Here is a 123896-nt window from a genome sequence, read left to right as displayed (position 1 = left end):
CCAACTCTCTGTCTCCTATTATCCATTAGTATCCCATGGAATGCCTTTTCACTCCAACCTGCATGGTCCTGCTTTGGTGGGGCCTGAAGCTGTACAACTTGGGAGGGAGTGTTTTAAAGCACAATAAAAACTTATAAACACAAGCTGGGTATCTATCCCTGGAAGGATCTAGGGAAAGAGGGACATGGAAACATAAACTTCAAAGCAAATCCACTCCTTATTTTCCTACTCCTCGACTCTTGCTTTCGTTTTCTTCTAGTTTCTAAAGTGTCCTCATCCTTCTGTCAAAACTGATCCTCTTCCCTCCCTCCTTTACCTAAGTGTTCTTTTGCGGTTTTAGGTCTTGTTTCTGGTTCTGGGGTTTGAACTCAGGGCCTTGCTCTCTGCTACCTAGCTAGGCCAGCCTAAAAGCTGGTTTTTAAAGGCCAAATCCCAGTTTTTCATTTGGGTCTCTCTCTTTCTCAATTCCTTATATCCACGTATTTGCCAAGTTTGCCGTTCTTTCCGGAGTAATCTCTCTTACGTCTGAGCTTTATATCCATTGTCATCACACTACCCCAATTAGAGTAGGGGGACCCGAGGTCTCTTGGCTGCTGGGCATGGTTCAGGCCTCTTGATTCTCCCAATCCTAGAACCCCCACTTCCTGTTTTGTTTTATCCTGGAGAAGTTAAATCGGACACCTGCACCCACTGCCTCAGTGTTCTTTCCGCTTCCTCTGTCTTCTCCCTAAATCCATCTTGGAACTGCTCTGATTACTGTTTTATAAGTCTGATTTCATTCCATCACCTACATGCTCACAACCTTCCGCAGGTCCACCTGGCACCTTCAGGAAAAAGGTGGCATTTTTCAGGCTGACAATCTGGTAGCATTCTGCCTTCCCCCACAATCTGGTGTGTCCCGTTTTACACAAGTGGCACACCATGCTGCCTCAGAATGTGTCCTGTTTGGTTTGACTCATTTTTGTATTATACACATTAGGCAGACAAAAGGTTTTTGAATGAAGCAGAGCAAAACTCTCAGAGTTTTTTGAAAAAAAGATTTTTTTTTTTTTTAATTGAGACAGGTTCTTGCAATGTTGCAGAGACTGGCCTTGAATTTACAATCCTCCTGCCTCAGCCTCCGGAGCTGCTGGGATCACAGGTGTGCACCACCACATCAGGCTAGTCTTCATATCTTGATGCATTGGTTCTAAGGCTACAAATCTAGAAAATAATTTTTTCTCCATCTACGAATCTGCTGATGATTAACTATACTCTCATCTCACCTAAGTTTGCATCTGCCAGGAAAGAGCTTCAGCCCATTCACATCAAAAAATGTGCCAACCAGCCTGAAAGCCACAGGCCTCCTGAAGCTGAGTGTGGCCATGGGACTTCCTGGCTTGGAAGTGGCTGCTGTTGCCAGTGCTCTTGAGCAGAGGGCAGTGTGGCAGCCCTCACTTCCCAAGCAAGTCAAGCATCTCAAGGAGCGTGTGTTAGTTCTGAGTGTGGCCCGGGCAACAACGCCAGGCCCTGCAGAAGTGCTTTCCCGCCTCCCTATGCGGCTTGCTCTTCCCTCCCCCTGGCTGTCCTTTCCATAGTTTGTTTCCTTTCCCCAGTTCTTTTCTTCCTTCTTGCTTCCCTCAATCCTAAGGAGCCCTGGGTTTCTTCTGCATCAAGTATTTTGTATTGTTTTCCTTTTTAAAAAAATTTTATTTTAATTTGTTCTTTTTAGTTATGCATGGCCTAACTAAATGAATGTATTTTGACATGTCATTCATGCATGGAGCATAACTTCCCATTCTTGAGGTTGTACGTGATGTGGAGTTTCACTGATCATGTGTTCATATACAAAGAGAGGGAAGTTATGTCTGATTCCTTCTACTGTCTTTCCTATTCCCATTCCCCTCCCTTCCCTTCATTCTCCCTTATCTAATCCAATGAACTCCGCCCCACCATTGTGAGTCAGCACTCACATTCAGAGAGAACAGTCCGTCTTTGCTTTTGTGGGATTGGCTTATTCCACTTAGCCATAGTCTCCATTTCCATCCATTTATCAGCAAATGCCATGATTTCATTCTTCTTTATGACTGAGGAATATTCCACTGTGTATATAAACACCACATTTTCTTTATCCATTCATCTGTTGAAGGGCACCTGGGCTGGTTCCATAGCTTAGCTATTGTGAATTGAGCAGCTATGAACACTGATGTGGCTGCTTCACTATAGTATGCTGATTTTAAGTCCTTTGGTATATAACAAGGAGTGGGATAACTGGCTGAAACAGTGGTTGCACCAATTTTGTATTTGAAGCAGTCATTAGGAATCACTAAACAAATCCTAAGCAGAAGAAATAGCTTTAACATATAACAGGACGGCATATCACTTCTTTTGTTTAGCCATCAAAAACAACTGTGCAAAATGAATCACATTTCAGGATTTATTCTAAAGAATCCCTTCTAGATTTAGAACAGACTTACTTGCTGAAGGAGTTAATCTATTCTGAGTTGACTCCAGTGTCACATTGAAACCAGTTCCCTGACTACAGGGGGAAGCAACCAATTCCTTTTAAATCTTTCTCCTTCCCTGCCTCCCTTCCTTCCCCACTTCTTTCCTCCTTCCCTCCTTTGGCCTCTTTTTATGACATAGACTGAGATTTACTTAATCTTTTCATGTTTATTCTTCTTAAAATATATATCTGATGAGATCAGCTGTTCAGTATTTAGATTATAATTTGTATCATTACCTCTTAAAATGGGAAACTGCAGAAAGAACAAACTGCCAACTCTATAGATAAGCAGACTCTTTATCAATCCACCTTCTAGCAACAGCCATTGCGTAGAGAAACTTCTGGACCCTAGTTCCTTCAAAGGGTGGAAAGCATACAATAAATAAATCAACAAAACTGTTACCGTCACTAGTATTGGCATCAAATATCTTATTGGCAGAATGCAAATGTCATATCCTTGGAATTTTCCAAACCACTTTTGAACTGACAAAATATTTTTGCAGGCTAAGAAGAAATTTAAATGATAAATGACTTTTAAATATAGTAAATATAGTAAACAATGACTAGGCTCTGATCATTAAGAGGGGTAAACTTTTTTTTTTTCCCTGAATGCTAAGTAGTGATTTCTGAAAGTTTTAAATAGAAAATGCTTTCCCTGTGCTAACATCCATGGCAGCATTAACAGCATCTCTCTGGCCCGAAGTTCAAGTTCTTCTCAATAACAGTGCCTGCAGCCCAAGGCTAGCCTTGGCAACGTAGTGAGACCCTGTCACAAACTTAAAAAAGAAAAGGTCTGGGGATGTGGCTCAGTGGTAGGTAGAGCACCCCCAGGTTCAATTCCCAGTACCAAAAAAAGAAAAAGAGGTGCCTGATTTGCTTGAGAGTGGGAGAGACTCAAAACAACTCTTAGCTAACATATAGGAATGTGATAATGAGATCCCTGATGACCCTTTTCCCCACCTGCCTAAATTTACTTGGAGCAAATGTTCATTTTCCCTCTTTTAGGATGTGGGTGTTGGGTGTTGGGTGTTGGGAGCTGGGGTGGAAAAAGAGACAAAGGAGAGAGAAATACTATTTATAACATTGAGTCTTCATCCAGAAACCCTTCAGGTTGACCTCTTCTCAGTTTCCCATTGATCAGTGCTTAGAAACCATCGACTCAGTATTAGTCACCAGGCGTGGGGTCTGGCTGTCCTACCATTCACATCCCAAGCGGAAGAGATAGCCTAACACACCACATGACAGCTTGTGGCTTCTTTTGCTCAGCCATCATCAAAAACTCTGAGGAAGAGGAATGAAGCTCAAGAGTAGGTCAGATGTCAGTTTCTTTTGCTACTGGTTTTAACTGTTTTCAGATTGTTTATCCTTCTAAGAAGTTCAAAGAGCAAACAGTAATTTGAAACCATAACCCACACACTATAAGTAGTCGCCAAACAAATCCAATCAACAAATTGGTGTGTGTGTGTGTGTCTCCCTGGAGGAATGTGCAGGCCAAAGGAGCTGTTGTGATTTTGCAACTTGGAAAGCCCTTTTTGTGTGCCCTTGGGAATCGAGTGTGTACTTGGTGGAACAGCTCTGAACAATTCGGTTGCATAAAGTTTCTATTTTTAATAAGCAGGTAAATACTTCAGGAATAACAGCAAATAGTGAGACCAGCCCATAATAATCAGACCCCTCCCTGCTGGGGATTGAATCCAGGGCCTTGTGCTTGCTGGGCAACAATTGGAATCTTAATATTTCTCAAGCAGATTTATAGAAATGATGAAAATGGACCATTTTTGGAGAAAGTAAACGGGGTAAGCTTTTTGTTGGAAATACTATTCGTCAAGTTTTGACTGGCCTTGGATATCAAGAGAATCCCTGTTAAACACGGTGTTGCAAGTAGTTCAGGTTGCACCCTTTCCTGGGCCTGACCAGACTAAAATTAAAGGGGATTCCATTGAGGTCAAACCTAGGACTTCTTTCATTTTCACTCCTAACTTTCTGATCTCCTGCTAACAAAAAGAGAGTCTTGCATTTAATCTAAGAGGTCTGGTATTAAAAAGTTGACTATCCAAATTTTAACCTGGATGAAAAAAATTGCCCTCACATTTCTAGATCCCTTTTTATACAGTCTTTCTGCACATATAATCAACTTCGGTGATTGAATTAAATTAAATTGTATGTTCAATAAGAGTAAAATTTCTGTATGAAGGATTCTATTTGTGGTGATTTCTTAGGTCTAATCTAGAGAAAAGAGCAGTTTTACATTTAATTTTTCTTGAAATGTTGCTGGTTTTCTAAGCAATCGCCTGGGTTCCTACCCACTCTCCCCTGCTGTTGTAGACACAGGTAAACAAATTTCTGAATCTTGGTGGTTTGAATATGGCAGGGTTCCTGTGTGGGATGCCTGATAGCCAGTGTCACTGTGGTGTAAATGACATCTGTTACATAGCTGGGGAGAGCAGGGCCGGTAGGGCAAGCACCGAATGAAACACAGGACATTTAACTGACATGGTAAATGAAATTACTTCTATGATGGAAATGAATCCCCCCCGCCCCACACACGTGCACACATGCGCGTGCACACACAATGCAGTTTCTCTTCCCAGGAGAATTGAAAACCCTCTTGCTGTGGGTGATTATTTATCCAAAGTTTGGGGTCATGAAGACACATCCTTTTGAAAGGAATCTGAAGAAAGAAAAGCAGAGAAAAGGCGAGGTGCTCGCACATCTTCACCCCACCCCCACGCTCTCCACCATGGGGAGGGCGTCTCCTCCAGCTCCTTGTTCCTTCTTTCACAAGCCTGCCTGCTCCCTTCACGGTTTGTCTCCATCAGGAGACTGATTTCCAAGGATGGCTACCTGACTGCCGGGCATAATCAGGTTCTAGCCTATCTCTGGATAGAGGGGAAGGCAGAGAAATGAATTCTCCTGCAGCTGTTCCACTCCCCATCACGAAACCCGAGGGGCCCGGGATCCCCTACTCCTGGTACAGAGGCTACCGAAGTCACCTGACAGATCTATAGGCCCTTCGTTTTGTGTGGAGGCTGGGTAGAGAGGTGTATCCTAAAGAAGTCAGACGGGCCAAATGAGGCCAGAGCATGAACAGGGGCGTGGAGGGAAAAGGGAACCATGGAGATGGGAGTTGATGACTCACCTCCCATTTTTTTAGCATCCAGATTTTTAACAAAAGTCACACACTGTTCTACATTTAGCCAAACCTTCTGAGAAAACCAATAAATGTACTTTTTTTTTTTTTTTTTTTTTTTTTTTTTTTGCATGTGTGTGTCTTCTGTCATGGTAAGCCAATTTCTTCTGCATCGGGCTGCAAAATCAATACTGCAATAAGGGTGAGCCTGCCAGAATTGTTTTCAAGTTCCAGAAAGTTCTAGATTGTAAGGCTTCTCTGAGTGGCTCTGAAATACCCATGCACCCCAGTCTTCACGTGCCTCGAGTTATAATCCACATTCTTAAACAACCAGGTAAGTAGTGATTACTTTCTTTTCCTTCTAGAATATGGCGGGGCTTACTTAGGCTGACTTCCAGATCAAAACAGAGGTCATCTGTTAAACAGTGAAATCTTCTCACCAATAGTCCTCTCCCGGGACCTAGAAGGTAAAATGTAAAGCTGCTCCCCCGCCCTTTACTGCAGTCATTTCCCCACCTCCCGACTTCTTGTCAGTCTGTGGACATCCTAGCTAGCTATTGGTTCATCAGTCAGCTTGCAAGTATCCTTCTCCGTTATTGGTCCCTGTTAGCTTGCGAATTCAACTGCTTAAGGATAGCTCCCTGCCATCTCTCCTCCTCTCCTCACTTTCATGCTTCTCTCTCTCCTCCTTGCTTTCATGCTGTCTCCTCCATTTCTCACTCTCCTGCGCGTGTGCCCTTTCTCTTTTCCTCTCATTTTCTCTCACCCTGCAGGGAGATACTCTGTGTGCTTAATAAACTCCCTTATGTGAGTTCCCGTGTCCCGGTGGTTTTCTGGGTTCTTACAGAAGGTTCCATTAATTCTGCCCACTTCCACTGTCCAAATACATCCCAGTGCCACTAAGTAAAAAGGAATCAAGTTTTCTATATTGGATTAATTGGTGGAGGGCAGGAATGTTGATTGAAAGTCTAAGAAGAAATAGTATCGCTCTGTATTTTAAGGTTTGATTTTTGAAAGATTGTTTGGCAGCACGGATAGGACCATTGTGACAGATCAAGCTGCTACAGCAGGATAGTAAAATGAACCTTCTCTCCCCCAAACACACACACACACACACACACACACAATGTGTAGAAGCAAGACTTCCTATCTGGAGATGAAGCTTCCATGTTCAACCTCTAGGAGTATGTTCTCCATACGTCCCTCCCTTCCCCACACCATCCGTTCCTATCATTTGTGTAGACTTCCTCTCCATTAAACCAGAGTGAGGGTAGAGTGGTCTTCTTCCTCTTCAGATCTCCGCAGCCAGAATTCTGACAGTGGTTGAAAGTTAATGTGTCTGACCCCCATCCTGAGATCCTCATCACTAGCAAAGGACACCAATGGACCTCCAGTCAGTCAAGGCCAGAGGCCCCAGCAATGCAAATCAGTCCTGAAAGCGTGGAGCGGATCTGGTCTGCCAGCCACAAAAATGCTCAAAACAGTTCCCGCCCTCCATGAGCTTTTATGGTACCGAAGGTACGAAGCCGTAGGTAAGGAGGTGAAGACAACAGCCAGGTGTGGTGACATTTTATGGTGAAGTGAAGAAGCATAGACTTGCACAGGCCGGTTAAGTGAGACATTTCAGAAGACGAGCCGATGCTTGACCCAAAGCAGAGCAGCCAGGTATCGCACTGAAAAACAACCCCAGCCTGACCCGGTCTGGGAAGAAGAGTGGCGGGAAGTGAAGTTTCTTCTCCTGAAACTTGATAAAGTGAAGAAGCAACCAGGCTTGAGAATCGAAGCATGTAGCCTGAACCCTCCACTTCTTTTAGGGCTGCACAAAAGAGTTGGGGACCTGAGTTTCAAACCAGGAGAGACTAAGTATGCCCTTGAAAAGACAGCTGTCTAGCTCTGTCACGCCTTGGGCTACACTGACTCCATAGCCAAGTTTACAAATTTCAAATACTAATGAAAAGGCAGCAGACCTAACGCTAATCATGAATGAAATTTTGCTTAATTAGCTGGGGGAATCCCATTGCACTATTAGTGAACAGGAATTCACATAAAAACGAACTAAAAGGACCAAATGGGGAGGGTTCTTCCTAGAATAAGTCAAGGTCAGTGCGGAGGTCAGTGGCGAGGAAGTCTGGAATGGCCTGGACTGAAGCTGCTTGTGTTGGGGGGAAGAAAGGCCTCGTTTTCATGGCTCCAGTCATGAGCACAAATAGTGGCTCCAGAAGCCTGAAAACCCGGGACAGCACAACAGCCTATTATGTCATTGCATTTTTTTTTTTAAAGGACAAAGGGGCAAGTTAGGACCAAAGCCTGCTATGAAGTTTTAATGTGTTACTTTCCCTTCTCTTGTGAGTTTAGGCAAGATTTCCAAAACACAAAAGATTTTTTTTTTTTTTTTTTTTTTTGTTAAGACAACTAGCTGTTCATTCACAATTTCTAACTAATTTCTCTTACTTTATGACTCGCTTAATTGGAGAATGCCAACTGAGCATGAGGAAGAAAATATGGTCCTTATAGAGAAACAAAAATTTGAAAAAATAAGACATTTAGATGGTATTTTTTTTTTTTTTTTTTTCTTGCGGTGCTGGGGGATCGAACCAGGGCCTTGTGCTTGCAAGCAAGCACTCCACCGACTGAGCTATCTCCCCAGCCCATAGCTGGTATTTTTATTATCTGTGGTGTGGGGGATGCAACCCAGGGCTTTGCGCATGCCAGGCAAGGCAAGTGCTCCGCTGCTGAGCAAAGCCCCCAGTGCCTTAGGTTATTTTTTAACAGACTCGCACACAGGACATCTAAGTGATGAATTAAGGGTCTGTCCTCAGGTGGACAAACACCAGTTCAAGGAGAAACTGTGGGTGCCCACTTCAGGAATCATCTGGACCTCTCTGGGGCATTAAAGGCATCAGGTGATGAGGATCAACAAAGGGAAGCTGAAGTCACTGGGCAAATACTCCTGACCGTTTAAATTTACATTCTTAAAGAAAAACACCTCACCTGATAAGCAGTGATTATATAGTAACCATTGCCATGGTTAAAACTCAACTCTCAAAACATTGCCTGGGCTTTGCTGCTTCTATTATGGATATAGACTCCTTTGGAAATGTGAATCCATGGTATGTTCCTTGTTCTTCTCTGAGACAGGGGTGGGTGAAGGGGAAATAAGGAGAACAACATAAACATCTTTTATTTGGGGGGCACTTTAAAGAGTGAAGCTATTTTATTTATTAATTTAAAAAGTGCAAATTAGGAAAAACTTAGTTTTCTCATTAGATATCTTTTTGTTTGTTTGTACTGGGGATTAAACCCAGGGTTGCTTTACCACTGAGCTACATCCCCAGTTCTTTTTATTTTTTTGAGAGAGGGTCTTATTAAATTGCTTGAGGCTGGCGTTGAACTTGCAATCCTCCTATCTCAGCCTCCCAAATCACTGAGATTATAGGTGTATGCCACTGAGCCTGATCTTTTTATATTAAAAATGTTATATTAAAAATTACCAGTATGCAAATAAAATTTACTTTTAAGCAGACTTTAACTGTTATATGAAGCTACAATTATTTCCAAGAAAAGGGTGAAAATTAGAGGCAGAAGAAATCTTAGTTAAAATAAAGTTTTATTTTGGAGCTTAACTTCTCTCATTCTTTCAGACAGTTAATGAGAAAACATCAATTTGGAAATGAGCTGAGGAGAGAAATGAAAAGGGAAAAAAAATAGTTTAGTGAGCACACCTTTTCCTAGCTGGAAAGTGCTCTGTAGGCTCATATCCAGAACTACTTCGGATTCTTCATTTGCTGTTTCTGCAATCTTTAATGACAAACAGAAAACTGCCTAACTTTACGCTTCCTTGAGTCCGTGTTTCCAAACACAAATGGATGTCTTTCCCATGCTAGAGGAGGGTCCTGGTATGTGCAGGTGTGAGGCAGGAGAGTCACAGGCTACATCAAAAATGTCCATTGTTACTGGGCGAGATGGAGGAAATCCTATCACCTCTCTGAACCAAAGAGCCTCTATAGAAAATTAAAAATTTTTATAAACGTTTTTTAAAAAGTTAAAACACTATTATTCTGAAACATCACACTATCTATCCAACTACTTCAACAACTGCTAACAGTTCGCCATATTAAGACATCTTTCTCCTTTTACTTTTTTCTCTTCCAGTTTTCTCTCCACATGCAGGCGTATATATGAATTATGTGCTTTGACTCAATCATCTGAAAATAAATTGCAGACATCTTGACACTTCACCTTTAAATACTTCAGGCACACGTCCATTGCGGTTCTTTCTTTCTATTACTACAATATACCGTCATAGCAAAAAGAAAAAAAAAAAAAATAATGGGGTGTATGCCTGTAATCCCAGGGGCTTGGGAGGCTGAGACAGGAGGATCTTGAGTTCAAAGTCAGCCTCAGCAACTTAGCGAGGCCCTACGCAACTCAGTGAGACTCTGTCTCTAAATAAAATATTAAAAGGTGCTGGGATGTGGCTCAGTGGTTAAGGGCCCCTGAGTTCAATCCCTGGTACCAAAAAGAAAAAAAAAAAAAAAAAAGTTAAAAGTCCCTAGTAGCATCAAACATACAAATCGTTCAGTCTGTCTTCAAATGTTTTTCTACAGCTATTTTTTAGAACCATAAGCTAGAGAGTACTTCTTATTTTTCTTTTGTGACAGACTTACTGAAAAGACCCAGCCAATTATCTTATAGCATGTCCCGGATTCTGCATCTGACCAGCTGGTTCCACACGGTGTAATATAACTTTGTTCCTTAATCTTCTATGTTCTGTATCCTGGAATTTAAGGCAAAAAGTTCAGTTTGATCAAGGTTAAACAATTCCAACAGCATACCTCCAAAGCAATGTTGCATAATTTAAACTGAATTCTATCTGGAGGCACAAATCTCTTAGTATTTTCCTTTTTCATGCTTAGTACTATGGAGAACACTTCTTTGGTATTATGGAAATATGGTTTTCCTTCCATCCTTCACCTAATGATTTTAGTACTTACTGGTGATGCCAGTGTGAAAAAATTATCTTAGTGAGGGTGGCAAAATAATGATTCTTCTAATTCTTCCTTTTTTTTTTTTTTAAGCACTGGGGGTGGCACTGAGCCTTATGCATGCTAAGCAGGAGCCCTACCACTGAGCTATGCTAAGCTCCCCGTCTTTTATGAAATATATTTTTAAAACAGCCACTCTTCTGTAAACATTCTAGTGTCTTGGGTAACACCTTGATGTTAGAGTAAGGGCCCTGCCTCTTTTGTAACTCATTCGAATGAAACAGCAGTGCAACTTGGTATTTGTCTGCATTTGGATTTTGAGTTAAAAAACAGTATTTCCAAACTTTGTACTTGGCTCCTTTAAGAACTACGCAAGAAGTTGGAGATCCAGGTCGTGAATAAAACAGCATCCAACACTACACCTTTCTCAAAAGCTTAGCGTCTAGCCATAATAAGTATATATTCCTCAAAGGAAAGAATTGTAATTATCTGCTCAAAACTCTAGGTACTTTTTTCATAAGAAGCTTCCTCATGAAGATCATGTAGAGGGAGAACAGAAGTTAAATAGCATATACAAATAATTTATCAGCAATACTTTATTCCTTATGCTAAAAACGTCATTATTTTAAAACTTTCTCAGGAAGACCAACAGGATTGAAAAGTTACTTTCCTTCTCCCTAGCCCACAATATCCATCCATTTGAAAACAAAAACAAAACATGGTTATTACTGTCAGAGTTTGCTCTTCCCGTAGTGGAACTTCAATTGCTAAACTCTAAGATACAATGAAGAATTATATGGCTTACATTTTTCTTCCTTTGTGATCCATGCTGGCTAGGGGTACACTTTACCCCAAAGTTATTTATATAAACAACATATATACCTGTACCAAAAGCAAAGCAGTATGAAAGTCTAAGTCAAGGAAAGTTACTTTAAAGGTCAACAAAACGGTACCTTGTTCCTCTTACATCTTCCTTGTGAATCAACAGTTTGGTTGGATCACAGTTGCAGAAAGCTCACAGTCTTTGACAGACTTCTTATGGCAAAGCTTTGCTTGGGTTCAAACAAAACAACATGTTTTTAGGTTTTGTGCCATATTTCATTTGTAAAAAACGTCACTGAAATTCCCAGCTCTGGCAGCATATTAATGAATTAACTGCACAGAAGGAGCTTCGGTTCTCAGGCTGGGTTTAATTTCCCTTCTTCATGTTAACAGTCTCCTTTTTCCATATCAGGGTTAATACCAGAATAACAAGTAGATCTCCATATACATAAACTCTAAGAATCAACCTTTATTTTACACAAAGATGAACTTTAGTTTCCTGTGCATCAGGAGGACCATTTGGCAATTTATTATAAAGAACCATTTATGGTAGGAAACCTGCTCAACAGGAAACATTCAAGTGGGAACACAGAATTTAATGGAAGTCCTCAAAAGAGAAAAGTTGTTTGCATCATAATTCTATTTTAATTTTTTTTTTTTTTTTTTTTTTTTTTTTTGGGTATTGGGGTTTTAACCCAGGGACATTTAACCACTGAGCCACATCCCCCGTCCTTTTTAATTTTTTTATTGAGAAACAGGTTCTAAGTTGCTTAGGGCCTCATTAAATTGCTGAGGCTGGCCTTGAACTTGCTATCCTCCTGCCTCAGCCTCCAAAGTCGCTGGGATTACAGGCATGTACCACCAGACCTGGCTTAAAAGGCCTTGTTACATTGTAAAAAATAGTAAAAGACCTGTGACCTAATACAAAATACAACTGGCTTTTAGATCAGAATATAGCCTACTCACCATGGGACAGCTCGACTGATTAAAAAAAATTCTAATCTTAAAGGAGAATCAGATTTTCTTAATGCCTAAATTTGGTTAAAACAGTGAGGCAGGATCTCAAGTTGTCTCAACTTTTCCAGGCAACTGAACAAGAGCTGCTGGCAAAAGGTATTTAGGATTATTGCAAAATATAGGCATTCTAAGTAGTACTTCAAAATATTAGGAAGAAGTACAAACTAAAGGTGTACTAAACTAGCACCTTGGATGATTTATTTTCCATACCTAAGGTTATCGTCAATAAAAACTAAAGGAGACGGCACATGTTGAGGTAGATACATTATACTTCAAATTAATAATTCCATGATGAAAAGAAACGTCGTTAGTTTTTTTAATTTACATAATTTTACTTTATATAACACTGTAGGTTCATGTGATCTTTTGCAGAATACAGTAAATTATCAATGGGCAGAAAGGACAAATATATACTTTATATTGAACCTAATATGAACACATGTGGGGGTAGATGGGTTATTTTTTTCAACTTGAAATACATTTAACACATATATTGTACTTCACTTTAGAAGGAACTTGACACAATGCTTTAATTATGCAGGTGAAATGGCAGGATTTAAAGAAGCATTCATATGTTTAGTTGTAAGCACTCATCTGACATTAGACTTGAAGATGGTGGGCTGGCTAATTTTATGTAATAAGGCCTTGATCTGTAAAAAAGAGTATTAGACAATCTCTGAGACACATTCTAGTTTCATACCCTATGGGATAACATCAGTGTATTTTGAATATGAAAAAAATGCTTCTTAATATAGTCTATATTTCAGATCAATTGTTTCTGCAAGTTCAGGTGCTTGCTAGACCCCAAGATTTAAAAGCATTTGAATGGAGATTTCAGTTTTACAGACCAGTTCTTGAGGTTTTTGTTTCTTCTTGAATAATTTCTATTTTTCTGAGAAAAGTCACATTTCCATCCATCTCCTGCTCCTATACCACACATCTGAGAACTCTCCAATCTTGACCATTCAGGTCTTCTCTACCTGCCTGACAGTTTTTCCTCTTCACCTAAAACATTTATAAAGTGATGTCCTGCTGATTCTATGCATTTTTTATTTTTGCTTACTGGCTTTAAATATAAGCTAACTAGGCACATGAGGTATTATGCTCTTGGAGGTGTAAACTGGCACACTCTTTCTTGAAGACAAATGGCAAATCTACAACACAGTCTTAGAAGTATGTGTATACTTTGCAAGTCCATCTTCACTTTCAGAAGTATAACTTAAGAGAATAACCAGAAGAGTACAAAGATGAATGTATGCTAGTTAAAAGTTATCCAAACCTGAGCTTATGATATAAAAATTGGTAATTAAAACACGTAACCTCAGAGAGGTTAGGTGGTTTCATGCAGCACTTATTCACTTAGGAAAGTGGTTGTTATCTTCCATTTTATGAATTTTTTATTTCTTTCTACAACAAACATGAACTACTTTCCTAACAAAGCAAATGTACCTCAGACTAGTGTCACTTACTTCTTTAGCATGTGCACTAAGAGTCACTGACATTTTCATTCTATCCTGAAAACTCACTGATCCTTGTGCAGCTAGTTAGCTCTTTTGCTACTATGATTGTTTACTGAGATGTGGTGAGACTGGACATGTTCAGCTTCCAAGGAGATTCAAATTAAAGGAAAGGAAAACTGAACAAGACACTTATAAGTAACAGAAGCATTATTTGTTATTGATATTGTTTTTAAAGTTCGGGGCAGGGGATTGCTATGTTTTCAGAATTCCAAATAGTTATTTCTTATTTAAAACCAAGAGGGCAAGAGAAACTGGATACTGCAGCAAACACTTTTAATAAGAATACAAAATTCACACCAGAGGCACATTCTGGGGAATGTAAATGAACTATCACAAGTAAGTTATTCTGCTGGAAGAATAAAATAAGGCTCTCAAGAGTACAAATATACAGGAGGGAATGATTTAAAATAGGCTGATGATGTACAATCACATTACATTGTATTAAGCACTCAAAACAGGCATATTAATTAAAAAGCCGACTAAAAGGCATCTGAACGTATAAAACAAATTTACAGTCCACAAAGTTCATGTATAACAATAATTTTAAGTACTTCATTTTAACACAATAGAAATGAACAGGTGAGATACCTCTCAAAATATTAATTTATGTCTATGACAGAACTTTACATTTAAGCAGGATTGCATTATTGAGGAACCACATGGTGGACACGCCAACCACATGGAACACAAAATCAACAGCGCTGCACAACGGAGACAGTCCTGCCCTCCCAATCCCGGCTCCTCTCCTGGTACTACTGCCACACTGCTCCATGTGACCTTGTCATTACTCAAATGAAAAGTCCTTCTGCTGCCCATTCCTCATAAGGAACAGAGAGAAACCAAACCGCAAACTCAAAAGTTGATTCCACTGTAAACCTCAAATGTGGTTTAATGAGAACAAAGAAACTCAACCTTTACACACAGTGCTCCTTCTCCAGGAACAGACACATCAAACATTATCTGAAAGGGGTTTCTTCATGGATTATGTACATTGGTTGAACAAGAATTACTGTATCTGAGAAGGCACATATCTGTGATTTAAGGCTTAATCGGTATTGTTACATACGGAAGTCAACGAAAGCACTCTAGGAATTTACGACTATCAAAATGAAATTTACCCAAAAACTAGTGTTCTAAGTACAGACTTCTACTCTAGAAACCATCATGAATTTCCATTCTCAAGTCCACCTGTAAAAAAAAAATCTCTTTTAACCAGGTTTTGTTATAAATCAAAAGAAACTGCTAACGTAACTGCCCCAGTGACTTTGGGTGATACAAATTCATAAGTTTAAGAGTCTCACAGAAATGACAAGAATGATTCCTGTGTCTTTAAAATAAAAATTCAGAACAAAATTACAATGGTAAAAATTCATTTTTAAAAAGGTATTTGCTACAACTCCATGAGCTAATCAGTCATTAGAACTGCCACCTCTGTGTGGGTGCTGCAGGAACTCCATATAATTTACTCTGCAAAATAGTTTATTTTCTCTTTAAGACAATACATGAAAATGAATCTCTTAAAGATATTTAATATATTCATATATAAAATATCTGATGTCGATACAAATCATGTAAACCTCCCTCTGGAAAGTTACAACTGGTCCTCATTTCCAGGACCAAAAACCTCAAATTTTTATCTTGTCAGTGCAAATCTATATTAGATGTTTTCAAACTACAGAAATAGCCATCAACCCTCACAATACAAAAGGATTTCTCAAAAAGGAAAATTACCGTGTTTGGATTAGAGAAATTATGTTTACACTAAAACCACCAACCTTCCCATCAAATTGAACAGTTCAGTTGTTAAGGTATGAAAAGGGAAAAATTAAAGCTTTGTGCAAGAATCACTACAATGGTCATTAGCCCTCACCATGTCCCCCAACTCCACTTAATTCTTATCAGATTAGGTTGGTTTAGAAATTCCTTTTTTTCCCCCAAGGTGAGATTTTACTGTTCTTCAAGCCAAGACGGGGCATCCACTCCAGGTGTTTTCAATTTGATATGGAACTGTTTAAGTGTCTGTTCAAGCTGCTTCTGATTCCCAGCAAAGTAGGCGGCAATGGCGTTGTGGAAAAGGACCAGCTGATTGTGCAATACTTTAACCTGTGGACAGGGCAAAGCGATAAGACCAATGTTAACACCAAGGACATGAAATGGAAGGTGACTTACTACATCCCTCAAAGAAGCAGAGTCTCTCTCCTCAAGAAAAGTCACTTTATTATAATAGAGACAGCATTCTACACAGCCCGAGTATTCAGGGTCACTGAGCCTTTGATGACTGTTAGTTACCCCAGAAAGAAGAAGTCAGTTTAAGATGCTAAATGTACACCTACTGTGGATCTTTTTGGGGGCAGCACTGGGTCTCAAAGCCAGGGCTTTGCACATGGCTATGCCAGTGCCCAGTTACTGAGCTGACTCCCAGCTCTGTCCATGATTTCCAAACATTATTGAGAGGATTAATTAAAAATATCACTAAATTTCCCCTCAAACTAAGTATATTCAAAATCATGTGAGCTACTGAAAAGGGAAATTATCTATATTACTGTAAAATAAGGCTATATACCAGGCATGGACACACTTAAAGCTAAAGTTTATATAAAACTGTATAGGCTGGATACTTTAAAATACTGCATTTCTTTGTAAAGAATCAAGCGATGGGAGTCAATTTATTTAAAGTTCTTATAACTTAGTTATTTCCAATTACTTATTATTTTAATGATATCAAGAGTAAGTTTTAACCAAGTTAGACCAAGAGTAAGTTTTAACTACTTCTATCTTAAAGAAATAAGCAAATCATTAAAAAGATTTATGAATTAAGTTGTTTCCTAAGGTCTTATTTAAAACTGCAAAAAAAAAAATTGTTTGGTTTTGTACTAGAATTTGAACTCACGACTACTTTACCACCTACCCCTTTTTATTACTAATTTTGAGTCAGGGTCTCAATTAGATGTTGAGGCTTGCCTCAAACTTGAGATACTCCTTGTCTCAGTCTCCTGAGATGCTGGGATTACAGGCGTGCACCACTGTACCTGGTTTGCAACTACAAAATGTTCAATAAAAAATATAAAATATGCCAGGTACACTGGTGTACACCTGCAATCCTAACAACTCAGGAGGTGGAGGCAGGAGGATCCCAAGTTCAAGGTCAGCCTTGGCAACTTACTCAGACTCTGCCTCAAAATAAAATTTAATGAAAGGGCTGGGGATGGAGCTCAACGGTAGAACACTTGTTCAGCATGTGCAAGGCCTTGGATTCATTCCTCAGTATTGCAAAAAAAAAAAAAAAAAAGTTAAAATATATTCTGATCTACCCACCAATGTAATATTCATTAAAACTGAGCTTTAATAATTTTAATAATATAAAAAGTATGAAAAAAAGAGACTTAACCACCAAGTCACATCTCTTGCCTTTTATTTTTTTTTTTAATTTTGAGACAGGGTCTTGCTAAGATGCTTAAGGCCTTGCTAAGTTGCAGAGGCTAGCTTTGAACTTTCAATCCTTCTGCCTCACCCTTCCAAACTGCTGGGATTACAGGTGTGAGTCATAGTGCCTGGCTAGATGGTAAAGCATTTCTTAAATTCGAATTTAAAATATCCTAAATCTTACAATGGGGGGTGGCTAGGGAAGAACAGAGTTACTTTAAATTAGGTAGAGGGGAGTGAAGGGAGGGGAGGGGGTAGGGGGAAGGAAGGATAGTAGAATGAATCAGACATCATTACCCTATGTACATACATAAACTATATGACGGGCGGAATTCCACATCATGTACAACCAGAGGAATAAGAAACCATACTCCATCTATGTATGTGTCAAAAGTGCATTCTACTGTCATGTATAACTAATTAGAACAAATAAATTTTAAAAAGATACGTAAAATATCCTAAGTCGTGAAGGAAAAGATTGGTAAATAAAATCATATTAAAACTCAAGAGTTTCTGTTCATCAAAAGATAGTGAAAGGATAAGCTATGAACGGGGTGAAGGTCTCTGCATTATATGTCACTGCCAAAGGATATGTATCTAGAAAATGCAGAGAACTCCCATGAGCCAAAAACAGCCCCATTAAAAAAGATCAGGGCTGGGGATGCAGCTCAGGGCAGAGCACTTGCTTAGTATGTATGAGGCTCTGGGTCCCACCTCAGCTCTTTCCAAAAAAAGAAAGAGAAGAGAAGAGAAAAAGAAAGAGCATGACATTCTACAAAGGAGGAAACAGGAATGACCAACTTCATCTGAAAAGACATCCAGCTTCATTAGGAAACAGGAAGATGCAAACTAAAACTAACATGGGGTACCATTTTACACCCTCCACCTCAGGAAAATGTAATAAAGACTCACATATGTATTGCAAATTGGTGGTATAAATATGCATAGTTGCTTTTGAAAACAATCTGGTATTAACAATAAAGTGAAAGAAACACATATGCTACAGAAGATCAATTTAACCCCTAAAACTCTGCCCTAGAAAAACGTGCTCCATGACACATGAGTAATTATGTTTGTTGCGGCACTGCTTTTAGCATTAAAAAACTCAACAACAGGAAAATGACACCAAATCGTACTTGCAGGAAGATGGATAAATAAACTGTGGTTTCTTCATGCAATGGGAATACTACACAGGAGTGACAGAAATCATCATGAAGACTGTAGTTCCTTCTCTAGTGAGATGAAAAGCCACTGGTGAAAAAAAATGGCAGTATCTGACAGTTTAATAAAAAAGCAAGGGTGGAAGTAGGGAGGCCTGTGAGGATGTTAAGGCAGTAACCCAGGCGGGCGATGAACGAGGGTGGCAATAGGAGATGGTGGCAGAGGTGTGACTGCAACACAATGGGAAGGCGGAGCCATGGGACCTGTTGCCAGATCAAGATGTGGGGGGAAGGGGACTATGGAGAGCTCTGTTTTAGACGAGCAATCTGGGCTGGAGGTAACTTGAGAGTCACCAACATACAGAAAACATTTCAAGTGCCATGCCTAGATAAGCTTATCAGAGAGCCAGTAGACTGAAAAGTGATCTGAGGACTAAGTCATCAGCAGCAGACCTCAACCCAAAATGGAGCGCAGGTTGAAATATCAGAAATAAAGTCATAAAACTTACAGAAGAAAACATAGGATAAAATCTTAATGGTCTTGAGTCTGGAAAAGAGTTTTAAATAGTAAACATAAAGCATAAATTATAAAAAATAATAAATTGAACTTCATGAAAGTATTTTTCTCTTCAGAAGAGTCTATTATAAAAATGAAAAGGTAAGCCATATACTGGGAGAAAATATTTATCAAAGAAATTGACTGTAGAAGATATAAAGAATTCTTAGGGGTTGGGGATATAGCTTAGCAGGTGCAAGGCCCTGGGACTCAATCCCCAGCAATTTAAAAAAGAAAAAAAAAGAATTCTTAGAATTAAGATGACAACCCAATAAATAAAAGGGCAAAAGATTAGAACAGGTATCTCACCAAGGAAAATATACAGATGGTAAGCAAGCACATGAAAAGATGCTCAAAATCTTTAGTTATTAAGAAAATCCAAATTAAACCCACAATGAGATGCTACTACACACCCACCAGAATGGCTAAAATTAAGAGGACTGACCATAACCTATTGGCAAGGACATAGAGCAGCTGGAACTTTCATACAAAGTTGATGAGAAGGTAAAAAGTACAACCATCTTGGAAGTTTGTCAGTTTCTTATGAAGCTAAACATATACATCTGATCTAACCCAACCATTCCACTTCTAGGGACCTGAAGTGAGGGAATGAAGCCTACGTCCAGAGAATTGTACATCAATGTTCATAGTAGCTTTACTTGTACAATGTAACATTGTACATTGTAGCTTAAAACTGGAAACAGCTCATATGTCAACCAATAGGGATGAGATGAACAAATTGGGGCTTTCCCATATAATGGAAGAGTACTCAGCAATGAACACACTGATAACATGCAATGTAGATGAGTTACAAATACACTGTTCAGTCAAAGTAGGAAAAGAAAAGGAGTTTGAATTGTTTGGTTTCATTTATATAGAATTTAGAAGATGCTCTTTGAAGGCTTTCATACTAGCAACCTACATAGGTCACAAAATAATTTCCCAACTGCTCTAACAGTATTATTTGGCTTATTTTTCTTGTTTTGCTGTTTTGGATAATTCTTGGCTCATTCAAGAACTGTTAATTGTTTTCACGTTTCACGCGCTGTTTTCACATAGTAACTAAAGGACTTCTTAACTTTTAGTATGGAAGTTCAATTTTCATAAATAGGCTCTGGTCAGTTACTTTACTAGTCTCTAAAGACTTCTGATTTGAATTTCAATTCCCAATGCTCTGTGTATTAAAGAGAATAAAAACAGACCATGTGAAAAATCAATTCCTGTACTAGACGTGTAGACAATTAGAGAAAGAAAGAGGAAAAGGCATCAGAAAATTAAACCCTGCAAGTGTCTCCCCAAGTCAGTTTCTTTCCTCACCCCTGAGGTCTGTGACAGCTGAATGTAGCAGAGGCCACCCTTTGGTAGCTGAGGAAGACTCCCAGCTCACTAAGGAAGCCTCACACTGAGTGTGTTGCCTGTCTAAGATGCCTCCCCCTGGTGAAACTTAATCCATGGGACATCAAAGACAGGGTGCTTTTTAGGTATGAGTTCTAGTTTTCACAATAAAATGACACAATACCCACATCACCAAAACATTCTCCAGTAATTGTGAGAAGGTTGATGAGTAGAGCCTTTTAAAATATACACACACTCCAGAGCAGCCCTTGGTATTTGGACAGAAGAACTAGTGATTCATGATTTGCATTTAAAATTAAAAACACAGGGAAAAAACTCTCCAAATGTAAAGTATAACATTTCATTCTCATTTTATTATCAGGAGCTATTTTTATAACATGCTGTTTTCACTTTGTCTAAAACAGATAAATCAACTCATTTTTCTACTAGTACTGATTATTGTTAGTACTCATATTTGGTTTTGGTAGTAATGTTTTCAAAATAAAAATGTAGATCTTGTCCAGTCTACATATTACTAAAAAAAGGGAAATTAAAGTATGTTAATAAGCCAATTTTCAAAATAAAAACTTTTCAGAGGTGCCAGGGTCCCGAACTGCTGACCCTGCACTTGCTAGGCGAGCGCTCTCCAATAGGAGCTATTCCTTTAGCTCCCAAAATAAAAACTTTTCAAACTTCGTGAATTACAAATTAGAATACTTTGCTTTTCTGTCTTTAAATTTTTAGTTGTAGATGGACACAATATCTTTACTTTATTTATGCTTTTATGTGATGCTGAGGATTGAACCCAGCACCTCACACGTGCCAGGCGAGCACTCTACCACTGAGCCACAATCCCAGCCCCTTCTGTCTGTTTTTGATTGACTAATTTACACTATGATGTACATTCATACAATGTACTCAGTGCAGTTCTGCCTGATATGTTACAGATAATTCTCAGGATGTTTTGGTTAACAAGTAAGCAAAAATCATTGCCACTTCAAAGGATTAACTAAGTAATATTAGAAAAGTAGTTGTTGTAAGACAAATTTTAAACCAATTTTTGCAATCTTGGTACAGTTAGCATCTCTAATCTGAAAATCCCAAACCCAAAATGCTCCAAAATCCAAAATTTTTTGAGTGCTAACACTCAAAAAGTGTCAAATTCCAAGTGAAAAATTCCACATCTGTCCTCATGTGATAGGTGATAGTCAAAATGCAGGCACACTAAAACTACTGTATGAAATCACCTCCATTCTATGTGTACAAGATTATGTGAAACAAATGAATTCTGTGTTTAGATGTGTGTCCATCCCTCAAGTATCTCATTATGTACAGCAAATATTCCACATCTGAGAATATCTGATATCTGAACAGGTCAATCTAGGAAAGAGTCTGACTTCTCAGTGGAGTTGGTTTAGGGAGAGATGAAGAAAGTGAGGTGGGAAGGTTAAATCCTACTTCAAGGAAAAAGTATAAAAGCCAAAATGCTCCAGGAAATATTTAAGTTTTCAGATTATGAGAACTAATGAGCACACAGAATCAAGAAAAGAGCCACATACTTTTAGTAGACTATGCTTTAAAAGGGTGGAGTGACACTAACTTTTGGGAAGTACTTTCTTTTCTTTTTTTAAAATATTTTTTTAGTTGTTGAAGGACCCTTATTTTATTTACTTATATGTGGTGCTGAGGATCAAACCCAGTGCCTCAACACATGCCAGGCAAGCACTCTACCACTGAGCCACAACCCCAGTCACTTGGGAAGCACTTTCTATTATTGCAGATAAAACATTAGTCTTGAAATCAGGAACTGAACTGTAGCAGTTTAAAGAGGAGTTTCCACTGCTCAGAACAAGGGGACTGTAAGAAAGGGAAGGGACGACACTGCTGCCTTAGCTTGGTTTTCATCACACAGACACAAGAATATGGTCAATATACCTAAAACCTGGAGGACTTTCTGTAAAAAGTGTGGCAAGCACCAGCATCCCAAAGTGACCCAGTATAAGAAGGGCAAGGATTCCCTTATGCCCAGGAAAGAGGCACTATGATAGGAAGCAGAGTGGCTGTGGTGGGCAGACAAAGCCAATTTTTGGCAAGAAGGCTAAAACCAAGAAGACAACTATGCTAAGACTTGAATGCATTGAGCCAAACTGCAGATTCAAGAGATGCTGAGCATTCTGAACTGGAGGAAGACAAGAAGAGAAAGGGCCAAGTGATCTAGTCTTAAATTTTTGATTTTTCTCATTTAATTTTGAGGGGAAAATACTGAAACTAGAAAAATTACCTGTAGGGAATTAACCACCTACTATTACCTGTAGTGATAATAGTCATAAAAAATCGATTTTTCTTATACCTACTTAATATAGTCTATTATCTCCATAGAGAGAGAGAGAGGAGGGGGGAAAGGAAGGAAAGGGAAGGAGGGAAGCCAAGAGGAAAGGAGGGCAGGAGGGGGAGGGAGGGGCAGATCAGACTCAGTTCAATGACTTGCCCAAGGTTAGAGCACTAGGAGATAGATGGGATTTAGGGAACTTGGAAATCTCTCATTCCAGGATGGGTTCATGCTCTTTCATCTACTCTAACCTGCTGCTATTCATAAGGCAATAAACATTTTAAAAAACTTTTAAAGTTTAAAAGAAATGAACAAGGGTGGAAGAACACTTACAGGAAGGGTAGTAATGCAGAGAAAGATTCACTTTAACCTCATTCCTAATTTTGTCTGTAGCCCTGAAGTTGCATTTAAATATCCTTGGGACAAGGGTCTAAGACAAGGGTTAGAGCAGATGAAAGGAAAGTTAATTCTTTCCAAATTTATGAAGAATAATACAATATTAGACTTTCATATAATTTTCCATACATACATAGTAGGAAAATAGTTTTTACTAAACTACTAATATCCTGAGAAAATTTAAGGTGGTAAAAAGGACAGATAAAAAACAACAGCAAAGCAGAGATTTCAAACTGGAGTAAAGAGGTAACAATTACAGATAGAAGTGAGATGATGACAAATTTGACAAATTTTCAAAAGCTAACATCAGAAACTATTACAGTAATTTAGAAATACACTAAATCATTGTGAGCTCAATCACAAAGAACTTTCATAAAGATCTGCCAAACAATGAGCAATCCAGATCAGATATAAGCAAAACCACTACAGCAACATCTGTTGAGTGACCTAAACATACTATACAATACCTTAATTGTTAAAGGGCAAAACAAACTTCAACACTGACTCCTAAGACAGAAAGACAAATGGATTTTAAACAGAAACTGGGTAAGACATTGAAAAGCAGGACTAACAGACAGTGCCAAGTGGAAGACACTGAAAATTTCCTCCTGACCGCATGGCGCCTATCATTAGAAGACAAACACCTTTTACGAAGTCACCAACCAAAAAACATCCAAACCATAAAAGGTCCATTATTTTCCTAATGAGCCTTTTTTTTTCCAAATAAAATTTAGATTATATACCTTCTTCTTCTTCTTTTTTTGTTTTGCACTGCTGGGGATTGAACCCAGGGCCTTCCAAATGAGCTACATCCCCACCCTACATACCTTCTTGTTCACAGAGTTTAAAAAGCAAGCATTTCCTAGTTAAAATGAAAGTTATTAGTTCTAATATATTTGCAACTGTGAAGTTCTTCTAAGTACTATCTCTCCCGATAATTCTATGAAATAGGGGTTTATATAAAGTATAGCAAAATACTGGGGAAGTAGGCTGGTAAGCATGAGAGGAAAATGTTGAACAAAATCTTCTTTAGTAAGAAGTCCCCTACCACCAACAGGTCGAGTGTTGACCCTTTTCTTTAGACCTATTTCAAAATTGACAGTTATGTACTTTCTCTGCCCACTACTGATTTTTTCCCAGGAAGCGAGAGACTACAGAATAATAAGCAGAAAAGTATACCTGTCTTGGCCTTTACTAGGTTTGTGGAGTATAATTTTATTAGTTCAGAATAGCTTTGGAAATGCTTGTCATGTCAAAGCAGCTACCGGTTGAGAAAGAGAAACACTATCAAAAATATGGGTGTGGGCACTGGAAAGGCAGCAAGAGAAGGAAAGACAAATAGGAACTGCAAGTGGGGGTGGAAGAATAGATTTTATTTTTCTGACTCACTGGGATAGGTTTCAACAAAACACTGACAAGTAGAAGGTTAAAAAAAAAAAAAAGTCCTAAGGAAGAAGGAAAAAAAAGGCTGTTCTCTTCTGAAAAGAAGATACCTGATAAAACACAACCTGTGAAATCTAATTACAGTGGGTCATGGAACTTCAGTAATGTCTCACAATTTTTTTATAGAATAATGCATTAAAATTCTGAATTGGGTTTAATCTATCCCCCCCCCCCCACACACACACACATACAAAGTCTGAATATGAGTTGGGCAGAGTGGCATCTATAGTCCCAGCTGGGCAGGAGGCTGGGGTGGGAGGATGGCTTGAGCCCAGGGGTTCCCACCTGCCTGGACAACACAGGGAGACTAATACATTAATATATATACAAATGCCTTAGAGAAAAGGGGGGAAATCTGAATGTAGAGATTTCCTCATTCATAGCCAAAATGTCTCTGTCTTTGTGACTCTATGAGTTTAGTGTTCACTCCCTTCCCTCTTTTCCTTCCTCCCTTTCTTGCGATTGCTTCAGGTTTAGATCTGACCAATATGGCTTGTTTTCTAGGGCTATCTTTCCATCTACTCCTTCTGCTATTTTAAGAACCTTCTTTGAGCAGCACTGCACACTGTACTTAACTAAAAGCAGGGATCTGAAGATTTAGATCACAGATTACATGGTTAGAGATACAATTATATACAAAATCCGTACAAGCTTCCTCCATTTACAGATGAGTTCAGTGTCCACTGACTAACTTAACGCTTGGTGCTCTACAAATTCAGCCATGAAGCTCTCCTCTAGAGGAGAACCAGACCAGCAGGCAAGTGCCCAGCACCACACAGTGTGCTCTGTGCTTCAACTGAAGACAACCTGGCGCTATGGTAATGCACAGGGCGGGAAGGGGAGAGAATTATTCAAGTTACTCCATGAAACAAAGATGCTTAGATCATTCAAATTAGCATCTGAATTCCTAGTCTAAAATTAATTTAGTTAAAAGAGCTGGTAATAAATTGGGTATTTCCTGTCATCAATTATATGACAGATAGGAAGGTTATTCTCTAGTTAGGAGCCTGTCATTAACCTAACAGGAGTGATAACCAGGGGTCTGAGAGGACTGCATGTGCTTTCATAAAACCCCACAGAATTCCAGAAACACAGACTCAGAGGTAGAAAGATCCCAGGAATGGCGCATGAGAATACAGGGTAGTCTTCTCACCCAGCCTACAGTTTCTTTTGCAACCTTACCCCACCCCTGATCTCAAGTTCAGAATTAGTTCCTGTACCTTCAGGTACTCATGAAATCCAGGGGGAAAAAAGGCGCCAGAGTGGGTGGTGGCGTTGATGGTGTTGAAGCAGGCACGCAGGTGTGGGTCACTAAATTCCACACCAGATAACAGCAACAGATCTGACAGAAGTGTGTGCTAGTGGCAAAACAGGGCCAAGAGTAGACAATGAAGTCACCACAGGGATCAGGAGGCTGTGTTCACTGGCTTTCAGTTGCTGCCCAAACTGAACCCAGGGTAAACCAAGGTTGGGGGGGGCGGGCAGGGAGAGAACAAACATTACAAATCATATTAGTATTTGGTCGAGGGTTTCTTCAGGATTTTGTTCCCAACTCTGTTCTACCTATGTGTATTACCCATTTTTGTGTGATCCTGCTCATCAAACCACCTAGCAGGTATTTTTGGGACCACAGTAACATTTTTCTTCATTAAATTCTATACTTCTTCTTTTTCATGCTTGTACATGATAAGACAGGATTAGACACAGTAATATAAAAAAAAGCACCTTATAAAATGTAATGAATAAAAATAGTCTTGAAAATTTATAGGAAGAACTAAGGATAGAAAATCAGAATGTTACTAAGTTTGAAAGGAATAAAGAAACCTTGTTATCAAATTTTAAACTTTTAATCAAATAGAATATAGATGAGTCATGGAGGATATGGTCAGCATGAAAGTACTGAGTCACTAGAGAGAATTTCCAGGAAAGGTTAAAAGGAACACTGCAAAGTCAAGTTCTTGAACACTGTTATTGTCTTTGGAGATTTTACTCAGAAATACGAATTAATGGTTTTACTTTTAAGCAAAGAGAAGAGACTGTAACCTTAACTAAGAACCAAAAAAGTACAGCAACAGCATAGCCACAAGTTACAGCACCTCTGTAACAACTCAACCAATGTTCACGACAAGTGATCTGTTCAAAGTTCACACTGATGACTTACAAACCACATCACAAAACCTGGCAAACCAACTTGCGTGATACCCAAGTCTGGCAAGGTAAGTGAAACGTGGATCTAAGGAATATATGGGTACCCCAGCACTTTGTGAAATGGACACATCACAGCAACTGTGGTTAGGAAGTAAATTTTTGTTAAGTGAATTCTTTTCAAAGTGAAAGGCACACATAGTTTCCTCCCTACTAACACACAATAGAAACCTGAAACTACAATTCTACCATGTACACAAGTTGATCACTTTGGACCAAAAAGGATCAGAAAACATTTAAGTGCTTAATGACTGCCAAAGCCCAGTCAAATATATGAAACCACCAATTCACGATTATAAAATATCATTCTGGAAGGCTTTTAAATCTTGTGTACACAATAACTTCTTAAAAAGCACCTTGATGGAAATCTGAACACAACTGACAATAAAACTCTACCATGAGTTAGCAAGGCGTGCTACTCCCCATCACCCACTCTGACTTTCCTTCCTGCTCATACTCAGATGACTGCAAATTACCCTGGTTTTGGATAGGTATGGCTTGGAGGAGTCTGATTTCAAAATCAATCCACAACTTGCAATCCGTCCCCCACCTCCCTGTGCCCAGTTCTTTTTGGTTTAAAAACAGTTAATTTCTGCCTCATTTCTAAAGAGAGAAAAGAGGCAATGCAAGCTACAGCAGATTTCCTCCTCCATGTGGGTTTAGAACAAAAGATTCTAAACCAGTGTTTGCTTCTGCAAACACAGACCAAATGTGAAAATACTTTCTCATATAAATGAAGAGCACTATATCATGTTATTTGTCATTTAAGAATGTCATTTAAGAATGATAGAGGCAGCTCATGTCCTAGCAAGTTAGTTATTTTTCTATTTTCTCCAACACAGAACTGATCATTAGATTTTAAAGCAGAGGAAAATGATAGGCTCTGATTATATTTGGAAAATAGAAATTTATTCTGAACCTTGTTTTGGAAAATGGTTAAGGCATGCTATTTGAAAAACAAACATCTTCTAGCTGTACTTCTTTTCCTTTTTTTTTTTTTTTTTTAAAGATATCTTATTTTTTAATATGTGGAACTTCACACGATCCCTTGAATTTTCCCTTTACAATATATGCCATATCTTGTATGTATGTAATTGTTTGGTATTATGTAATGCCTACTTGTATGTATGTGATACCTATTTTCCCTTCTTGATTTTAGGCTCTATAAAGATAAGACTGTTATGCCTCTATTCCCTAACCCAGTGACTGGTACATAAAAAGCAACCCATGAATATTTACTGAATAAAGAAAGAAAATGTCAAAGGTACTCATTACACACCAATCTGCTCCTATTATTTCACATGTATTTTATTTTACCTGTTACCTGTTTATCTCTTGAAACCTTTAGTTCATTCCATTTCTACTATTAGCACCCTAATCTAAGCTCTGATCTGTTTCCTAACTACTGTATTCATTCTTAGGTCCTGCTATAATCGGTCCTCCATATTTTAGAACTAGCATATGCTAAGAATTCTTTCGGGGGCTTCCCGAAAGCAATAAAGAGGTAATAAAGCAAACCTCCTCTTAGTTTCAGTCCTGATCTGCCCTCACGCACCTCTCCAGCCTTGTCTAGAGCTCTACACACCTTCACTTTTGGAACCTAACACAGTCCCTGCTGCCACAGGGCTGCTCTACATGCTATTCTTTCTATCTGGAATATTTTCTGCTACTCACTTACATAGTTAAGGAGTTCATGTTCAACATCACTCCCTCATGGAAGACTACTTAACTGACCACCAGTCACGCCTAAAATTTTATACATATTTTTTGATGTGATTTGTCTAAGACTGTTTCTCTTTCTAGGCTATCAGCTCTTCCAGGGTAGAAATGTGTTTACTTTTGTTCAACAGGTATCATCAATATCCAGAACACTTCCTGGCACAAGGTACAGGTAGATAGTTTGTAAATGTTTGTTGAATGGATTAAAAAGAGAACAAAAACAACATAAAATAACATCAAATTACAGGATAAATGTACTCAGGAAGTAAATTGGCATGAATAAGGGAACATTTTTCAGGATCCTAACATGGATGATTATATTTGACACAGTGTTGAAAGACAGTTTCTCTTGTGTCCAGCAATACTAGCTCCATAGTTACCTATTGCACTTAGAAATTTCAATCCATTTATTTTTTAATTTAGAACTAAATAGGGTCCTTTTACCTCTATAACTTAACTTCACTCAACCTATATGAGCATATATACTAAGTACCACTGTTTTGCCTCCAGTTATGGATATAAATATGACATTAAGTCATTATTAGGTAATGATTAACATGCTCCTTAAACTCTAGTACCAATTATCATTTTTAAAATTTGGGCTGGAGGTGTGGCTCAATGGTACAGTGGTTGCCTAGTCGACTTGAGGCCCAAGGGCCCCCATCACTGCAAAAAAATAAGATGAAAATAAATTTAGAGGTTTATATTTTTTTCTTCTCAAAGAGAACTATTAGTAAAAAAGATTATCTCTGTCCTTCCTTCGAACTTTTCCAAACCTATATAGTGTATTTAAAAAACAAAACCAAAAACCAGGCTTTGCACACTTCCTATTATGGTACTTACTTGAATAACCTTTTATACAACTCTATCTAGCTATCTCATATTACATCAGTATGTTTACCCATTCTTGATTTTTCTATTCTCTATATTCCAATCCTTTATCCTGTCTAACCACTAGATTTAATTCCCTGGATTTTTCTCTGAAAAATTAAGAAAGAAATGTGCAATATATTAGAAAGGAAGTGATGCATTAAATACTAGAAATTATAGTACACAGGAATATTATGGTATTGTGTACAAGATACTGTGTGTGAAAACCACTCTTTTTATATTAACCTAAGATTCAGAATAACTTGAATTTTTAAGAAAAAAATGTTTTTAATTAATTATACTAATCCAGGATAGATCTTGAGTTTGTTCATGATAAAAGCAGATCCTAAGTCTGTTTTTGTCATCCTTTAAGTTACTAAAATACCAAATAATGAAATAAACCTCCACTTAATGGTTACAGTTAGTTAATATTACATTAGAGTATACTTTATTTTACAATAAAAATATAACAAAATCATTACTTTTTCGTATTTATACCCCAAACTGCTTTACTGGTTCTTTTGAGGCATTCCGATCCCCACATCCCCATGATATTGATAGCCCTAAAAAGAGATTTATCATTCCCAAGTTAAAGGGTAGTAATCTTAAGGGGAATATATATATATATTTTTTACATCCTATATAGTTTCAAACCATATAAAATTGCTTTTAAAAAATCAGCACGAGTTGCTTCTGTTGATGGCACTATTTTTCTCTACCACTTTCTATGCAAACAGCAAATGCTGCAGACAACAGCAGCATTTCTGAGAGAGTATGCTCTGCTCTCACTACAGCGGAGTGAGGCCCTGGGATTCACTCCGCTACCTCCTGCTGCTGACTCCCCTTACTTCCCCATCCTTCAGGTTCTTGCAGTGCACCTCTGATTTGGGAAAGAATACAAACATGCACCTGCTTGAGTGACTACGACACACTTAACCCCATGCCAGGCATCATGAGGTCTGCGAAGCTCCAGCAGTGCCTGGTCTCTTTGTCCTTACAAAAACAGACTGTGTCTCGTTTTGAACCTTGAAAGGCACAATAATAAGTAAACAAACTGCCTTTACTCACAAAATAGCTCAGGTTACATTATTTAAAAGTCTCCAAAAGGAGAAACACTGATGAAAGGAGAAACATTAGAAGAGTGTAACTGACCATTTCTTTAGCGCTATACAACTCAATATTGTTTAGTAAACAAAGAAGAGAATTTCGGAGATTAATAAGGATTGTTTAGGGTAAAAGCAAACAACTATATAATGGGGTGGAGAGACAGATAATATAGATTATAAATAGTAGAACTCAAGTTTATTATTAAGGATAAAATATACAGATAAGTATATCACTTAGTATTAATACATGTACAAAGGAACGTGTGTATCTTATATACTATCCCTCTTTGTTTTGCTAGAGGGAAGGAAAGTTAGACTAAGTATATACATAAACACCTCAATTTCTAAAATATAGCTCAGAACCCAGCTCCTGATCTACCTCATAAGAATAAAAAGAGAAAAGTTCTAAAAAGGAATCAGCAAAACACTAAAGACTAAAATTATTACTATAATCACAGGACTGACTCTTAGTTTCACACTGAAGGACTTTGTGCTTTTACTTTATGAACTGTTGTCCAGTTATCTGGCTCCTCATTTTAGAAAAAAGGATGGGCTGGGGATATAGCTCAGTGGTAGAACACTTGCCTGGTGAGCAATGTTACTGCAGAAAGAACTCCAAGAACGATGCTAGGAGAACCAACAGAGCATCCCTCTCCCTAAAGAGGGGTATGAAGAACTGCAAAACTAGGTCTTTAGGACATCATCAAACACAAAACAGCACTCTCAATGATGTTTCAGTTTCCCTTTTTTTTTTTTTTTTTGCAGTGCTGGGGATTTGAACCCAAGGCCTTGTGCTTGCAAGGCAAGCACTCTACCAACTGAGCTATATCCCCAACCCTCGGTTTGTTTTTTGAAAAATCAATATATAATATGTAAGAAATTGGAAGAAAATATTTGTTAAAATTCAAGTGCTAAGTAGATTATCTGATAACTGTACAGCAGAGACATTAAGGTACAAATTCAGCTGTAGATTTACAAAAGAAAACAAACAAACAAACAAAAAAAAAACAAAAGCAGAGTTGAGGTATTCCAAACTTTCAAGAAAGCAAACAGGGGCAACAGACAGTTCCTAGGCCTGAAGGCTTGCTCTTCCTTTTAACTATTAAAAATAAAAGGGTAAAGGTTGCTCAACAACAATAACAAAAACAAAGTTCTCTTACAGTCTTCTACAAAGAAAAGTTCTCTAAGTCTTCATCCAAATTATAGTTATTGCTTAAAACAATAGATTGACAATATCTCCTTAGAGTTTTGAAGAGTTAAATCAAAAAGATAAAAGACCAAAGTTTCTAGACAGATTTTAGACATAGCTGATTACTGAGTTCAAATTGAAATGACAATTTGATGACAACTGTGGAAAGCCAAAACAAAGAATGTCTCAGGCCATTTCCTGCTATGATATGAGTATTGTGCACCCCTTCTAAATTCCTATGTTGAAACCTTCACCCCCAAGACGATGGTATTAGAACGCAGGGTCTTTGGGAGGTGATCAGGTCCCATGGCATAGAGTCCTCATGAGTGAGATTAGAGCCTTTCTATAAAAGGCCTGAGAGAGACTGCTTCCTCCTTCCAACATGTAAGGGCACAGCAAGTAAGAGCCATCTACGAACTGGAAGGCAGCCCTCACCATACACTATATCTTCGATGCCTTGATCTCAGACTTCTGTTTCCAGGGCTGGAGAAACAAATTACTCTTATCTATAAGCTATGCAATTTATGGTGCTTTGTTATAACAGCCTAAGTGGATTAAGGCATATAGAACCCTTGAGAATAGAAGCAATTTTCTATTTTCATTGTAAAATCAAGAAGATGTGATAATGACATTATTTCAAAGCCATGTCTTCCAAACCTTTCATCCAAACTCCCAAACATACATCACCAACATCCTACCAACTGTTTCCACTTGAATATTTTCTCATCATCTCAAATTAAACTCTGGGTCAAACAAAAAAATCTCCACCCTTCATCCTTATTCCCTGCAAGCCAAACCAGCTTCCTATTTTGATTTTCCAATCCTGTCATTCTGCCTTAACATTATATTCTTTCCATTCTGTTGCTATTGCAATGACCCAAGTTCAGGTTCTTAATCATTTCATTTGGTTATAAAAAAAGATTTCTCACTGGTTTGCATACTTCTATTTTCTTTATTCCTTTAAACAATGGTGACTGAAGGGTCTTTCTAAATCTTTTTTTTTTTTTTTTTTCCTGTTTTGCCCAACTTTAAAATGATTCCTCACTGCTTACAAGATAAAGGTGGAAGTGAGACCCCTATGACTGACATTTATAAATCATGGAGATGACCTGACTCACTATGAAGGTGTTTCCATTTTCCCTCATATAAGTACAGTGTGCATGCCTTGTGAGGCCTTGATTCAAAGTCTGTGTGTGCTCAATGCGTGGTACAATCTGGATTCCAATTATCCTCTAATTCTCTCTTCCTTTAAAGTGAATCTTGAATTTTATATTTCACTGTTAGGCAACTTCTCTATTTAATATGTATATTCTTCTTGCATGCCTCTTTTTAGCACTACTCTGTACAGTGATGATAGTGCAGAATAGCAACATATTTTCGTATTTAAAATACATAATGCTATATCTAAATAAGACAAGATGTCTATATCTAAATAAGATGGATATATTCATATCCATCAAAATACTGAACAGTATTATATACATAAAAATATATATAAATAAGTGATTTAAATGAATTCAAACGTCATATGCTAGCCAATGATTGCTAAAAGGTTGTGCTGTGCTCTTATCTGAATGATACTGAACAATCTAATAATTACAGAGGCTTCCTCTCCTGTCACTATAATGTTTTCAGGTGAGTAGTTTTCACCCACAGGAGTTACAAAATGACACTGCTGGACTTGGTAGATATCAAAGAAATGTAGTATTCTACAGACTTTACGGCAGTCATGAGTTTCAAAGAAAATGCTAAGGAAAACAAGAAGCTATCAACAGACAGTAATTTAATATAGCCCTTTGATGTCAAGGAGGAGAATGTAAACAGTACTGTTTCCAAGACTTCAGAGAAGGACGGAGATGGAACTCAGTGGTAGAGTGCTTGCCTATTATGTGCAAAGTCTTGGGTTCAATCCCCAGCACACACAAAAATAAAATACAATAAATATAGACAGACAGACTTCAGAGGATATAGAAAGTGCAGGACTTCTACAGGACTTCTACTTCTACTTCTGTGCGATGGTGAGACCCGTCTGCAGAGGACTGAGCTGTCTATAGAATGCACACTACTGGTTCTCGCCTTTCCACAACTGCAGTCCCCCACACAAAACTGAGTATACATGCCAAATATGGGAACCTGTCCTTTACTTAAACCAAAACGCAGGAGCCCCTATTATTATATGAGTCCATCACCAGGTAAAGCCTACAGCAGGTCCATCTCATTACTATAGTCTGTCTGTCTTTTAACTCAGGGGTGCTCTGCCACAGAGGGACATCCCCAGCTCTTTCTTATTTTTATTTTGAGTCAGGGTCTTGCTAAGTTGCTGAAGCTAGGCTTGAATTTGCAATTCTCCTGCCTCTCTACCTCTCTGGTCCCTGGGATTACAGTGTATACCACTGGGCCTGGACTATTGTCTTTTAATGTGCTCATGTTATATGAAAACAATGTGGCAAATTCATTTCCTGGTTTATTCCTTCTCAGTTATGCTAACTGCAGCCCTACATTGAACCTTTCAGTCATTCCTCATTTACAAGTTACTGGGGAGAATGTTGTAATTTCTTTCTGAAATCTGTACCCACCATTAATAAAAAGGTTTCAAATTATTCAGAGCAGAAGCTAACATTATTAACTATTTAAATCATAAGCTACCAACACCAATCTGAAGATCAAGGATTGAACATCTTTCTTTCTTTCTTTTTTTTTTTTTTTTTGCCAACTGTTATATATGAAAGACTGTACAGGATAGTTAATGACTTATGACAGAAAGGTAATATTCTTCTTAAAACTCAAACAGTGATCATACATGGAAGTCCTTGTGATTGTTACAAAACAATTAATAGAAACAAAAATCTTTCCATTTATCTCTTTAGGTGACTTTATTGTGAAACTCCACAGAAAGATGTCAGAAGTAAAGAATAAATTTACCTTATTTTCTTCTAGAAATTTCAATTTGATGGAAACGTCATTGCGCATTTTATCATATTTTTCCTTATGTGCTTGGAACAGATGTTGTGACTGCTCAATTTTTGGCAGGGTGTTTGCATCACGTGGTCCAAGATTCAGTTCTTCTAAATCAGTGCGATATGCATCATATTCGATCCTGGAAAGAAGAGAATATGTGATGTATACAACAAAATAAAGGAATATATATGTTCGGAAGATGGGCTGGAAAACACAATATTCAGTGTCATTTTACATGATGATATGTAAAGTATTCATACAGGTTCCATACCTTATACTTTTGAAATAAATTCGTTACTTCCTTAAAAAACAAAGAGATATTAAAATTGGCTCAGTGGTAGAGTGCTTGCCTAGTATGCATTATACGAAAAAAGAAAAAAAAAAAAAGAAAAAAGAAAGAGGAGAAAAAAAAGAAAAAAGTAAAAGGAGGGAAAGGAAAAAACAAGCAAACAAACAACAAAAACAACCTACAATGTGGGGGAAAGGCTGCTGCCTTTTTTTTTTTTTTTTTTTTTTTTGGTACCAGAGGTGCTTAACCACTGAGTCACATCCCCAGCCCATTTTTATAATTTGTTTAGAGACAAGGTCTCTCAGGGCCTTGCTAAGTTGCTGAGGCTGGTTGTGAACTCCTGATCCTTTCACCTCAGCCTCCTGAGCCGTGTTCCCACCATGCCCAGGAGAAAAGCTGTTTCTTAATCTCAAAAACTATTCCTCACAAAGCACACTATTAACCAAACAAGTAATTTCCAAAATTTAAAAACCAGTTTAAAGAATATAGATGTCAAAAACCTAACAGATGTGAATATAAGATCAAGAGCAGAGATGGATCCTCCATGTTAACTGATTAACACTGATGAGGCACAGTAGTCATTAGAATGCCATACTAAAACCAACAGACAAAAAGAAGTTACAACAAGGGTCAGCAGACCTCAAGGTGTGATCTAGGTCAGCACTGCAAACAGAAAGCTAATGGGGAGCCAAATATATAATTTAAACTTCTAGTAGCTACATTAAAATAGTAAGATTAATTACACTTGCTTTTAAGCAACATATTTTATCTAATATATTTAAAGTATTATCATTGCAAAATGTAATCAATGCAAGAAATTGTTAATAAGCTACTTTACATTTGGGAACTAAAAACTAAATCTTTGAAATTCATTGTGTATCTTATACTTCCATCACATCGCAATTTAGACTAACCATGTTTCAAGTTCTCAAGAGACACACTGGCTACTACAACATAACCCAGCTCTAGCCAGACTTCTATACGATCAGTTTTTAAAATGTGACAACGCCATCTTAGGAGTACTTAAGACCTGCTTTCTGTGAAATGCCTTACTGATATCCTACCACCATTAATTGACTAGACCTTACTACGATCACTCTGTGGTCCCATAGCACCTCATAATACCTCTCTCACAGAACTCTTATTAAAGTGATTCATCTATCAGCCTTGACTATTCAGTACTTAGCCAAGAAGCAGCAGAGAGACCTCTAGTTTAATCAAAATCAGAATCACAAAGCTTATGCCCCCAAACTAAAGCTTTTTATTCAGGCAGTGTGAGTCACATCTCCAGCCTGAGAATTAGGAATACTTTAAATAACACAAACTATATTGTATATTTCACTTGAGAAAGAATATTTCAGTCTCTCCCACTGCGCCTAATTTATTCTGAACTCATACTGAACTTAAGAAACTTGATTTTTCAGGTTCAAATGAAGATAATCATTCATTAGCGGATATACTGATTCATTCAACAATTATCAAGTGAGCACCTTCTATGTTTCACTCATTATGCTTTAATGTAGAGCTGGAAACTTGAGCAGTAAGTTTATCCCCAAGAAGCCTGCAGTCTAGAGAAGGACAAGCTTGCACAAGCTTGCAAAAAACAACTACCATGGGGGAAGTAAGGAGTAATGGAGATCAAGAGGAAGAATGAACTAAGTAGGTATCTGAAAAGGCATCTCAGAAGAGAATTAAAATGCTATAATTAAAATTTGAAGGATGGTAAAAGCTTACTTGCTTGATTAGGGCAGGGAAACTGGTAGAATATTCCAGGAAAAGAACAGCCATGTTGCAAAGGCATAGACACCATTACACATTTAGGAATTAATTCAGTATGTTACAACCTGAAGTTAGAACGTGATAATGAGAGGAACTAAAGTCAGACAGGTAGGTAGGACTGAGATGAAGCAGCCCTATAGACCCTGCTGAACAGTTCAGATTTAACCCAGTAGGACAGGTGATGGGAGGCTACTGATGAATTTTGATCTGACATGAAAGGGACATGATTCTATTTGTTCAGGGTAGAAAAATCACTCTAGTGGTAGTCTAAGGAATTCAGGATGGACTGGAATAGACGGTTAAGAACAGAAGCAAGGAAACCAATTAGAAGACCATGGACATGCAGTGGAGCTAAAAAGACAGCTACAAAAGACTTAATAGTTAAATCCATGGGTTCAGTAGTCAAACTCTGCCCTTTAATAGTTCTAATGTTAGCTAGTACTGCATGCCTTTGTGTTCCAATTTTTCGTCTATGAATGGAAATAATAATCTCCATAAAACCATATGTGTGTGTGTATGTGTGTGTGTGTGTTATGACACATGGTAATAACTAAAACTTTCAGAATGTTTATTATTATGGCGAAATTAGAAGTGGGGTAGCTATGGTACAGTCATTTACGTTCCATCTAATGACATGGGAAGGAAAATGTTCACAAAGGACTAATAAATAAGAAGTGAGAATATAAATTTGTAAACCTGAAAACTAAAAGAAAAACAAAAACAAAAACAGGGGTATAACTAGGAGCAAACAACTAAAAACAAAGAAATAAAAGGAAAAAGTAGAACTAAAATAAATGGTAGTATGTGGTGATTTAACCTAAGAAACATCTTTCAATAGCCTTGGAGCACACATCTAAACAGCAATGATTAAATTTACACATAATCAAAGTTAAATACTGACCTTAAATTTCTTAATTTTTACATTGAGTTTGTAAAAGGTATCAAAGTACAAGTTCCCACAAAAGCTTCTCTAACAGAGTTCATGACCACCAAGAAGGGAAAGGCACTAGGTTTTCAAAAAGCAACTCTTCACTTCAAGGTTGCCAGTCTGTACTGGGTCTGCACCAACAAAGTTAGTGATGGTTACTTTATGGCTTATGTAAAACTTCTAAAGAACAGGTGTCCGCATCCGAGAAGTCTTTACCACAATTGCCTCCCTTGTTGGTGCTGCTGTGGAGAAGTGCTGAATGGGCTGTTATAAGATTTTCTAACACGAAGCACCAGAGGGCTAGGAAATACTTGTACACAATGCATAATAGGGAGCATTAAAAGGCCACCCGGGCATTTGCCTAAATTACCATTTTTTGTGCTGATCAAATAGATGACCTTTGCCCTAAAAGTCAGTAAATTCTGGTTTTGACAGAGAAGAAAATTCAGCTACTGAGAAACTTTTAATCTTGAATTCTTTTTGAATATTATCCTTTGATAGCCAATGTTTCGGTTTTAAAACTAGCCAATTCCTTGATACTTCATAAAAAGTCAAATCCCAATCTAAGCTTAAAGAGCATACATTAAAATTTGAATAAAAAAGGATAAATTATATAGTGAGACTGGTGTGGTTTGTAAAGTGCACAGAGAGGTTGTCTGAGGCTTCCTTAAGTAACCAGCTATCAAGTACACAGAACTTGATTCATAATTTTGTTTAGATGTTCCAAACAAATCTAAATATCATATAAACTGAGATTTTATACCATATTATACTTTAAGGTAGGCTTTTCATTATAAAATGTAAAAATTATTTTTCATAATTACATGCAAAATTTCATTTTTATTATTTATTTATTTGGGGGGCAGGGAGAGGTTACCAGGGATTGAAATCAGGGGCACTTGACCACTGAGCATATTCCCAACCCTATTTTTTTTTTTTTTTGTATTTTATTTAGAGACAGAGTCTCACTGAGTTGTTTAATGCCTCTCTGTTGCTGAGGCTGGCTTTGAACTTGCGATCCTCCTGCCCCAGCCTTCTGAGTTGCTGGGATTATAGGCATATGCCACCATGCCTGGCTTTTATTTTTTATCACTATCTTTTTTTACTTGTTTGTTTTTTCTTTTTGCTGTGAACCCAGGGCTTTATGAATGCTAGGCAAGTGTTGTACCACTGAGTTACATGCTCAGTCCAAAATTTTAAAGGAATCTAGTTCAAGCTTAACATCTATTCGTCAAGGGTAAAAGGGTAAAATGGGTTCCTGTCTTGGCTTTGAAACTGACTACTGTGAACAAAGCATGTAACCTCTAGCTTTACTTTCCTCTTCTATAATAAAATATAAATTGTTTTATGTGTGAACAGTGGCTTCTCTGATAATTCTTGCTTTTTAAAGTATGGACTAATATTTTTAAAGTCATGCTAGAAATAAAGCCTAGAGAAAAGAAGAAAAAAATGTATTTAAGGTTTCAAAAAAAAAAAAAGAAGAAAGAAAAAGAAAGGTTGAAGAGAAAAACGCGATATGTTAAGTAACTAAAATATCTCAGAATAGGTAGACAATTTTGAAGTTGAGAAACAAACCAGATTCACATAGTTACTAACTAGGAGATGGTGGGGTTTACTTTTGGAACACTACAAAAGAATTTTCTACCTTCAAAACTTGTAAATATCAGAATAATCAAAAAGACTAGAAAATAATAAGTTTAAAATGATGAAAGCAGTAAAAAGAATATTCATTTTGAACAAATTAAGTCATTATGTAAGGAACAGATAAATTTATAGAAAAGTAACAAATAGAACTTATAGAACTGAAATGTTTCATTCATGTACACAATGTTTCCTTTGAAAAATACAATGTTGGGCTGGGGAGATAGCTCAGCTGGTAGAGTGCTTGCCTCACAAACACAAGACCCTGAGTTCGATCCCCAGTACGGCAAAAAAAAAAAAAAAAAAAAAAATTCCAATGTCCATGAAAGGATTTAAATGGAGACTGGAAAACCAATTACTAGAAATGTTACTGAAGGGATTTCCATTATAGGTATCTCACTGATAAATTCCTTCAGGGTTGTTGAAGGATAGTCTATTAATAAATTTGTTCTGTTTCTTTTTTCCCCCCTACCTTTTGATTTTAATACCACGTTAATAAATAATTCAAACAATAAAGAAAAGTAAAAAACCAAGACCTAAACCTAAATAAGCCACAAAGTTCTAATTAATCACAGTTGTATTTCTAAGTCAATAAGAACTTCTGATGTTAATGTTAAACTAAAAAGTTACAGATATAGCATGGGACAGAAGAAGAATCTCTTCTTGTGAAATTATCAAAAATCAACTTTTTAAAGTATTCTGGCTTTTATTTAATTAATAAGGAAATACATACTTCAGAATAAGCACTCAACTCCAAAAGGCTAGATGAGCCTGGAATTCTCAATGTATCTGCACATATTTAAAACTAGGGCAAGTAGTCAAAAAGTAAAGTTATGCTTCTAAAAGGTAAAGTTTGCACCCATCTTCAATTAAGCTATGAAAAGTGTAATGGAAAATAATCATTTTAAGTGTTGGGGGCAGGAGGGGAGAACTCAATGGAGACTAGACTGATACTTACATAAAAGTGGCAAGGCATATAGGGAAGGCATTGAGCCTGGAATCAAAAGCTGAAAAATGTTATTATAGGTTTGCTATTTTTTAGACATTAACTTATTAATGTGCATGCTGTACATCTAACCAAAATGGTTATGACACGGAAATTATATATATGCATATATATGAAACTGAATGTATAAAAATGCCTGTTATAAACAGTTACCAAAATATAAGGCAAATATTAAAACATGAAAAGAGTTTGAAGGTTGGTCAACCTGGATAAATGAAAATCAGGTGCGGGTATTTGCACATGATGTTCACAAAATCCTGGTGTCAGAAATGAGCTTGTATATTCCGGAGGGAACTGAAAGTGCAGGCCTGGCTGCTGTGGAAGCAGAGGGACTGCTCACACTGGGAAGCACAGGTAATGCCAGCGGAAGTGGTAATGAGGATGGAAGGTAATCAAGGTGAAAGGTGAACTGAGGCCAGGCTATAAGAGGCTCTGGAAGGAAGGCCACAGGGCCCTGTGCTCTTCTAAGGAAGGTGGAGCTGGGAGATCCTCCATTTCCCTACTCCCTAGCAGGCAAGGTTTGGACACACTACCAAGGCTCCAATGGACATTCCCAAAGCAATGAAGCAAGTATTCAGAGGCCTATTGGAAACTACTTCTGGGAACTGTGGTAGCAGCAAGTATCAGGGGCACACAGATCAGGGTACAGATCAGACACTCATAGGCATTATTTAGCTTTGTTTCTTGCCTATTTTCCAGAATCTTATTCTGCTTCCAATACATTCTTTTTTAATCCTTATTAGACGGAGTTGGTTTCTATTCTTTGCAACCAAAACTTTAACTGAATTATGTGCCATCTGTAAAAGGAGACAATATAGAGAAACTTCATACCTACCTGGCACTTTCATATTGTTTCACAGTCATTAATGTATCTTCAATTGTTTTATTCACCAATGTGTTCACACTAGCAATGAAAAAATTAATGGCCCCAAGAAGAGTCTCTCCATTTTTAGCCAGCAGCTTCTGGGTATCTGCATTATAGCCAAATTCTTCCTAGAATAAAGAAGTCACTTAAACTTACTCAGTGGTAAATTAGTAGATATGACTTTGAAGACCACAAACATATCAATAATGAGAAAGTATTTTATTTATAAATCTAGTAATATTAAGTTTTTTTCTTATGTCTTAAAATGCATAAGAATCTAAATCACTGTTAGCTATTTCATTACCAAAAAAGTTTAATAAGCCAAAATTGTCATCAGCTTAGATGCATAGCTAAATGTAAATAATTTTTAAAAGTTAAACTACTTTGTACTAGAATAAGCACAGCTGTTAGGAAGAAAAATACAGCAGATTATTAATCAAAGAAACTATAACTTTTATAACCAAATTAGGTAAAAATTGGTTAAAACTTTCAGACATAAAATAGATTGGTATTTTTTGTGTTTTGACTGAATCTCCTCAAAGTATAAATATTAACAAGACACATGTCTGTGTAAACGTAGTGACCAGCTGACTCCCAAGCTCAGGTCTATCTATGCATACAGCTGAGGAAGGATCACTCAACACCAGATTTAGTTCATTCTCTGAATAAACCACGTTGGCTCAGCAAACATTACACATGACTCCTTCAGATATGGCAAGAACTAACCCTAAATGTTTAGCAGGGGAAGATTCCAGTCCAAGTTTCATTGAAACAAATTAATCAGGAACACATTTGACCAAATAAAAAGATTGGTCATATATACACACGTGCATGTGTGTGTGTGTGTGTGTATTTTATATATGTAGGTGTATGTATTTTGTGATGCTGGGGATCAAACCCAGGCCTCACACATGCTAGGTAAGTACTCTATCACTGAACTACATCCCCAGCTCTAATATAATCATGTTTTATTGCAAGATAAATCATTCAGCTTGAGAAATATCCAGTTTATTATAAAATACTTCTTAAGTTCACCTGAAAAAAATTAACTAAAATTATTTTTCTTATGCTAAAAGTATTTTCTATTTAAGACAGGTCCATGCAATTCTACACTGGATTTGGTTTTCAAAACTGTATAGAACTTGATTGCAAATATTGGTAGATATAGGATTACATAAAAAGAACATCAATTTGTGCATGTAAAAGCTAAAATGAAAGGACAGCTAAAGATTTCTGGCAACAAATTTCTATAAGCTAAATTACACACAAAGTCTAAATAAATGCTACTGGAAATAGTAGAGTCCAGGATAAAACATTTTTACAACTTTTAGAAAATGTTAAATGCCAGGGGCAGGGGCAGTTATCAGTCAGTAATCCCAGCAACTCGGGAAGTTGGGGCAGGAGAATCGCAAGTTCAAGGCCAGCCTGGGCAACTCAGTGAGACTTTGTCTCAAAATAAAAAATAAAAAGGACTGGTAATGCAGCTCAGAGAGTGCCCCTAATTCAATCCCTTAGTATCCTGCTAAAAAGAACATACTGCATACAAATTTGCCTTCTCTGCATGTGATGCCTGTGTCAAAATTACCTCCATGTAGATAAATTACAGAATGTTTAAAAAATTCTGGATTTTAGGGAAGGGGATGTAGCTCTGTAAGTTCAGTGGAAAGGGCTTAGCATGCATGAAGCCCTTGGTTTAATCCCCAGCACTGCAAACAAACACAAAAGGATTTTAGATCTGGGAGGATTTTGTATTTTACATTTTCAGATTAGTACTCAACTGGTAGTCTATGCATGTATTCCAACATCTGAAAAATTCCCAAATCTTAAATACTTCTGATCCCATTCATTTCAGATAAGCGATATTCAAAATGTAATAAATATAAAGCACCTAGTCTGTTCCATTTAAATTGTAGGTTATTACAATTTAATTAAATTGCAGCTGTTATTACATTCAGTTTCCCAAATATTAGTTCTTCTTTCTGTCTGTTTTGGTTCAGTCAAAATTGAATTTCAATATTTTTCATTATTATGATCTGAAGTCAATCCCTCCCTCCCCAACCTTCTAGGACAAAGGGATTTAATGCTTTAACTTATTGAATTCTTTGTCAGAAGTTTGTAGTTAAGGGATATCTACACCAATAAGCTTCCAGCAAGAAACACAAAAACAAAAACATCCAGACATAAAAGAGATCGAAAGATAACAAAAGAAATTCTTAAGAATGTCTTGCTAAAGATTGAGAGATAAATGCTAAAAAAAAAAAAAAAAAAAAAAAAAAAAAAAAAAAAAAAACTTTTAATGTGTATTAAGGAGTCCATCCAGTAAACACATATCATGAAGCCATTCAAGCAAGTTACTATTTGTTCAACACACTTACTTGCAGATTAGGTAAGAGATTTTTTAAAAGTGCCTAATTTACTTTTTACCCATGCTAAAACAAACAAAAAAACCCCAAACAAAAACACACAGATAGCTTCTTTCTAGGCTTCTTGAATATTTTTCCTTCTCTCTAGCCAAAGTTCCATTTTCCTAAAACCTGTAGCTGACATGTATTCAAATGGACTACTATGTACCAAAGTTAGTTGGACATTCTTAAAAATTAAAAGAAATACCTTAAAAGAACATCTCGAAATTTCAATTATATGAAGCTGGGGCTATAGGCCAGTGGGAGAACATGCACAAGGCCCCGGGTTCAACCTCCAACACCCAAATAAACTCCAACTATATTAAGAATTCAGCGAATCATAAATGTAACAAATCACCTCTTAGAATACTTTCATTAACATTTCCCTCCACCTCTAATAGATATTTTAAATAATCTTACATGGAGTTCTAGAGACTTCAAACTCAGATCAGCAAAAGCATCTCCAAGTTGCCGTTGGGTGTGCACCATCTGGAAAAGCTGGGTCGATAATGTCTGAGCCAGTCTTAGAATGTTTTCGTACTTTTTCTTGTTATCTCTTAATATATCAATCTGAGCTTCAAGTTCAAGATCCACAGTTCTTGAGCCACGGCCTAGCTTCTCAGAGATAATTTGTCGAGTACACTAAAAATGGAAAGATGTACTTCATTTAAAACGGAGAGAAAAAGAAAAACAAAAAAATAAAGCAATCCAAATATAAAAACACTAGAACATAGAGTGTAAGTTGTTTTTTATTTTTAATTTCAAGTAAACTAGCCTAACAAACTGAAATTGTTAGCCCTTTAAGCAGTTCATCACGACACAGAAAGTAAATTTACTAGACATGTCTAAAAACTATTACTAATCAGAGGAAGTTTTAAGATTTGTCTAATTTATTTGCTGCCAAATGAACTCTCACATTCAAGTTTACTGCCTTTGGATAAATTAACAGAACAGAGACCCTTGGCATTGTTTTAAGAATAATATTAAAACTACTAATACAGGAACAACAAAGAATACCAAAATTCTACCCTCTTATTGAATTTCAAAAGCTTTGTTTTCTTCTATCTCCCCCTCTAAGTAGTTCGTGTGTGTGTGTGTGTGTGTGTGTGTGTGTGTGTGTGTGTTTGTAAATGGGGAATGAAGGGAAAGAAGGAAGACTAAAAGGAAGGAAGCAGGACAAGTGGAAAGAGAGAAGGAGGGAGGTTACAGATTACTGAGTTCGCCTTTTACTCAGCATAAACTCAGGTTTAATTATGTTATTCTGTTCTACCCTTGAAATAATAATACAGAAGATATAGAAACTTAAATTTTTAAAAATGTATTTAATTTCAAAGCACATGGAAATAAGTTTCCAAGTAATTTTTGATGGAAATAGAAAATTATAATAAGCCTTTCGTCATTCAATAATACATTTTAAGTATAACTATGTAGCATATCAACATATTTGCCATTAAAACTTAATCAAAAATATTCTAAAAATGTAGTATTACTATAATTTTAAAATTTGCTCTTTATTATGTTTTTCAAAGGTTCGGTTATAGAATTAATGTTTGTTATAAAAATTAAAACAATGCATGAAAGAAAAGGTGAATTTCCTCTTCTTTTAATTCCACTAAATAATAGGAATCTACCAATAGTTTGTGTATTCTAGATTCTAAACTTGACTTTAAACATATAATCAAACATAAAATGTTTGGAGTAAATATGAGATTATTCTGTTATGTATAAAATATTTTGAATGTTTCTTTTCTATTAAAATATCTTAAGCCTTTTTGTCAATATACATAAATCTGCTAATCATATATTTTTCCATTTAAAACAAATATCCTTGACATATTCTCTATTTTCATCAACCAAGGAACTTGAGGATCCTTGTTAAAGGAGTTCTTTTCTTAAAAAATTGAAGTATTTTTAACTACGTAGAAAAACTACAGTATAAAAGTCAGGCATCATGGTGCATGCCTATAATTCCAGACTGAGAGGCTGAGGAAGGAGGATCTCAAGACTGAGGCCAGCCTAAGAAACTCAGCAATACTGGGTCTCAAAATGAAAAATCAAAAGGTCTGGGGATGCAGCTCAGTGGTAGAGTACCCCAGTACTGAATAAAAGAAAAAAAAAAAAGAAAGAAAGGAAGAAAAAAGATAGAATAAAGAGGCCAAAAGCATAGAAAAGGAATAAAATTATTATTGGGAAAACATACAAAACAGTCCTGGGAGATGTAAAATCACATCAAGAGAAAAGTTTAACTGGAGGAGAAATTATGATTTTAAGGGGGAAAAAACATCAGCAAGAAATAATGCTTGAAATGGTAATAATATAAAGAAGTTAGATCACTCATTCCCACACTTTTCTTCTAGACCAGGATGTTCCATATCAGAGACATTGACTTTATTTGGAAGTCAAAGCATGTGGTTGCTTCCATAGAAACCCAGATTAGTATCCCTTGAAAGTTAAGAAGCCAAAGTCCATTAAAGTAGATTAGTAGACTGGGCAAAACCAAAGAAATATCTACTGTTGCTTGAGTGGCCATCTTTTCTAGGAAGCTAGGGCAGTGAGATACTGATATTTTAAGGTAAATCTGGACACCTGAAACGAGTTTTGAAACGAACCTTACACTCTTAAAAAAATCTAAATGATCTGGAAATAAGAATACTATAGGTGGCCTATAGGCAGCTTTGTAAAGAAAGTTGTAAGCAAGAAGATATAAAGTTGTCAGGCATTTTGCCACTCATTGGGGTCCCTGACGAAGTTTCTTACATAATCCCTGAAGACTGAATTTTTATTTAAATTGATTTCTAGTGTATACTGATATTAAAATGCAAATTTGTAGACTCATACATACTATGGAGGAAATCTAAAATGGAAGAAAATTAAGAATCTAAGTTCTTTATTCTTTTTTAAAGTCCTTGAAAATGGAGATTACTTGTAATGAGCTGGTAGTTCATATAAATTAAAAATTCATTTTGAGGGCTGGGGAGATAGCTCAGTTGTTAGAGTGCTTACCTCGCAAGCACAAGGCCTTGGGTTCAATCCCCAGCACCGAAAAAAAAATTCATTTTGAAGATAAGAGATTCCAAATGAAGGTAAGTTAAAGAGGTAGAGGAAAACTGAAGTAAATCACTGACCTACGTAGATCTCCCAGTTGGAGGAGGATAGATGAAATAAAATGACACCATGTAAAAATTACTTGTCACTGCATGAACTTACAAAACAGTCACTGTGTACTGAGTATTTAAATAGCACCAAGAGATTTTTTGTAATGCTAAAAAACAAAGACATTTAAGGAAAAGCAAAAGAATAAAGTCATAGCAACAATGGACAGATTAAAAAAAAAGGTTATTATGGTGAAATATAGAGAAGTGAGAGTAAAAGGAACATAAGCAGGGGAAACAGGTCAACCAATAAATGAACAAGGCAACATGACAAGAAAAACAGGCAGGGGAGTTTAAAGGATACTGCCTTAAAGACAATGAAGATTAATTGATAAGGATACGAATAAGAACAGAAAATTCTTAAACAGCTTAAAAAAGTATTTGATGTTTAGGAAAGGCATTGAACAGCTCTAAACGCTGAAACCCAGATTAATGTTAAAAAATGATTTCAAATAGTATTCTATTGTAGACTAGGAAAAAACAAAAGACAAAACAATATAAATTCATTACAATTGTTTCTATAGATGAGAATAAGAAAATAAATTCTGGATTCAAATTTTGTGAATAAAATCAGTTAGATTAAAATAATGCTTAAAAAGATGGGTTCAAGGTCTAAACTCAAAATTACTTCTATGACATTAGCTGGTTTTTAATCATCAGTGTGGTCTTGGGGCCCAAATGAACAATGAATAAATGAAGTACTAAATCATCTTTTTGAGAAAAGCCTTCAAGTATTTCTAGAGAATAAAAACAAGAAATTAAAGATAGAAATCATGAAAACAGGAGGATTAAAGTCATAACCAGAATCAAGTAACTCAAGAGTAATATGAATAACAAAACAGTCCTTCATCAATCCAATCAGAACAAGTTCCCGAAGCATTACCCATGACAATGAATACCCAATATCAGGAACAATTTAGACCAAAAAGATGAAAAAGCAAGAGTCATGTTCGACTCAAAAGGTCATTTTACTCTGAGCTTCCTTTGGTTGAGAGGTATTTGCTGGCCTAGACACACAGAGCTACAAGCTCTATAAAACAGAGTCAGAATCCTCTTTTTCTCTTGTGACCTAAACTGGAATATCCAAATTAAGTTTTAATGAGAATATTTTCACGTAAAAAAAACCAACACCTCCTTCCCATAGTATACCATATGTACAGTTTAAAGACTGGTCATTTTCATTAACATGAATTTCAGAGATAGGCTAAATATGATATGTTAATACTATGAGACAAATACAGACTCTTAATAATGATTCAACTCAGAATAGTGTAGAAGTAAGAAAAGGAAGAAAAGGAACATATGACATATACAAATAGGAACAATTAGATAAAGAACAAGAAAAACACCAATGAAATGACATAAAAGAGGAAGGCTCAAATGAACAAAAGCTTAAACTTTAAAAAACGTGTAACTAGCAATTATTGGAATTTGGTTCAACAATAAGGACTATGTTCTTTATGTCCAAAATGTGTGCACATACAATATTAGTAGAGGCAAACTTCATGAATGAAGGAATGATTAAATAAATTTAATAAATAAATAAATGAAGTTCAGTCTGGTATGAAAGATAAAGTGAAACAAAGGGGAATTCCATGCAGTTGGCTGACAGCATCATAAACAAAGTTATAGAAGTGTGAGAAAGCATAGATTGCTTAAAGAAATCTTTGAGTAATTTGGTATGGATAGGATCTACAGACAGAAGAGAGGATAGAAAGAAAGTTGGAAAAGTAGACAGCAGTCAGATTCATGCCGTTCTGAAGACAACCGGGGACTGGTTGAAGGATTTTATTTATTTTTTGTAATATATTTTTTAGTTGTAGGTAGACATACATCTTTATTTAACTTTTATGTGGTGTTAAGGATTGAACCCAGGGCCTCACGCATGCTAGGTGAGTGTGCTACCACTGAGCCACAACCCCAGCCCTTGTTGAAGGATTTTAAAGCAACAGTGACCACTAGGGCAGATGTAGTCCAAGAGAATTTGCTAAAAAGTTATTATAGGAGAGAGAGGGGATGGGGATATAGCTTGTGTAATAATGACATAAATGATGGCTGTGAAGACTGAGATGCAGAAAAGAGGAAAATATAATGGAAAATTAAGGAAGGCGAATCCAAAGGATTTATAGGCTGACTGGGTATATGGGATCAGCAAGAAGATGGAGTAGACATCTATGAATATTGGGTAAACAGTTGGGATATGAAGAAACAAAAAGGAAAAATATACACGGAACATTCCAATCTTTGAAAAAGGAGCAATGACTCAAGAGAACGCCCTGCATAAGAACAGCTTAGGCAGGCTTCACTGTCTGAAGACTACCATTGGCATTTCTCAGCATCTACACTGACATGAACTGAGTAACTTCTAGAAGATTTGTGTAGCATGTTTCAGGACACATTTACCATCTTAAGAAAACCTGTAATTGTTTTCAGGATTTCGAACATACTGAAAAAAAATTAACTGAAAAAAAAAATGCACTGTTTTATGAAGACAAAGAGATTTACTCTCTATAAAAATATTCACAATTCCTGATCTGCCAATCAACAGATCTACAACCAATTCATAACACAGAGTGTGGTTAAAGCTCTAACCTGAGCTGCTGGGACTTACAGCCACTTAACTATTCCATGAATTTTACTACCCTATCCATGTTGAGTTTTCAAAGTTTTTAAGTGAATTTGGGGCTTGGGCTCTTTATAATTCATGAAATATACTGTAGAGTAAGTATTTACTTATTTGTTTTATGGAGAACATAAGGAAAATAACCATCAAATACTCAAGCTATGCAACTACCAATGTGAACACAATTTTAAAGCCTAATTCATTTACAATCTAGTGCTACCTATAGTTATACTTAGCTATTACAAGAAGATCCAAGAATTTCAAACCTTGGAGAATTAACATGCCCTCCCAATCTTTGGTTACTAGAAAGTATCAAAAAAATAAAATAAAAAATAAAGGCCTGGCACATGCCTATATTCCAGCTACTCAGGAGGCTGAGGCAAGAGGAACACTTGAGTCAGGAGTTGGGGGCCATCCTAGGCAACACAGTGAGACCTTGTCTCTTAAAATTAAAAATAAATAAACTATCAAAAAAGAGGAGAGGAGGCAAATATATCTATAGCAGTTGTTAGCAGTTGGCTAACACTATCCCAAGGTAGTAAGTATATTTCTTCAAATATGCATGTTACCTAGCAGTTAAGAATTTTAATAGCTTTTCACTAGTTTTTTACTGACATTTTAAATTATATGTAAAGATCAATAATAAAACAATTATTTCATTTTCTAATTGAACTTTCATGTTTAGATGGTTAAATTCTTTTCTATATATTCATATTCATAACATTATAATATAATAATCTGAACAAAAATATAAATGAAAATTCTTAGATCCACTTAAGGTAATTTAAAAAAATCACAAACCTTATAGGTGTTTAGACTCCATTTTCTAACAAGTTCTAACTTTTCCATTGCAGGATTTTTAATTTCATCTGCTAGAATAACTGGTCCACTTTTTGTCTGTGTTCTCTGGCCACCTGCATGATCATAACAAAAGACAAAAAGACAATCAAAATAAAGACAAGTAGGGAAAGGAAAGGAAACATCGTTGCTATTCAAACTAAACTATTTACACATTTTAAAAAATAAAAAGTTTCCCACAAAGTGAAGAACTAGAAATTCCTAGAATCATGAAGGATAATTTCCTAATCACTTAAAAACACTTGTGTCCATGAAACTTAAATGTAATGTAGTCTGTCTGTCTAGGGTGTTTTTGTTTTTTTTTTTTTTTTGGTACCAGGGATTGAATCTGGGGCACTTTACCACTGAGCCACATCCTCGGTCCTTTTTTATATTTTATTTAGAGACAAGGTCTTGCTGAGTTTGCTTAGGGCCTCACTATGTTGCTGAGGCTAGCTTTGAACAATCCCCCTGCCTCAGCCTCCTGGAGCTGCTGGGATTACAGGCATGTACCACCATGCTGGGCTGTTATCTTTTAAAAAATCAAAAACAAAAACAAAAAATCTCTGCTGCAATCAACCTTCTTTTCTATATTAGTTGCTATTTACTTCAATTAAAATAAAATTTTTACAACTAATCTTATAGCCTGCTGACACTATAAAGAATCTATTTTTGTCAATGAAAATCCCTATAGTGATCTCCTTTCACTGTATGTACTAGGTAGACCAGAACAAGAGAATGTTGCTATGATTTGGGATAAATTAAAGAAATGATTCAAAGAGTCATTAAAAAGTAATGTTTTCAACATGAAGAATGATGTTTGAGAAGATATGTTCAATTTGATTTAAACGTTACACAAAGAATTCATGTATCAAGTCATCACATGGTACCCCTTAAAATGTAAAATTTTTATGAAATCAGTTAAGAAATACATTTCATTTAAATTTAAAAAAAAAATCTCACCACCAGTGTAATAGGCTGGGTTGAAAAAAGATCTACTTATACCTTTTCCTCAAGAGCCCCTCCCACGAAATGTCTTAAAAAACAAGGCATAATTAATAAAGGCAGTGAAAAGTCCTGACAATACACTGTTCCAGCAATTGAGATTTTATGACAACAAAGCAACTATAATTACTATACAGTTTCTAATTGCAAAATATTTTTCATAGTAGAAAAAACGTTTTATAAACATTCATAATATCAGTAATTTGGGATGGAAACTTTTAAATATTTTTAAAAAGAACAATGAAATAATAAGAAAAATTGTGGGGAAAAAATGGCTTTAAAATATTAGGATCAAGGTGGGGGCAGGCAGGGGGTAGCTTAGTGGTAGAACACCTGCCTAAACTGTGCAAGGTCTGGGGTTGGATCCCCAGCACTGAGAGGGGAAAAAAAAAACAAAACAATTTTCTTTTCTCGCTTCTTCCTACAGTCACACCCACCTTTAGAGCAGCTTCATCACAAGCTAAGACTGAGAGAAGTATATAAAGTCAAGCACATTTAAGAATTTGCAAAATTCTCATAGAAACAAAATACTGTCAACATTCCGAACCAAAAGAAACATGCAATTCATTTTTCCTATTTCTATAATCCAGCAACATTAAAGTGTAAAGCAAACTCAAAATGCAAAGACATTAATCTTTCCCAAGGTTTTTTTTTTTTTTTAATTGGGCATAACTGGAAAATTATACAGCATTTTATTGCAGTCTGCAAACTATTTGTAAATTGAGGCACTTCCAATATTCTATTCCAATAACCACCCAATTGTTGAAACTGTCTTTTTTATTTAACTGAAAACAGGACAGAGCTGCAAAAGCTGGGAGGTTAGGATCAAGTCAGTGAACCTACATTGCCCAGAGCAAAGAAAGAATGATTTAAAGCGAATCACATTTTACGATGATTTTAACCTTTAAAAAGATTAAATTTCAGTGAGATGCAGCCTAATTACTTAGAAAAGCCAGAAAGATAGGTTATAGCTAGAAAGATCATTTCCTTATTGTTTAAAAAAAAAAGCAGCAGCCACCAAAAAAGCCAGAATAGCACACACCTAAGAACACAAAGCAAGTGATTATGAAACTGAGTGAGTTTTAGCTTCAGCAGTAGCAGGGAGGCTTTATCCAATCAGTGCAGTGAATACCTGCAGGAACAATTAAATCACTTCCTTGTTGAGCCAGTCGACTAGCTGCAACCCTGCTGGGAGACAGAACAGATGGCAAAGGTGGTGCTGGGGAACCTGAAAAGGGCAGGGCAGACATTTAACTGTGCATATCCTTTTCCTCCTCACACTCTACATTTTGAAATTAGCTTTATTGACATTTCCTTTAAAATATAAAAACACTGAGATTAATGGAATTAATACCTTTGCTTTCTTAGAGAAAAAACTAATATTAAATGAATGCTACTAGGTTCAGTTCTCACATAAATTTTTCATCAAACTATCAAAACCAAAGAAAACACCAAACTACATGAAGAAATTTGGCAAGATCATATCTAAACGAGACAATTTCATCTGGACTCTATTTTTAAAATCAACTAATAGAATGTGATTAAAGTTCCATAATTGAATGATTTAAAGCTGATATAAATATTTCATAACGTGCTACTCTTTAAAATGACGGAAAAACTTTTCAAGTAAAAATCCTAAGGCATGTAAGGGATATTAATGCATGCTTTATCCGTTAATATGTGAACAAATATATCCTTTACAGGAATTATGTGCTCCACAGGAGCTGACACAGGGCACCTCCAGCAATTAAGTCACCTAGAAGCCTATGCAAAATCTCAGGTCTGCCCCAGATCTACTTAACCGGAATCTTAATATCACTAGATTCTCAGTACTATTTCCTTTGTAGGTACTTGGAAGTTTCAGAAGTGTTGATGTGTTTTCCTGACTGATCATCACTCTGGGAGTTTTTAAAACACTCTTGGGACTCTTCATAGATCTACTGATCATTATTGAAACAGGCATCTGTTGTTTTTTAAAAGTCAGTTGATTTTCAAACACAATCAAGTTTGAAAACCAGAGGAAAGAACACAACTTTTGAAAGAAACAGTTTTAAATTCTGACCCTGGGTGTGAAATTCTGGCTATTTACCACACAGTACCAGGAAAGCATTAGTAGCAAATTACTTAATATCTATGCGCCTTGTCATCACAGAATAAGAAATACTGACTACCTCATGTCCTTGCTAACGCCAAGTACCAAACCAAAGAAAAGGGAGTGATCATTTAAAAGATATCAGGGGAAGAAAAATGAAAGCTGAGAATTAGCTGAAAATATTTAATGCCCGTAATGTACTTTTACTTTAATTATACTCTTCCCTAGTTCTCTGAAAAATACCGATCAAATTCATAATTAAATTTTCTTAAGAAATAATCAATAACCACTTTCCTTACTTAAAATAGTGATAACTCTACAAATTTCAGACATAGTAAGTTCTTTTTCTTTCTTTTCTTTTTATTTTTTTTTGGTACTGGGGACCTTAACCACCGAGCCACATCCCCACCTGGCTCCCCTTTTGAGATAGGGTCTCACTAAGTTGCTTAGGGCCTCAATAGGTTGCTGAGGCCATCTCTGAACCTGCAGTCCTCCTGCTGTTTCTGTCTCCAAGCTTCTGGGATTACAAGCATGCACCATCATGCCTGGCGACAGAAACAGTCATCAGTACTAGTACTATAAAAATCTGAATTTGGACTAATCTCACATTAAAATACAAACATGCAATAGACCTAAATACTGGCACTACATTTCAAAATGAGAGATACCTGTCTCCTTAAATCTGCTGTACTATAAAATTTAAAACTAGAAAGGATGATGAAAATCAACTAGGCCAAACTGTCAAACTAAACTGTAAGAGAAATGGGGCTCAGAGAGGTTAAAACAATTTCTTATTAGAGACTGAGATGTTCTGAATCCACACTATGATATCTCCATTATTAAGTTCAATACAGAAAACAATGATTCATATGTTACTTGCTGAGTTGGAAGACATTTTAATAGGTTATCAAATCTGACCACCATTTTAAACAAAGACTGTATCACTACTATCCAAGGCACATGGGTTTCTATTATAAGGAAGTATTAAATAAAAAAAGGCAACCATAATTCCATGTCTTGATGACCCCAGAAACAGAGCTCTGTTGTTCTAGTTATTACAGTTTATTAATACTGCACAAGAAATAATACCATGGCACAACATAAGATGTGTGTAAGATATATATGTAACAAATGATACACAACTTTCCAAATTAAAGTGGCAAATTGTGGTGTGGTGCTGAGGTAACTGGGACTTCAGCTGTTTTGCTTTATCTCTGAAGGTAATTATCACTTCTCTGCATCTTCGGTATTCTAGTCCTTTAAACTAGTTCAAACTAACCCAAAGAGTTACCAAAAAGGTTACCAAAAGCATTCGGCAATACCCATTAAAAATTACTTTTAGCCAGGTACAGTGGCACATGACTGTAATTCCAGCGGCTTGGGAGGCTGAGGCAGGAGAATCGGAAGTACAAAGTCAGCCTCAGCAACTTAGCCAGACCCTGTCTCTAAATAAAATATAAAAAGGGCTGGGGATGTGGCTTAGGGGTTGAGTACCCCTAGGTTCAATCCCCAGTACCTGCCCCACATCAGCAAAAGCAAAACAACAACAACAACAAAAACAAAAAAAAAAAAACTCTTAAAAATCTAGGATCTTGCTAACTGACTAATTTGGGGAATACTCCATTTTATCTCAATAACAGAAATCTAAGAAAGGAAAACATGGTTTCAATGATTGAAACCCCTATTAAAACAAAACTCAGGTACCAAACACAAGTCTCTCTTGGGAGCTAGCTTTGATTTATTCATGAGTTCCACTATTACTAATTCTACCACATCTTTGTTGTTAGGCAAATTTCAAAAATAATTGTTGATTTTAGGCTGAATTTAAGTAATTTCTTCTAAACTTGCTTTAGATAGAGATAAATGGAAAAGTACATTGTTAATACTCTTCTTATGTAATTGTTCTGAGTAATAGAGTCACTAAGTTATTTTTCATTCTTCCAGAGCTAACACAGTACTAAAATATTTAATATTTTTCATAAGATCTATTTTCTAAATTATAATCATTATGTTGCTCTTTATTATCGTCATACATATATAGAGTGTAAGAGACAGAGATGTGTGTGTGTGTGTGTGTGTGTGTGTGTGTGTGGAGGGAGTTGGGGAGTGGGGAAGGGGATGAGAGGGGAGATGCGAGGAGATAGACAGGAAAGCAGGCAGACTTTTAAGAAGTCCTTAAAACAACCACCACTTTCCAATAAACACTTAACTGATCCCCTGATCCCAGTATGGCAGCATGGTTCTCTCTCCTTTTTTGGAGACAGAATCTCCATATGTTGCCCAGGCTGGCCTCCAAACTGCAATCCTTCGATTTTAGTCTCCCAATCTGCTGGGATTACAGGTGTGAGTCACCACACCCTGCTCGGATTCTCTTTTAACGCTGACCAACAATGCAGTTTAGGTTAAAAATGTTTTATAAACACAGTTCAAAGAGACAAATCACTGCCATTATCATGAAACATTCTGTTTTAAAACTGGGGATTGAACTCAGGGGCTCATTGAGACACATTCCCAGTCCTTTTTATTTTTTATTCTGAGACAGGGACCTGCTAAATATGCCTTCATTAAATTGCTGAAGTTGGTCTTGAACCTGCAATTCTCCTGGGATTATAGGCGTGTGCCTGGTATGAGGCACATTTTTTATTCCAATTTGAAGGATTGGGGTGTATCTATAAGCAAGTGAAACTGGCATTTTAATGTTCATTTCAATTATTCTACAATACTGCTTCACTTGAGGGGAATAAAAATTCAATCAAATGTCAGTTAAATAATTTCACTGAAAATACTAAAATATATGAATATTAAGTTAATTTTTATTCCATGCTGACATTTAAATTTTGAAATTGGGGCTGGCATTTACCTCAGTGGTAGAGCACTTGCCTAGTATGCTAAAGGATCTGAGTTCAATCCCCAAAACCACAAAGAAATAATTAATTAATCAAACTTGAAACTGGTGATTAAATTATGTAAAGTAAGCCTTGTACTTCTAAACAGATAACAACGCCATAATGCTTCAGAATGAAGCAGAGATTGCATTTTTTTTTAAAAAAGAACATGTCCTCATTTTTGTTTTCAAGAGCTCCACATAGAGTATGCAAGGGCTTGTGTGTGCACTATTAAGATACTGACATGCTTGCCCCCTTTTACAGCTTTATTTTTCTAAATATAAGAACCAAAAAAGAAAGAAAGAAAGAAAAAAGAAAAAAGAGAGCGAGCAAGAGTGAGTGACATCATGAGATAGTCTATTCACTAAATCTAGAGCAGAGGATATTATACTGGATTATCCTAAATGCCTATTTCCAGGACCCAGTAGCAATGAATATATGTCAAAATCTAAACTCTTGAATAAAGCATTGGTCAATAATACAATAAAAATATAGCATATTATTATGAGCAAGAGGGCTAAGTATTGCAAAGGCATAGAAATCTTTTTATCTCATGAAATTACAAGGTAGTATTAAAATTAGTGTACTTCATGAGCACCAATTATAGCTACTTTAACTACAGCTCTGTCAAGAAAATGATGTATTTTTCCACGTCCAAATACTCTACATGGTTTTTCTTTCACTCATGTGATCATTATTTTAGATGAGAGCTTTAAAAAAGGATGTAATTTTTTCCTATTAAAAGCAGATATGTGTGCATGTGACAGATTATAGGTATGAATGATGTGTGCAAAAATGAGCTAACACAGCAGGTGTTACCTATCCTTAAAAAGAACTGGCCCTTGACTGGTGTCTGAGAACCTGAGGTCTGGGAGGATTCCCTCCATGCCCAGGATGGCTCACTGTGCCTAACTACACAAACAATGTGGTTTATATTGAGTACCTGCATTCCTTCTGGAAGTCCAGAATTTTGACATTGCTAAACAAGAGGACACCTGTGTGAACAGTCCCAATAAAAACCCTGGGCACTGAGTCTCTAAATGTGCTTCCCTCATTAGCAGCATTTATATATATGTGGGTCGTGACTCATTACTGGACAAATTAATGCTACACTGGGAGAAGACCTCTGGAAGCGTAAGCCTTGTTTTCTCAGACTTCGTCTCATGCCCCTTTGCTTCTCGGCTTGGTATTCATTCACTGTAATCAGCCACAGCCATGAGTGTGAATACATACTGCATCCCATGAGTCCTCACAGCAAGGCACCGAACCTAAGGGTGGTGGTCTTGGAAATTGCCAGTACAGCATGTATAGTGGGAAAAGTCAAAGTTTACTTTCTTATTTGTTTTGATATAGGAAACATGTACTCCTACAAACAAGTATTTATAGTTGGAAATTTTGTGGTTATAAACTAATCTAAATCTACATTTTGCTATAATTTGAGTTTTTCAATATTTTTAAAAAAACAATTTTTAAATAGTGAAAATATGCATATTGATCAATTTGCATAAGATTATTAAGACAAGCCCTAAAATACTTAAGTTGATGAGAAAAAGGATTATGTTTATTAGTGTTTTATTACTGAATTCTCAACTCTTGTGCTTTATTAATAGAAATACATTAAGTGAATTTTTCCCCTCCTCCTTCCCCACCATCTTTACAAATATATCTTACCTTGATATGCTCCTGCTTCAATAACCCCCTCTTTGGTACTGTCAAAGCCATGAGATGTAATTTGAGTTTCTGAGAGACCAAGTCCAGATGGTAATGAACGCTTCAAATCCTTAGTAACATTTGAATAAAAGAAAAAAATCTTTGTAAAAAATCCCACATCACATAACACTTCAGAATTGTGTCCTTTTAATCACATCTTAGACTATTTTTCTCTCTTCGATGTAGTAATCCCTTATGCTGTCATGACATTCTATAATGATATGTAAATCAGCAGCAAATATAACAAGATTTCCTATTAGGTGGTACAGTGAATGTCAAATATAACATACTTCCATTATTGTGGAAGTAAGAAGCAGGCAGATATTAAAATTCAGCTTAAAAATTTTAAAAATACCAATATACCATGAAATTATTTTAAGGAACAGAATTAAGATCATAACTAGGTGTGGTGGCACATGCCTATAATCCCAGCAGCTAGAGAGGCTAAGACAGGAGGATTGCAAGTTTTAGGTCAGCCTCAACAACTTAGCAAGGCCCTACGCAACTTGGTGAGATCCTATCTCAAAATAAAAAATAAGTTAAAAAGGGGGGCAGGGCACGCTGGAGATGTAGCTCAGTGGTACAGCACTACTGGGTTCAATCCCCAGTATGCTCTCTTCCCCCCCAAAAAAATCACTAAAATGTGATGTCTAATATTCAGACACTGACTGCCATGTATATAATAATATATCATTATTATAAGCTTAGTCAATGGTGAATATAAATAAATCACCCACTTGCAATGTTAATTTTCCCTCAATTCCAAGGTGAGCTAGGTAAACTAGGCTTCTCTGACTAATCATGGCTAGGTAAAGGAAATTTCCTTTTATTTGGATATATGTTATATTACAGTTAAGCTAATTTATATTTAGGTTGCCTGATATTAGTCAACCTAAGTATAAATTAGCTTAACTGTAATAAAAATAATATTCCACATTGAGTCTTACAGTTTAAATGAAATAGAAAGCCAAGGAACACACTGTTATTTAAAAGGCATAATCCAAGGTAAGTATGTTAGAAAAAATGTTGTCCAGACCTTGTAAATTAAATCTCAGGGCTTAGTAAACATTAGGCAAACAAGTCAAGTAAAAGTGCCTAAAATCACCAAAACCTAAAGCTGAAGGTACAGTTTGCTAGCTGCATGGGAGAGAAATATATTAATAATGCAGACTAAAACCTGGCCAATCTACATGATTGGTGTTTCAAAGCAATTAAATTGAAATGAAGTAAGGCATTAAATCTAAAAAAAAGAAAAGAAAATCACTTTTCTATTTATTTTTATTAAAAATTCACAGGAATTTGAGGTCAGTGACAAATTATAATTAAAAATAGTTAACTTTTTTTTTTTAAGCTAAATTTTTATACATATTTTAGATCCATTACATCTCTTTAAACGTAATGGTCAAGTACTGAGCCTATAGCAGGGGTTGAGGATATTTCTCAAGAGGAGGAGTTATACTTTTTACCTAGAATGAGACATATTTTTTTCAGTACCAGGGACTCATCCCAAGGGAGCTTTATCACTGAGCTATATTCCAGTTCTTTTATTTTTTTTATTTTGAGACACGATCTTGCTAAGCTGCCAAGGGCCTTGTTAAGTTGCCGAGGCTGGCTTTGAACTTGCCATCCTCCCACCTCAACCTCTAGAGCTGCTGGGATTACAAGTAAGTGCTACCGTACCTGAAGAGACATACACATCTTAATCACAGTTGAAGACAAGACATGAGCAAACAGAAAAGTATGTAACAATTTATCATGCAGTTAAGAATTCAGGAAAGGAAATGACCAGAGTACGTTTACTAGAAGAAAAGTCTTCAAATAAGAATGGATCCTAAATTGTATCAATTACCAATTGTAAGTGCTGGAGAGAGGGCGCGAGGGTAAGGAAGAACACATTCTCAACCTAACATAAAAACTTGTCCCATAGAAGGCAGGAAGCTCGGGGCAGTCATTGCCATGTTACTGGCATAGCACGGAGGCCACCAACCAGGCTCCCATGGTCAATGGGGGTAAATGAATTAGGAGACCAGATAAAATACTAAGGTAGAGAATATGACCCTGATTGAATTAGTAAATTCAAAATTTTGAACAGTGATTCCTTGATTTGGTGAAAAGATTGCTTTAAGAATATTAATTTGGAGCTGGGTGTGGTGGCAAAACCTGTAATCCCACCTACTTGATAGGCTGAGGAGGATCATAAACTCGTGGCCAGCCTCTGCAACGTTATGAGACCATGTCTCAACATTAAAATACACAAAACACCCAAAGGCTAGGGATGTAGGTCAGTGGTAGAGCACTTTCCTAGCATGTATGGGGCCCTGGGTTTAATTCCCAGTGCAGAAAATGAAAAAATTAAGTTAATTCGGGATACCTACAAGAATAGCTTAAAAGAGAAACTTCTGTTACCTGTCTTGCTTGCTGCTATATGCCAGCACCTGAACAGCAGGGATTCACTAAGTATTTGTTGAATGAATGAACAAACTGGATTTGTTGAATGAACTAGAGAACTTATGACTTAACACCATGCAAATTAAGTAGTTGCACAATAGCAACTGGTTTATTTTTAAATTTAATGAGTATTTGCTTACTCTTATTGTATGTTAGATTTTCTGGGCAAAGGAAAAGATACAGTCATTACCACCTCAATGGAGAAACAAGATATATATCAACATAAAAGCTGAACTTGGGTCAAAGTAAAGACAATAAGTATCAGAGGAATTCAGAAATGACCATAAGATGACAGAGCACTGCTTGAGCTCTGGAACATGGAAGATTTATTTACTGAATCGGCATCTATTTAGAACCAACTCCATGCCATCGCTGCTGCAAACACCACAGACACAGTGTGAAGGAAACAGATCCAGTCCCTGCCACACAGACTCAGATCCTAGAGGATAAGAGGGCTAGGAATGACAAGCCGCAGTTGCTACTCTAGATGTAGTATGCCTGTCTCTTTGAGGAGGGAGAACATGATCAGAGGACTGAACACTGTGAGCTGTGTTGTTGGAGGACTGATGCTATTTATCTAAACTGTGCTAAATGAAAGTGATGTATACTGGAACGATACAAAGCCAAAACCATATGTATACAATTTCATTTAATCTTGAGAGTAATACTTTACAGACTGCTACTGCTCCCATTTTACAGATGAGAAAACTGGGACAAAGAAGTGCATCATTTTATTACTAGCAATAGAGTTAAGGCCTAGATTCAAGAAACAATATTAACTATAAGGTATAGGAAATGTAAATAGCTATAAGCAATTTATTAGGGATTTATAATTCATTTTAATGTTTTCTGAAAGATTTGTTTAAAAAAAATCTCTTAAATATTTCAGAACCTGTTCAACAGAAATAAGTTCTCAACTTGCAACTTCCTATTAGATAGAAAACAAATGAATAGCCTTTATTCCATTCACTCATTTCCTAATGTCACTCAAAACCTCTTGTCATGGCACATCCTTTTCAACTATTGTTTTGAAGAACACTTAGAATAAAAGACATTCTTTTCAGTTTTATTTACTTCCTATTTTTAAATCGAGTCTCTGAGTCTGCTCACTTGACCAAATAAGAGACCTTGAACTTTGCCACTTTGTTTTTTTAATACCCAAGTCAATGATTTTTAGCTTTAAACATTAGTATTCCTTTTATTCATATTTACAATTAAACCAGGCAATCTCCTCTCACCAAAAGATAAACATTTATTACAAAAGAAAATCCTGCCAAACTACTGAAATATTTTTTAAACTTTGTAAGTTTGGTTATCGAGGTCAACTATTTTTGAACTGGCTGTTTCTGTGGTTGTTACCTTGCTTAAGTCCTGACAGCTTTTCAGAAGTTTATCTTTCAGTAAATACAGTAGCTCTCCTTAAGAAAAAAGTATCAGAGACACTCAAAATAGGAATTAAAATAATAAACATCATCTAAACACACTCAAACAACGTACAAATGGTACATAGGTCTTGGATAGTTGGGTCGCTTTTTCTTGGAGCTTATCTGAAAGCACATTAGTCAGCCATGAATGGTGGTACACGCCTGTAATCCCAACAGCTCAGGAGGCTGAGGCAGGAGGATCTCAAGTTCAAAGTCAGTCTCAGCAATTTATCAAGGCCCTAAGCAACTCAGTGAGACCCTGTTTCTAAACAAAATACAAAAAAGGGCTGGGGATGTGGCTCTGTGATTAAATACCCCTGGGTTCAATCCCTGGCACCAAAAAAACACCAAACAAGCAAACAACAACAACAACAAAATCCATTAGTCATCCGAATCATTTTCTATTTTCCTGTCACAGAACACTGTGTACACTGTTAGGAAAGAGATATTATAATGGGTTAAATAATAGATAAGATAGATATCTCTGGTTATGTAAGTTTTCAGGAAGTTATGGGGACACCTTCCTTGTCATGCACGGAAGAGACAACTGAAGTGTTGAGGATGTGATACCTCACTCAAAACCCTCCCCAAGGTCACCAGGATTCCTTCACTCAACGAACCAAAGTTCTTCCAGAAACAAACCTCTGTCCTCAGTGTAAAGCAGCTGTAAAATGGGAACAGCACCAAGGCCTTCCTATACCTAATCTACCTAACAGAAGGAGCCAGATCAAAAGGTGGTGCAAAATCCTGAAAAGGATTATCACTTTGATAGGCAGCTAAGTGCAACACCAAATGATAGGGACCACCTGAGAGGAATGGATGAGTGATTTCTGACATTACGCTCAGGATTCTAGTGTGTAGACTTTTTTTCCTTTGTATTACTTATTCCCTAAGTAATATAATATGGCCTCACAGTTCACAAAAATTTTGAATGTTTTCTTTACAAACCCTTAAAAATTAAGATTTTTAAAAGTATCTCAGTCATAAAACTGTGTTTAGCTTACTATCTTTTAAAAATATATGCTGACATTTATTCCTACTGTTTCCAGAGTGTATTTCAAAGACAATTAGCCCACTTATAACCAACAATATAAAGTCTCTAATTTGCATTTTTACCTTGCTGACATTCAACTCAAACTTTAAGACTTCGCAAGGCCGCTTAACAACTCTATAATAAAATGGAATAAAGCTGAAGTTAACATCCTATTTTAATTAGTAAGATAATGCTGGAGTATTCAGTATTTTTTTAAAATACATTTTCCAATGATTGGGTTAAAACAAAATATAACACATTTGGAAAAAGCACCAAATAAGCTTCAAGTATACTTTGAGTTCTCTTCAAAGAATACAAAAGAATATTTACAGTAATAACTTTCATAAAGCTGTGAAGGGGTGCTCATTTCAAACAAAAGGAACTTGTTTCCATTTTGCATATTTTAATATTGGTTAGAATGAGAATGAGGTTAAAATGTAAGTTTGGAATTTACAATTTAGTATGATAATTTATTTTTTAAGTATTGTTACTGTAAAACCAACATATGAAGAACACAAAATGTTCAGCAAATTTGCTTTAAAATACACGTCTTTAGTAACACTTGTGATACTGGAATATATAAGCAGAACTGGAAATTAGTTCTTCCCTTTTTACTTAGGGCTGGGGAGAAATCCTGAATAAGGGAGTGATTCTGAAAGCACATATTACGACAGACAACAGTCTTCAAGGATCTTCCAGGTCGTCTATAAACTATACCAACTCTCTTCTCCCTTAGCTGCTGGACACTATGTTGTAGTTTTCTTCCTACCTACATCTTTAAACATAGCTTGGTATGCTTTGCTGGTTCTAGTTTCTCTACTAGAAAAAGTTCTATGTCTCACGTCTCTCTTCCCTTGGTGACCATTTTCGCTTCCCTTCTCTGGTCCTGTCAGCCTTACCACTGAATCTTCGAACTGTAGCCAGATAAAATTTTCTAAAATGTGGGTCTGATTGAGAGACACCCCATTTTTAAACCATTGTCTTTTAGATAAAATCTAAGTTCCTCGACATGGTTTTGAGTTTTGTAAGATCTACTCCCTATTTCTTTCTCTAGTATCATTTCTCATATATCTGCCCCCGTTTCTCTATTCCAGCAATATGAATTTTCAGTTCGGTGGTCTTACACCTCCATCAGGTCTTTACAGTTGCCTCTGATGGAAACATTCTTCGTCCTTCTTCATCTCGCCAGTTTATCCTTCAACTCTCAGCTCAGAAAGAATTTCCCATGAAATAACAGTTCTCAGGCCATGCTCTACTTGGCCTTGCACGTCACTTCCCACACGGTACCAATATTAACTTGTCTATATTGTCCCCCCAAGACAAAGCTAAGACAGACCAGGAATCTTATGTGTCTTGTTCCCTTTTGTATTCTTGACATCAGAGTGCTTATTACTTGATTTACTTAGAAAATTTCTCAATATAAACATCTCACCTCATTCTTTAAAATGGACAAAACCTTCCAAAGTTGCTATGTCATTTTTTAAAGAAATTCAAAATTTTATGTTAAATGTTCTAAGAATTTTGGTAACCTAAAATCTGCTTTTATCTTAACAGCGATCTATAAAGAACATCTGCCAGAGCAAAGCTATTATTCAAACAGGACTCCAGACCCCATTCCATCTGTTAATATACTGCAGACCATTAGCCCCACACACAGTGGCCCCTCTGCCTCTTTACAATTATCTGAGTCAACCTGACTACTCTCCAACTTTCTACTTACCAATATTCTACTGTTAAGGAGTCTGGGTCAGCATTTTTTCAGCTCTCCACTGGTACTTCTAAACTATCAGTTCTCAAACATTAGTTTCAGTAAGACTCACTCGAGCAACCTGTTAGAAACGTAGATTCCTCTTCACTGCCCCTTGTGATTCTCTTTAAGTTCAAGTGTGAAGCCCAGGAGTCAGAATTTCAAACAAGCAAGTCAGCGACTCTGATGTGGGTGAACCTTGGCCTATTTTGAGGAACTCCTATAGAAAACTGCTTTTCCGTCCTTGTACACCATGGACCTCCAACCCTATCCCATTTCTTGGGTGTCACCCCATCTCACTGCCGTCTTATCCACCTCAACAGTGTCATCTACCTTCCTTCCAGTCAATCCTGCGTATGTATTAAGGGCTTTGACATATCTCACTCTTTTCAGTATCCTGGGTGCTCCAAGCTTTTGCATGCAACTGGGGATACCTTCTGGGAAGCATTACATGTTCAGTTAGCACTTTGTTCCAAGCTGATACATAAGATGTCTGAGCTAAAAATTTTTCAAAGATCATTAAAAATAAAGTCCACTAAAGGCACAGTATGTAGTATTTTGCTGTACTTTTTAACACATTGGCTAATACTTAAAATGAAATAAAATCTATTGCATAAGCCTACCTGCCTATACTGAAGCAGAATGGAGTATAGAAATGAAAATAACTATAGATATATGATTTTTTTTATCAGAATATTTGTAGGAATGCCTAAAATTGGCAATGTGAATTTGTAGTTGGACAGAGCCAAAAAAGGATGACGGTAGATTTAAAAAAAAAAAAAAAAAGATGTACTGGTCTAAATACAGCATAACCCAAACTATACCTAGTCTCAGATTTGATTAACTCTTTCATCTAATGTTGTTCATCTTTCAAACCCATTCCACTTAAGCATCCCAAATACAAATGGCCACTCTTTGGACTTCGTCATTTGACTCAGAAGCAACACTTCTTGAATCTCATTTTGAGTAACTCTACTAACTTCACTTTATGACCATACTTCTTCTATATGCTATCCCACCTGATCAAGACAATAAATCTGATTTCTCTATTTTGTCATGATGCACATACACTGATAACACAGATGCATATCTCAAGATCTCTCCCTGTCTCATTCATTCATTCAACGAATACAGGAAGATAATAGTGCTACCTTTTGGAGGTTCAGTGCCAACCCTCTTGGCCTCACCCACCTATGCCCCCTTAGTCTACATTCTAAGTAGTACGAAATTCAATAAGCATGGAATCACATACCAACTTTGCAAAGAAATACTGAATTCAATTAAAAGACATGAAAATATCAATAATTCCCCCTAGAGATCAAAAAATTATTCATGATAGCTTTTGCTGATATAAGGGCACAATCTACAGATTATAAAGACAGAGCTTTAGTCTTCCATTACAAATTATATACTTATTCGCAGTTTTCAACAGGATCTCAATCCAGAATTTAATGTATGTGCATATAATAAAAATTTAAATTTTTCACTTGTGATAACAGTTTTAAGACTATATTGTGGGCTGGAGAAATAGCTCAGTTGGTAGAGTGCTTGCCTCCCTGCACAAGGCCCTGGGTTTAATCCCCAGCACCACAAAAAAAAAAAAAAAAAAAAAAAAAAAGACTATATTGCAAAGCAAATAACAAAATTAACCTAAAGGTTGGTCAACTGGGTACTAAGTTAGAATCAGTTGGTGTTCTACTACATACACAGTAAGGTTACTATGATAATGTACTGTACATTTCGAAAAGCTAGAAAAAGGGAAACTGAATGTTTTCACCACAAATAAAAGATAAATGTTGAAGAAGATAGATGCATGTGCCCTACTATGAACATTACACAGTACATACATGTATGAAAACACCATGATATCCCATGAATATGAACAAATTTTATGTGTCAATTTAAAAAAGTGAATCTAGATTTGAATAAGTTAATGAACCTTTGAAAGATATTCTCCATACCTCTTAAAGTGTCCTACATATACATCTCATCAGAACTGGTCTTCTGAAAAAGCTACTGTCAAATCAGTGTTGCCACTGACAGAGTTACTGAATGTTTTAGGTGTAGTTTGGACACATGATACTGTATTTCTGAATAGTATGGAGACAAAAATGTCATTGCATGCAACTCTAGTATAGGATGAAAGAAGCAGAACAGATGTCAAATTTTAAGTCCTTACACTGGAATTCATACTTTTTGTAAGCAACTGCAGTGAACCATAAACTTTGCTGTGCACACAGTCTCTGCTTTAATAGTGATTCCAACCTCTTAGGAAAAGTTGATAAATAAATGATAAATTAACGAATGAATGATAAATGAATAAAAAGCAGATAAATAAGTTAGAACATTGGGTTGGTGAGGATTGGAGGTGAAAGTACGTCCAAAACTGACTGTTATCTGTATTCTATTTCTTTCCCAATCTCCAGTCCAGGAATGGAGAAACTGTTCAGGTAAACAGAGGCCTTAAAAATTAAAATAGTAACAATAGAGACTGCATACACATCAAAGCAACAACTAATGCAGAGAAATCAAGGACACAACATAAACCAAATCTAAGATTACCATATATAACTCTTTCCTTTTTTTCCTCAAAGAATCCTAGAAACCTTATTTCTAATCCTAGCCCTAGCACGAATAAATATTTATTCACTCATTCGTTCACCAAACATTAACTAAAAGTCAGTAAGATATGCCAAGCACTGTTACCAAGCTCTGGAAATAAGGCCATGAATGAGAGTTCTTGCCCTCACCACAATTACAGTCAAATCACATGAGTTTTTGGTGCAGCTACATTAATGCTGGGTAATTCCATTATAACCTCTAGGGCCCTTTTCCTTTCCCGTAAAATAACGCAGTAAAGGCCAGGGATCTAGACGGTGTCTTTACTGACTAATATGCCGTGATTTAACTTAAAACTGACAGACCAGGGGTTCTTAAGATCCAGGGAATCTAGGAACCCAATGGTAGGTTCACTATGTCCTAAGTTCCCTCAATTTAAACGCAAAATTTAGTAGTTCTGTGTATGGGGGATACATTTTTTCTAGGGAAAACATTCATAAATGGAAAAACCCTAAAATTGTGAATTTCTGTTTTGGGTTTTCCACAGGAAAAGTTCCATTTCAGCTATGTCTAATGAGGTAATTTCTCTAAATCTGACAACTATAAGAAGTTGCAATCCTGTGGAGCTAATACTTGCTTCTTTAATATTTTAACAAACACTATAACAGCATCCATTATAAACAGAAAGCAGTTTACGAGTCAAAGAGAAATTTGAAGTCTTTGGAGATTAAACTTTATTAATCTTTAAATACAAGATTTTTAAAATTTAGAAATAGAAATGTCTTTGCTACAAAAACAAAACAAAACTCATGAACAACAACAAAAGAAAACCAAAGAAACCCTGAGACACTGGGTTGGGGCTGTGGCTCAGTGGCAGAGTGCTTACCTAGCACATGTGAGGCACTGGGTTTGATCCTCAGCACCACATAAAAACAAATAAAGGTATTATGTCCATCTACAACTAAAACATATATATATTTAAAAAAGAAAAAGAAAAAAAGAGTAACAAATCTAGAAACATTAATATTTAGGAGGCAACAGTCTGACTAAATTGCCGACAAGGCCATGCATGTTTCCATTACATGAATGGAAGCATGAATGTTTCTATTACAATTTCTAAATAAATATGAGTGTTGAGTATAAGTCTAATCAGTGCCTTGACTAAGAAAAGAAGTCAAATGAAAACTCAAACATCTGCAATGAAAAACAAATTTTTCTACAATTTCATTTCCTGTGTCATAGCGACACCAGCTGGCCAACCAAGTTATGGCAACTTAAAAAGCTACCAATTTGATTTGTGACCATACTTTTCAAAGTGCATTATACAATATGCATTAAATAAGTCATCTTCAGATTTTTAATAAAAATACACATAAAGATATATAAGTACACTTACAATGTATATAAGAAGATACATAAGTTATGATCCGCTTTTACATATAAGATCACTATCAGTTTAAGTCTACAGTCTACTGCTAAGCACTATATTTAACAATTAGACTTTTCTCAGTGAAATTTTATTTCTATTAAAATTTTAAAAACTGAATGAGGTTAAACACAATTTCCTGTTTACTGCTCAGAAAATAAAGGAGGGGAAGAAGTCAATGTTTAGGTAAACATATGCCCAGTGGATCTTGAGTGTGATATATAGAAAATACTTCTAAATTTGATTTTAATTAAAGAATACTAAATGTGTAAGAGACTCTCATGATATGCATATTTCAAATAAAATCAGGTACAAAAAACAATTTTATGTTAAATTTCGGTAGGGAGATGAGGTGGGACATTCTGGCTGAAGTGGATCATTACTTCTTGGGGAGAGTCCCCTACTGAAAAACTTCATCTCCAATAAGAAGAGATCTCCAAGATAACATCCTTTTCTCCTCTACTCCTAACAAAGTGAAATAACATTGATGCAGAATTTCTAAAAAGAGAATTTTGATATGAACCAATGGGTTAGATTTTCAAGGCAGCAAATTATTGGCTGCAAATAAGTAAATAACTTTTCCAGTGATATTAAAGGCAAAGATTCTTTAAAAAAAAAAAAGGACTGGGTTTAAGGTTCAAGGTAAACTCAGAAGAAGAAAAAGTTCAAGAAATTAGTTACCAGGAATCAAGGTTGGGGCTGTTAACTGCTCCAGTTTTAATTACTATAGTAAAGAAAGATACTGTGTGCTATTATTTCAAGGATACATAAAAAGACCAAGAAATAAAGTAGAAAGTCCAGAAATAGGCCCCACATAGCTAATTATTATAGAGCAAAAGCTCCCAGTAGAGGAAGGATGGACTTTCTCCTTTTTTTTTTTTTTTTTTTGGTACTGGGGACTGAACCCAAGGGTGCTTAACTACTGAGCCACACACCCAGTTCTTTTTTTAAAAATATCTTTTTAAATACTTTTTTATTTAGAGGCAGGATCTCACTGAGTTGCTTAGGGCCCCACTAAATTGGTGAGCTGGCTTTGAACTCATGATCCTCCTGCCTCAGCTCCCTGAGCTGCTGGGATTATAGGCATGTTCCACTGCACCTGGCCTCTTTTTTTTTTTTTTTTTTTTTTAATCCCAGCTTTATTGACATATAACTGACAAATTCTTTGTAGCTGTAATATGTACACTGGGATGTTTTAATTTATGTATATACTGTTGAATAATTACCACAATCAAGCTAATTAAGATAATTCATAACCGCACATTGTTACCATCTTGTGTGTGTGGTGAGAATATCTAAGATGCACTCTTGGTCAATTTCAAGTGTACAATGCATTATTACTGTCTGTATCTACCCTGCTATACATTAGGTCTCCAGAACTCCTGCATCCTATAACTAACTACAAGCTTAATCAACATCTCCCTAACCCCCCACCTCTATCTACTCTTCTACTTTGTTTCAGAGAGTTAGACTTCTTTTAGATTCCACATCTAAGTGACACCTTACAAGTATTTGTCTTTCAGTGCCTGGCTTATTTCAGTTAACATAATGTCCTCCAGCCCCATCCAAGTTGTCACAAATGGCAGGATCTTCTCCCCCAACCACCTTTTATTTAAAGGCTGAAAAACATTCTCATCAGCATGTGTCTGTATAAACACTTTTTTAATCCATTCATCTGTCAATGGGCACATATCTTGGCTATTGTGAACAGTACTGCAATAAACATGGGAGTACAGCCGTCTCTTTGAGATAGTGTGACTCTATTTCCTTTGAATATATACCCAGAAGGGGACTGTTTTTTCTCTATCTCTATTATCTTGTGGTAGTTCTATTTTTAATTGAGGAATCTCCATATTATTTTCCATAAAGGATGTTTACATTCCTACCAACAGTGTATGAGGGTTCCCTTTTTCCACATTCTCATCTATCTTTTGGCTTTTGATAACAACTATTCTAACAGATGTGAGGTAATATTTCACTGTGGTTTTGACATGCATTTTTCCTAAGGATCAATGGTGTTGAGCACCTTTTCATAAACTGTTGACCAATGTCTACTCAAATCCTTTACTTCCCCTACCCACAACTACTAGGGATCTAATCCAGGGCCAGGAGCATGCTAGTCAAGTGCTCTACCACTGCTACATCCAGTCCTTTTTATTTTTATTTTGAGACAGGATCTTGCCAAGTTGCTCAGGCTGGACTTAAACTTATAATCCTCCTGCCTCAGCCTCCTGAGTAAATGGGATTATGTTATGTGCCACTGTGCCCAGTTTTTGCTCATTTTTAATTGGATCATTTTCCTGCTACTGAGTTGTATAAGTCCCTTATATATTTTGGATATGAATACCTTATCATATGATTGTAAATATTCTTTTCTCATTCTGTAGGTTTCCTCTTCACTTTGTTGACTACTTTCTTTGCTTTGCAGGAATTTTTAGTTTGATGTAGTCCCAATTATTTGTGCTTTTGATGTCATATTCAAAAAAATTATTTCTAAGACCAATGTCATAAGGTTTTTCTTCTAGAAGTTTTATAGTTTCAGATCTTACGTTTAAGTCTTTAACCCACTTCTGAATTAACTAGATAAATATTTATGCAAGGGGAAAAGAAAAAAACCCATAACCCCTACCTTCACACCATACACAAAAATTAACTCTAGCTGAATCACAGAACTAACTGTGACAGGTAAAACAACACAACTTTGAGAAGAAACAGAATCAATATGCTGGACAGGCAAAGATTTTTTTAAAAACAGGACACAAAAATCTCCAGCTAGAGAAGGAAAGATTGATAAACTGGAATTAATTAAAATTAACAATTTCTGGCCAGGTATGGTAGTACACAGCTGTAATCCCAGCAACTCAGCAGGGCCAGCCTCAGTAACCCTGTCTCAAAATTAAAAAACAGAAAAGGGTGAGGATATAGTTTGGTGGTAAAGCAACCCTGGGTTTAATCCCCTAGTGCGCGCGCATACACACACACACGCACACACACACACACACACACACAAAAAAAAAAAAACTAATAACTTCTGTTCACTGAAGGTATTATTAAGAGTAATTACAAAAGCAAGTCACAGGACGGAAGAGAATATTTGTAATATATCCACAAATGACTTAAATCCAGAATAAGCAAAAAAGTACAAATGAATTATTAAAAGGCACATACCCAGTAGAAAAATGGGCAAAAGACTTGGAAAGCTACTTCATAGAAGACAATATCCAAATGGCCATTAAGAATATGAAAATGTTCCCAACATCATTAGTCATCAGGAAAATGCTTATTAGTAAAACCACAATAGGATACCATTATGCCTCCTGAGAATGGCTAGGACTGAAATGGAAGAAACCAGAACTCTCATTCGTTGCTGGTAAAATTGTCAAGTGGTTCAACCACTTGCCAAGCAGTTGTACACTCATGACCTAGCCAGATTCACTCTTGGATATGCACCCAAAAGAAACAGGTAATTGTTTACACCAAAGGCCTGTATAAGAATAGTAACAGAAGCTTTCTTCATGATTATAGACTGGAAACAGCCCATCAACCAAAAAATAGATATACAAATGGAAAACTATAATACAATTAAAGGAATAAAATATTGCCATAAGCAGCAATATGAATGAATCTCACAGATACAACATTCAGTGAAAAGTATAGACTGCATGATTCCAGTGATACACGGTTCAGGAACAGTCAAAAGCAACCTATGATGATAGCTTAAGACAAGTAGTGGTTACCCTGGTAGGTATACTGCCCAGGAGAGGGTGGGAGGGGATCTTCAGAGGTCCTGGAAATGTTCCTCCTGATGTGGGTGTTGTGTACTTCACACCTGTGCTTTTACTGTGTATAAGCCATACTCCAATAACAAAGAGCAACAAGAAAAAAATAGGCTGAAGGTGGCAGGTGACTTTCCCAACACTATTACAATTTTTTTTTTTTTGTGGGGTGAGAGGGGGCTGAGGATTGAATCCAGAGCCTGATGCATGCTAAGCACTCGCTGTTAACACTGAACTACAGCCCCAACCTTTGCAACATTTTGCATGCACTGCATTTTTCTTGGATAAAGGTCCTTCGCTTTCATCAAATTGTCTTTTGGGATACTAGCTCCCTGATGGCAGGAATTTCTGTCCATTCTTATATCCTTAGTGCCTTGCCTGGTACATAGCAGTACCTGAAATCTTTGCCAAACACATTTCTGCAAGTAGCAGTTAAAATTAAATGAAGAAACCACTAACAAAAAGCCTGGTATAATGAGTATCTGAACAGAAGTTTATAAACTAATCAGTAAAGGATAATGATAATTTGAGTTTTCTTATTATGCAGGCGTGTCTTAGACTGAAAAATTTTCTTTGTGCATTCAGAATTTAATTCTTTCTTCTATGAATCACCCAATTTCTTTCTTTCCTTTCTTTTTTTTTTTTTTTTTTTGGTCCACAGATGCTCAGAAACCGAGTTAAAGCACTTGCACGTAAAATAAACCACAGTGGTCTGTCCTTACTCAAGGAAATGTGGTTGCTAAGGTAGCAGTGCTAGGAAGTGGGGCCCATGAGGGGGATTAAGGTCTTTCTCATGAAACTGGATTAGTTCACTCAAGAGGAGGTTACTGTGAAGCATATGGCTCCCTTTCTCCCCTCCTCCTCTCCTTCATATGTGCTCACTTGCCACTCATGCATGCATTCCTGCCTATGATATCATCATTCATCATGTTATGATGGAACATGAGTTCCTTGACAGATGCAGCAACTGACCTTGAATTCCCCTGCCTTTAGGACTGTGAATTCACTTCTTTTCTTTCTAAATTATCCAAGTCTCAGGTATTTTGTTACAGTAATAAAAACAGACTAAGACAAAAGTCTCAAGCTTGAGGACATAACATCTTTTCAAAAGACTGCTGAGGCAAAACAAATGAAATTCAATGGAACTTTCTAATGTCAATTAAACTGATCTAAAATAGTGGTTCTTAACTAGAGATAAGTTTCTTCTCACCCTTGGGGACATTTAGCAATATCTGAAGACATTTTTACTTATCAACAAAAGGGTGCTACTAGATTCTGGTAGGAAAAGGACAAAAATGTACTAACCAGCCTATTATGCAAAGAATAACCTCTCAAAGAATTATCTGACTCAAACTGTCACTAGTACTAAAATTGAGAAATCCTCAACTAAAGTATCATTTCCTATTAAAGGATTTTATTCTGAAATATATGAAGAGTCCTATCTAAACTATAAATTAATTCAAAAAACCTTTCAACTATCACTTTAAGGATCTGAATATTACTATTTTTAGTTGTACACATGTATCAAATATCATTAAAAAGAATGTTTAGTGTAAATGCCAACAGAAATAATAACTATCACTATCATTTCTAAGACTGTATTAGTCATTTTTTATCTTATGTAATATTAATATCCTCATGAAAGTAAATGAGATTTTCATTACAGAAATAGAAAGAAGAGATTAAAAAATACTAAACTCAAGATTACACTGCTAGAAATGATAAAACTGAAATTTGAACCCAGATTATCCAAAACCATGGTGTCCTCATTAAGATATATTACATTTAAATTTCAACTTAGAGGAAGATCAAAATTAAATGCACTGGGGTTCACAAATGGTATGCCTTTATTCCATGTACAAACAGAGAAACAACATGTATCCCATTCGTTTATAATAAAATATATATATATATAGTAGGAAAAAAAAAAAAAAAAAGCACTGGACTGGGGGAGGGGTGCAAAACTCAGTGGTAGTGTGTGTGCTTATTAGCATGCATACAATCCTGGATTCAATTCCTAATACCTCACCTCCAAAAAACCTATGAATGAATAAACAAACAACACCAAAAGTTTTAATTTCTCCAAGTCAAGTATACCATTTTAGAAAGTGAACAGCAAAATCAGAAGCAGGAATTATACACTAATGACACAGAAAAAAGAAATTAAACAATGCCAAATTTTAAAAGGATAATCTATATTTAATATTTTTCTTACGACAAAATTAAGTAGTTTTATAAAGTTATATGTCAATCATCAGACACACACTCTCATTCTGGTTAATTACTGAAATAAACATCAAAGCTTATGGCCCTGAAGCTTAATCTTGACAAATCACATCATGGCCAACCTAGATACCCCCATAAAATAACATTAAATTCTTGATGGAAACCAGTCTAAGAAAAACTCCTCTATTAGTTTTTTGGGTTTTTATTTTGTTGTGGGTTGGGAGGGAGCAGGTTGGATACAGGGGACTGAACCCAGGGGCATTTTACCACTGAGGTACCTTGCCAGCTTTTTTTTTTTTTTTTTTAATTTTATTTTGATAAATGGCTTTGCCATTTGCTGAGGCTGGCCTCGAAGTAATGATCCCCTGGCCTCTGCCTCCCAAGTTGCTGGGATTACAGGCATGTGCCACCGTGCCTGGCTTAAGTTCTATCACTTTCATCTCAACATTTAAAGACTTATCATGATTCTTTGCATTAACAGAAAGAAAATTACTCTTACCCTATTAAAGCCATGTTCATGAGAGTCATCAACTTCTCCATTACTGGTCACTGGAATTTCTGCTGCTGAATTTTTGGGAGACTCTTGAGCCATGGTAGACTCCTTAAAAAAAAAAAAGAAGAAGAAAAAAGACATATTAATACCAAATCATAAAAGGTCAATATTCAAAAGACAATATTCATGTTTATAGCATTCACTAGTCACAAGTTTATTAATACCTTTTTATAACTGCAACCTACTACTTACATAATAAACATGACGGTAATATAATTAAAAATGTACAAGGCTGTTTTCATCTCAATCTAAATTTCTTGATTAAGTACTTGCTAGGGTTGTGACTCAGTGGTAGGACACTTGCCTGGCATGTGTGAGGCACTGGGTTCGATTCTCAGCACCGAATATAAATAAATAAAAATAAAGATCCATCAACAAATTAAAAAAAAAAAAAGAATGAGTTACTTGCCAGGCGCAGTGGTGCACGCCTGTAATCCCAGCAGTTCAGGAGTGCAGAGCCAGCCTCAGCAACTTAGGGAGGCCCTATGTAACTTAGTGAACTCTCTAAATTAAAAAATATTGAAAAAGAGGCTGGAGATGTGGCTCAGTGTTAAGTGCCTCTGGGTTCAAACCCCAAGGCTAAAAGGAAAAAAAAAAAAAGTTACTCATTAGAGTTACCAAGGGGGACAGGCACTACTCCTGCCTCTTAAATACTGTTATAATAGACTACTAGCTACAAACTGATAAAATACTGTAGAAAGTCAAGCTTGGTTGTTAACTCACCTACAGGGGCTTTATTTTTTTCTGTTCTATCTAGTGGACTTCTGAGTGAGCTTTTCAAAAAGAAAAGAATTTCCCCAAAAAAACAAAAAATTTAAAAATCTCTGTACACGGAGAATTAAGTTTTATACTGGCTTTACGGTTACAAAAGTAAAATAATATTTAAAAGCACATTCCTTAACTTTATAATTGCAGAAAATATAACTTTCTTTTAGAGATTAACCAATAACAGAACATCAATTACATCTGGTAAATTCTTTTGCCCCAATTGTGATTTTTTAAAAAAAGTATGACTATAAAGTGATAATTTCATGTATTTAAAAGATCTTAAAAATTATTTTCTCCCACTAAATTTTTTAAAACTTGAAAGTAAATAATTTATTCAACTTCTCACAGAGACCAAGCACCTTTTTCTCTCCTCCCCACCCTTTTAAAAAATCATAATGGCTTTATACACACATACCCCAAATTTTGATAATTTGATGGTTCCACAATCTAGCTATTGTGAACTGAGCTATAAACGGTGATGTGGCTACATTACTGTAGTATGCTGATTTTAAGACCTTTTGGTATAAAACAAGAGGGATAACTGGGTCAAAAGGTGGGTCCATTCCAAGTTTTCTGAGCAATCTCCATACTGCTTTCCAGAGTGGCTGTACCAATTTGCAACTCCACCAGCAATGTACAAGTATACCTTTTTCTCCACATCCTCACCAACGCCTATTATTGCTTGTTTTCTTGATAACAGCCATTCTAATTGGAGTAAGGAGAAATCTTCGAGTGATTTTAATTTGCATTTCTCTAATTACTAGAGATGTTGAACACTTTTTCATATATTTGCTAATCGCCTATATATCTTCTTCTGTGAAGTGTTGTTCAGTTCCTTGGCCCATTTATCAATTGGGTTCTTTGTATTTTTGGTGTAAAGTTTAAGTTCTTTATAAATTTTGGATATTAGTGCTCTATCTGAAGTGTGTGTTGGAAAAGATTTTCTCCCACTCTGTAGGTTCTCTTTTCACATTGTTGATTGTTTCCTTTGCTGAGAAAAAGCTTTTCAATTTGAATCCAATCCATTTATTGATCCTTGCTTTCATTTCCAGTGCTTTGGGAGTCTTGTTAAGGAGTCTGATCCTAAGCCAACATGATGAAGATTCGGGCCTACTTTTTCTTCTATTTGTTGTAGAGTCTCTGGTCTAATTCCTAGGTCCTTGATCCATTTTGAGTTGAGTTTTGTGCAGAGTGAGATAGGGGTTTAATTTCATTTTACTGCATATGGATTTCCAGTTTTCCCAGCATCATTTGTTGAACAGGTTATCTTTTCTCCCTAGGATGTTTTTGTCTAGTATGAGATAACTGTACTTTTTTTGTTTGTTTGTTTTTTGCGGTGCTGGGGATTGAACCCAGGGCCTTGTGCTTGCGAGGCAAGCACTGTACCAACTGAGCTATATCCCCAGCCCAAGGTAACTGTATTTATGTGGGTTTGTCTGTGTCTCCTATTCTGTACCATTGATCTATCTGTCTATTTTGGTACCAATACCATACTGTTTTTGTTATTATTGCTCTGTAGTTTAATTTAAGGTCTGGTATTAAGATACCTATTAATTCATTTTAAAGAAACAATTATCAACCTATCATGTTAATATAAAATTCCTTAGTGAAAAGCAATTACTTTCTAAAACTGCACAGATTTAGTGAGAGGAGTAGCACTCTTTCATACTTTTGCAATTTAATATCTGCTTTTATAAGAAGACAGGTGGATTCTCATATCTATTTCTGTAATCAATCTGTTATAATATGTTTTGATAAAATTATGTGAATAAAAATCTGGTTCATGACTATTGTCTTTTCAAAATAACTGTGGATATTCTTCCTTGATACTATACCAAAACTTGATAAGTGCTACTTTCTAGAAACCTAAGTATAATATGGAATATAAAAACATATTAAAGGACTTTTCATATTCTGGTACATTAAAATCCACTGATTTTATCCACTGAATCCACTGAATGAATCTTTCACATGTGCATAATTTGTTAACATCATACCTTGGGGAAAATTCTGATTCTATGACTTGTGCAGATCTTCTAAATATTGATATATTTCCTTATATAAAAAGTCCTATCTGTTATATCTGTTCTCATCAAAAAAAATTTTAAGTACAGGGAAGCCAGACAAATCGCCCAAATTATTGCTTGAAATCTTGAATTTGATCACTAGTAACACTGTCAGTGATTTCACTTGTAGTAACAGGTTTTCCAAAATAAGTGTCTCAAACATCCAAGTCTAAATACAGTCATAGTTTGCCTGTATGTTATTTTCCAAGTAAAAAGATGGTATTTCATTAAAAATAAAAACAAAACAAAAACCCAGCTACCTCAGAACACAATCACACAAGTCCTCCAGGCAACTGTTGAGCTTTTGGCATGCAGCAGGAATGCCATATGCATACTTCCCATTTTGTCACACAAAATATTTAAAAGACTTAATAAAAAGTCTGCTTCATCAAAGACATTCTTAAAGGAAACTGGTATTTTTCTTTACTGGAAGTTTATAATGGTGAAAGAATATGACTCCTAATTCATCTCGGTCCAATTGATTCCTCCTAAGACATGAGCAGTTTTGGCTACCAATTCTTGTGCACCATCAGGGAAAGTGTCACAACAATGAAAATAAAATAACAGCTTAATATTATTGAAAAGTGTTGAAGAGACTGCTATGGTTTGGATATGAGATGTCCTCCAAAAGATCCAGTGTTAATGCAGGAACATTTGGAGGTACAATGACTGAATTGTGAGAGCTGTCACCTACTCAGTGCATCCAAGATTAAATGGACTGGGTAGTAACTGTACGTAAGTGGGGTGTGGGGTGTGGAGGTGGGTCAGGCCCCTTCTCCCTTTTCTCTCTGCTTCCATCTGCCACATCCTGAGCAACTTCCCTCTGGATGCCTTTCCACCATGATATTCTGCCTCACCTTGGGCCCACAGCAAAGGGGTCAACCCTCCATGGACCAAATCTTTCAAATTATGAGCCAAAATAAACTTTCCCTCCTCTTAAGGTGTTCTTGTCAGCTATACTGTCACAAACCCAAAGCTGACTAACACACTAGCCTGCCTCACTGAACAGTCTTGATTTTTTGTATTATTTTGATATTCTGACTTTCTTATTGCTATTCCATTCAGAATACTGTGGTTACTGGAGTTAAGTTTCTATTCCTTGAAAATAAGATATATATTCAGCGTATTCCCTTTCAAGCAGTGGATTTTACAAAATATGAATTTATGAAGCAGTTTTTTCACTTCAACTAAAAAGAACTGTGGTTTGTGGTTTCTTTTCCTTAAAAAACTCTCAGAGGGAAAAATAAAAAAAATGTTACTTTAATTGTGAAGCAAACATTTTTTTGAAGGGGGAAATTTACCCTGTCACAGGAACTACTGGCATCAGTACTTGATTTTTTTTAAAAAAAAAAAATCAAAAGTGCTTTTTGATGCCAGCATCCTTTCTGATGTCAAACATTACACCTTTGAACATTGAAAAAATATTCCTAAACTGATGATGGCTAATCATAATCAGGTTATTTGAGACCATTTTAAAGTGTTATTTGGAAGCAGAACTAACTTAAAATAGAGTTCAAGAGGTTGCCATTAGATTTCATACTGTTCCAAATTTCTTATTTATTTATTTATTTATCTATTTATTGCAGTGCTAGGGTCAAATCCAGCACCTCACACGCCAGGTACGTGCTCCACCCATGAGCTAAATTCCCAGCCTCCTGTTCAAAGCTTTTTAATTGTAATCATCTTTTTTTTTTTTTGGTGCTGGGGATTGAACTCAGGACCTTGCACATGCTAAGCATGCACTCAAACCACTGAACGATACTCCAAGTCTATAGTCAAGATTTTGTAAAGACTCTTAACATTTTGTTTATATTTTTAAAATGAACAGGTTTGATTATACAGCTGTTTTAGTCAGCTATTTCACTGCTGCTACTAAAGACTCAACCAGAACAATTGTAGAGAAGGAAAAGTTTATTTGAGGGCTCAGGGTTTCAGAGGTCTTAGTCCATAGAAGGCTGACTCCATTCTTCCAGGCTAGAGGTGACACAAGATATCATGACAGAGGAGTGTGGCAGAGGGAACCAGCTCACATGATGATCAGAAAGTAGAGAGAAGTCTCTACTTGCCATACACAAATATATATCCCAAAGCCATGCCCCCAATTCACCCTCCTCCAGCCACACCCCAACACTTCAGTTACTACTCAGTTAATCCCTATCGGGATTAATTCACTGATTGGGTTCAGACTCTCACAACCCAAGCATTTCTTCTCTGAACCTTCTTGCATTGTCTCACACATGAGCTTTGAGGGTACAGCTCACAAACCATAACAACAAAACAATGAGAACTGAATTTTTAAGTTCTATAAAATATAGCCAGCATTGAAGTATTATTATTTCTCTTGTCACAATTCCGCTTCACTTAGAAAAAAAAAAGAATACTTTTCATTTTTTCTTCATTTTTAAGTAAAATAAATGTTGTATTTAAAAGCAGAGACTCACCAGGCATGGTGGAGCATACCTATAATGCTAGTAGCTCCTGAGGCTGAGGTGGGAGGATCACAAGTTTAAATAAGCCTCAGCAATTTAGCAAGGCCCTAAGCAAATTAGAAGACCCTATCTCAAATGAAAAGTTAAAAGGTCTGGAGCTAATGGTTAATCACCCCTGGGTTAAACTCCCAGTACCAAAAAAAAAAAAAAAACCACACTCAAAGTAGGAGTGTTGGCAACATGCCTGCAATCCCAGTGGCTCCAGAGGCTGAGGCAGGAGGATGGCAAGTTTGAGGTCAGCGTTGGCAACTTAGGGAGATCCTGTCTCAAAATAGAAGAAAAGGATCTTGGGAAGTAGCTCAGTGGTAGAGCACCTCTGGGGTCAATCCCCAGTGTTTGGAGCCATTTGTGAGCTATGGACATTTACTTGTTCAAGCCATTAACTCAGGGCAGCCACTGTTCCGGGATTTCCTGGGTGAAATTCCCCCATCCAGAAAGCCCAGATCATGCTGGCACCCTGACTTAGCTCACAGCTCCAAGTTCAAATACAGCTGCCCAGAGATGAGCATAACCTGCCAAGCACCAAGCAACCTGTTTACCCAAGATCCCCTACTAGACTGAAACCTTATACCTACTGATCGACCCCCTTTGATCTGTACCGCCATAAATAAAGCAAGTGTGGGCTTTTCCTTGGTTGGAAGTCAGACCCCTCTGGTTGGCTCAACAGGTCATGTCCCTGCTTTGAAAATATATAATTCTTGCCCTTTTGTTTTATCTCATGATATATTACTTTCATAGCTTTTATTTCACAGCGAGCCCAACTCTCTGACGGGTATGCACTCCCTCACCCACATGGGACAAGTGAGACCCCAGTACAGCCAAATAAAAGAGAGACTCAAAAAAATAAATGAAGAAGAGGTTTTGCTCAAATGTAATAACCAGGTACCACAAGTGATTTGCATCTTTTTAAAATTCAGTGTTTTCCCAAAGGCAGTAATAATAAAACCTGAATATCTTTGCTCTCAAAAAGGGTAGCACTATAGATATGTTATCAGATCATTTAATATCTACTAGAAAATGTATTTAAGTTGACTGTGAAATATACATTAATGTATGTGAGTATCAAAGAATGTGCCTAAGGTATTATGCCATGATGATATATCAAGTAGTTCTTCTATGTAATTTTAGTACAATATAAAGTCAAGTAGAAAAATAAGATATGATCTGATTGTTATCTTTTGTATTAAGAAAAAGCTTTAGGGGCTGGGGAGATAGCTCAGTCGGTAGAGTGCTTGCCTTGTAAGCACAAGGCCCTGGGTTCGATCCCCCGCACCCAAAAAAAAAAAAAAAAAAAAGCTTTAAATATGATAATTCCATTTATTGTATTTAGAGCACTTTTTATCTTTATTTATTTTATTTATTTTTTAATTTATATTTATTTTTAATTTTTATTTTATTGTAAGCATGAGAGAAATGGGCAGGGAAATAGTGTTTTATAGAATAAATGTGATTTTTAAGACATCAGAAAAGCTGAAAGTGTTATTTCTGCATCCATTTTTATTTTTTGCATAAAAAAATTCTTGTCATACTTTGGTAAAAATTTGATAAACTGGATTCATTTACAAGTTTTTATTTAAAAAATAAATATGTATCTTGGGCTGGGGATATAGCTCAGTTCATAGAGTGCTTGCCTGTCAAGCACAAGGTCCTGGGTTAAATCCCTAGCACTGCCAAAAAAAAAAAACAACTATCTTTGTATGATTTGTAAGTGTACCAGCCAGAAGAAATATGTTTCTTAAAAAAAAAAAGGGGGGGGGGGGGGTGTACACACACCAAGACACTACTAAATCTCCCCACCCTGCAAAAAAAACAAAAATAAAACCAAAAACAATCACTTTAAGGTACTGAAAAGTAAAGAAAAGCAGAAACTCTGGTGGGAAGTGAATATGGAGGAGGGGAGACAGGGAGCCATGCAGGTCAGTTTCCATCACCTTGGCTTTTAGTGTAAAGCTAAATACTCTCTCTGCTGTACACCCAGCAGCATAAAAAGGGAAAGCAGAAGTCTTCCTACTGGGGAAGCTGGGGAAAAGTTAAGTCAAGAAAAAGTGAAGGGAAAAGAGAATCCTGAAAATATTAAGAAAGAGAATCCCAAACTGCCTACCCACATCTCTGACAACACTTGAATTTGCTTGGGTTTAACAGACTCAAAGGAACTCAGCTAACAAGAAAAGACCTGAACTAAGACTAGGAGTGCCATCAAGAAGCACTTTATAATGTAAGCCCAGTCAATAAAATTACCTGCTAAAACAAAGGAAACAGAAGGGAAAACAACTGATCTATGGTCGTCACACCTCAATGTCAACAATGTTCAGAACACAATTAAAAACTGCTAGACACACAAGAAAATGGAACACATAGGAAAAGAAAATCAATCTAGGCTGATTTTGACATGAACCAGATGTTGAAACTAACAAACACAGATTTTTAAAGGAGCTAATTTCAATTAAGTAAAATGAAGTCTTTTCAGTGACCAAAAATATCAGTGGATTAAAAAAAATCTCAGGGCTGGGATATAGTTCAGTGGTAGAATGCTTGCCTACCATGTGTGAGGTTTGGGGTTCAAACCCCAATACTGAAGGAGGAAAAAAAATTCAAGTATACAAATATAACCAATAAAATTAACAAAATGAAGTCCTAGGCCAGATGTAGTGATACATGCCTATAATCCCAGCAGTTCCGGGGGCTGAGGCAGGAGGATTGCAAAATCAAAGCTAGTTTCAGCAACTTAAGAGAGGCCCTAAGCAACTTTGTGAAAGGGGTTCTAAATAAATAAATAAATAAATAAGTAAATAGGGCTGGGGATGTGGCTCAGTGGCAAAATGTTCCTGGTTCAATCTCTAGTACCAAAACAACAATAATAACTACAATTAAAAAAAAAATCACTAGACTTAACATCCAAATGGAAATGACAGAGGAAAAGGTAAATTAACCTAAGTCAAATCAAAACAAATTATCCAATGTTAAGAACAAAGAGTAAAGTCGACTGAAGAAAAAAAGAGACTGAGAGACCTGTTAGATGACACTACATGGCCCAACATATGTGTAATTGAAATATAAGGAGAGGGAGTATATGTTACAGAAAAATATTTGAAGAACTAATGGCCAAAAATTTCCCAAATTTGATATGACAAAAGTTGGCAGATACAAGATGCTCAAAAAACATAATGCAAAATAAAAACAAGTCTGTGCCAAGGCACATCAGAGTCAAAGATAGTCAGTTGTATGCTGCTTAACAATAGGGATACATTCTGAGAAATGAGGCAATTCTGTCCTACCAATATTGTAAGAGGGTACTTACACAAACTAAGTTACGATGTCACTAGCAATATAATCTATGCTACCACTGTTGTTGACCAAAACATAATTTTGTGGGGTATGACTAAATTTAAAGCCAAAAAAATGAAAAAGCTAACTTTAATAGCAGCCAGAGGAAAACATTACTATCTATGAACAATTAATGGCTGATTTCTCACTAGAATTTACAAAAGCCAGAAGAAAATGAAACGTTTTCTAAAGTGATGAAGAATAAAAACTGTCCACCCAGAATACTATATTCAATGAAAATATCCTTCAAGAATAAAGGGAACCAGGTGTGATGGGCCAGTCTGCAATCTGAGAGTGTCCGTTTACAATTCCCAGTACCGGGGAAAAAAAGGAAAAAGGGAAAATAAAATTAAAAAAAGCAAGCAAGCAAGAAGAAAGGGAAAATTAAAAAAATATTTTCAGATAAAACTAAGATAATTCAGCAGCAGCAGACTTGCACTGTAAACAATGCTACAGGAAGTTCTTCAGGCTGAAGGGAAATAAAATCAGACAGAAACATGGATCTTCAGAAAAGAATAAGGAAGAACCAAAAGGGCAAAGACATGAGTTAACAGAAAGGACTGTTTTTTTTCCTCTTTTTACCTTATTTCTCTCAATTTCTTTATAAACCATGACTGTTTGAAACAGATGTTGTAACAGCTTCAGGGGCTCATAATTTACCTAGATATATTACATATAACAACTATATTAAAGAAGAAGGAGGGGAGACAAGGGAAATACGGACATAAAAATCTGCAAGACTTTTGTAACGTAAATGAAGCAATACATTATTAATTATAAGTGGAATGTGAAGAGTTTAGAATATATACCACAATCCTTACAGCAGCTACTAAAAGTATAACACAAAAAGTATAGCCAAGTGGCCAGGAAAATGAAAATGGAATTCTAAAAAATTTTCAAATAATCAAAACCAACTAAAAAGATAAGAAAAAAGGATGAAAGGGGGAAAAAAGGAGAGGAGTTAGGGGGGAAAAAAAAATACCTGAAAGGGAAATAAAGAGAAAGCAGTAAGCTTTAGGTCTATTTGGGTCTAAGGGTGAAAATCCATTGATGGAAATACTTGTGTATATTTAAAGACCCAACTGCTCCTCTGGAGCTTATACGTTCAAGAATGATTAATCTGTGTAACAGATTAGTATTCATATAAAATATATATATAAAAAGAGAAAGCAGTAGAAATGTTTGGTCAATTTATTTTAGAAAACAGTCTAGTGGAAGGTTAGATTAAAAGAAGGAAAGACTGGTGGTAGAACACCTGTTTAGGAGGATATTTTACAATTCAGATAAGAAAAAAATGTGATTTAAGGGTATAGGGATGGAAAAACATACATATTGGGAAACCAAGAAGGTAGAAGAGACAGAAGTAACTAGACTGCGGGAGATAAAATTGAATCTAGGATGACCTACCTCCTTCTCACCCCCAAATTGAGCTTGGGCATCTGGAAAGATGAACCTATCATTCAACAAAGTAGGAAAAGCAAGAGGTTCATTTGGCTTGGGAAGGTCAGAGAATGTGTTCAGCTATAAATAACATGAATTTGGGAATGTTTGTGGGGTATCCAAGTCCACTAGAACTCAAGAAATTCCAAAATACAAAGACATCAACCTAAGAGTTATCACTATAGGGGTTGTGGATGGCAAGAAATAAGAATATACAATGACAGATGGATTAAGATCTCAGCTCTACAATGTAGCAGCTGCATTGTGATATTCTTAATTTTTTTTCTCATCTATAAAATTTAAAAAATATATACATCTCAGATAATACTTGAGGAAATTAACAAAACAAGTATTCAAAGCATTTATAAAGAGCAACTAGCACAAACACAGTAGATATTCACTGAATAAAGACTGTGAAGTGTTTAACAACTGGTTCTCCAAGTTAAAAAAAAAAAAGTGTCCCGATCTTAGTATGTGCCTATTCTGTGTTGTCAATACTCCTACTGAGGCCAATTTCAAGCTTCCAACATGACCTCACTGAATTCAGAAGCAAGAAGAGATGTACAGTCGCACAACATATAATATTACTACCACAGAACTACCATTAGACACAAAAAACCTCAAGAGCACAGTAAGATTAATAGAATATTAATGAACTAGTAAGTTTTGTATATTACTTTTATTTTAATCATATTTAATAAGTTTATATAATTAAAAAATAATGGTTATGTTCAAAACTGGCTCACAAATTCTTGAAAATTTAACAATCAGGGTCTGTAGGTCACTACAAGTCAGTTCCAGCCACAACTGAATTTTTCCAAGTTAGAAAACAAGTGTTAGGCATTCTATACAGATGAATATTTGGAAACTATCTTTTAAAATCCAATATATAGATCTTACATTCTAGATTATGATAATACTTGTTTGGAAATTAATAAAAAGTTAAACATGTTCACTTATTTTAATAACAACCAAATGATGTCCCTTTTTCTTCTATGCCCTCTTAATTCTAACTACATTCTAAATCCATAATCGTATGTAAGAAAAATGATCAAAATTGACCAACTACTCTGTGACTGAATGCTGCTTTATGCACTAATAGAAAAAAATGCATTTATTTTTATAGAAAGTTAATTGTCTTTATTTATATGTAGTTGAGTGCACTTTAAAAGCAGACTTATGCTTGTAACATGAAGAGTAATGCAAAATAAAAAATATGAGCACTGAACTGACCTGGAAACAATACTGTATATAGGAAAACCAGAAATGTGAAAGCCAGGAGCCCTTTCAATGGGTCAAAGGTGGGGTTAAATTAACAGTGTACAAACTTAATAGTAATTTTATGGTCATGCTTCATTTCTAAAGTGTACGTCAAGTCCTCAAGAGGCAATGGAATGTTTCATTCAGATATGCCAATAATCTCAAGCTTCTATATCTCAGAAGTACCTGGGAACTTTTAACCATTCCACAGAGATCATGACTTAATGTTGGGCTCCAGGCATCCCTCATGTGAATGGCCAGTAACCTTTTATTTTTAAAACCTCACTATGTGATTCTAAAGTGCAGCTAAGAGAACCACTGCTATAAGCATATCCTAGACTAGACAGGAAAGGAAGGTGAACAAAGCTAAATCAGTTATACAAATATCTATTACCTAAGGACCCATGTTACACGCTGCACCTAAACCATCACCTTTGCCACTCTTCTCTTTTTTGTGTGGGGTGGGGTACCAGGGATTGAACTCAGGGGCACTCGACCATCAAGCCACATCCCAAGCCCTACTTTGTATTTTATTTAGAGTCAGGGTCTCACTGAGTTGCTTAGGACCCCATTAAATTTCTGAGGCTGGTTTTGAACTGGAGATCCTCCTGCCTCAGCCTCCCAAGCCACTGGGATTACAGACGTGTGCCACCACGCCCAGCTCCCTTGCCATTCTTTAAAATAAACAGAAAACTTTAGTATTGGAAAGAATCTGCAAAGTCATTTGGTTCAACATGTCATGCAGATTAAAACCACAAATAAGATCCACTATATGCCCTTTAGAATAGCCAAAATTAAGTTAGTTGTAGTAACAAATGCTTATAATTCCAGCGACTCAGAAGGCTGAGGCAGAAAGATCACAAGTTCTAGGCCAGCCTGAGCAATTTAGTGAGACCCTATCTTAAAACAGAAAAATTAAATGAAAAGGGCTGGGAATGTAGCTCAGTGGTAGAGTGCTTGCCTAGCGTGCGTGGAGCCCTGGGTTCAATCCCCAGCATTGCAAAAGAAAAATGAAAAAAGAAGAATAGCCCAAATTAGAAGAACTGACAAACCAGTATTGCCAAATATGTGGAGCAACTAGACTAAAACATTGCTGGTACTGGTAAAATCACTTTGGAAAACTATTGAGCAATATTATTAAATATATGACTATCCATTAACCCAGCAATTTCACTCCTAGGAATACACCTGACAAAAATAAGTGCATATGTCCACCAAAAGATATATATAAGAGTATGCAGAGCAGCTTTATTTTTAACAGCCAAAAACCAGAAACAATACAAATGTTTATTGAATAAACTGTGGCACAGTCATATAATGGAATAAAAGACATCAACAAAACAGAACAATCTACAGGATGAACAGTGAGAAAAAACAGACTTAATTCTCCACATGTGAAACCAGAACAAAAGAGTAGTGTACGATTCAATTCAAAAAGAAAACCAGTAATTGATGATGACAGTAGCCAAAATAGTGGTTATCAGAGGAGGGGCAAGTACCGACTCACATCTTTGGTGTAGGCAAACACTTCTTAGATACAAAAGCAAAATCGTAAAAGAAAAACACTGATAACCTGCACTACCTGAAAACTAAAACTTTCCAAATGGGCAGTGGAAAGAGACTCCAGAGGCTGAGGGACCTAAGTCCAGCCCAGCCTGGCAACTTAACAAGACCCTTTTCAAAATGAAAAGGGGTAGGGATGTAGCTCAGTGGTAGCATGCTCCTGGGCTCAACTTCCAGGAATGCAAAAAAACAAAAACAAAAACAAAAATAAAATCCTAAACTAAAAACTTCCAAATGACATCATTAAAAATTGAAAAGTAAATTCACAGACTGTAATAAAACAGTTCTCTCTCTCACACACACACACACACACACACACACACACACACACACACTTATTCTCCACCTAAGACAATTCAAATATAAAATGGTCAAATCTTTTTCAGAAGAAAACATGAATGCCTAGTAAGTACATCAAGAAAACCCAAACGAAAACTACAATAAGACACCACTCCAATGGCTCAAGATAAAATAACTGGTAATAACAAGTATTAGTAAAGAGCATCCTACACAAGTAAATATCCATTTGACCATCCAACTTATTCTACACCTAAGCAGTCATCAAAAAGAAACTAGAACAAATGTCCTGACTTGTATGCATGTATTTATAACAGCTTTATTCTGAATAACCCAAAACTAGAAAAATAAAATATCCATTAACAGCTTAATGAATAAACAAACTACAGCATATCCATAATAATGGAATACTCCTGGGCAATAAAAAGACTTACTGACACATGACAGGACTCTGCTTAACCTCACAACTTGCTGAGTCAAGAAAGGCAGACACACAAAAGGATACATACTATCTGACCCCATTTATACAAAATGCTAGAACATACTAAGCTAACCAGTCATGACAGATCAGAGGTTGCCTCCAAAAGGAGTGGTAGGGGAGGGATGCAAGAAACTTAAAGGTGATGGAAATCATCCGTATCTTCATTATGTTTATGGTTCCCAAGTTTATACATTTGCAAAAATGCATTGGGTTATACATTTTAAATGGGTGAACTTTTATTCTACATAAATTTTACATCGATAAACCGTTGGTTTAGTTTTGAAAAAAAGTAAAATTCCATTTTATCACCTCAAACAGGAAAGGATTTTTCTAAATCCACCCACAGAGCACCCACACCAGTCTGGTGGGGCAGGGATGGGGTGATCCTGATCATAGTGCCCACCTACAAGGAGCAACTGATTTGTAGCTCTACAACTCAGAAGCAAAAGAAATTCATTTTCCAAAATACATCCCATGTACAAAAAATAAAATATGACAATACTCACTGTAAAAATGACTGCATCAACCTAAGTGACATTTACAAACAATGTTGTTTGATCCAGAATCCAAAAAATGTAAGTACTGCCTCCAAGAGAATATCTAAATAATGGCAAATATCTAAAGAATGGCAGAGCATGAAATGCAACCATGAAGAAAAAATTCCTGTTACTCATCTTAGATCTCTTAAAACAGCAATAGAGGCATAACTGGTTTGCCAAGTAAGACTTCAGTCAAGTATTAAGTTTATCTTGTTCTTTTTGGCTACCCAGCCCCAGCCCTCTCTCAATGTTGGGAGAAGTCTCCACATTTTGAACCTTGGGAAAGGCAGAGCTGCTTCATATGAACCTGAAAATACCAGGTTATCAGACAAATAACTGGAAAACAGCAATACCTTTGCTTGGGTTCCATTCACGGCTCCTCTATTTTGTAACTGTAAACCTTACTTAAGCAATATCCTAAAACTCTTTTTTCTTTAGAGTAAAATGATAATAGTATCTTCCTCATAGTACTACTGAGGCATAAAACAAAAAAATAAACGTGTGTGTATATATGTATGTATGTGTATACATACACATACATACATACAAATATATTTTTTTAACTTGGGAAAGCACTAAACATATTATATAATAAGTTACGTTAATATTATTTCCCGAGCTCTAGGGCACTGACCTATCACCTAAACTCTGCCAAATCAAAAGCGCTTGCACCTCAAAATGCTAGTGGTAAGAATAAAAACAGAGGTATCAGGCTGGGTGTGGTGGTACACATCTGTAATCCCAGTGACCATGGAGGCTGAGGCAGGAGGATTACCAAGTTCAAGGCAGCCTCAGCAACTTAGTGAGGCCCTAAGAAACTTAGTGAGAATTTGTCTCAAAGAAAAAAAAAAAAAAAAGAGCTGGGGATATAGCTCAGTGATAAAGCATCCCTGGGTTTAAAAAAAATAAAAGACTAAAGACATCAAAGAACTTGGGGAAAGCAGTAACTGCAGCAAGATCAGCAGAAGCCATAGCAATATCCAGCTATCAGAGATAGAGGTACTGGCAATGCAAAACTGTTACAGCTGGTACTAAACAATGGCAGCAACCGTGTCCTGAATGGACCAGTGCTCAATATTCCTAGTGGTATGGCCAGGATTCTGGTTTTCCAAGCTTCATGACATTTATATATCCTCTTGGTAAATCCCTTTTCTGAGTGAATGAGCTAAATCTGGTTTCATTTGCTGTCAATATAAGACTTGGACATCAGTCTTACAATCCAGAAGTGGATAAATTTTAAATAGTCTCTAATATTTTTGTGAATATTTTTGATTATCAGAGAGTTCTGAAATAGTTGAGTAATTTTTCAGAATATCAGAATGCTATGAAACTTGTTGGACAGCTTTGTGGTTCCTTTATCTAATACTAATAGTAATGATTAAAATTAAAAGGCTGACCTTTCCTGAATATTTATTACAGGCGAGGCAATATGCTAAACATATTATATGAATTATTTCATTTAGCCCTCACACCTGCTCTGTGGGATAAATATGATTTTCACAATTTTACATCTGAGGAGACTAATGCCTAAAACGTTAAGGAATTTAAATAAATTAAATATTGCACCCTCTTACAAAAGAAGTCCAACATGAATAACAAGAGCTAACATTTGGGGAGTTCTTACATGTGCCAGGGAAAGCTCTTTGTGTTTTTCACACACTAACTGCTTTCATTCTACCTGCTGCACGCTGCATTGTCTCAGCTAACCTCATAACAACTCTCTGACCTTGGCAACACCATTCCTATTTTTAGGAAATTTACTTAATGACACAGAGCTAACAAGCAATGAACTGAGGTCTGAGACTTAAGACTGGCTTGAATTTTTAAACTCTACATTACAATGCCTTTCCAAAGGTGACAGAAATATATCAATGAGCCCTGCCAACTTACATAAACACGTGTGTGTGTGTGTGTGTGTGTGAGAGAGAGAGAGAGAGAGAGAGAGAGAGAGAGAGAAAGAGAGAGAGAGAGAGAGAGAGAGAGAGAATGAATAAAATGGGTGAGCTACAAATAAACACACACACATCACACATTCAGGTATTTATATGAATCAAACCCACTGCTCTCTTGATGGTGACAACATATACTGTGTTTCTTCTACTTCCATGTCATCCTTCACAATTAAGGAATAGCACCTCTCTTAATTTACTCTGATTCTTCACTTTCAGCAACCCAAGACTAAAGAATTAGCCTCCGATTATCTTATTTGTCCCATCTTCTGCTGATACCGGATTCCTAGATACAGTAGCATCCAGGAACCTCTTATTCCTAGAAGTTGACAGTTGCAGAATTAAACCAGGACACCTAGGAATCAGGAGTTCTGAAATACTCAGCCTGGTGTTGAAACTATGCACATGCTATCGTTGATACTGACAGTGCCAAAGCTGTCAACGGGCGGAGGTGGATGAATTTTGCCAGGGAACATTCAGCAATGTCTAGTTGTTACAACTGAGGAGGGAGTGATAACAGCATCACACATTTGGAAGGTAGAGGCCAGGGATGTTGTTAAACATTCTATAATGCTGTACAATTAATCCCCCCTCCCAATAAAAAATCATCTAGCCTATTATGTCCTAGTGTCAGGGTTGAGAAATTCAATAAACAGCCTGATGCTACAAACTATTTCTGAGACTAATAAGTCCCATGGGTCCTAACATGTACTCACTCTAATGTCATAAGTGTAACCCACTGCAACTGCACTGGTAGAGAATCGCCTTGCCCTGCCTTCCTCTGGTGGACCAAACAGCCCTCCAGCAAACTTTTCCAACACTACAATAGCAATGCTGCGTGGCTCAGAACACCGCTTGCCATCTCACCCTACCCACTTCTCCAGCTCCTCTCACAGCACACTCTCCCCAGTTCTCCTCATACCAAATGACCACTAACTTCATCTTCACCCTCAGGATACACAGCAACTCTCCTCCCCATCAAACTCCTAGTCTACAGCCTTTTCTGTAGCTGCCCAACACCCAGAATTAAAAAAGGTTATGTACGAAGGAGCTTATGTTGAGACAAAATTATAATAAAAGACGTAAAACTCAAAAAAACAAGTTTATGTAATTTTTTTCAGGTACTATTTATTTTCCATAATATATACCTTGACATTACACAACAAAAGTCTTTATATTTGACAGTTCAGCATTTATATGTGAATATTATATGGAAAATTAAAGAGGCATCATTAATAAAGGCAGATCCAAATACTAAATAACTATCTCAATGATGCCAAAGGAATGCCAGAAATAAGTTTCTTGCTGTTATCAATAAATTATGTAATTCATGGGAAAACTTAATTTCAAAATGCTTAGAAACAACCCAAAAGCTTTCTAGAAAGGATCTAAAAGAACTTGTCTTAGTTTTAGTCTTTTGGAATTACATAAGGCATTATATTTTCTAAAACGTATATTTCACATTAATCCAGTTACCACTGAGCAAGCAAAAATAAAGTGCTATAATAAGTTTAAAGTTTATTCAGCAGTTTCTTAAATCTACCATGTTAAAATTATTTGAAAATGTAATAAAAAAGTGCTATTGAATATTTCCAATGCTCAAGTCATTGACTATGTGTGTTCACAGAGGTATTTCCTTTTACTATCAAGTAGTTATATTTTCTTCCAATTTAAAGGACTACGTTTTTAATTTCAATGAATCCCAACAAAGACCCCCATTGAAGAAAGGAAACAGAAAGAAGAAAGAAGGCACAAATATTCAACTCTAATTGTTCTAGTTATGGCTTCAGACAATGAAAGGCGCAGTACTTAGTGAACTAATTATGCATCTCAACTGAGACCATATTTTGTTTCAATATCAAAAAGCACAAATGCCATCTGTGATGGATGAAATTATTCAGATTTTTGTTTGCCTACAAAAAGAGAAAACAATTCTATTAAAAACTCATAATTCAAAATCTTTGAAATTTCTTTCTGTATTAGTAAAAATATGGCCTTTCAAAAACAGTTAATCTACTGAAAAGTCAACATAGTTCAAAAGTATTAGGCAAATAAGCCTACTGCTCGAAGTTGCATGAACTAGCCAAGGAGTTATCAGGAGACATGAATTTAAGGTCCAGCTCTGCCCCTTTATATAATTTATAGAAGTCACATTACTTCTGTAACTTTTGCTTTCTTCATTGCAAAATGAGATTACTAACCTCACTTATATATTATATAGCTATTGAGAATCAAATATTTAACTACTGTATAACTAATAAGTATCATATAAAGATACCACAAGTTTACTAAGTTCAACTCAAGATCAATAGGACAACTACTCCAGTTCCATCAACATTGGTACAGGTTGAGCTGGTACAGATTAAGCATCCCTAATCCAACACTGGTACAGGTTGAGCATCCCTAATCCAAAAATCTAAAATCCAAAGTCCTCCAATCTAAAACTTTTTGAGTTCTGACATGTGACCACAAACAGAAAGTTCTACACTTGACATCATGTGACAGGTCACAGTCATGCTAAAAATATTGTACAAAATTACCTTCAGGTTATGCATGTAAGATATATATGAAACATAAATGAATTCTGTGTTTAGACTTGGGTCACATCCCCAAGATACTCATTATGTACATGCAAATACTCTAAAACCTGAAAAAAAGTCCAAATCCAAAACACATCTGGGTACCAAGCATTTCAGAAAAGGATACTTTGCCTCTATTCCTTTCCTGATCAGCATAGCTCTTCCTCAAAACTATCACCATGGGTACTCTATACTTTTCTAAAACAGACTTCAATCAGCCCGGAGTTGGAATATGATTATAAATGTCCTGGTTGTATCCCTTCTTTCCCCTTTATTTCATCCTGACAATTTCATGGCTTTAAGAGGCAAATGACTCTCAAACCCATTAATAAATGAATAAAGCAAATGTGATGAAATCCAGATAATTACTGAACCTGGATAATAAGTATACAGAAATTCATTAATATTTTATTTATTTTTTTTGCACATCTGCCTCCCCCTCTTCTCCCTCTTACCAGGACTGAGCCTAGGGATGCTCCCCAGTCTTTTTTTCACTTTTTATTTTGAGACAGGGTTACCTGGTTACCCAGGCTGACTTCAAACTTAAAATCCTCCTGCCTCAGCCTCCTGAGCAGCTAGGAGTACAAGAGCACGCCACTGCACCTGGCTGTCACACACATTTTAACACTTCATTAGTGTCAAGCCTAACTTGTCTTATTTTTTCAATTACTGCTAATTGCAATTCAAATCTTCTTACAACTCCCTCATCTGCCAGGTGTTCTCATTTCTATGCCACACATACCAATCTTAGCTGCTAAATACCTCTTGAACCACATTCCCCCACTTTTTCCTGACACTTGGTTCCAGTCAGAGCCCTCTTCACGGTTCCTCCAAGACACCAAACTTGTTTTTGCTCTTGCTATTTCCTCTGTCTGGGAGGTTCTTATTCCCAGATTTTCACACAACTCTCATTTCATTCACATATCTGTTCAAGCATCAATTCAAAAGGGTCAGTCATGAACAACCTATGTAAATTAGCACTCCTCACCACTCTAGCTCAACATGTTTTACAGCAGGAACTACTACTTTATACTATAAAACAGTATGTATATCTTCAAAATGTCTACAATATAAAAGCTAACTCCTCAGCATACAAAATCCTCCCATGACCTCAACCATCTTCTTTCCAATTATACTTCATCAGATAAATCAAACTTACTCACTATTCTCCAAACAGCTTTCTAAATTTTCTTTCCCTGCGACTCTGCTCAAGCAATAAGCATCGTCAGTCACATGCTCAAATTCTACCCAAGCTCTAAGACAGTATAATGCCAGCGCTGCTGATATTCCTGGTTGATATTCCTCTGAAAAGGCATTATTATCCTGTATTTTATTTATAAATTTCCTCTATTAATCACCATGAGCCTTGAATGCAGAATTTACTTTTTAGATCTGAGTCACACAATAATGCAAATATTTACATACATTTTTCCTGAACACTTAGAAATTAGCATATATACTAGTGTTAGTATACTGAGGGGCAGACAAAATAATAAATACTTAACACAATGTCTTTGCTTTCTTTTGTTGTTATTATTAAAAATATACCTTACCTACTTGTTTTCCCTCAATTTCTTGCTTCTACCTTTAAATAACTTTTTTCTATTTAGTTTCTTAAATGTATTCATCTTTTTCACTTTCATATGGGTTCAAGTCATAGCTCTGTTCCTTAATAGCTGTGTTAATTTTTCCAGTCTCAACTGCCTAATCTGTAAAATGGGGAGAAAACCTCTACTGCCAAAAGCGTATTGAGACTACAAATGTAAAACCTAGTACAATGCCTGGCACCTAATAAGCTCTCAGAGAATGGCTCCATTAACCTACTTTTTCTACTTGTAAGCACTCTGACCCAGAGATTTTAAAAAGCAGGTTTAAATTAGCAGACTAATAAGTGGGGAATTAATTATTTTTTAAGTGATAAACACAGAAGTTATTCATATTAATAGAATATCACATCATGTTTCAATGTGTATACATTGTATGATCAGGTTAAACATCTATTTCTTACTGATTACTTCTTTATGGCCAAAACATTGAAAATCCTTCCTATTAGTTTCTTTAGTTATATAGTACATAATTATTACCTATAATGAACCCACTGTGCAATAACAGCACACTAGAATTGCTTACTTCTACCTCCCTGTATCTTAGTACTCACTGAGCAACCTCTCCATTCCTCCCTCTCCCTTACTCCCCCGGTCTCTGGTAACTACCACTCTACTCTCAACTTCTACGAGATCAACCTTCACAGATTTTACATGAGTGAGAGCATCCAATACTTGTCATTCTGCGCTTGGCTTATTTCACTTAGTGATCTACACGTTGCCTAAAATGACAGGATTTCATTCTAAACAGGAAAAAATCACAAAGCATTCTTAAATCTTACTTTGATTAATTTTAAACTCCTATAATGCTTTAAAATGGGGCACAAATTCAGTTTACACTCTCATACCTGGTCTGCTATTATTATTACTACTAACATTATTATTATAGCATTCCCTTTGGACATGACACATTTGGGTATAGTTAAAAACACAGGGAATGGGCTGGGGTTGTGGTTCAGTGGTAGAGTGCTTGCCTAGCACAGGTGAAGCACTGGGTTTGATCCTCAGCACCACATAAAAGTAAAAATAAATAAATAAAATAAAGTATTGTGTCCATCTACAACTAAAAAAATAATAAACACAGAGGGAATGTCTAACATGGATTTTAATGTTAACTTATAGACAAATTTGAACGATTCATTACTCCACAGTGGTTTCATTCAGATCACTGTCACGCAGACTTCACTCTCTGCTGAGCAGGAAATTTCTAATTTAACATCTATCAGAGGAACATTCACATAAAAAAAGTCCCATAAAGAGACTACTTGCACTTATTATTTATTGTGATGAGTCCCATCAATGACTGTGCTGCCACTCTTTCCAGTAGCTCACATACAAACTTTCCCTAATTATCTCTCAACAATACTGATTCAGAAATCAGATCACTGAAAATCAAATTCATAAACTAAGACAAATCAGTACACATAATTCTCTAGTTTCTCAGGATTACATACATCTAACAACACTGGTTTTCCAAATAACGAACAGTCAAGTCATCATAAATGACAAAGAATCTACCAATAATACATACTTGCCAAACAGAACTCATCAATTTTTAGACTAAAAGTAAATTACTTGGCTCTAAATTCCTCATGGAAGTTGGTCACATAATGATGTACCTCACACATCACTACTTATACAAGTGGCAATTGGTAAGACACATAGCAGCTGCAGTCAGAAGACCCCATGTTGTGTCCTACCCTCATCGATTCCTCTAAATCAGCCACCACTGAAAGAAAGAAAGAAATGCTGAAATGAACCCCTGTGGTGTTGGACTGGAACCCCTGTGGTGTTGGACTATATCAGTATAAATTCATAGTTTTTAATATATGCACATATTTATGTGTGTTAATTTACTTTCCTAGCTCTGTTCACTAAGGGCCTAGAAGCAAAGACACTGCGGTGACAGTAAGTATATCTGGTGCCCAGATTTTGGTCTCTAAATACTTCAATAAAAAGAATCAAGACTCTAGACAAAGTAGTTGATTCTAAGACTGAGACAGGAAAATATAAGATGGGCTAGAACATCATCTTGTGTCAGAAACTAAGAAAAATCTAAAAGAAAAAAAAATGGGGGGGTATCCAAAAGAACACAGGAGTCACTAGTGCTCCTTAAAAAACTGAAATAAATAAAGGATAGCACTGGATTTAAAAACACAGAATAAGTATTAATGAGTCCACAATGACATAAACAAACAAGCAAACAGGAGAAAAAGTGACTCTTCCTTAAAAAAGAACTTCAATTAAAAATATACAAAGAAAATAACAGCAAACAGAATCATCATCAGACACAAATACCACAAATGTTGCCAACAAGATTCACTCAGTAAATGCTAAAATGTATAAGCTCAGACACTGTACAAACACAAATTAAGAGACATGCTAAAAATTAACCGATCTGTTCTCTTCAAAGCGTCATGTTCATGAGAGACAAAGAAAGAATGAGAAACTTAGACTAGAAAAGACAATGGAGGGTTCCTGGATAGACTCCTGGAACAGAAAAAAGGACAGGAGTCGAAAATTTGGTTTAATTCTAATAAGATCTGCAGTTTAATCAATAATATTATACAAATGTTAACTGCCTACCCTTGTTAATTATGGTTACGTAAGATGTCAGCATCAGGGGGAGTAGGGTGAGGAATACAAGGGAATTCTCTGTACTCTTTTTGAAAATGTTCTATAAGTTTAAAATTAGATTTAAATATTTTTAATAACAGCAAAAAATTCTGAGCAAAGGTAAAAGAATTACCCTTAGATAAAAGGTGGCAATCTTTCACTCAGACACGAATCAAAAGAGGAAGGAACCTGTAGAGACAGCGAAGAATGGAATGTTGAAAATTACAGATCATTAGGGCAGTTCATTTTTGCTACCTTCTACTTTCTTATGAAATAGAATTTATCATCTGCTCCCTAATGTTAAAGTAGAACGAATTAGGAAAATATACCATAAACATTCGGCTCCAGGAAAGACCAAATAACCTGAGGCAGACAGTAAAACACAGCACAAAACTGAAAAATTGGCAGGGATGTGGCTCATTAGTAGAGTGCCTGCCTAGCATATGCAAGGCCCTGGGTCGGATTCCCCAGCACTAAAAAAAAAAAAAAGAGGAGGAAAACTATTTTCCAAGAGTTGCAGGGAAATATACTAAATCTTATGTTACTCATATTTTAAATGCTCTCACCTATTTACAATTATTTTGTAAAGATAAGCTTGTTTATAAGTTTCACTCATAACATATATGAGTGAAAAGATTAAAAAGTTAATGACTAGTAACTTGTGCTGTTTAAGATATACATTTTTCTGCTGGGGATCCAGTTCAGTGGCTGAGCACTTGCTTAGTATAAGCAGGGACCAGGGTTCAAACTCCTGCAATGCCCCTTCCCAGAGATATATATTTATATGAGTTCAATTATCTTTAAAGCAGAACAATAAATTACTACTATAAAACTACCACTCATATTCAAGCCCCCAGGCAGTTATACTGGAAGCCAAAAATGTCATAAAGCCATTTCTGGAGTTCATATTCTATAATTAGCCAGAGTTATTCATTAAATAATGAGTGTAAGGATCAAAGGCTTACAAAGAGAATTACTAATTAGCATTTGTAAAGATATATACATAATATCACCTGAAGTTTACAAGTCATATAACTGGGGCTGTTTTGATTTTACTATAAAAATCATTTTTGATTTCTATAAGCTGAATGAATAGGTCTATCCAGAGGGAAAATAATGAGGGAGAATTCTATACCCTACAACAAAATGCATTTGGGGTCTTAGATCCCTGGATAAAGCAGCCCGGTATTAACTTTGCCAGATCCCCAAAGATAAGAGCATAAGGTGAAACAAAAGACTCTATGGATAGAAGAGAAAAACAAAACAGACTCCATGTACAGTCAATGTTGCCGCTGAGTTCAAAGACTCAGCAGTCTGATACTAAAGTTTCTATGGGATAAGAGTTGTTGAACAGAAATCATAATGTAAGTGCTCATATACCACTGGAGGTCTAAAATAGTATGCCCAAGACACAGGAGGGCAGATATAAACAGGGCAAGCATACACATGATAAACAAGGCTCATCACATTGGATTATGAATTTAGTAAAATAAGTATATAATAGAAGCTAAAGCAAAATTCACTTGTACAAAACAGTACACATAAGTCTTCAGAGAAATTTACTGATTTTTTTATAATAAATCTTCACAGAAACATCTTGAGTAATTCTTTGTGTGAATAGCAAAAAAAAAAAAAAAAAAAAAAAGTTTGAGAAGTACTATAAATAACAACAACATATGGAATGAGTTCCAATTGGTGAGTCAAGGTTAAATACAGAACACTGAACTGAAAGTAGCAAGACCGGCTTGCTTTGATCCAATCTTGCTGAGCTTCTTTGACTGTTCTGTGACATTCCAGAGTCTGGTTACCATGCTAAAGATTAAAGATTAAAGAAAGTGGCTCTATATCTCTCACTCTCAATAGAATCTATTAGAATATGTCCACTCTTTCTCATTCATGAATAAACGGGAAGAGAATAGCAAGACGTGTTTTGATTTCATAATTCAATATTAATTTTCAAGTTGAACTTACTTTTACAGTTAAATTTGAATTAAACTACGTAGTGACTCCAATTAAAAAAAACATGTTTAGAGTTGAAAACAATATCCAAAATACAGAAGTTTTGTTTCATCAAACCAACTTAAAATAATCTTGTTTTCTATGATAGCTTTCCTAAAGAAAAAAAAAAAATCTTTCCGTACTATCCATGCAAATGATAGTGAACTGAAAATGATTTACCAAGCAATATATTCAAAATATATCACATTTCCTTTCATAAACAGAATAACCAAATAAAAAGAAATAAGATAATACAGAATCACCTCATGCTCTGTCTTTATAGTAATACCTATTTGGTAACTGTAAAAGCTGTTTTGACAGACATCTACAAGTCCTTTTAGATACTAATAAGTTTCAAGTTGCTCATTAAGATTAACACAAAAAGGGCTGGGATGTAGATGGGTGGTAAAGAGATTGCCTTGCAAGCACAAATCCCTGGGTTCAATCCCCAGCTCCAAAAAAGAAAAGGGGAAAAAACCAAAAAAGATAAACACATAAGATAAATTCAGATACTCTGACCAAATGCAGTTAATTCTTAATTACATTTAGTAAGAAAAACAACTTAGCAGTCATTCTAACAGATATTCAATTATGCCCATCTCCACCACCATAATCAATTTTTAACCAAGTAACAAAATTACTGTTTGGAGAAGACTTTTTCTTTTCTTCTTCAGACTATTACAGAGAAACTATTAAGAAGTAAAGGATAACACTCTCCATGCCTATAATCTCAGCAGCTGGAGGCTGAGGATCAAGTTCAAAGCCAGCCTTCAGCAACTTAGCAAGGCCCTAAGCAACTCAGGGAGACTCTGTCTTTAAATAAAATATTTAAAAAGGGATGGGGGTGTGGTTCAGCGGTTAAATGCCCTGCAATCCCTGGTACCAAAAAAATAAAACAAATAAAAACAAAAACTAAGCTGATCTCTGAAAACTGGCTGTAAATAAACTATAAATTATTCAGTGAACGGGTGGCTGCATTCTTCATATATGGCCAGTTGAGTTTCAGAACATTAGCAGTGAAGCCAACCAAAACCAAGAGAACCACTTGTTTCAGTGTTTACCATAACTAATTTCATTCTAGATCTAACAGGTTACCTATTATAAGTAAGAACTGTTTTTCTCCTTAGCAATGACTAACTGGAGAGTTACTCTGTTACTAAATCACCAAACCATATCAAATTAAACCCATTCAAATTTACAGGTAATTTTTTCAGTGGAAAAAAGTTCATGGTAAATAACCTGAGTATAGCTTAATATACATACAGATTTACATATAGTGTGCATATGCATAGGTTAGCATACAACCATATATTTTCTTGTTCTGTCTTCTGAGAGGGCCTAGAAACAATGAACCCTCAAAAGTAATGACAAACACACAGAACTCAGGAATTGGTTTCTAATCATTCTCTAATAAAAAGAATAAGGGCTCCTTGGAGAAAGTGCTGATTCTAGGACTGGGGCAGGTAATACACACCAAGATGAGCCTGGGGCATGTTGTAGTGTCAGAAAGTAAAAAAAAAAAAAAAAAAATTGCTCAAAAGTCAAAATGAAAACTACACAAATCTCACAATGATGGGGGTATGTCGAAGGAATCTAGGCATTAACTAAAAGATCTCCAATGGCTAAGGCTAGAACAATATGAGCAAAAAATAAGACTACTGGATTATAACTCAGTATAAAATAAATATCCATGAGTCATTCTGATATAAATGAATAAATCAATAAATGGGAAGAACAGATAAGTTTCCATATCGAATATTTCCCAAAAGTTTTTATAAATACTTGACCCTAAAGGAAGTGAACCATAATTCCCCATTCTCCAATTGTGTCCTTCACTAGGAGGTTCTCTTCTCAAGGAATTACAATATACAAAGGAAAGAGAAAAAAGTTACTTCATAGTGTACAAACCTGACAAGCCAAGTCATCAAGGTTTGACATCAACAGTACTAAGTGGTATTGACAGTATGATACTCTCAATGCATAACGGGAAATGGCAATGTGGTCTTCCTCCCCAAAACACATTAATCAGTCTAATTATGAGAAACACATCAAATAAATCCCAGTTAAGGGACAGTATACAAACTACCTGACTCATAATCTTTAAACTATCAATCTTGCAAAACAAGGATATCTGAGAAACTGTCAAACCAAAAGAACACACGACAACTAAATAGATTATAGTACCCTGGGTGGGATCTTGAAACAGAAAAAAGACATCAGGCAATGTGAATAAAATACGGATTTAATTAATCATAGTGTCAATATTGGTTAATTTTAACAAATATATAATAATGAAATATGTTAATCTATAACATGTTAATAATAGGAAGCATAATTATATATTAATATATTATTTAATGAGCATATTTATTAACATATTAATGTTAATAAAAGGTAGGGGGTATACACGACCTTTATACCATCTTCACAATAAAACTGTTAACTTAAATAAAGTTTACTATAAATAATCCAAGAACATGTTATATTTTATAAACTAATAATTTGTTTCCACATATCTGAAAAACTAATTGGCAATTTAGTCTAGCAATTTAACCTTTTTTGCCCTGGCATCAAACCAAGGGTATTTTAACCACGGAGCCATATCCCCAGCCCTTTTTATTTTTTATTTTGAGACAGTCTGGTTAAGTGTTCAGGGCCTCACTTAATTGCTGAGGATGGCTTTGAATTTTTGATCCTCCTGCCTCAGCCTCCCAAGTTGCTGGGATTACAGGGATGTGCCACGGTATCTAGCTAACTACTACTATTTTAACAACTATGTTATAAAAACTCATATTCAAATTTTATATTACAAAATTCCATGAGCTGAAATCTTCACATCAACTTAGAAATTTAATGAGTTTGATATACAGATGTCAGGTCCTGACCTAGGTCCTAGGAACTTAATAATGGGGGAAAAAAAGACAACTAGATATTATTCCTACCTTCAAAGGGTTTTAGGCCACTGAAGGGAAAGGCAACCTTATAATCCAACAAATAAAAGTCATCTGTAACTTTGGAAATGTATAATATTATTACCTTAATCTGGGAGGTAGGAGTATTCCCTAAAGAAGCAAAACTTGAGCTAAGGTGTGAACATGCAATGACAGGAGGGTAACAAGTGAAGTGAAGAAGAGTGGTTCAGACAAAGAGAAAGCATGTGCAAAAATGGCAGGGAGCAATCAAGTACAAAGGACTTTCACCCAGGCCAACCATGGGTGAAGTGGGTAGTTAGGCAGAAGATGAAGCTGGGGAACCATGCATTGATAAGGAGTTTTGTATTTTTACTCTAGAAGCAATGGAAAGCCATAGAACGATTAAAGAAGAGCATGAAAATCAGACCATATTTCGAAATAAATTATTGTGTCTTCAGGATGGGTAACAGATTACAGAAGGGTCAAAAGTAGCCAAGAATGGAGGCTAACAGAAGTTTCAGTCAAGCTAATGGTAACAAGCTAAGGTGGTGTGAGTGGAAATGGGAATAGATTCAAATGACATTTAGAAAGTAAGAATTATAAAACTTGTTGACACATTTGATGTTTCAGGGACAGGGATATAAGGATCACTCCTAGCTTTCTGGATTAGAAAATGAAAATATAATGGCATCTTTCACTCAAAAAAAAAAAAAAAAAGGAACAAAGAAAAAGGACCAGTGTTTGGGGGTTTGAAGAGGAGGAAGGGAAATCAGTTTAGTCTGAGACATACTGGATTTGAGATACCTTTAAGATATTTAAGAAGCTGTCAATCAGATACCAAGATATACATCTAGAGCTCAAGAGAGGAAACACTTATGTCCTTAGAAAGCTGACATCTTTATCCTAGAAAAGCAGCTAACTATAATCTCCAGTATCCAAGAAAAACATTAGACTTAGACTTTGACCATCTGGATTTAGTTAAAAACTGAGAGAGAACATGGCAATAATATTTCATCAGCTAAAACAAAAACTGCCAGGCACCATGGGGAACACAGGGATTTTCAAATCTTGCTTCAAAAATAAACTAATTATGTTACCAAACATATAATATTTTAACATTTTAGCAGGTTCGCAAATGTTGGTAATGTTCCAAACGTGCACTGTCCCATAAAAAGCAGCCACAAGCCACAAGTGGTCACTGAGCACCAAAATGAGGTTGGTGCAACTGAGGAACTGAATTTTTTATTTTATTTCAACTAATTTAAACAGCACATGTGGCTAGTTACTATCATATCAGAGAGAATAGGTTTGGGGCTTCCTCATATATTTCATCTGATTCTTAATAGCTACTTCTCAAATTAACTGAGAGAAGACATGAGGGTTAGAGGGACTGGGGAGTAGAAGAAACTTCTATCTGCAATTAGAATTTTTCTTTCAAGAACATATAAGAGTAGGGGATATAGTTCAGTGGGAGAGTACATGCCTAGCATGCACAGGCCCTGGGTTTGATCCCCAGCACCAAAAGAACCTATAGTATAGTACTTTAATAATTAAAATATTTTAATTTTAAAAGTAATTGTATACTGTATACAAAAGTAGAAAATACAAAAAGAGCTATAAGTCTATTTTTAAGAATAATCTAGGATTAGGGATGTTGCTCAATAGTGGAACATGCTTAGCACACAGAAGGCACTGGGTTCATTCCCTGTCACAAAAAAAAAAAAAAAAAAAAAAACCCACAGAAGAAATGGTCTACATTAACACTTAGCCATATATGAAGATGATCTACATTTTTAACCCTTTTGTTAGAATTACCTAAATACTAATGGCTCAAGTTACTTCAAGTTTTACTACATTTCTCTTTTTAATCCTCCTCTACCCAAACACCTTTACATCTGAATGATTGTCTCCAAACTGTGAAGATAACCCCTGACAGTCCACTTGACCATCTCCCTTACCAGCACCACCACCACCATCCATGCCACCAATGTCACACACTTTATCTGGAACCTGATCTCCACTCTCAATGTCCTGAAATTATTTAATCACTATAGTGATTTAGAAAGCCAGATTAGCACTCATTAAATGATAACTATTATGGGGTTCTAGGTGCCTGGAAACTACCTCAGAAAACAGAAATAACAACCAAAGCAGACAGGGTCCTGAGCATCCTAGAGATTACAGGTCCCTGCATGAACCCCTAAGGATTCTTTCTACCTAGCACATGAATTCTTGATCCATCCCCTTTTAGGTGTAAGACCTTGTACAAAGCACTTTACCTAAATCTCAATTTCTTCATTTCTACATGGCTATGTTATTTGTTTCACTAAATGACATGGCTGGAATAAACATGAGAACATATGTGAAAGTGCTTTGTAATTATTACATGCTAAACAAACATAAAGGTATGAAACATGGAGGAACATTTTCTTCTTTAGGGCAAAACTTTCCAACCACCATGCCAAGAATGGATTACAGATGTGCTGAAATACTGTCCCACTCCCTTGCCCCCAAAACTTTGAGTGAGCTAGGGAGGCCCTAGCTATAGTATGCCAACACAAATGTAATTATTTTGTATGTATGCTATGATGCAGAAAAGTTTGAAAACCCTGCTCTAGGATTCTATCTCATGCTAGCAGAAATGGGGGTTGACCAACTGACTTCCCCTCTGGATGATTTTAGGCCTCATCCCAAGTCTGCTGCTCTTACAATCCTGCTCCAAAATCCGTTATTGCTCCCCAAAGGATCAAAGAGAATCAAGCATGAATATCAAGGAGCTGCTAGTTCAATGCAATAGCAGATAGAAATGAAATCAAACAAAACTTTAGTGAGAAGATGGCAATGATAAAACTCTATTTTCACAAAAGAATTGAACAATTACCAGTTTTTACAACAGCCTTCAAAGCCCAAATATTCTAAACATTTATTTTTGGTGACAAATCTTTGTGCTTTGAGAGGAGATCTGAATTTTTCCAAATCCTGAATCACTGTGGGCTAGGGATGTAGTTCAGTGGTAGAGAATTTGTCTAACAAGCACAAGATCCTAGATTCAATCCCCAGCACCACCACAACTACGAACAAAAAAAGCTCAATACCCAGTGATTCAGATTCTAGTGATTAAGGTAAAGTGACAAAGTTAGGCAAAAACTTAGGATTCTATATGTCTCAATATGAAATAAAAGTAGTATCAGAAGCGGATTTCAAAGCAGATTGCCTCTAAGAATAACATTTACTTAAGTATGTTTGTTAAGGGGGAAAAATAATTCATTAAAAGATCATAAGTTCTTTTTTTAGAAATCAACTGCTAACAAAACTAAGCAACATCTGCTTATGACCATCTTAGGACAAAGGTTTAGAAGAGACGGAGAGGAATGAGAGATCAGAGAAGATCAGAAAATAAAGAGAAAAATACATATATATTTTGTCTCATAGAAATAGTTGAGAATCTGCTAGAGATATTAAGTAGTTTACATGACTATGTAAATGTAGTAGAAACCATTGATAACAAGATTGTTTTCAGACCCTTTCTTAACAAAGCCTTTTCCCTAGATCCCATAAGTAATGCTGGTATACATCTTTTAGATTGTCATGGACCTTAAGTCATCAACTTCCACAGTATGTGGAACAACTCACTTTTTTAATCTGTACAAATACTGTTTTTCATCTGTAGGTATATTACCTTAAGTTCCCTGCTAAATATATACCTTTCTCTATCCCAAATTTACTATTCTGAAATTTATTTATGCTTAAAGATGGTTTTTATGCCAAGATTATTAAATTATAACTTATTTTCATATTTTCCACTCTTTGTATGTCATTAAGGAACACAATACACCCACAGAGTTATACCACCAGGTGGGAAAACCCTACTGACTACCATCCTATAAACACTGTTCAAATTCACTTCTTTTTGTTGTACTTTTCAGTAGGACATTCAAGTAATTGTTCATCTACTGAAAAGCAATATAGGAAAAGACCTTTTCTTAATGTCTGATAGAAATCAGGTGACATATCCCCAATTCATTCCCAAAAGAATGTAACAGAAGTGTAACTATAGAGTAGTCTGCCGCCAAACACCTAGGATCAAATCCTGGCTTCATCTGTAATTCTGAACAGATTATTTTAGTTCCAGTTAGCCATTTGTTTCAATCTCTTCATCTATAAAACAGGGAGGTTAGTCACCTTATGAAGTTGCTAACAGGATTAGATGAAATACTCATGTAAAGCACTAAGCATGATTTCTGGCACAGTGGGCAAACAAATGCAATAGTCACTATGGAGTTAGATAAAATATAGCTTCTGAATTTGTCATTACCTTCGAAAGAAACTAATTTTAACATAACATTCTTTAAAAAGTTATGTTGACTGCTCCCCCAAGTTAGGATGCTACACAGAAGAAAGATCATTTTGTGAGTAAAATAACACCAGAAACTAGTTAGACTGATTCAGAAAAGTTGTATAACCCTCAAGTTCTAAAATTATATGAAACAAGTTTCAAACCTTTAGAACTTTAACCTTCAATCAAAAAATACTTCACAATCAAATCAATAAATATGAATTCTAAAACTTAAGTTTGGAAAGATTCTAACTTACTAAGATACAATCATTAAAATACCTAATGTAGAATGGAGGGAGAGGGTTTGTCAAGAGAAAGCAGCAACATAACAAAGGCTTAGGATCCACATGGAAGAAATATCTTATTTGTTCTTCCTTGAAAAACTAAAGCCCAAGGTAAATGCCAAGTGAAAACAAGATATGAAAGCAAAGTACAACCAGAATATAAATCTTTTACTCAGCTGTACCTAAGCACATGAGTTTATTAATCCCCTGGATCACCAAAGCATTGGCTACAGCCAGTCATGCCTAAAGAGAAACCTCAAACCACAAATCAGGAACTAAATAAATAGTGTCACTTCCTTCTGTAAGTCTAGGAAGAAATGTAGACACACTTAAATTCTGAAGTACTTAGAGATTTCAATATCAAGTTGGAATCCCTGCATTCTACTCTTCTTGGCCCCAAACAAGCCATTTACAATTTGGGAAAATAACAGTTCCACCAAAAAATCTGTTTTCACTAACTTCAACAAGACACTAAGAAGTGCTTTTAATCTATTTAGACATATATCTCTGTTGAGAACTTGCATAAAGGAATGGACATTCTCTCCAGAACAGGGCAAAAAAAAAAAAAAAAAAAAAAAAAAAGGCACTCAAACAAAACCTGGCATATGATTTCAGGGATGGGGATGAAGACGCTGGAAAATCCACAGACCTCAACTCATAGCACAGAATCAAGTCAAGTCATAATCTAAGGAAAACTAATATATGGACTTGAAAAGGAACCAAATTGAGGAAGGGATCTTATTCCAGAAAATAAAATTATAATAGAAATATTGTCTATTTCCCCAGATAATGGTGTTGAACTTTGTGTCTAGGAAAGGGCATTGGTCCCGTTGAACAAGGAAAACAAAAACGACGGAAAAGTATAATTAAAACAGTACTAAAATATAGTTGGCTGTACTCACTCTGAAAGCGCAGTAATGAAATGGCCAATCCCTGCAGCTGGCTAAACGTAACCTATAAAGGGCTGGCTGAAAGTAACCAATCTGGTGCACCTTTCGGTCAACGAAGTTAATGAAATGGCAAACGTGAACACACGCTTACAGGTGAAAGCACGAAAACACACGTTGATGAAAAGTCCTGCAGATCTTACATTGTTTCCTCTTCAATAAGAACTGAGTAAGCATACTTAGGAGAAAAGAGACAAGAAACAGAAATCCTAAACGGGTGGTTAAAGGATCTGCAGGAAGTGTAAAGCACAAACTTTTTGAGATCAAAGGCTCAAGAGGAAGATAAGAACAAAGCCAAGGAAGCAATAATAAAGTAAGAGAGGAAAAAGTCTTGAGTTTAAAAACTGTGTTAAAAAGAAAAGTTTCCTTCCCTAGACACGTAAGCAGCAATAACTGGGCAAAGAGGGACGAACCAGAAGATATGGCCACAAGTCCCTTCCCTAAACTCCAGTATTCCTTGGACGTCCTCAGAAGCAGTCAAGTCTTGGGACTTTTCACCAGCAGGGCTCCTCCCTGCACCACTGCCAGACGAACCTCTCCAAGGGACTATCACTGTCTCCCTTCCTCTCCACTGGAGAGAGGAAGTGAAGGATGCAGGGAGGGGACACGAAATGAAAGTTGGACACCAAACCCGAGGGTGGCTCACTCCGACACTTCGTCAAGATCTGGACCCTGCAACCCTTTTCCACTCTTGCATGCAAACCGAGGGTGCTGACCCAAAGGGTCGTCCTCCTCCCTCACGCCATTGTTCCTGGGGTACACTCGGCAGGACTGCAGGAACGAAGGGGCCGAAACCAGAGGCAGAATATTAGCAAGATACGCTACAGACCAAGATAGAAGTCCTCGGTGAAAAGTCCGGAGCAGTGGAGCCAAAGGCAACGTGTCCGCCCTCAAACCATCTTCCCCCGCCCTTTCCCCGGCGGGCCCACACCGCCCTCACCTGTCTGCAGGGAACCCGGCAGCTCTCAAGTCGAAGATTATCCTGCCGCTGCTCTCTGGAATCGCCTCAACTCGAGCAAGAAGTGAGCGGAAACGCGACCCGGACCTCTTCCTTCTTCCCCTCCCCCACACACCTCGGATCCTCGGGGGCGGGGAGCAACTGCAGCTGTCACAGGCTCACACTGACCAACCGCCGAGGACACTCGGACCAGCGACCTCTCAACCCAGCCTCCAGAACCAGCACCAGGAGCAGCGAAGCCGGAAGTGAGGAGACCGGAAGTAGCGTTGTCCTTAACTCTGGACGGCCTCTCTCTCCCTAAATCGGGTCCGGCGCCTCCACGTCTCGGTGGTGCCAGCGCACCTCCCACGAGTTTCCCTCCGCCCCTCTCCAGAGTCTGGCCCCGCCCCTCCCTCTGCGGCCCTAGCAACCACATCCGGGACTCCGCTGGTGCCGTTGCCCGGGTAATTTTCTGGCGGCGCCTGAATCGTGGTGGAGTCTGAGCTCGGCTCCTGAGGCGCCAGCCAGAGCTGGGAGTTAACGGAAGGGCGCGCCGGCCTGCCTTGAATGGTCGCAGGGCTCCAAGAGCCCTCAGCGTCCCTTCTTTCTCACTCACAAGCCCCGGCCTCACGCGTTAGGCGTTCCCCCAACAGACGGTGCGCCGGGGCCGAAGAGCCAAAGCTTCTTAGCCACCGGAGAGCACGAAGGTTATTAGCCCCGCGGGCGGGATGGGGGAGGGATGGAGAGAATGTGGGGACAAGGGAGCAGACGGGGTGCAAGCGCCTCACCCTCGCTTCCCGGGTTCCTGGACAGCCCCCTCGGGTCGCGCCACTCGCGCCCGCTCCCGTAAGAAAGCCTAGACCCCCACTCCCGTCGTCTCTGAGCTCGTGTTACCTGCTCTGTCCTCCTGATCTCTGGCTGCTCTGCTCGCGCCCCGATAGTGGATCCCTAATAACCTTTCTTTGCTACTCCTCTTTCTTTTGCCACATGACCGATCTCTGCTTTCTTTGCTCGCCCCATGACTTAAGTAGATCGCTGTCCTGTCTACAGAAACTGTGGAGCAATTCCTTCTCTCCGCCCTTCGGTTTCCTAAGTTGAGGCTCCAACCTGCACATCGCCCAGCACTGACCTACCTGAAACATTTACACATCGTAGCTATGTTCGGTCCATACACACTCATCTCCTTTCAGACATTCCTTTCTCAGCCTTAGGTACTCCTTTTTATTCTCTTTTCGCTTGTAGATATGCAAAGGGTAACTTTGCTCATGATGGGACTTAGCCTTTTTTAGATCATACTGCTCACTTTCCTTGTCATATTTGCTAACAAGACTTTTAAACACTAAGTAACCAGAAGCATAACTCTCCCTCTGAGTTTCCAGAGTTTCAGTATAGTGAAATATTCCTGTACAGATATCTTCTCCAGATTCGTGTAAAATAAATATTTGTGACACCACAAGTGTTTCAAATACAAGTAACAACGTTATTGGGATCTCCACCTCTTAAAAAAAATACTACTGAAATCCCAAAACAAATCTAGGATCAAGGGACTTTCTGTATCTTAAATGATTCTCTTTTCAACAAAACAGCAAGTATGTATGCCAGCTCACACAAACCATAACTTCATTTCTGTGACTTCCTGTGAATTTTTCTACTCAAAGCCATCTTCTTCTTAACCATAAGAAAAGGATTCCAATCTAGAATATTGGCTATTCTTATTGTATAGAAATAAAGTAACCTCAGAACTTGAAGCTAAGTACAAGCGTTATTCTCAGAGTCTCCCAAGGTTGACTTGGAAGAGGTGTATGGTATTGTCCAGCTGAGCTTGACCAGTGTTGGCAATGGGTACATTAATGTTTGAGCCAGCTGTGCCCTTAAGCATTTCTACTTTCTGTCTCTTGAGTTTAGGGATACTTAGCTTTGCTAAAGTTAGTCTGTTATACTATTAGAGGTTTTTCTTATGTTAGGAAGGTGAACACTTGCTTGGGTAATTTACCCTTAGCATAATAGTCTGCTTGGAAGCTGCTGATGGTTTTGAAAGAGATTCTCATGAACTTGGAACTGCTCAAAACTAATGCTAATTTTTCCTTTTTGAAGATGCTATTTATTATGTCAGGTACTCTTCAATCCAGTGAGATTCTGGTACTGTGCATGAGTAATCACCATCCATAATATTACAGTTCTGCAAGGCTATACACAGGGTTAATCTTTTCATGATTTCTTTTGTCCAAAGAAATTAGATTGCAGGTGGCCCTACAAAAACACAGAAAGGACTTTACCTGGTGATGGGAATTTGTGAAACTGTATATTTTCTTTGGAGTAAAGGAAGCAACAGCCATCACTTTTGGGGTTTGGGGAAGTTGTTTATTTGGCTTTTGTTTTGTTTTGTTTTTTGATACTGAAAGACTTTTTTTTTAACTTAGCCCTGCTTAGATGGAGTCATGTTTTCTCTTTCCTCAACTTTCCTCCCTCCTTACCTTACTCCCTTCTTACCTACCTTCCTTCCTTTCTTCCTTCTGTATTTTGCCCTAGATGGGTAAATTCTGCTGACCCATTCTGTTTAGAAAGAAATATTACTAGTTTTCTCTCAAATGACCTGTTCGGAGTAATTAGAAAAGGGGGAATAATTGTCTTCACTTATGACATGGAGATTGTCCTCCATTAATATAGATATAGATATGAAGGTTTAGTTACATAGAATTTTATTCAGCTTTTGAAAACTTAGATCTTATATATTCACTAGGCTTGTGGGGAACTCTAGTAGATGTCTTTCATTTAGTGACCAGTAGCCTGTCTTTCATTTAGGAAAGGAGGCAGCAGGTTAAAGAATATTGTTTTTAATCCATTCTATATGAATGAAACATGCAAGTGACCTTTTAACTCTGAATTAGATGTTGAATACTGTATATTGTTTATCAATATCATTTTCTGAAATTGTTACTTCACATCTTTTCTCTAGGAATTATGATGATGTCTCAAAAGTTTCATTGTCCTTCATCAGAATCTCTGTTCAAATTTAGTTTGTTGATCATACAGTGTAATCCTCTGGAAGATTTCTGGAAAGAAACCCTTTGTGAAGATGCTGAATAATGGAACTATTTAAGAAGCCCCACAAATAGGTAGGGTACAAAGTAAAGGTATATGGTGTGAGTTACTAGGACTTACTACATTTTTTAAGAGTTTTATGGCAGGTACATGTACAACCTCATTTAGTTATAAAAAGACTAGCATACTTGATGAATTTATTGATGTTAAGGCTCTCAGTATCACACTTCTTTCTAAAGATAGGAGTGTTCTCTTATGCACTTATGATAACAGGAAAGTTTCTCAGGTGATCTGGTCACATACTTTTACTTAAAAACCTTGAGTAACTTTTATGGCATACTGAATGAACTCCTTATACTAGCATTCAGATCTTAGGAAGGCCTGATCCCAATCTTACTTTCCAGTATATAAGAAGGGTATAGTTCATAGTCAACTAAGTGAATATTCCTTTTTATACATATAGAGGGAGAGTGTTCATTTATCCAAACTAATAGATATTAATATAGATATGAAGATTTAGTTACATAGAACTTTTAATTCATTTTTAATTGTATTTATTTATTTATTGGCACTGGAATTCAACCCAAGTCCTCATGCATGCTAGGCAGCCCAGCCCACATAGAACTGTTTAATGTGCTTCAAACTGCCCTATGATTTTCTTCTTCCATGTTTTACTCTCTATTCTTACCAACTGAAATGTTTTCCTACCTCTTCTTACCTCTCACATATTTATCCATCCTTTATATTTGAACTCAAATGCTACATCTTTTATGAATCCATTTTTTATCCTGCTTGTAAGAGTTAATTTTCCCACCTCTTTGCTCCCACAACCCTCAATTCAAGTCTCTGTTTTAGTTTGTCTTATACTGGTGTCTCTGCATATCTGTTTCCCATGACCCTTTTTGGGACACAGAACTTTAGACTTATTTTATTTTCTCACAGCACCAGGAATCTGACTAACTCTGTTTGAGTTATAGGAATCTGTTATTTGCTGCACACAGGCAAGTTCTAGAATACTAGCGACTGTTGGTATTTAGAGTAATGGTCTAGGAAGGATTAAGTGGATATAGTTATTTTCTGTTTGTAGAAGACAAAGAATGAGTGCTTTCTTCAGTTTGGAAAGTAGTTGATTCTCTGCAGAGGGCTGTAAACTACTGATAAAAGTGAAGTAATTGGCCAATCATGGTAGCACACCCCCATAATCCCAGTGTCTCTGGAGGCTGAGGCAGGACAATCACAATTTGAGACCAGCCTCAGCAATTTAGTGAGACCCTATCTCAATTTAAAAAAAAAAAAAAAAAAGACTGAGAATGTAGCTCGCACCCATGCGTTTAATCCCCAGTACAAAAAAAGAGTAACTTACTACCCCTACAAATTCTGAATGAGAAGAATACCAGCTTTGTGTTTCTTCATACTGTTTTTTTTTTTTTTTTCCTTAATGATAACCCGGTACAAAAAGAACATTAGAATTGTTAAAAAAATATTAAAAAGAAAAAAAAACCAATTTAGGTATAATTCAGTTATCCAGCAGGAACATTCTTTGTTTTGGTCAAAGCCTTTTTTTCTTCACATATATATATTTCTTTCCTTAATAATTTATTATTAAGAACCTGTGTTTTCTGGTACTGAACACTGTAAGAATAGCCATGAGCCTCTGTCCTCAAATAATTTTCAGTAGTTGTTGGCATATAGTTTTATATTTTGCTTTTTTAACTTAATGTATCATGAAAATTTTCTTTTTATAAAATTTATTTTAGTTGTAGATGAACGTAATGCCTTTATTTAATTAATTTATTTTTATATGGTGCTGAGGATCGAACTCACATGTGCTAGATAAACACTCTACCACTGAGCCACAACCCCAGCCCATGGAATTTTTCTTATATCATTAAATATTGTTCTTTAGTGACTCATCATATGTCAACATATAGATAGATATCCTTTATGTTATAATTCTGTTGTACATTTAGGTTATTTCCAATTTTGTCTGTAATTATATACCAACAATGTGAGGAACTTTCTGGTTTGATCTGCAAAATTCTAAGATGACCTTTAGTAACCCTTATCTTGTATTATGTGAGCATGATGGGATAACCCTCCCATGATTCTGTTATGTTACAAACAAGGGGATTTTGCAGATATAATTAAGGTTCCTACTCAATTGACTTTGAGTTCTTTGAAAGGGAGATAATCTGAGAGGACCTAACATAATCACAGGAGCCCTTTAGGAACAGATAAGTGACAATAAAAGAAGTCAGATTCAAAGTGTACAAAAGATGCAAAACAGGAGGACGGTTCTCCTATGTGAAATGAAAAGAGCCACCAACAGGGACCTGACAGGGCTCTAGGAGCTGAGAGTGCTGCCAACAGCCAACAACAAAGAAGCAGGGACCTCAAATCTACAGTAATATACAACTAAATTCTACAAACAACCTTGATGAGCTTGGAAGCAGGTTCTTTCCCGGAGCCCAGCTTCTGATGGACATCATGATTTCTACTTTTTGAGACCCTAATAGAGGACCTAATTGAGCCCAACAGGACTTCTGACCTACAGAAGCGTAAGATAATAAATGGTTGTTGTTTTAAGTCAAAAGTGTATAGTAATTTGTTACATAGCAATAGAAAATTTTAAACATTTGTAAGAAATTGTTTTCATATCTATAATTTCTTTTGGGCTAAAATCCTAGATACAGATTTTTTTAATAAAAAGTTATGCACATTTTGTAAGGTTTTTGAATCATATTACTAATTTGCCATTCGTAAGCCTGTTACCAGTTTATGTGCCTCCTAACAATTAGTTACTAGACTCTCACAAACTCCAGACACTGCTATTCTGATAGTCAAAACAAAAAAATCTTTTATAAAAGAAGATTTTTATTTATCTTACTTCTAGTAGGGTAGACTATTATTTTCTTTACTTGGAGTTCATTTGTTAAGTCTTTTGGTGAATTGCCTATTCTTATTCTGTGATTATCTTTATTATTAACATTGAGAAAATATTCCCTAACTTGTAGTACAGCATTTCTCTCCTGTATTTTGGTCAAGAGGAGAATGATTAATGAGGTTGAGAGGATGTGTACTTCTGAGAAGTATTAGTTACTGCCATTACCCCCTGGGGAGAAATATATATATATATATATATATATATATATATAGAGAGAGAGAGAGAGAGGAGAGAGAGAGAGAGAGAGAGAGAGACATTATAATGAGGGAGATCAGAGAATGTCCATTTTGTTGATTAGACAGTACTAGTACCTTATACTTATAGGGAAAAAGTCTAGTTTGTCTGGTTTGGTATTAGAAACATGATTTTTTTTTTAGGAATATATTGTATTTCACCAAGAACAATTATAACTTTGCTATTTTTGAATGAAGTAACATATTAATAGGCAGGGGTAGCTAATATCTTCCCAAAGATATCTTTCTTTTTGATTCAATCAAAATAACTCATAATCTCTGATTATATATACAGATCGAATATTCTTTATCAGAAATCCTTCAGATCAGAAGTATGTTAAATTTTGGATTTTTTTCAAATTTGGAATATTTGCATGGACTCTACTGGTTCAACATCCCTAATCTATATACCCATTGAATTTCAGATTTTTGGATTAGGGATGTTCAACCTGTATTATGTTGCTCTAACCAGGATGGGGTAAGAGGAAATTCAGGTTGCTTTTTCTGTAATCCTTGTTGTTTGAGATGATAGGGTTTATTTCTGACAAATAAGGTGGAAGAGAAGGGGAGAGAGTTGAGAGATGTCCTTTTTTCTCTTAGTAGTTTTTGTCTTTTTTTGAAATACTGGTTCTTGCTACTTCAGTTTCTGAATTTTGGTGTCTTCCTAATAAAAGCAAAATATTGTTTTTATTTTAAAATATTTGCAGATTTACAGGAAAATATATAGTGAAGGCCTATATTCAAGCAAGATTTTTTTTTCCTAGCCAAATGGTCAAGTCTTACTTAGAAAGTTAACCCTCCCTGTCAGTTGAATTGGGTTACTATTTGTGTTCACAGAATTTATAATGGCCTATATTTCCACGAAGGCCTGATGTTGAGATATATAAAATAAACAATGAAAAGAATGTGGATATTAAAAAACCTGGATTCTGGACTGTACTCCACCACATTGTAATTATGTGACCATTGAAAAGCAGTTTTGTATTCCTCATTGATTATCTGGAATAATGGAGACAATAAAGCAATTTGGAAACCAAAACCCTGGACTACCCTTATTATGATTAAGACCTTGCAGCAACAACAGCAATTTAAAAAATAAAATTAAAGAACTCCTTTGTTTTAATCCCTATAATAAAATTACTTCTTCATGTTGGACAAGAGCAGAAGAATTTTGACAAAAATCAAAAGGCCAAAAGGTAGACTTGTCATCTAGGAAACCTGGACACAAAGCAAAAAGAATGGGATGCTCACACTCTTCCATAGTAACAACACCCACACATCAAGTTGACTTCTTGTTATCTGAGCCATAGAAGGCCCTGAGCCGATGATTCTGATAAGGGAGATGTTGACTGGGAAGAGAGACATGAGCCCATCTGGAGCCGTGTGACTGTTCTCTCAGGACAACTGGGCTTAAGGAGAGCCCTGCTTTTAAGTTGGAATTCTAGCTTCCATTTGTAAGCAGGATTTTATTAAATCCGTGAACCATCATACAGCGTAAGAGAAAAGATGATAATGATGAAATCATTACCCTACATTTGTTGGGTCCTTTCTTAAAGGTCAAAACTCTATTAAGTGCAACCCTGGGAGGTAGGTCCTGTGATGATCTCCATTTTATCGATAAAGAAGTTGAGATTTCAATGGTTAAGTAAATGACCTAGGATCCTGTACTAAATGGTGGAATCACTTCTCAATTCAGATCTGCCTGGGTCCAAACCGCAAGTCCCTTTTTTTACACGTAGGAAGTATAGGTCCTGAGTTAGGAAGACCCCTGGTTGCTCTACTTCCTTCTCTTAGTCTAGGATTTTTTCTGCATTATGTCCTCTTAAAATTTGTTTATTCCTATGCATTTTCTCAAGTATTTCAGGCCTGTGTACATTCAGCTCTTATGTCAAATTGATTCAAAAGTTTCTGGATTTTTAAGCTTTTAGGTGGAACAAAGTCTAGATCTTGAAAATGGATGTATCAATCACTTGATTTTACTATTTTTATTTTTTTATTTTTTAGTGAAATGTTTCTACCAGACTCCTATAAAGGGGACACTGTCTCCCATGTGCTATTAAAAGTTGAGCCTTGTGACTACTGTCTGACTGTGTTTTTTTCTTTTAGAGAAGTCAGAGAGTGCAGTCTGTGACCTCATGTAAAAAATAGCCACCAAGGATCTATCCAGAATCATTTTTAGTTCTTTAATTTTGGTAAGCCCACATTTTCAAAACAGATTAAATGTGTCTGATTTCTTTTAGAAGTATATATTACAAAGCATTCAGCGGCAAGTGAGAATTCAAATGCACAGAGCAGAGCCAGAGAGCTTTCTAAGGAGAGGCCCTTCAGGAGGTAAGCGTTTCTTCTGGAAGCTTTGGTTATTGTATTTCAGAAGCATCTTCCTGTTCATTTCATTGTTATTAAGAGCATAATGATTGATACGAACATTCTTTCTGATATTCAATTGACATTGCTAAAATTTCTGCTTTTTTTTCCACCCTTGTTTTCAAGAGACAGAGAAGATACACGGGCAAGTTTTGGAAGGATTTTCCTTGCTACCCTTGAAGAGACTTGGAAATTAATAGGCAACATTTTACATGAAAATTTTTGAACATTTTTTTTCTCCTTATCTCTGAGACCTTCTGCAGAGAATTAATAGGAGGTTGAATGCGCACATGGATAAAATGGATCATCTTAAAGGATTGCAGTTCCAAAAATAAATCAGCAGGACTGGACAGGTTTGACATAATGAGATTTCTATTTTAGCTTGACTTCTGGAACTCTGAATAAACTATAAACTGAGCTACACAAGGACTTGCAAAGGGAGTTTCTCTTCTAAAACATTCTAGTTAAGTGTAACATTTTTCTTCTTCAGATCTTTTAAAAAGGGATTTTCAGTCATCAATTTCCTAAGGAGCAAGACTCTTAGACATTTGCCACTTTTTAATATATGAAGTGAGATAGAAAGCAGCAATATATATTAATACTGAAAGAAAATAATTTAGTGAAAGAAACAGACACCAGGAAGTAAGAGGAGAAATCTCTGCGTACACCCTGACTGAGATGGCAGAAGCTCCTGTGGATGCCTCAACTCTGCCTGTAACGGTGAAGAAAAAGAAGAGTCTATCCATTGAGGAAAAGATTGACATCATAAATGCAGTGGAAAGTGGCAAAAAAAAAGCAGAGATTGCAGCTGAATATGGAATAAAGAAAAATTCACTGTCTTCTATTATGAAGAATAAAGATAAAGTTCTAGAAGCCTTTGAATCTTTGAGATTTGATCCAAAGAGAAAAAGACTGAGAACTGCGTTTTATACAGACCTGGAAGAGGCATTAATGAGGTGGTATCGAATTGCTCAGTGTCTAAATGTACCAGTTAATGGTCCAATGTTGCGTCTAAAAGCTAATGATTTTGCCCAGAAACTGGGACATAATGACTTCAAGTGCAGTAATGGCTGGCTGGATCGCTTTAAATCCAGGTATGGTTTAGTATTCAGAGCTCAACCTGCAGAAGCTTCAGGTGTATCAGTAGACCCTTCAACTGTCTGGTACCAAAATGTACTTCCTTATTATTTAAATGATTATCATCCTAAAAATGTCTTTAATATAAAAGAGACTGGGCTGCTTTATCGAATGTTACCTACAAATACATTTGCATTTAAAGGAGAAACATGCTCAGTCGGAAAGTTGTGCAAAGACAGGATAACTCTGGTGGTTGGCGCAAACATGGATGGCTCAGAAAAACTTCCTTTGCTTGTCATTGGAAAAAACAAAAACCCACATTGCTTCAAAGGTATAAAATCATTGCCGGCACATTATGAAGCTAACAGAATGGCATGGATGACTTCAGATATTTTTGAACAATGGATGCAAAAGCTTGATGAGAAATTTCAAGCCCAGCAACGAAGAGTGGTGATTTTTGTGGAGTCTTCCCCTGCACATCCAGAGGTTAAGAACCTAAAGTCCATTGAGTTAGCATTCTTTCCATCATGTTTATCTTCTAAATTTATAGCTATGAAACAAGGTGTTATTAAAAGTCTAAAAATCAAATATCGACATTGTCTCATCAAGAAATTTTTAAGCTCTGTTGAAGATAGCAGGGAATTTACATTTTCATTACTAGATGCAGTTGATACATTGCATCTGTGTTGGAGGACTGTAACCCCAGAGACTATTGTTAAAAGCTATGAAGAAGCAGGATTCAAATCTCAAAAGGAAGAAAATGACCCAGCCGATGCAGAGAGAGACACTAGTCTTGATTTGGTCACCCATACTCTGGGGGCAGGAGTGGAATTTCCTGAAGGTTTGTCTATAGAAGAGTATGCTGCCCTGGATGATGACTTAGAGACATGTGAGGCAGTACCAAGTGACGATTCAGAGTGCACCAAAGAAAGCCAGCCAGATGAAACTGGATTTTATACTTCAGATGGAGAAGATGATGGTGGAGCTCTAGAAACTGAACTTCCTTTACCATCAAAAAATGAAGCATTAACTGCTTTAGATACTCTTAAAAAATTTCTTAGAAGTCAAGACGTGAATGATGGACTTCATAATTCTTTAGCTGAACTTGAAAATTTTATTAACCCTTTATCACCTAAGTAATTATTTATTATATAACATCTGAAGAATAATAGGTTTTCCTGATGTAATTTATTATATAAGGTATGTAAAGGAGAAATACCACTTAAAGATAAAATATGAAAAACTAATGATCTTTGGTTTAATTGCAAAAGCCCTTGGTCTGAATAGTAAAGCTCCCTGGTAAATAGTGATTAATTAAATCAAAATGCTAAATTATATTTAGCAAGGTTTCAGGGAATAGAAAATATTTCAGAGTTATACATGTCAAACATGAAAAAAATGCTTTAGCTCTGATTCACACATATTGAATTCATCATTGCTATTTTCTTTCTTAAATTCAGATCATGTTCTAGAATATTTTAATTTATCTACCTAGTCTAAGAAACAAAATATCAGTAGCTTAGATATTTATTTTTATAGACATATATTCTAACTAGACTTTTTAAGTATCAAACATTACAGTAGGTTTAATTTATTTTTCTTATACTAGCTAATATTTCTAAAAGAGAAATTATGAAAGACTACTGAAAATAAATTCTGATCTAACCATACACCAAAATGATTAAAAATATACCTTATTATTTTCAAGCTGTTCGTAATAAGGACAAATGAAATGAAATGACCATATCAGGTTGGTCATCTATAATCAGAAGATGTGGGCTCTTTCTATATGTTTGTGTGTGTGTGTTTAATAGAAAAATACTTTATTGAAACATTTATTAAACTTATGATATTTATATTTTAATAAGAATACTCTTAAAAAGTAAATGTGAAGATACATATGCAGCTACTAGAAAAAAATGTGGTGCTTAGATATTTTTCTAATGTTAATAGCTCAAGCTTTTAATCTATAGTATTGAATTATTTTCTTGATTTTACTGAATTTTGTTGTCAGGAAAAATGAAATGTCCTTTCATCATATTTTGACGTAGTCAGTTCTCTTTTTTTCCTTCAAATTTAATGGATAACATTTTGTATTAAAATTCTGTTTGATGAATTTTTATTTACCAGATGTTTTCAGATACTGTGTGAAATTATTTAATCTCTATAAAATAGTCTTACAACAATCAATGATTATAACAATGTGTCAGACTTTTCTATTGTTAAATTTTAAACACTATGCTTATTTAATTTCTTACAGATAATTTAGTGTTCCTTTGAAATGAATTTTGTAAAAATATAAAACATACAGATTATTTTTGTTATGAATTATTAATCTGCCAACAGATGACAGATTTAGAAGAAATAGTTGTAGAAAGCATTTTTATTTTTCACTGTTGATTTACTCTGGTTTTGAGATTTACTAATAAGCCTGAAAAATGTATTCATATTTTTTCTTTTAAAGTGAAATAATAATGATTTAAATTAAAAGGATTTTATTTATGATTTAATTTATAATTTTAATTTAGAAAATCATGGACTTAAAGGTGTTCTTAAGCCCCACTCGTAACTATAATATCTCACATATTATGAGTCCGCAGTCATTTTTTTCCTTCTCCACTTGATGCCTTTTTGCTCTTTGATTATTTCAGATATTTTCTGACATAAGAATTACCTCCATATTTACAGATGAAGAAGTTAAAACTTGGAAAGATTAAATGATTTGTTTAAAATCTCAGAGCCAAAACTAAAATCCAGTAGTTCCTCATTACCCAGTCCTACATTCCCCTAGCTAACACAATGTTTCTTGCCTTCTTTAAAAGAAATCCATTATTTTACCCTTAGTTTAGGGCATTAAAGACAAAGCCGTGGATACTGGATTCATGCTCATGGCACTATTCACAAGATCTCTTCTGAACACAGATGGTAATGAAATACTGATACATGATTTGGCCATTCTATACCACTCTGTGTGGTTCTATTGAAACTATTTTAATAACTTTAATATTAACAAAGTGCTGAAAGCACCCACTCTTTCTTTCCTGTACAATATGATCCATTTCTTATTCTAGATACTTCGGAGACATAATAAATCTAAAGATGGTAAAGTTAGAAGTTACATAAAATTTGATTAAGAAAAAAATGCCTGTGGATTTAAATTCAGAAATAAGCTTTAAGTTGTTAATGTTGTGCACGCTTGTGTGGTTTTTAAGATGTATACATTTAAACAATTTTTGGAGCAAAAATTTTAGAAATTAACTTTTCTTAGCACTTACTCTCTGCTGCATACCTCACTCCTAGTTTATCTTCTCTATACATAGTCAACACAAAGTAAGAATGAAATGTCACTTGTCTTTTCACAAAACAACTCAATTTATAATTTGCCTGGTTTTAAAATGTGGTATTATTTTCATTGGTCTTGCCTTATAAATTCATACTATTTCAACAGTGTTTTTTTTTATTCTACTTCATCAAGAACAAGTCTCTTGTTGAATTTGAGACATTTTTTCACTACCTGTGGCTACTGTACTACTTGTGAAAGGCTTAGTTCAGAATAAAATTGGATGATGAGTAAATCAAAGCTCGTGGATTTCCTGCCGCCTGCCTACCTTCTCATCTAGATCTGAGCTCAAATCTCAAACCTTCCTTTCACTGTATACAAGGCAGATTAATTGGAAGGGGGAGGAAAGGAGAGAAGGGAGAGTGGAAGGAGCGTTATCCCAGTCAACACTTGAGGTGTTAGAGAAGCCCCTTCTCTGGTCCAGGAGGGGCTCTAGCTCTGTAGGGACTGGAGGAGAGGTTCGCCTGTTAGGACAGGCAGCACCACATCTGCCCCCAGGTTCCCATTCCAGGGGTGCTGGGTCTCTGGAGCTACCTGAGCTCAGCACAGCATGGCATAAGTCAGCCAGGAAGCTACAATAGTTGCTAAAAAAGATCCCACCACTTTGAAGACCAAAAGGCCTAGGTTGGAGGCCCCAGACACACAAGTTCTCAGAAAAGGTTTCTTTCAATGAAATAAATCAAGCTCTAGTTCTATACTTCCTTGTGAAAGACACCCATTTGTCTGAATCTTAATTTTTCCTACTCAAAAATAAGACTGACAATACTTCATTTGTATTTATTTTGAGAATAAAAGAAAACTTTGCATGTGAATGCATTTAGGAAACTCTAAAGTATTCAAGTATTCCACAACTCTAAGCAATAGCCAAAAAAGTGCTTCCCTGTTACTACTTCCAAATATGTCCAAATATTACACTGTAGTGCTAAATATTGATGACTGTTTTTTCTTTTATTGATTTATTATTATTATTATTATTATTATTATTATTACTATTATTATTATTATTATTTGGTGCTGCAGGCCCAGCCCATGCTAAGCACGTGCTCTATCATTGATCTATACCCCTCAAACCCCCAAGTCCTAGTGACAGTTTTATTAACATTCTTATGTGAAATAAAATAGAGAAACCAACATTTTAAGAAATGTATAGTTTATCAAAAGTTCAGAAACTTCATTTTGGAGGAGGAAAGGTGACTCAGAAACCTTAATTTTTCCTGAGTTGATCCTTATGCAAAGCAATACAATACAAGTGCTCCTCACAGAGTAGCCCTTTCTGTTGCCACCTTAGCTAATTCAGTTGTCCTGTTTGGGGGCTGTAACTAACTTGTGAAACCTAGGCTAACCCAAGAGTCTGGAGACACACTAAATAATAAATGCCCTACTGTATCAGTCTGCTCAGTTTTCCATAACAGTACTGAAGACAGAATTAGCCTAAATTTATTTTCTCACAGTC

General features: G+C 36.2%; 2 protein-coding genes and 1 pseudogene across 11 annotated transcripts; 2 read left to right on the top strand and 1 right to left on the bottom strand.

The window, feature by feature from the left end:
• Window positions 1–14215: 14215 nt before the first annotated feature.
• On the bottom strand, window positions 14216–109711 carry Arfip1 (ADP ribosylation factor interacting protein 1). Of its 7 annotated transcripts, none has more exons than XM_047566931.1 (9): window positions 109447–109711; window positions 75001–75102; window positions 57824–57932; window positions 52308–52403; window positions 50135–50247; window positions 43979–44200; window positions 41127–41284; window positions 34613–34787; window positions 14216–16062 (listed from the first exon to the last, which is right to left on the bottom strand). In XM_047566931.1, exons 2-9 carry the CDS (start codon window positions 75091–75093, stop codon window positions 15907–15909), a joined length of 1122 nt encoding a protein of 373 aa, XP_047422887.1. In that variant the 5' UTR covers window positions 75094–75102; window positions 109447–109711; the 3' UTR covers window positions 14216–15906. The 7 variants fall into 7 exon arrangements, with proteins under 7 accessions (XP_047422887.1, XP_047422888.1, XP_047422889.1 ...); XM_047566932.1 differs by having other exon boundaries at window positions 109580–109663; XM_047566933.1 differs by lacking the exon at window positions 109447–109711 and adding an exon at window positions 109336–109354.
• On the top strand, window positions 22356–22651 carry LOC124994711 (60S ribosomal protein L36a-like; annotated as a pseudogene).
• A 203-nt stretch (window positions 109712–109914) lies between the features above and the next one.
• On the top strand, window positions 109915–121265 carry Tigd4 (tigger transposable element derived 4). Of its 4 annotated transcripts, none has more exons than XM_047566724.1 (4): window positions 109915–110150; window positions 112477–112559; window positions 117903–117993; window positions 118153–121265. In XM_047566724.1, the coding sequence occupies exon 4, from the start codon at window positions 118705–118707 to the stop codon at window positions 120241–120243; it is 1539 nt and encodes a 512-aa protein (XP_047422680.1). In that variant the 5' UTR covers window positions 109915–110150; window positions 112477–112559; window positions 117903–117993; window positions 118153–118704; the 3' UTR covers window positions 120244–121265. The 4 variants fall into 4 exon arrangements, with proteins under 4 accessions (XP_047422680.1, XP_047422678.1, XP_047422679.1 ...); XM_047566722.1 differs by having other exon boundaries at window positions 112400–112559; XM_047566723.1 differs by lacking the exon at window positions 112477–112559.
• The last annotated feature ends 2631 nt before the right edge of the window (window positions 121266–123896 follow it).

The sequence above is a fragment of the Sciurus carolinensis genome, chromosome 10 (genome assembly GCF_902686445.1).
Source record: "Sciurus carolinensis chromosome 10, mSciCar1.2, whole genome shotgun sequence".
In the NCBI taxonomy this organism is placed as follows: Eukaryota; Metazoa; Chordata; class Mammalia; order Rodentia; family Sciuridae; genus Sciurus; species Sciurus carolinensis.
This window is presented reverse-complemented; position numbering and strand designations above follow the sequence as displayed.

Coding starts and splice junctions, on each gene's coding strand:
- Arfip1 (XM_047566931.1), bottom strand. CDS start 75,093: ATGGCTCAAGAGTCTCCCAAAAATTCAGCAGCAGAAATTCCAGTGACC. Junction 44,201..50,134: donor GGAGTCTAAACACCTATAAG/GTTTGTGATTTT, acceptor TTCCATTTTTAG/TGTACTCGACAAATTATCTC. Junction 16,063..34,612: donor AATTTCTAGAAGAAAATAAG/GTAAATTTATTC, acceptor CCCTGTCCACAG/GTTAAAGTATTGCACAATCA.
- Tigd4 (XM_047566723.1), top strand. CDS start 118,705: ATGGCAGAAGCTCCTGTGGATGCCTCAACTCTGCCTGTAACGGTGAAG.